Source organism: Coloeus monedula, assembly GCF_965178545.1.
Source record: "Coloeus monedula genome assembly, chromosome: 3".
In the NCBI taxonomy this organism is placed as follows: domain Eukaryota; kingdom Metazoa; phylum Chordata; class Aves; order Passeriformes; family Corvidae; genus Coloeus; species Coloeus monedula.
In genome coordinates, this window is record NC_138783.1 from 86281319 (window position 1) to 86425497 (window position 144179).

Genomic DNA, 144179 nt, shown 5'->3' on the forward strand with positions numbered 1-144179 from the left:
CACACTTAAAGAAAAACCTTTCCTCACTGATTGAATTGGTATTTACTGGCTGTTGTAGTGTCTTGTTGCTGCACTGTGCATTTATTGCTGGGAAGGCTGCACAGGATCACAGGTCCGAGGGCCTAGAGAGCTAATGAAGTTACCAGTGACAGAGGGGCAGGGCTGGGGTGAAGAGTGAGGGGGCTGAATTGCTTAACATACATGCCCTAATTTCTGCACTGATATCATGCATGAGCAAAATGAATGTAATTTGTAATGGAATCAAGAAAGGATTTAAGGTGTGTTAATGTCTGTCAGGGAGTTGGGTGAGCTCTGGTGTGGTTTGGCAGCACAGTGTGCAGCAGGCTTGGAAAGCAGAGTGGGGGGACACGGGCCCATTGTACACACATAAAGAGTTAAATCCTATGAGTTAACAATAGAACTTTGGTCTAGTGCTTCAGGGAGCTGGAAAGCAGAACCAGGGAACCCTGCTTGCACAGATCCATTTCAGGTGCTGTCACTTAGCACTAAGAGGGAGATCAGAACCAGAGAGCTGCAGGTGTCATCAGGTGCTAGTTAGTATTTATGAGTATGCAGCACACCTGCTGTTGTCAGCTGCACTCTTGGCAGGACATGGGCACTTGGGGGTAGGAATCTGGCTTTCCCTGGAGTTAAAGGTAGCTATGGGTGACCAGATCACTGCATTTGTGTAAGGCCTTGTGAAATGGAGTGCTATTGATAGGAGTTATGTGTTTAGGTAGCTGGTGTAGGCTTCTTGCTGTGGGGTCAGGTTCTCACTTTGCTCATTGAGGCCTCTGCAATTCTGCTTTATGCTTGGTCTCTCTTGCTTCAGCTCTCCCAGGTGCTGTGCCCTCTGCACAGGTGCCTATCTCCTGAGAGCTGAAACAATGGGTTACTGTATGTAGTGTGGAAGCATATAATATTTTTGTAGCCTTGCTGAGCTTTAAACCTTTTGCCATGCATGACACCAAGTCTGGGCTGACTTCTGGTGTGAAAAATCATACCCAGTTCTTTAGAGTATGGACAGGTGGCTGATATGTTGCCAGATGCTGGATTTAATTTTTAAACTGATTTATAGACGATTATGTATTTTCTTGTATGATGTCCTGTTCTTGAGGTCATTGGGACCATTGCGTATCATGATTTCGTAAACACCTTTCTGGGTCAGGTGATGACAGTTTCCTGTGTTACCTCGTTTCGGAGGATGAAAAATCTCTGAACTCAGCAGGTAAGAAAAATAAATAAATAGCTAGATATGTTGTTAAGCTTAAACACCAAAATATCTGCAAAACCAGAGAGTAACATCATCATCTTAGACATAGCAGACACCCAGTGGTAGAACCACAAGATTCCTGTTGAAGTTCTCTGGCTGCTGTGGAATGGAATTCTTCTGTGTAATCTGTGGGCTCCTGGAAAAGAAAAGCCCAAAGAAGGAAAATGAAAATAAAGTGAAATTAGCTGGAATTCAGGAAGTAGACCTATGGCTGTCCTGTAGCATAGTGCCTTGAACAAAGGCTTTATCTAGTCTTCAGACAACTGCATTAAGCTTGTTACTACCATATTATCTGATACTTGTGTGGTTTAGGTGCAGGGTACATAAATTGCCAGGAGCATGATATGTTAGTGTTACAGATCTTCCTAAAGATTGTTCACAGGCATGGGTTAAAATCAGGTTAAAATAAATTCCACTCAAGAAAGGATCTCAAACTGCCCTAAGTCTAGCCTGATAAAAAGCACACCTAACTTCCACTGGCTGTGGTTATCAGTGACTTGTTTGGGAATATGTAGATACATGTATCTTTAGCTACACCTAGAAGGCCTGTGTTCAGTGTGGCAGAGATAACTGAGAAGGGCGAATACAGCAGAGGAAGAAGAGGGGACCTGCTGAACGTCTTTAATCAAGTACTGTCATTGCGCTACTTCAGTTCCACTGAAGTGGAAAGAACAGGGAGTTGTGGGGGCATTACAGAATTGAATCAGGCATCTGGAATGATGGTGGGCTCATTTAAATGGTTCCAATAGGCATGCCATGTTACATGACACCATAGACATTCAGATGGTAAAATGTGATTCTCCTCTAATTCCTATATCAAATAATAGGAAAAGCAACACAAATCTTGAGTAGCTGTGTACCATCATCTACTCTTTTGTATGATCTTACGGGTTGTTATAAACTGGTGTATAGGAATGCTAATAAAAAGCAGATTGCCCCAGCAATGGGGAAGCAGGTCCTTTGCCCACTCAGTATTTAGATGGAGATAGCAAGATCTGGGGCATCAGCCAATCCTTAGGACTAGCTGTTGTTTCCTGGATGGGATGGTGCCAGTTGGCAGTGTCTTGCTTTCTTACAAAGCAGCTGCTCCTGGCTGGTTTTCAGCAAGTAGGGGAGCCACAGTGGTGGTCTTGCTTGGGACAGACTGGCAGACTATGAAATATTGCCCATCTGGGGGCAAGCAGCTGTTGATCAGATCTCATGGGGAGCGTTTGACTTCGCTGTCCTTGCTGCTCTGTTGTGGCCCGGTACCAGATGCCCCATTGCTGATGTAGGCCGAGTGGTTGCATTAAGACAAGGCTGTTCTGAATTTGCACTTGCTCAGGACAAGGAAACAAAACAAATCCTGCTTTACAGAGGTGAGTAATTTACTTAATCAAGCTCATTGTCCCAAGCAGAGTTTGCAGAAAAGGGCATAGGATGGATTGCACTGGAGACAATCAGGTGTCAGTTCAGAAACAAAGGCATTCAGCTCTGGTTGTATGTTACACTTCTGCTTGAGCTGGGTTAAGAAGCTGTGATGGTTGAAATGAATTCATTTGGTATATGCACTCAAAATTCTTATGAATATATACAGACAGAGATGAATAGCAGCCATGACTTAGAAAACTGTTTCATAGAAAAGACTATATTGCAGTACAAGAAAAAAACCATGGCTATGAAGGTGTGTCTGTGATATGGTGAAATGGTGATGATAACATTTTGCAATGATGCATAACTTCTCCACAAGCTGCGGAAACTCTTGATGATATGGAAAGGGTGGAATAATTGGATTAGATCATACTTGAAATAATGAAAACTGGGGGTCTAGGACCTTATCCCCACTTTTCAAAGGCTTTCCTGTAGATGCTATTATGAAATGGTTATTTAAAGAAACTTGAGGCAGTACAAACTTTTTTGGGGAAAAACCCAACAACCAATAGTGGAAGTAAAGCCCTAATTATTCTGTTCTCAGCACAAAAATCATTAATAGCACAGTGTCCCCAAAACAGCTGTTGAAAACAGAGACTTAAAAGTGCTTGCTATGGCAATAATGTGCAGTTTGATGATAATTAGAGGGTTTTCAAGAGTAAATAAAATGTTGGATGCAACTTAAAGTGGACAAATACAAGCAAATAGGCTTTGATGAAAAACTGGAAGTTCCCATGCTCTCAGGTGACTATTCCCAACATAGAGTAGTTTGTGGATTCTCTCCGCCATAAAATAGCGGCTGGAAAGAGCAATCTTGACAAACTTGAGTGAAAAAGAACGGGCAGTTTGATTTTGTGGTGCAGTGTCAAGTTCATCAGATGGAATCTTGAACAAATAAGAAGTAAAGCTGAACTTTAAACAGGAGAACACTGCATGGAAAAAGCAAGAAAACCTTAAAATTAGAAAGTCCATATGTTTGGTGTCGTTTACAGAAAAGTGAAAGTGGGAGGTTGTCAAACAGCAAAAACCTGTTTTTTATGGTTTTGATTTTAACGAAGTGTGGTTATTTCGGATACAAACACCATAGGCCTGAGCACCCTCCGCAGGATGTTTAAGGGGGTCCTGCGCGATCTCCTTTGATTTCTTAAGGTTAGGTTTTTCATCCTTACGGTTGGTGTCTTTCCTTCGCTATGCTACCACGATTATGAAGTGGGAAACCCCGCCACTGACCTGTTACTGCCGACCCCCGTGCCCCTGGGGCGCTGGTTTTCTTTGCGGTGGTGCTGGGGCGGGCACCGGATGGCGTTATCTCTGCTTTGTACCAGTGGGCACGGTCGTCCTGCGTGTAGATTTGTGTTCCGAGAGACAGACTGCCCCGTGTCTAGGGCATAGAAAAAGTCGCTTTCATTAAAAGCAAAGGGCCAGTCCGCCACACAGCCCCGTTGCCTGCGGCAGCTCCGGGACTACTCCCGGCTCCCCAGGAGGAGGAGGAGCCGGGGCCGGAGCCTGCCGGGGGCGGGAAGGGGAGGCAGGTTTGGGATGAGGCGGGAGGAGGAGGAGCTGGAGCGGCAGGAAGGGTGTTTCCCTGCGCAACTCCCGGCTGAAGTGAGTCAGACAGGAAACTCCCTGCCGGGCGCGGCTCAGGAGCGGAGCGGCCGGGCCGAGCGGAGGCCCCAGGCGGGCGGACAGACAGACGGGCTCCTCCCGCCGCCGGGCAGCGCCGTTCCCGGGAGCCGGCGGAGAGCGGGTGAGCAGCGCTTCCCGGGACCCGCCCGGCTGCCTTCGCCCCGTCCCCTGCGTTTGGGCGCTTCGTCTGCGGGGCCGGGCGGCGCCGCGCCCCTCTCGCTGGTAACTGCGAGCCCCGTACGCTTATCTGGGCTCTGTTTATGCCCCCGCTCGGTACCTGGCGCTCCCCGGAGCTGGGAGGTGCCGGCGGCCCCGCGGGGGTCCCGCTGCTCGGGCGGTGCCCCGGGGCGCGGCGGGCAGGCGGCCGTGGCCTCGGGCGGGTCAGGGTCCCTCAGCGGTGGCTACCTATAAGCCACTTCTGGTTTTTGTTTCTGGGTGTAGGGTTTAGCTTGTTCTCTGTCTGCAGCACTCGGGTGGTCAGAGTTCTGCCTCCTAGGCTGTCCTGGAGCGGGTTAGATGGGGAAAAAATAAAAGTAAAAAAAGCTCTATGCAGGTTCATACCCCACTTCAGAGGAAGGAGGTGATCTATCGTGTCTGTCTAACGACGTGGAATAACTTCCTCATGAGGAAACTGAGAATTATCCAGTTAAAATAACTATTCTGTAATGACAGCAGCACTATAAGCTTGAAAATCCCCAGATGGTTGGTCTGCTACCCCATCCCTCCCCTCTAATGAGCAAAGGTGAAGACAGACACGCACTTCATCTTTCTGAGTATTCCTGTAGTTCATCATCATCTCTGCTAATCGTTTTTGCCTTTCAGTAGGCTCTCATTGCCTTGATTTTTATTCCTGCGCTGTTTGATGGCAGGTTGGAGTAACATTTAGACATGTAAATGGTTGTTTGTGCCAGGAAGGCTGTTGGGAGGAAGTTGTCTTTGTGGGATGTAGCCAGTCTGCCTGAAGTGCTGGCTGGAGAGCATGTATTGGAGGAGGAGGAAAGCTAGCTGGAGGAATTTCTTCTTAATTAGAAGGTCATACCAGGCTTCTTTGTAAACTGTGGGAAATGGAAAGCTTAGACTAATGAGTGACTCCAGTCCTTATTACATTCCAGTTACTTATTTGGCATAACTTTTTTATAATAAGCTTACCAAACATGTACATATGCAGTGTTGTTGAGTAGTGTTTTTTTCAAAATTGAATTTCTAATAATACTGTAATGCAATTCTGCAATCTCTGAATTATTTTTTTATTGATTGTACTTAAACTGTTTTATGCTCAGAGAACATCTGAGCTATGTGATAGAAAAAGCATTGCTGCTCCTTACTTAAGTTCTGATTCTTGACTTCCTTTAAGTCCCACTTTTACCTTTAAAAAACTTTTTTACTTTTGTAAACACAGAGTTTTTCCTGTTCTAATGCGAAAGGCTCTTTAAGCTTCCCTAGGCAACTGGTCTGTGAAGTCTGGCTGGTGTAGGCAGCCAGTTGTCTCTGTAGCTGCCAGGAGGGAGGAGGAGGAATTTGGAAGAAGTCTGTACAGCACTGGGAAGGTTTAACCCCAGTATCATCAAAACTTGCTTGGCTTGCCCTCTAAAAGTGTACATCAGTCATTCTTTGTAGCAGCAAAGAATGATTTTTCTTTCTTTTTTTGATGGGGACTGTGTACTTGATGGAAAAATCTCTGATGTGCTTTGGTTGTCACAGCTAATTTATTTATTCTGAGAATAAACCTCTCAGAGTCTTAGAAAAACACTCAAATACTCCCCCCCCCCCCCCAACATCCCTGTTTGAAGATGGGAAAGACTTTGTTTTGTTTGCAGGTCTTGGTTTGTCAGTTTCTTTTGAGGGTCCTGATGTGGAGAGTGGAGTGGTGTTTGAAATATGTTCAGCTCTGCTAATTTAAAATTTCTTCCTTAGTAGATATCACAGCATTTAAACTTAAATGGAGCCAAATTATCTGAGCTGTTAAAAAAACCCCAAAAAACAACAAACTATGTTATAAGAAAGGGAATGTTCCACAAACAATGCAGGTTTTTCAGTTTTTAACTTCTGAATATGTGACTCATAAAAAAACCTCGTAGTCCTTTAGCGATGTACCTGTAATATTCAAAGCATTCATTAGCAAAATTCTTGTTTCTTCAGTTTGCCTTAGATGGAAATTGTCAATTGTCCCCTGGGCTTAAACCAACAGATTCTTTTGGTCCATTATGCTGACTTTATAGTGTAATTAAGTAATTACCAGATATCTGTTCCAGCTTTTTGTTCTGCGTTAGATGTTTGTCAGATATACTCCTTAAATTTTGGATAGTGCTTTGTTTATTCATTCTGGGAGAGAATTGCCTTGGAAGGTGTTATGTTCCCAAGGGTAGGTTTTAAAATCTTGTTGTAACTCTCTTGTCAGTATAATCTGATTTTTATTTTAAAATTTGTTTCTCAAAGATTTCCGAGATATTCAGGTTGAGGTGGAAAATTCAGAGTGGTTGGAACCAAAAAGATGGAACAAAAAAATCCCCACAAAGCTCTTTTTTGTGGAAACAGTTGGATTCATCTCCTGGCCTGAAAGCTGCTAGAATTGCTTGCAATGCTGTACAAGAAAAAAATAATTTTAATGTAATTTCCATGCCTATTTATGTGCATATCAAGTGCATTTCATTTTACGTTTTTCATTTGCATAGTTTTTGCCCTGTGTTCTTGGGGCAAGTTCTTCAAGTGGTTCCTTTGCTGTACCAACAAGTAAAGTAAACTGAATGCTGGGCAGCACGTTTTACCCTGGTGAGTCGGAAGTCAGCTGTGCGATTGACTTCACTGCTCTCAAACCAGTGACTGTGTGAGCTTGTGAATTTCCACTGTTTATACATTTTAAAATAACTGCAGCTTCTATGGCAAGCCCCAACTTAACAAGCAATTGTGCTTGAACCAAGTTAAGTGCTTGTTTACCTAGGGATGCTGCAGAAGCTTGGCACAACCCAGGAGCAAGTGGCCAGTGAAGTGGATCCATCCATGGGATGCGTGGGAATGTGATTCATTTAAAGCAGTCTTGATCTTCCCTGCCAGCGTGTTCTCAGGGATGAAGGCAAAGAGGGAGTAGTAAATGTAACAGATTTGTAGTTTTTTGATCGGTAGAACATATACCTTGTTACAAGTGGCTTCTGGCAGACCTTACTCTTGAAGGGTATCCTGGTACTTTTTGGCTACATTGTTTTTTGAATAGACAACAAATAAAAGCCACCTGTCATTGTCTTGGCTTTTATGTAGAACTGAGACAGTAACATGAAAGAAGGACATTTCAACGTTGTGAAATATGACTGTATACCTGCAAAAACTCCCTGAGAGCTTGGTAATGGTGCTTTATATTTTATGCTACATACGTCAGTTCAGGATTCTTCTTTACTGCACATCTGCCCTTAGAAGCTGACATTAGTAGGGCTCGGGGGCACACTTTGCTGTGTAATACCGATAACAGAGTGCGTATTGATTTGCTTTGTTAAAGCGTAATTCCATTAATCCACATCACTGCCTTTCTGGTGGCAAAATTAATGTATGATGCATTGATGAGACTTGCTACAAGAAGACAGAGATTGCAAAATAGCAGTTAATCTTTCTATCTCTTGGCAGTTATAAGATCTTTTGGGTAGCTCCTTATCTCTTGTAAACACACTGGCAAAAATCCTAAAGCTTGTTTTCTACATAAGACTTAAAAGATTTTCTCTGTGTCAGTATGTACTGTTTACTGTCTACCTCTATTATATCTGTAAATATATGTGCACTCACAAATGTATGTATTTGTGAAGAAAATCCTGTATTTGCACAGTTCAGTGTTTTTGGGGAGAAGTGGCTATCTTGGACTTACACTGTAAAAAGTAGAGTTGTGGTAAAGGTTGGTATGGCACAAATAATCATCAGGCATTTGCCATCTCAGAAGAAATCCCCTTTCCCTTAGGCAGACCATCAGCAAACGGCAAGTGAATTTATAGTTGTGTAGCCTTTCTGCAGAAACACCATTGTGGGAGAGGTGATTTAAGGTTGTGGGCAGCCAAGTTGAGCACAGATCTGGCTTGGGGTGTTGGAGAGGGAGCCCATCTCCCCAAGCCTTCCTGGCAGGGAGATGGTGGTGGTCCCTGCCCCTGAGGAGCAGCACTCGTGTCCTGCTGCTGTATCCTTTCCCCACATTTTCTGTAGCTGTTTCCTTCTGCCAGACCTCTGCTCCTGCTGGCAGGGACCCCAACAGGGCATCAGTCTGATGGCCTGGTGAGCTCAGGGAGGACACTCGGGGTGGAAATCCCTTCATTGCTAAATCAGCTGCCTGCTGGGCAGGCCCTGTGTGGGATTTAGCCAGCTGTGGTGTGCTGTATATTTGCAGCCCTCCTAGTCATGTGTGCGGTCCCTGTTACACTCTTCTCAATGACTACAGAGAAGTACAAGTGAACATGGTATTCTTTAACTGGGTGGTTGTTCTCTGTGTGTGTGTTGCCAGGACAGGTGCTCTGGCATAGGCAGAGCTTAAAGTGAGTGCCCTCCTCAAGAGGGGAGGTTCTACCTGTTAACTTTACTAAAGCTTTTCTTATTTCAAGTAATCAGGTAACACGTGTGCACTTGTGTTCTTGCTTTCATCAGAGGTAAATGCCAGGGCAGCAGGCTGTGGTGCCCTCCTTTTCCTGGTTTGTGAGTGCTGCTAGCTTACAAAGCAGTTATTTGTGGGGTGAACTTGTATGATTTCTCTTTGCTTGAACCAGATACTGGGAGCTTTTCTCAGTTTAACAGTCTGTCTTTCAGCAAGCCTTTCACATGGCTGGTTTTTGCAGGTCTGCTTTCCAGCAGTGTTGGTCAGGAGGTAACAGAGTGACAAATCAACTTTTTAAAGCCAATAATTGCTCATTTGGAGGTAGAAAATGCCATTCCCTCTCCCCTCCCTCCACTGAAAGGCATCTTAAGAATTCAGGCAGTGTATAGACTTATGCTTACTAGATGACTCTCTGCAAATGATTAGCAGGGTTGAGTCTCAGTAATGTTCTTATGAATTACTGTATTCTAAAGTAAAAGAAAGACAATTAAATGGTGCTTTTGGTTTTAGAAACAAATAGATTTAAAAACAAGTACTCTGGTTTTATGTTAGGACATGAGTCTCAAGAGTTGACATGCTAAGTAATGATTGCAGCTGTGCAGCTGACACAAGGTGCTTTTGGAGATGCTTGCTTTATGCACTACACCTATATAAGAAATTTGTTTCCAGGGTTTAGATAAAAATATTAGTGCTGTACTCCATTTTAAAATACTTTAATTCTGATAACGACATGAACACTTTGTTGTCAGGAAATAAAAATGCTGTTGACCTGAAGCTGTTTATAGCCTTCTTTCAGTATAGTTCTAATTATTTTAAGTTGATTCAGTGATATAAAGTCAATAAGGGGAGTACATTGAATTATACATTTTGAGTGTGAAGTTCAGGCAAACTGTCATGACACATGGCTCAAGATAGATGTGAGTGCTTGTCAGGTGATATCTGAAGTAAAGCTTTGGATGAATTTTCACTGAAACTGCATATTTTCTTGTATAAAATATTACAGATGATTCTCTTCTACCCTGTCCTGTAGTATTTCCTTAGTTTCTTTAATAGAACTATTAAAGCATGACTTACTTCTTGTCTGATTCATCCTCTTCTCACAGAAATGCACATGGTAGATTTTTTTTTTAACAGCTTCTGAAGCCTGTTGGTTTGGTTTTTATTTTCTTTATACATACTGTAATTTTGCAAAATTGTACATTCTATCGTACTGATTTAGATATTAAATAAAAAGCTATTGTAAGCAGGGATAATACAAATTTGCCTAAAAGGTCTTCCAACTTATTTTTCAGATGAAGCTGTGTAACTTTTTTTAACTGAAAGTGGAGAGTATTGTATTGTTGATTTACCAAGTACTTACACGTATAGAGGAGGAGTAGGAATGACAGCAGACAGCCTCTGTTTTGGAGTCATTTTTACTGAAGCCTTTGTTCAATTTTTAAACTCAAAGTAAGGCAACACTGAAGCCAGATCTTCAGCTGCAGGCTTGCATTGAAAAAACGCACTGGATGTAATTAATGCCTGTGGTGTCACTGGGGGACATGTGCTGTAAGATGGAGCTGGATGCAAAATGCAGAGGCACACTGTGGATGGGAGACCTGGGGGGCTGCCCCTGCCTGGACAGCTGCCCCCAGCAGTGGTCTGGTGGGTGTGTCCTTCCCACAGGCAGCTGTGTTGCCAGGCAGACTCCTCTGAGAAGCTGTAAGAGTGACCCTGGAGCAACCATCTCTGTAACTGGGCTAAGGAAGAGAGTGCTGTCCTCCCCTCCCCTGAGAAAACAATGTAGTTTTTCTTTATTTCTCTCCAGTGTTGTGAAATGAAGGTACAGAACTTACATGCTTTATCAGGAACTGTAGTGATAGGACAAGGCGCAATGGGTTCAAACTGAGAGAGACAAAATTTAGCTGAAAGATGTGGAAGAAATTCTTGACTGTGAAGGGTGGTAAGGCACTGGAACAGGTTGCCCAGAGAAGCTGTGGGGACCTCATCCCTGAAAGTGTTCAAGACCAGGTTGGATGGGGCTTTGAGCAATCTCCTCTAGTGGAAGGTGCTCCTGCCCATGGCAGAGAGGTTGGTCTTTAAGGTCCCTTTCAACCAAAGCCATGCCATGATTCTAAAAAAACAGTTTGTCTAAGGCTGAGAGGTTGTGTTGTTGCTTAGAAGGAAATCTGAAGGCTCCAGACTCGTCTGTCTCTCCATCTTTGTGGCTCATCTCTTTTACCTGTAATGTGACAGTCCTCCATTCACTGGGGTGCTCAGTCCCCCATCCCCAGCTCCTTTCAGCCCATGCACACAGGTGTGCCCTTTTTGATTAAAGTACCAGCACTCTCTTTATTAGACACAAAGGGCAGCCAAGGAAACCCACGCTGAGCAGATGTGAGCAATCTGTGATGGAAGACTTCATCCTGAGCTATGCCAGGTTAATTTCATGGGAACTTGCTTTCCTTTCTGCTTTTTGGGGTGGTTATTGCTCTTGCCGCTCCCTTTCTCATTCTTTTCAGGATGTTCACAGTGAGAGTGTTAGCTTTGTAAGAAGTGAGAGAGCTTTTCATGACTGCTGAACATGCTCTAGGTGCTGTGCTTCAGTGCTTAGCTTCTGTGCTAGACTTCAGTCTCATCCAGAGCACTGCTGTGCAGCATTGCTTCCTACCACCCATGCAGCAGCAGGATCAGGAACAGAAGTGCAGAAGAAGTACTTGTTGAGAACAGCTGCAGGAGAGAGCAGCATCAGCAGAATGCAAAAATGGCAGCAAACTGAGAAGATTAAAACGGGGTGCAGAGGAGTGAACTGGGTAAGAAGAAAAGAACACAAAAAAGAGAAGGGGAGGGAGTTGGTCAAGAAGGTGAAATGGTGCAACTCAAAGGTGCAATACCAGAGAGTATTAATAGGGTGAGGCAAGTAAGTGTAGCAAGACAGATCTCAGCACTCCTAACCTAGAATGAAACAATGCTTAAATCTCTTAACTTCATTGCAGTTTGAAGAGAGGTCAAATATTGCAGAAGGGGGTTCATTCTCTATGTTAGTTAGTTCACTCAGAACTAACTCAGTTCTGTGAGAATTAATTAGTAAATCAATGCAAACGCTCTCAGCCATCTAGCCCCACCAACAGCAGATTTTTTTTTTTATTTTACATTTGTGACATATCTTGGACTTCAGCCTTAGGTTCACAGATAAACCAAGCAAAATACCTCTGTGAATTCTTGTAGCACAAGTGCTGTTGCAGAGAGGGTTGCATGTTACAGGAGAAAATACAGAGACAAGCCCTCCCTCCTTGTTCATCTGAGTGGGATGCTTTTGGAGCAAATTTTAGAGGATTAGGCTTCTCCTATGCCATTGCAATGGATTCTCAAAATAAGTGGAATGAACAGAATTAATTTTTCATTGGAGTGTGTGCATCCTCTGCTTGAGCTTCCTACAGAGGGATAGCATTTCACCCTATATTTTAACATCAGGAAGTTGTATCTCTCTTCCAAAGCTTCAAGATGTGGGATGATGCTACAGATGCCTAGTACTGGCCAGGCTGCCATTCGAAATACCTGGTTGTTACTTGCTGCATCATCATCTACTGCAGCTGCTGCTGCTGTAGAATTAGTATGTGCTTGTCCATGTGCTCCTGCTGGCTTCTAACATGGCAGGAAAAGATAAATTCACTCTTGTGGTGCCTTGGTAGCAAAAATACAATGACTCCAGCCTAATGCTATGGTACAGGAGTGCTAGGGTTGCACTGTGTTCCCTAGTTGTGGGAGAGTTTTCTTACTGATGCTGTAAAAAGGAGTAGCTAGTAGACATACACCTGGCGGCAGGCATCGGGAGAGGCAGTTCTGGATTGCCATGACTCACCAGTCTTGATCTAGGCTTCATCCAGAGAGCTGAGACTCCCCCATTCATAACCTGCTGTGATGATAGTAGAGTGTCAGACCTTCCTTTTATTGGAAAGTGCTTGAATGCATCCAGGATATTGAAAGGGAAGTTACTTGACAAGCATAACCAATTGTCCTCTGAGTCCCAGTGGTCAATGTGCCAGCAAGCTATTTCAGCTGCATGACAGCATCCTTAGCAGTGGTGTCCTTCTCACCTTGATTATTCTGTGGGAGGAGCAGTACTGGCTCCCAGAAGTGTGGCTTTTAGGTTGCATTAATAGTGCTGCTGTTGCTTACTGGTACTGCCCAGAATTCAGTTTTCCAGGTGATAAGACCAGTGTATCGCTGGGCGCTTGAGCCTTGTTTGCAAAGTTGTACCACAGGCATTGCTTGTGTAAGGAGATGGAAGGGATGGGGGTTGCTTGTTGGGATGTTTCCCTGCAGGGGACAGAAGCTGGACAGGTAGCAGTGTGGATTGCATGAAAAATTTGCATGTGACTGAACACAAAGGGCTTTTCATTTAGGAAGCTGAGATTTTATAAAAAAAAAAAAAATTCCATGCTATTAGCCTCATGTTTTTCTCCTAGTCTGTGCCTGCTTTTGGAAGCCTGCTTTTCTCCCTGCATCCATCCAGTAAGGGCAAGGCAAAGCAGTTAATGTGAGCCGCGTCACCCTGTAGGAGTCTAATGCTAAATTAATTGTTTCCATTATATGGCCATTCTTCTGGGACTTGCTGTGATGTTTGGATGTGATAATTCAGTGCTGGAATTTTTTTCTCTTTTTCACATATTAAGCCTTTTTTAAAATTCCAATTGCAGATGTATTTTTGAAAGCTTAACAGTATGTCAAATCTGTTGCACAAAGGACTGTCAGCTGCTGTTTGCTTTCTTCTGTCTTTTACTTTAATCAGGCAGGCCAGTAAATGATGTGAAAAGCATTTTTCTTTGCTCCTTTAGCTTATGCAAATCTGTTGCTTAGGAACGAAGGGGAGCTCCAGTCCCAAAAGGAACATCTTAGGCTGATCCGCTTGGCAGAAAGGCAGATTGTGCTGTCCAGAGCACACAAAAAGAGCATTCAAACAGAGAAGATCCGTCATGGTGCTGTTCTCTGAAGTGCTTTAGCTAGCAGGGTGTTAAAATGTTTTCTGCTCAGTCTGAATTGATAGGTAAGCAGCTGAACAGCTGAGGTGTTTGAAATTTAATTAAAATAGAACTAAAAGGGAGTTTTTGAGAGAGATCTTGGAGGTTTGAAATAAAAATGAATATTTTAGTAATTGCTGCGCTGTTCTTGGAAGAGAGAATCCATTCCTTTTGTTCTCTTCTCATTACAAGGGCCCTTTGTGATTGGAATCTCATGGTTTAACTTGAGTAGGAACATTACACAGAATATTGAATCAAATTTCCTTAATAGAAAAATGATTTAATTGATTTTCTGCAATCCAGTGGCATAGGAGAATGACACAATGGGACAGAAGAAACCTGAAAATGTTGTGTTGCTATAGGGATAAAACTTAACTTCCGCCGCTGTGCCAACCAATTCTATTCTTGTGGGAATGTTGTCATTAGTTGCCATGGAGTTTACTGAGGTTGGTCCTGAAGAGCCCAATTCAGCAGGCCAGTCAATCATCTCTTTAAAAATACTTTGATTTGAATTTCTTTCTTTCAGTGTGTGGACTGTGGAATATCTTTGCTTCTTTTTTTTTTTTGTAAATAATATGCTTCTCTTCTTCCTCTTTAGCTGCAGTACATAAAATTTTCCCTGATTTTTATAACAGAATTCTGTGCTTTTAAGTAGGGTAAGCTTTGATTGATTTATTTATGCAAAAGTCATTTTTAAATTATTTATTAATATTTATATTAATATTAATATAGAATTATTTATTTTAGGCAAAACCACTCATGTGGATACATATTTCAATTAATGGATTGCATGGCAATTTTAATCTGAGATTCAAAGGTTCTGCTTTTGCAGTCTTGGGAAAGAAGAGAGGCAATGTCAAAGGAAGTTGCTGTTTAAAATACAGACATGCTTCCTCTTTGTCTTATTTTGAGCCTGGGAACATGTACAAGCATTTGGAGATCAAATGCATCTATTTAAAAACAAAATGTGTCCAGTGGACTGCAAGAAGGCATGGGGCATCCCTTCCCAACATAATTTTTCAGTCAAATGAAACACTATTTTCATCTGCAAAGTCAGAAAATATTCAAAAATTTCTGCAGTCCACCAATTTTTGTTGATCATTGAAACTCCACCTTAATTAACTCACTCTTTGGCATGATCCCTCTCCATATTTTTAATATGAAATAATTTTTTCCACTTAAAATTCCAGTATTGGAGAGCTTTTTGGGTTGCATAGAGAATGCTCTTACCAAAACCAATTCCCTGGATGTCCCAAACCACCTCTGCTTTCTTGGGCTGCATTCTTGAGCTAGTATTTGCATGTGTTTTATTGCTGTTTTATATGCTGGTTTCTAGGGCTTACACTGTCCTGGGTGCAGCTGGAGGTGGGGTGTGCTGAGCACATCTGCTTGTCCTGATGCCTTTTCCTGGTCTTAAAATCAAGAGTCATACATGGTTAGAAGGGGAAAAGGGATTTTACCTTGGTATTTTAAGGATCCTTAGGTGCACACGTCCAGGTCATGTGCATCGAGATGCACCCCACCGAGTGTGCCCCCAACATTGGGTATAACATTATAGGTGTTACTAATTAGCATATCTGTCAAAGATTCCCCAATGAGAGGCTCAGGTGAGCCCCCCTCCCCAAGGAGCCTTCCCCTGGATGGTTCTATCTTAGTTTATAGAATGTGTTCTGGAGAGGACCTTGGGGTCTGGGGCACACTGATCCCTAACTATGAAGCTTCTAAAATGTTTAGTCTCTTAGCTTGGCAAACAAGTCCAAGAATGTAGGCAAAAAGCACCAGGAATACAGAAGTTGTAAAAAGGTATAACAGGGGTATAAAAGAAAAGGCAAAAATCTTCATGGCATCAGTCCTACTCGTGCATTTGCACTCACAGGTCTCTGAATGTTCTCTGGTAACTTCTCCTGCCTGGGGAAAGAGAGAGAAACTGTGCTCAAGCGGGTCAGGCTTTGCTGATCCCAGCTCAGAGTGTGGTGTGAGGCCCCTGGCTGCCAGCTGCAGCCCAGAACTGCTGATCCAACCCTTTGTGACCAGGGGCCCCAAACTCCCCTCTCGAGGGCTGGGAACTTGCCCTGCAGTTATGACGACCATAGGATATGTTTTTCCTGGACTGTTTCAGGCTGTTGGAAGTGTAACTGTCTGCATTTTGAATGGATGCATGCTACATTTACATACATAAACTCAGTTTTCTGTGAGCTTGTGGTTAAATGAGGTTAAAAGGATGTGGAGAATTTATTTTCTTTTTTTTCCCCCCAAGAGGTGTATTTAAGATATTGGTATAGTGTGTAGCATGGTATCAAGAATGGTGAAGTAAGGCCAATGCTGATATTTTTCTGACTCTTCTCACCCTGAGACTCAGCAGTGACTTAAATCTTTGCCCATTCAGCTCTTCCCACGTGCCTGGCCAAGTGCTGCTGGAGGTGCTGGGATGTGTGCTTTGGGGCAGGGAGGGAGAGGGTCTGTCAAAAGAGACAGTAGCAGTAGTTGGGCTGCTCTGAAGAGTACAGGACGTCAGGAGAGGTTTGCTCTGCTGTCACTGCCATGGGGATGTTCTTTCAGGAGCAGATGGGATATACTGCAGTTTACAGCACCTTTTTTCAGAGTCAGTCCGAAAAATGGGAAGAATGATTCAAGGCAATTTATTTCATCCAACACTTTTTCATCTACCCCTCTTAGCTTGCTGCAGCACTTCGTGCCAGGGGAGCATGAAGACGCAGCTGAACAGACACTTGCTTTGCTCTCAGACTGTTGGGGACATTCGGGTAGTTCAGCTGAAGTTTAGCTGAAGAAAGTGTGTTCCTTTATATCGCTGTCTCTTTTATACTTTTATTTTTATTGGAGGTTAATGATAGAAGGAAATCCTTGTCCCTGAACAGCTGAACTGTTGCCTAAATGAGATGAACCTTGTCAGCCCTGTGTGGTGAGGCTGGTTGCTGCATATCCATGTATGATACTGGTGCTGGGAGGAGGAATCATCCACAGCACTGACTGCTCACTCAGATCTTTCCCATGCTGTAATACCAGCAAAACTCTTCTTTCATTTTCCGTGGAAGTTTAATTTTCAGGGCACAAGATGAGCATGTGGTATCACTAGACACTGGTGTGTCCACTGACTGATATTTCCAGTATGCAGCAATATACCGGAAGATGTATTGTAAGGAGCTGACAGCAAAAAACCACCTGGAAATCTGTTTCCAGATTGTTACCTGCTGCAATCCACCGTGCTTCAAGAGGGAAGCCTGCTGTCTTACCACTCTGGTGGTTGTGTGAGGATAAATCCTTAGAGATTTCAAAGTGAGGATGCTTAGATGTCCTCAGGGTGTCAAACCTTTGAGTGAGTGATGCAAAGGAACAAAGTGCCTGTCAGGTGTGGTATTTAGATTTTAATTATTTTTGTTTATTTCAGGGAAGCTTAACACTGTTACTCCAAACTCCATGAAGTAAAGGAAGAACTGTCATAAAGTAAATGCCTCTGCTTGCTGTGGCTAAATATTCTGAAGAAAAGTTGGCTTCCACTGTAGCTTTATATTCTCTACCTTTATTTTTATAACTAAAGGACTGAATTATACTGTTTATCAGTTTTCTGTGGGAATGTTCTCTTGACGATCTTAGTACAGGTGATAATGACAGTTTGCAAGTAATTTAAATGGCATATGTGCTTGTATTCTCCAAGGAGTTTCCATTCTTTCCCTGTTTATTTTCAAGATACTCAACATACCTTTTGGGTTTTTAAAATGTTTTGTGGTTGCATGATACCAACCTCATCATCTCCCTATCTGGTCTAACACAGCCATAACATTGCATCTGATATTTTTTGTGGTGGACAGCTTTATTGTTCACCAATAAATAGATATCATCAAACCCAGTTATTTGAGGTACAACTTTTATGTTGGGAATCAATGTCTTTTTGAAACTCAGCTGGGTAGATTCATAAGACCATTAGAGGACATTTCTGGGAAGTCTTGGCCAGAGGCTAAAGAGGAACTGTATGGTAATTTCTGCACTTATAAGAAGATCTCAATAAGGGTACAGTTACCTTAGTTCATTTGCTTTACCCTTATTTAGTTTTTTTATAACTTGGTTGCTAGCTACAAGTAATCTGTTGGATTGTGTGCACTGCTGCTGAACATGTATAAGAACTATCTTGTGTCATCAAGCGTATTTTTTCCTGTTTTAGCTATTTATAGGCTGAGTCCTGTTTAACTGTCACTGAAAAAAAGCTTAAAAACTTGTTGTTATAGCTACTTAACTCTAGAATTTGGGGGATTTTTTTTACGTGTAAGTTTGAGAACAGAATAGTTCCAGCAGTCCTTTCTCTCACAGTGATTCTGAAATTAACGCTCTCTTCTCTATTCCCTGCTTTCTCAGTCCTTACCTTCTGTAGTTCTTATTATTTCTTCTGATCAGTTTTCTATTTTTTTTTGTCCCGAACACTTTTCCCCGTGATATGCTCCTGTTCATATTTTCTTCCAAATAATGTGAAGCTTCAGGAGGCCCAAAAGAGCATGGCTGAGACATGCATGCTGGCTGTTTTCTGATGTGCTTGGAATTAAGAATATAGAGCTTCTGCAAAGACTTAGACATTTTTCTGTAAGGATGGAGATGTGGAAATGGTACCTCTACTGGAACTGACAATCATCTCCTCTAAATACCAAAACAATGTTGTTAGCAGGGCATTGCTTACCACACAGTTGCGTGGCTGAGAGCAGTGGTACAGATTTATGACTTTTAAAAAGATTGCCAACTCTTTTTTTGTGAATATTTTCAATAATAATCCAGTTCTGAAGTGAAATCAAAATACAGACAGTGCTAGAAGAGCTTCCTTTTTTTGGCTTGGTTTTTTACATGAACAAAATGGTAGAGAGGCAGCTCAGTGTACTTCTCCACAGCACAAGCTCTTCTGAGCAGGTCAGGCCCATGCGGTGCTCATCTCCTTCACAACTGAAGAAAAAGATGGATATTCTAGTTTAAGCTAGTCTGTGGCCTTGCACTAACCTATTAAAAAAACCCCAAACCCTTGATCTGATACCTGTGATCCTTGGACATGGTGGGACTTGGTACTATAAGGCTGAACTTTGTTTAGAGACAGGGATTTTCTTGCTTTAAAATCTGGAAAAAGGAACTGAGAATCAGCACAGGCGTTGCTCTCCCCTGCTTAGAAAGCTGTGTGTGCTCATCAAACACCAAAATTTAGTGAAACAGCTTGCTGGTATATGTGATTCTCTCTCCTCAAGGGAGAATGTCAGATAATGAATGTTGAATGTTTACTAATTGTGTTGTGTACAACCAGGAAAACATGTTCTTGGAGTGCATTTTTACTTTAGTGCTTTAATGATGAGTCATAATCCAAAAAGAAAAAAATAGTAGAGCGTACATGTCTTCTACCTGAGAAAATCTGTCCTGGAAAATTTTATGTGGGTACAGAACTGAAAACAGCACTGTAGGAATTTGGTAAGAAAGAAATTCTCAGTTTGGGTAAATGTCCTGGTATAACTATAATGATGATTATGACTACAGCATATTAGTCTGTTCTCATTTATGTAAACTCCTAATCAAACTTTTAAGTAGGTCTTTGAAGTTTCTTATGTTCTCTGCCATAAAGTAATCTGTTAAAATATTAGCTCTTCTGCCCAGTAATTTCATCTGTTAAAAACTCATGACTCTTATGGAGGCAAAGCTATCCAATTTTGTGTCTTGGGAATTTCAGCTTTTCTTAAATTAATTTTTCTGAGCTTAAGGGGAAAAAAAATTCTGGTTTTGCCAGCCCTTCATCCCTGTACATGAGAAACAGCTGTTGTCTTTTGGACCTTGTTTTATCAACAAATATAAAGAAGGGGGAAAAAAACCCTGAACCAGTTCCAGCTCTTCTCCTGCCGTTGCTGTTGTCAAACCTCCTCTGCTCACTTCTAAGGGGGCAGAGGGGAAATGTGAATAACGCTCTCGCAATGTTTGCAAATGTGTCGAAGCTGGGCAGGAAGAAGCTGCTTCCTCTTTCATGTCTTGCTAGATACTGGAGTGCAAAGGCTGGAGAACAGGGACATTGAACTTGGCCAACAAAACACCTGTGGATACCTTTGGCAAAATTGCAAAGCAGAGCTGTTAGCAAGCAACCTCAAACAAGAGCACATTTACAGCTGTCTATGCCCAATGGCTTTTGTTTTCCTGCTTTGAAAAATGCTGATGTTTGGGAAATCATGCTGAAGGACTTCAAAAACTGTTCCTTCCCCTTCTTTCTTTTCACAACACAGAGGGCAGCAGGAAGCTTTTGTTTCTTATTTGTGCCTCTGGCCTGTTAGTGAGGGTTTCCCAGACTTGTGGTATTAAATAGATGGCAGTGAAAGTCAGGTGGGATTTTGGGTTTGATTTTTAAATTGTTTTCTAAGTATTAAAAAAAAATCCACAGATAGTCTAATGTCTCATAGTCTGAACATAGAAAGCTGATGCTGGAGGATTATTCCTGTGCAGCTGTAAATGTTGAGGCCAAAAGCATGCAGGTGTGCTTTCAGAATTGGGATGTACGGGCCACATCTTCAGAATATTCACTTGTAGTGCTGAGGAAGTACAAGTCAGGAGCCTGTCTTTTGCAAATGCCTGGCTCTATTCTACAGCAGGGGCCCAAGTCATTGGTGGAGTCCTTCATGTTTTAGGAGAAGGAAGATATGTGGACTGGGGAGATGGGGAGAGAGTACTGATACTTTCCTTGCACGCAGTGACTCCTCCCCTTTAGACAGATAGTTGCAGTAGTTTTTGGTGTGGAATGGCTGGCCATTTTTCACTATGGGTCTTGGAACATTTTTTGTAGTGCTTTCTTGGAGCCAGTGCTTTGTGGCCATTTGCCTGTCTGGTGGGGGAGAGGGCTATGGGCCCATTGATCCCACCACCGGCACATCCCAGAGCAGCTGCACTACTGGGAGTTTCTACTTGGACAGGTGGACTAAGAGGAAGAAAAGCTTCAGGTTGGAAGGAGCCTCTCAGTTAAACTGTTTATTTTTTTAGCTAAAGCTTGATTTATAGATACTCAGACTCACATATAAATTACCCATAGAGAGACTCATCTGTAGATGTCCTGACTTTTGGCGGCTCAGTTTCCTTTAGAGGAAAACTGTTCAGTCTGACCTCCTCACAGGACTTTTGCCCAGCCAGGAATTTTTTGGGCATGTGTTTATTTATCAAATGGAGGACACCATGTTCTTTGCTGGTCTCTAATTTGAGAAAAATTGTGGTTCTTGTGTTGATCTGGGTGTAGGCAGGTGTTGGGCAAGCATCCTGGCACAGGTTTGCCAGGCAGCACTCTTGTCAGTCCAGTCCTTCATCCCTTTTTTGGCAAGGATCACAGATTGTGCAGTATGAGCATTTGTTTATTTATTTATTTTAACAAAAACTGATATGCTCAGGCTGGGAGCAAGGTTTGGGCTGGGCTTTGAAGAAGAAACAAACCTCTGAATCTTTCTGTTGATTGTTGCTTATAAAGTTGTTGGCAACCTCTCTTCATATGTGGTACATTAACTTCGCAGCAATGGCTTGGTACACAGGGTTGGTCTCTGGAGATAGATAGGCAATCACTCCTGGTTGCTGTGTCTCCTTGGGTTTGGGTTTTGGTTCTGTTTTTTTGTCAGCTAAGCCCTTCCTTGGAGGTAAAGCTGCTGTTTCTGTGGGTCTTTCCCCAGGAATCTGTAATTTGTCAAGAGAAAGTGAGGAGATGTTTCTGCCAGGCCAGTAAAAGTGCAGGGAGTGGTGGCATCACCAGCCCATACCAGCTGTCTCGCAGCAAGTTTTTGTCAAAGCTGCATTGGGATCTGTTTGTACCCTCCCAGTGTGTGAGGATAGCACAGGTCCATGGGGGTTACACATGCCAAGCAGGATCCTGCTGCTCTGGGATGTGGGTGCTCAGTGTTCCTTCCCTCCTGGTTAGAGCTGAGGCCAGTGCTCAGCTGCTCCTTGCATCATAGGTGTATGGTTTTTCTCTGGTAATGGGGGAAAATAACTTGCAAAAAAAAAGAGACATCTTGATTAGAGATACTACCTTAAAAATCAGTATTTTTTTCTCTACACTGAGGAGAATAAGTAGATCATTATACGAAAGTGGGTGACTGAGTTGTTCCACCCCACGTTTTCTTCCTAAATTTTCACAACATTACAGAACAGGTAAGGTTGGAAGGGACTGTGGTGGGTCATCTGGTCCAACCTCCCTGCTGAAGCAGAGTCATCCTGGAGCACATGGCACAGGATTGCATCCAGACAGTTCTTGAAAAGTTCCAGTGAAGGAGAGTCTACAATTTCTCTGGGCAGCCTGTTGCAGTGCTTGGTTACTGGTCACAGATTTGTTCCCATTGCTGTTCTTGGTTCAAAAGCCCATGCAGTGGCAGCAGTCAAAGGTTTATGGAGATCACCATGGCCCTGAGGGGTCTATCATCAACTACCCAAAGCAGGTCTGGACTGGAGATGGCTGGCACCTTTTAACAGACTGGTCTCCTGACGATGATGTGGTTGTAGTAGCTCTGGTGTATTTCTGGTGTCCAGCAGTGGGGGAAGAGAAACATTCCTCAAATCCTAAAAGGAAGGACAAGGGTGTTAGTCTCAAAAGTTTTATTTAACCTTGTATTCGAAAATCAACTGAGTTTCTGTTTGACTGTTTCCCTTCGATTTTGGTTGAAGGGAAACTTCCCATTTCCCACAATATAGGTAGTTCCCTGCTGTTCATGTTACTCATTTGTTCACTGTGTATCTAGGAAGACATATGAAGTTATATCTATGTGTATATGTCTACATATCTATATGTATGTATGTATTTTCTAACCAGGTGCAAAATGACTGCTCAAGTAACGCTGGAGGATGCCTTGTCCAATGTGGATCTCTTGGAGGAATTACCATTGCCAGATCAGCAACCATGTATTGAGCCCCCACCATCATCTCTTCTTTACCAGGTATTTTCTCATTTTAGGAAAAAGTTTTTCCATTTCCCATTGCTGCTAATAAAGAGTGTGTTTTGCCCAAAACTAAAGTGTTTATATTGGCAATATATATAAAAATTCTTTTCATAGAATCATAGAAAGGTTTGGGTTGGAAGGGACTTTAAAAATCATGTACTCCAACCCTTTTGCCATGGATAGGGACACCTTCTACTAGACCAGATTGGTCAAAGCCTCATCCAACCTGGTCTTGAAGACTTCCAGGGATGAGTCAGCCACAACTTCTCTGAGCAACCTGTTTCAGTGTCTCACCACCCTCACAGTCAGTAATTTCTTGCTAATATCTAATCTAAACCTACTGTTAGTTTGAATCCATTCCCATTTGTCCTCTCACTACATGCACTTTTACAAAGTTCCTTTCCAGCTCTCTTGCAGAGTGCCCTTTTAGGTACTGGATGTTGCCATAAGGTTTTCCAGAGTCTTCTCTTTCCTGGGCTGAAAAATGCCAGGTTCTCAGTTTTCCTTCATAGGAGAGATGCTGCTACCGAAGACTTAATTCCATGTTTTCCTTTCTCTGCAGCCAAACTTCAACACTAATTTTGAAGACAGAAATGCATTTGTCACTGGGATTGCAAGATACATTGAGCAAGCTACAGTCCATTCTAGCATGGTAAGTAGATGTTCTGATATACACTTTTGTCTTACTTAGAATAAAAGGATAGGAATGTGTCTTCTTGCATTTCATTATAAGAATTATGGTCAAAGAAAACAGGTTACCTACAGTATTTCCAGGAGGAGGTAAGATGAAAAAGTGTATGGCTTTTCTTCTCTTCAAACACACTTAAAAAAAAAAAAAAGTTACATTGTGTTTCCTCTTGAGCAACTAATGTTGTTCAAAGATTCCCTTCGTTCATGGCGTTCTTGGAAAATTAGGAATAATATGTCTTATAATTCTAGAGGCCTATTCACAAATAGTGGACTGGGCAGATAAAGCATAAATGCTTTATCATCATCAGATGCTACTGGAAGTTATGTATGTTTACATCAATCTACTTTTAAAATTATATGGTTACTCCTTAACCTGTTTTGATTGTATGGATATTGTTGTACCTCTCCTTTGCCCTGTAAAAAATTGCTCTGCATGTGCTAGCTCTTTCATCCTTGACCATTCCATTTGGAGTCCCTGAATTTAAAAAGAAGAATAAACACCATCCCATCACTCTCCCTCACCCCAAGATTACCATTTTTATTTATACTTATAGATCACAGTGTCATTAGTTTTGGGAAAAAAGAACAACGCGTAAACCAGTCTGATCTGGGGAGATGATGATGATGTATCATTCAGCATGCAATATATGTGTGTTTGTACATAAACATTCTGATAAGAGAAATAGGTTTGTTTGGACAGGGTCTTGGAATGACAGAAGACACATGGATATAATAATTTTGTATTACAATGCCTAATTATATTGAGTCTTCCCTACAGAATGAAATGCTAGAAGAAGGTCAGGAATATGCAATTATGTTATACACATGGAGAAGCTGCTCAAGAGCTATTCCCCAGGTAATGCGTGAAAACTGTACTGTCATGCAACATGTGAGCTTCTGTCTTGTTTTAGTGTGGAATTACCCAGACAGAGCTTTGCCAGTGAGATCCGAAGTGGAGTCTGCTTTGATTCCTCAATTGTTAAGCGGGGAATGCCATAGAACGGTGTCTTTTAGCACTTGGGGAACAATAGGACTTTATTTTTTTTATAAGCATCTATAGCAATACCTCATGGGGTTTGTGTCAGTCTTACTTTTTGGTTCAAGAGTATAGGGGTAATGTGCTTTAAAAGGAAAACTTTTGATTGTGGGATCTGCTTGAGGTCAACATTTCATTCAAGAGAATGGACTCTTCCCACTTCCCAGTTTAATACTTAAATTCAAAACAGGTAGCATAGCATGTAACAATTAACATTCAGGTTAAACATGTAAGTTTCTAGACACTACTACTCCAAGGTAGCCGCTTTCTAAATGTCAGAGCTATGTAGTGCTTTCTTGATCTGTATACAAAAAAAAACCCCCTGCGAATAGGTCACAAGTCAGCTTCAAGTGACTGGGAATGGCTGTACAGGAGTGGGGTGGGAAGAATATTAAGAAGTGCCAGAAAACTGAACACTATTATTACCATGAATTGAGTCCTTCCTTTATAAGGAATTTGTAATGCAATTATTTTTGTACTGAAATGCAAGGAAGGCTTATCCTGTGGTTTAAATATTTAGAGTGGAAGTCAGGTAACCTGTTTTAACTTACAGTTCTGGCCCTATTTTAGTGCATGATTTTGAGCAAGTGGCTTAATTTGGAAAGAATATTGTTCTAACCCTCCAGAGATGTTTGACAACTAAATTACTTGTAAGATAATAGGAAAATCTTAGATTGTTTTGGGATTTTTTACACACAACTAAGCTTAGAAGATTAGCATAAGATTACCAAACCTGGAAACTTTTGTCTTGAAGTTTGTCTCTTTAGGATGATAATGCATTTTCTCAGGATCTTAGTTGCTGAGGCTTTATCAGGGAAAGTTCCAAGTATAACAACCTCTTTAATTATCCACAGGTCAAGTGCAATGAACAGCCTAACAGAGTAGAAATTTATGAGAAAACTGTGGAAGTTCTGGAGCCAGAAGTCACAAAACTGATGAATTTTATGTATTTTCAGGTAAAAGGAATAGAAACAAAATTTGTCAGTAGGCTTGTAATTTTATATTCCTGTTTTGTATACTTTATATTGTGTGCTCAGGTACTGAACCTAGTTGTTATACATTAGAAAAAACACACCATATTCTCCCACAGAAGGGCAGAATTTTTAATGCCTATCTTAAAAACTTCAGGCAATCTCCCTTAAGACTTTCAACATAAAATCAAAAGTAATTGTGTATAGTCCCTATGCAGCACATGGGGACAGAGATCTGTCACTTTAGGAAGAAAGGAAGTAGAAATAGAATGTGTTTCATATGTATACATAAACACATCTCAGCACAGAAACCATTTGCTAGGTAATGAGGGATCCTCAAGTCTGGACAGCAGAGCAGCAGGTGCAACTTTGCTATGGCGATTCATAATTGAGGCGAGCTAACCCAGTTGTTGTGACCTGCCAGCCACCCGAGCTAGAGAATAGGAGTCTGTCTTGTTTTCTCCTCCTTCCTGGCAGCTTGCCATCTATTTCAATGGACTGAGGGTGTTTCCAGGCATTATTCAGAGCTGGAGCAGCTAGAGCCTGTGAGGCCCGGAGCACACAGGAAGGAGGAGATTGATTGTACTCAGACTCCCGGTTGGGGAAGACAACAGGAAATGTTACATTTCATTCCATCTCCTTTCATTCAAGCAGATTAGAGCTCTAAAGTCAGAACAGATTCCTTTTTACATTTGAAGTTACTGTCTTTTTTGTATTTGTAATCGCCATCTGAAATGGCCCTGGTGTGTGCTTGGAAATAAGCCCTCAAATAAACGTGCCAGGATGACTTAAGAGAGCTGGCATGTACAGTGTGCTGGCATGTACAGTGTGCTACGGATTTTTTTCCCTTGTTTTTTTGAAGGGAGCATTCCTATAATTTGCCTTTTGGTTCGTATATATATTTTCTCACTAAAGAGCATGAAATCCCTTTTTTTCTGAGCGATTTTAAACTTCATAGAATCACAGAATAGTCTGAGTTGGAAAGGGTCTTGAAAACCATATAGTCCAAACCCCCTGCAGTGAGCAGAGGTATTTTCAACTAGATCAGGTTGCTCAGAGCCCCATCTAACCTGGCCTTGAACACTTCTACGGATGGAGCATCCACAGCTTTTCTGGGCAACCTGTTCCAGTGCCTCACTACCTGTTGAGCTCAGATGGGTTACCCTTCCTTCTCGGACCAGGGTGGAAGAGCAGAGGAGACTGCTGTTCTGCTGAGTTCTTTATTTCATTGTCTCATAGCTTTCTTGAAGGCAGAGTTCAGGGGGGTTACATGATAAAGCCAAGCAGGAACAGCAAACAGCAGGCAGAAAACAGCTGCTTCTTCTAGTTCTAGTTTCTCTATAATTTTTTTCTTACAGAAGTGTGGACTATATTTGTTAATTGACCAATAAGATTAACACACTATTCTAGTTTTCCTTTTCTTAACCTATCCTGGTCTAAGTCTAACAGTCGTAAGTCTTACACAAGTGTAACATAGGTAGTACACAGATTTGCATATACAGTTTCTATCAGCTCTTATTGTTTATGTGAACACTCCATCTAAAAAATGTGAACAGTATAGTTCTATCTATATTTTGTCTAAAGTAAAGAATTCTCTGAAAAGGTAACACTGCTGCAGTAAGGACTTTAAGGTTTAAGCTGCAGCTTTTTTATGTTAAAGGCACTTAGCATGTATTTCTACTAAAAGTTAAAAAATCTTTATTTCTATTTCACTTTGGTGTGACTTCATATATCTCAGCTTATCCAAAGGTTTTAATTCAACCCCTGTGCTTTGGCTTCCCTTCTCTGAGTCCAGAGAAGCTTTCCCTCCAACATCCACCATCATTGTAAAACACTTCTTCCTTATATCCAATCTAAATTGACCCTCTTTTAGTTTAAAAAACATTATCCCTTGTCCTGTTTTTTTTATTTATCCTTTTAATTACTTTTGTCTGCAAAGAAGAACCTTGGCTCTTGTGTCAGACAAGCTTGGTGGCAAAAATCACTGGTGACACTTGTAGCACACATCAAGTACAGAGAGGAGGAGCTGAAAGGCCTGTACTCATGCCTTGCTAGTTTTGTGTGCTTTGAACATTTTTCTGCTTCAGTGGAGCTTTTCACTGGACCAGCTCTAGGTAGGTGATGAAACTTTTCCCTGGAAATGTCATGGCTTTTACTCCCTGTTTTTCTGTCTTTTCCTCCCATTAGAGAAATGCAATTGAACGGTTTTGTGGGGAGGTGAGACGCTTGTGCCATGCGGAGAGAAGGAAGGACTTTGTGTCTGAAGCGTATCTGATCACACTGGGAAAATTCATCAACATGTTTGCTGTGTTGGATGAGTTGAAAAATATGAAGTGCAGTGTGAAGAACGACCACTCAGCCTACAAGCGGTAAGTGGCAAGGAGCAGCAGTACCCGGGCCTTTGCTGCCAGCATTCAGGCCTCCCACGAGATGGCAGCAGTTGCTTTTTTTCTGATAGCTTTTTCTTCAAAAATAGTCTCTTCACGTGTGGGACAGGTTACCTTGAAACTAGGGATGGCTTGACTGCAGTTAGGCAGTTCTTTGTGCTGTTCTTCCAGCAGCACAAGGTTTTTCTGCCTTTGATGCCAAGCTGTCAAATACTGATGTCTTGGTGTATGCTAAATGTAATGCATATACTTTGTTTAGTAAACCTTCTGTTTTTGAGAGGAAGCTGGCATTCTGGTTGCTTGTGCTACTCCTATTCTATTCTGATCTGATCTATTCTATTCCTGGCATCCACTTTTGTAGCTGAGAGTTGTTTTACTTGTTCTTAGCGTACTTCAGGAAAATCATTGTGATTGCAGGTATAGCAGGGAGGGGAGGGAGTGAGATACAGTGGCCAAGTTTTGTACTTGAGCTACCAAATGGTATCAGATATCTTCTGTTGAACACAGTGGTCAGAGCAGTAGGGCAAGACAGCCTTTATGCCAGCTCTAGCACCTGCGGTCTTTCATGCAGAAAACTATTCAGTCAATGACAAGCCAAATTTACCTGTGTTGCTTCTACTTACATGAGATTTAGTTTCTACCTCCACCTGTTGTAGTTGTTGTTGTTCCTGGAAGCCTCCTAAACTTACTTGGTTTGCCTTTCTTTTTCTTTGGAGATGTGCTTCTGGAGGTCAAACTCTTGTTTCCTGGAAGACTGACTTTTCCTGGATTGTTGAGTGGCTCGGATCTATAGAGCCACAGCTGCACCCAAATGAAGGCTATAGCCAATGTTTTTTCATTTGGGTGTTATTGGACCTTCTAAGTAGGGGTGTAGTGAGGGATTCAGGGAAGTAAACCAGTTTGTTTTGGATAAATTAAGTCCATCTCTCTCTTCTAGTCGACTTTTCACCTTTTTTTTAAGGAGATAGATTTACTAAAAATCAGTCCTGGCCAAGGGAAGTACTGTTTTTTCTTCTGTTTTTAAGAGCTGCTCAGTTCCTGCGGAAAATGGCAGATCCTCAGTCCATTCAAGAATCTCAGAACCTTTCCATGTTCCTTGCCAACCACAACAAGATAACACAAGTAAGCTTTAATTGTCTTCTTGCAAGTTACATAATGCTTTGCAAAAGTACTAAAATAACGCTCTTCCAGTTTGGTAGTAACTTTTTTTTTTTTGTCAGTGTAACTAGTTGACTAATACCCTTCTTTTTTTTTCCAGTCTTTGCAGCAGCAATTGGAGGTGATTGTTGGCTATGAAGAGCTGCTTGCAGATATTGTGAATTTGTGTGTGGACTACTATGAAAACAAAATGTATCTAACACCCAGTGAGAAACATATGCTTTTGAAAGTAGGTTTCTTTTGGGCACAAAATTAAAAATAGAATGTTGAGGCAGGGCACAGGTGTTTAAATTCAAAAGATAGTTTCTGGTTGTTTTTGTTTTTTTTAAAAGGAACCAGATTATGCAAATAATCAAATTACTGCTTTTCCCTGTCATTGTCTTTTTGTTGTATTATATACTGAAAGTATTTAGAAAGCTTATAATCCACCTTTGTTTTTCATAAATTGAAGTTGACCCAATTGAACTGCATCCAAGTCTATGGAATTGTGTTTCTATATAATGTATAATGACAGCAGAAAGGAACTAGTACATTTAATTTTAGATATGTGGCAAGTTTGTTTAAAAAGCTTTTAGAAGTGAGGTTGTGTATCAAATATTTCAGGGAACAAGTATCTTGAAATTAGGATTAATAAATCAGTTTAGTTACCTGGAGTATGTACATCTAATAAGAGGGTGCTGGGCAGTATGAAATGTGGCTGATATTATCAGCTGCATATTTTGCAGTGGAAGAAAAGATACAGAGTAAGAGCTAAAAATTTGCCTCATGACAAATATTTTTAAATTTTGAAGAGCTCTGTTTATTAGGAGTAAATGAAAGTCTTCTGAAACCACACATGAACTCCAGAGCATTTATGTTGTCTGCGAGGGTGCCCAGTGTGACTTTTGTATTTAGGCTTTTTGTTTGGTTGACATGCTTAGAACATAGTAAGTGGCTCTGCTTGGCTCCTGTAGATACTAAATAGAATCATGGAATATGCTGAGTTGGGAGGGATGGACCCACACACATCATTGAGTCCAACTCCTGGCCCTGCGTGGGACCATCCCCAAAGGTGCCTGCCAGTGTTATCCAAATGCTTCTTGAACTCTGGCAGGCTTGGTACTGTGACTTCTGCCCTGGGGAGCCTGTTCCAGAGCCCAACCACCCTCTGGGTGAAGAATATTTCCTGATAAAATTTATAACCTTATGTTAATTAATACCTTGGACAAAAGGTAATTAGATTTTTTTTTGAATGCTTCTGAGTTCTTGTGTGTATAATTCAGAGAGGCACTGAAAGCCAGAAAAACAATCACTCAGAGATGTTAGATCTAAAGCTCTGTTACCAAATCAGTTTGCATGTAGAGAATTTGAATAAAATGGAAAAGAAAAGCTCTAAAAATAGCCAGACTCATTTCAGTGAGATCTTTTTTTTTTTTTTTTTAATGCTAAACCTTTATACAAACAAGCAGCATCTTTTAAGGCTAACTGATCAGGCTAATGTTACTGTAAAAACTGCTAATACAGATAATAAAAGAACAGTACAGAAATTTACGTATTTGAAAATATATTCTGTTTGAAGGAGGTTGGGTGTTTCAGGAGTAGTTTTAAAATGTTACTTTTCTAATTACATGAAGAACAGACTTACAGGTTTTTACTTCTGAGGTCCTTTTGTTGAAGGCTTAATTTTTTCCTTTTTCAGGTGATGGGCTTTGGATTATACCTGATGGATGGAAGTGTCAGTAACATCTATAAGTTGGATGCAAAGAAAAGGATAAATTTAGCCAAAATAGACAAGTACTTTAAGGTTGGTTAAGATGTGATTTTAAAGATAGATTATCTTGCATTTTAAGTATATTTAAATAGAATAAAGATCACTTTGTGTTATAATATGGGTAAATAATAGTTTCCTTTCACTATGATTTGTGTTAATAATTTATCTAATCTGATTTGTTCCCTGTGTACAGCAGTTGCAGGTTGTTCCACTGTTTGGTGACATGCAGATTGAACTTGCAAGATACATTAAGACCAGTGCCCATTATGAGGAAAATAAATCCAGGTAGGAAGGAGAAAGAAACAGAGTGGAGCATCCAGGATGGGGAAAGTGTGACCCTTGGAGTATATGTTCATAATCACCTGTTAGTCCATGGGTCTGTGGTAACTAATAGGATTTTCACTTGGTCATCTTTTTGGTGTGGGTATTTCACTATTAATGTAATTCATGTAATGGATACAGCTGAAAAAACAGGTGGTTTAAAAACCTCTTTATGCTGCTGAGCTCATTCTTGTATCTGTGACATTTCTTATCGCCTGGGTTGGAAGAAATTCATTTTATCTTACCCTAATTTAATATTTAATTTTTATTTTTTTCCTTTAAATATGAAACTGTCTTTAAAAGAAATGAAGGATTTTACTAAGCAAGGTGAGCAGTAGTAGTGCATGGGTGAACAGGCATGTGTACATTGTATATGGAGCAGCAACTTAGCTTGTCTCCCCCCTATTTTTTTTTTGGCTAGGTGTGCAGCACAGCAAAACAGTTGGAAAATGCAGCCAGTTGTTGCATTAATGGTTCCATGGTTTTTGGTTATTGCTTTGGTTTTAGTGAACCTTTCTGTGCTCCTCCAAGACCTTGCCTCCATGCAGTTACATGAATTTAGAATGTTGTGCTTTGCATTTTAATTCCTGCAGAAAAACCCACATAACTTGCATGTAATTGCTAAGAGAAAATCAACAGCAATGGGCCTACTGAGCTACTAAAAATATGAAGTTACTTAACATGACATTCTTGGTAGCATGTTTTTTGTGTACCTCTTGATAACATGTTAATAGTATATGATAATGCCTTTTTTATAGCTGGGAGCATACCATACGCTCTTCAGAGTTCAACAAGAATGAACAAAAAAATATTTGCAGGTGGCTACATGTATTTTACAGCCTATACCTGTACTTCTGTCGTAGCTTTCAATCCTTTTTGATCTTGTTTCTAAGAGATATGCTGGTTCATATTTCATAGCAGCGGCCTTTGAAAAATGAAAAGAAAAACTCCCGAAACAGAAAAATTTTACAGTTTTTTCTTAAGACTTGGAAGAAGTGCTATTTGAACTCAGAAGGGCCGTTCATCACTAATGGCTTGTGCAGGGGTAGAGCTAGAGATGTGAAGAGAGGAAAAGCCTCAAACAACAGAGAAGCAAAATGTGTAAAAAAAAAAAAAAAAAAAAAAAAAGTAATGCATTGTGGATCTTTCTTTGCAGTATCAGCTGTGCTGTTTACTGTCAAACCTGATTTAGGTGGGCTTTTTTTGTCTTCTGAAACAGATGGACATGCACATCTTCCAGCAGTAGTCCCCAGTACAATATATGTGAGCAGATGATCCAAATCAGAGAAGACCATATGCGTTTCATATCTGAACTGGCTCGTTACAGCAACAGTGAGGTGAGTAGGGTTAGAGCTACATGTGCAAATTTCATGTCACTCATTAAGAGTTATTGTTAAGTATCTGAAAAGCAGGTAAATGACAAAGCTTGGCCACCTGAGTCAAGAAAAGCTGGCTGCAGGTCTAGTACCCGTTACTCTGCATTATATTTGCACTATTTAAATTTAACATAACAATGAGACGTCATCCAAACTCTAACGTCCTTCTGCCTCTTTCTCTTTATGTATCTCAGATTTGTCCTAGAAATTTTGGTATATCTCATTTAGAATATGTTGTCTAGCCCTTACTCCAAACAGGTGCTTGTAACAGTTTAAACAAAACTAGAATTTAAGAGATAAGTAAAAGAACACAGAAATGCATATGTATACACACACTCCTATATATCAGGTATATAGAGAGAACATATAACTGTGTATTCTGTATAATTGATGTCTTGAATTTATCTGCAACAATATTGTGGTCATTAGGGATACGAGTGATTTCCATCTCTTGACCAAATCTGTGAAGTTTAACTACATAAGTCTCTAGAAGAAAAAGCTGATGTAAATGCAGGTGTTGGTATATAATGTTGTTTTAGTGCTTCAATTGATGTAGAAATTTGGCTGTGGATGCTGAATGTTCTGATGTGTATTTGAGTGTGGGGTTGGTTTGGTTTTTTTTATAATGTTCTAGGTGGTGACTGGGTCTGGTCGACAGGAAGCTCAAAAAACAGATGCAGAATATCGGAAGCTCTTTGATCTCTCTCTCCAAGGCCTGCAGCTTCTCTCGCAGTGGAGTGCCCATGTCATGGAAGTGGTATGTAACATGGGAAATAAAACCAAATGAAAAAGAGGTGGCTTGGTGAGGTTAGACAGAATAAAACGGCTTTATTTTAATGGACTGAAAAATGCATGTTGTGTTTTCACAGGATCACAGAACATTGAGTTGAAAGGGATCCACAAGAATCTTGTTCCCTTAATTCTCCTCTTCCTTCTTCCTTCACCCCTTTTCTCCTTCTGCTTCAAACCTCATTCTTAGAGGATGGCACATGAAGTTCTCAGAGTCTAGGAGTAATGTTGCTGCTTTGAAGATCCAGTAGCTCGTAGCTCACCCAGTACATTCAACTTTAATGGATAGGCTGTCACCTGTGAACCTTCACCAGATATTTTAATGTCACTCTAGATACAATCCTTTTGTAGACTAAGACTTCATCATTTCCTTCTAAACATTGTTTAAAATCATATTGTTAGAAACATCTGTACTGGCGTGCAGTCACCAAGCAGGTGATAGAACAGCTCCAACTGGCTGTGTTTAGACATGACCACTGAGTAAATTGAAGCATGTATGGTCTTAACACACAAAAATAGATGGAAGGGCACCCATTGGCTTTAGATTAGGCTTTTAGCCAAAAGGAAAGTAAATGCAGGAAAGGGAAAATATGAGAGAAGATGAGGGAGGGGAAATAAAGAATATGCTGAGTTTTCTCTGTATTGCAATAGTTTATTTTAAAAACAGATGCCAGTTAGAAATGTGACTGTGCTTTTTTCCAGTAAGAAGCTGCTTAAAGCAGAAATTGAAGAAGAGGATGCAGGAGTCCTTCTTATGCTGCAGATGTTGGATAAAAGCTCTGTGTCTTAGCTGAACCAAAATATGTTCTAGGAAGGGCTGAAACATGACTTACTGTGTGAGAGAAGCCAGACTTGCTCCTCTTCTGCCTCAAATGTTTCAGGGGGCATGAAGCAATTTGCACTATGTGACTACAGTGCAGTCACAGTGGGCATAGCTGGAGAACCAGTTTGCTCTCTCGTTTGTATTTTTAACTACCTCTTTTAGAAGCCAGTAGATGAGTCATGTTTTTTCCTGTATTATGCTATTCCTATTTAAATCCACAGTGTATTTAATGATGACAATCTTTATCTCCTTTTCTCCTCTTAAAAGAGGTTGCTGTCATCTATTCCTTACCTCTACAGCTCCTAGACTTGCTCCTTTCATTTCATTTATTTTATTAATTTTTCATCACAAATTGCTGCATCCAGGGTCTCTTCATAGTGAAGATCTTCCTATTTTATTATATCTCTGAAGGAAATCTCTCATTCTTAGCTCTGTTTCTATCCTGCTCATTCTAGGACAAACTTTCTCTGAGCATCACAGCAGGTTTTTTTGGCTATTCTCGCTGCTTTTGTCTTTATAATTTGTATGGATTCCCATAAATACTTCTCATCTAAGTTCAAGTTTGTGTTCACCTTCTCTCTCCCCTCCTGAGAATTTATTCTGATATGGAGTAGCCTAATTATTTACCTGTCTACACCTTCACTGAGTATGCATGAACATAGTTACATGCATCATGTTCAGATAAAAACTTTCAGTGTATGTTTGTTGTGCATCTTAACCCTGTCAGTTTAATGCCCCCAACATCTTTGTTTAATCATTTCCCCAGTGTCCTCTTTGTAGCACTCAGGTTGCAGGGTGTGATGCTCCCCTTTGTCATAGGTGAATTGGTGCTATTAATCCATTTTAGTAGGCAAATTTGTTAGGCTACTAATCCAAATTAGTAGGCTATGTAATCTAACATTTATGCTAAGGTGGTGTCAGCCAGATCTTACTATGTACTGAACTCAAACTCTGAGAAAATTGCATTTAAATGTGACTAGGCTTTTTCACTTGATGTACCCTGAGGGATATTAGGCCAGCCTGACCCTGCTCGGGGACATTTTGAGCTGTGTTTGCAGTGGCTGAAAAGGCAGTATTTAAGAGAAGTGCATGCTGTGCAGATCATATTGTCACAGATAACACAGCTATTTCCGCACATTTCAGCATAGTACATTAAAAATTAACACCCCTCCCCACAAAAAAACCCCCAAACCTGTAGTTTTCCAGTTGTGTTTTGAAATCTAAATGTGAATGTTTCACCAAGCAGAAAACTCCTCTTTTTGTGCATGGGTCTGATGGACTTTTTTTTTCTTCTGTTCTGAAGTCTTTCTGTGTTTCTCATGTTTGAAGTGGAGAAGAAACTTTTGCCCGTGCTAACATTTGCTCAGTAAAAAATACCCTTAAGTGTAATACCTGCTGAGTTTGAGTTGCATTTCTTTGGAATAATACAGAATCACTGGTTTTCAGGAAAAGTTTTTAGGGAAATTACTGCTTGACATTTCCACCAGGTAGTAGTTTCAGAATTTATGCAAGGTTTGAACATAGTACTAAATACTATTTGTCAAATATTCATGAAAACACTGGGGCATTTCTCAAAGCATGTTATTTGTGTCCAGCTGTGTTTTGTGTTTCTCAAGCATTTTTGTTTCTTTTTGTTCCCCCTATCTTTTTTTCTCCCTCTTCTGCCTTGTGAACTGCAGTATTCATGGAAGCTGGTTCACCCAACTGACAAATACTCTAATAAAGATTGTCCTGACAATGCAGAAGAGTATGAAAGAGCAACAAGATACAATTATACTAGTGAGGAGAAGTTTGCTTTGGTTGAGGTAAGAGAAATGTTTTTCTATAGGGATTTTCCAAAGACTAATTCTATACAAAAGAGAACATTCTCTATAAGCATTTTGCATACCCAGTGCAAAAAGACAGCGTGCCCTGTGCTGACTCTGAAACAGCATGTGTTCCTCCATTCAGTATAGGGGAGGAGCACAGCAAAACTATCCTTTATCATTTGTAACTTGTTAATGCCCCTTTTCTCATTTTTTGTATTTAAAAATGCGCTTTTTGTACAAATACACAAACAAAATAAGAAAAATACATTTGTCTGGGGTTTTTATTTACAGGTGATTGCCATGATCAAAGGTCTTCAGGTGCTGATGGGACGGATGGAAAGTGTTTTCAATCATGCCATTCGTCATACTATTTATGCAGCTCTTCAGGACTTTGCCCAGGTCACACTTAGGGAGCCATTAAGACAAGCCATTAAAAAGAAGAAAAATGTCATTCAGAGGTAGAATTACTGTTTTCATCTTTTTCTATATTCTTTCCCCCAGACCTTAGTAAATTTGTTACAGAATTGCACAGATGTTCAGTTCTGCCTCTCTTAAGTCTGTACTCCCAGTCTGTCTGGCATTCACAGTTAGCTTGGTTGGATATGGATTGAGTCTGAAGTTAAAAATGAAAGGCTGCCAGCATGGCTGCAGTAGGAGCCCAGGCTGTCCTGAGCCTCTTGGGACTACTTCAGGAAGTCTTGTGTTTCCTGTTGTTTATTTTAATTTCCAGAAAATATAAATACAGTAATATTGAAAGCAAGATTAGGGTTTATATTTTGAAGAAAGGTTTCACAGTCCCCTTTATGATTCCAGTGTTTCCTTTCCTTGTGTCTCATGTTTATCCCGCTCTCTCTTCTCTCTGCCCCTTTTAGCATTCTGTCTTATTTGTCAGCTTCTGCTGCCTTTGGCTCATTAGCCTTACACTTGTCTTCCAGTGCTCCATCTGCCCACACTGATTGGTGACATTTCCTGACCTTATTTTTTTGTCCCTAATTGTTTGCTTTTAATCTTGACTTGTCTATCGTTTGTTCACTCCCACATTTCATTGCAAAGCTCTTAGAGGTGAAAGTCCTTAGCTAATTAGGCTATTGCTAAATGCTCTGACTACCACAAAAATATCATCATAAGCTAAAAATAAACAAATTGCTCCACATTATCAGGTTTACAGGGAGAGTCTTTTTGTCCCAGGATTTTAATGAAATAGAAAAATATTGTTTTCATTCCTGCTCAGATTTGGGATGAGACATTTTCTTGATCATTCAGCATGCCACAGGATATGGCTGGCTGTGTTCCTGACAAATATCTGAGTTCCAGTTCAGTATTTGGAGCTAAAAGTATAAAGCTGTTTGTATAAATTTCAGCTGAATTCTGGAATCTGAATTTCTTCTGAAAACAAGAATTCTGCTTTTTTCATTTCAAGCCACCATTGTGTCTCTATAATTGGGTTAATAATCTGCTTTGGTTTGATTGAATATTAATTGAATTCGTAGTGAATATGAATTAATATATTCATATTAATGTGAATTTTGTTTGATTGATCCAGCTCTGGGGTCCTCAACACAAGAAAGACGTGGACCTGTTAGAAAGGGTCCAGAGGCCATGAAGATGATGAGAGGGGTGGAGCACTTCTCCTATGAAAACAGGCTGGGAGAGCTGGGGTAGTTCAGCCTGGAGAAGAGAAGGCTCTGGGAGGCCTTATTTACAGCTTTCCAGTACCTTAGAGGGAGAGGGACTTTTTATACAGGCAGATAGTGACAGGACAAGGGGCAATGGTTTTACTGAAAGAGGAGAGCAGGTTTAGATTAGGTGCTAGGAAGAAATCCTTTATTTGGAGGGTAATGAAGCACTGGAACAGTTTGCCCAGAGAAGTTGTGGATGCCCCATCCCTGGAAGTGTTCAAGGACAGATTGAGTGGGGCCCTGAGCAACCTGATGTAGTGAAATGTGTCCCTGCCCATGGCAGGGGAGAAGTTGGAACTAGATGGTCTTTAAGGGCTCTAGACCCTTTCTGATAAAGAGCATGGAGTGATTATTTTGTGGATGTGTCATTCCTGAAGGTGTTGGTGAAATTCTTTTTTCTTGGTTGGAGTTACCCAGAACTCTTGAATGCTGTTGCAAAGTTTCTGTGCTTGTGGAAGAATGCTTAAAAAAGTTAAGTGTTCTGTCAAGGCACCTGGATGTGCTGCGGTGTGAAGTAGTGGGAATTGTGCTCAGTGTTTTGCAGGCCATAAGGAAGACAGTGTGTGACTGGGAAGCGGGTCACGAGCCATTCAATGACCCAGCACTAAGGGGAGAGAAGGACCCCAAAAGTGGTTTTGACATCAAAGTCCCAAGACGTGCAGTTGGACCTTCCAGCACTCAGGTATTTTCCTGTCTGGTGGTTGTGATATCTGTCAACAATTATTGCATGAGGTGTTTTCTTTCTGTCCTGAACTATTTTAAGATTGCAGGTTTTATTGCGGTCTTTTTTTAATGCTAAAAATCTACTCTGATTTATATTTGCAAAATTATATGCACTTAACCAAGATCCTCTGTCTGGATTTCTGTAATTTTCTACTCTGATACATAATTTTTCCAAGTGTTCAATTTCTTTAATTTGATTTTCTGGGAACAAATATTTTCTCATTGAGCTCCTAATGTTTTTTAAATAATATTTTTGAACTATTTGAATTATTTCTTGACTGACTTCTACCTCTGGTATGGCTGGTGAAATTTTTTTATTAAATCCCACAATTCAGTAGATGTCTAGTAGTTTTAAAATATGTTTAAAATATAAATGGATGTCTGGTAAAATATGGGAAAATATATGACTTCTGAAAAGATCCCTTGCAGTCTTCAGTAATGAATGACAGAGCTGGTCCCTAGAATCTAATTTGTCTGCTGCTGCCACTAAAATGAGATATTTCAAATGTTTTCTGTGGTAGTCATCAAAATCCCATACCTAGGTGCTCATTCTTGTTACCTCCATATAATTCTCTTTTTTATTTCATTTATGGATTAGTTTGGAGAGTGTATAGTCTCATATTTGTAGCTCATCTGAGAAAATGAGGTACTGAGCACTTTGGGTGAAAAACTGAAGGCAACTGTGGTTTGTGAAGACAATCTTTTAATACCTAAAATCTGTGGGAAAGAGAGCATGTATGGTTAATAATTTTGGGTAATAAAAAGTGGCTTAATTTGTGATAAGATTGGTTTAATGAATATTTTGTTTTGATAATTGCAGAAATATTGTTTTGATTTCTAATTTCCTGGGGTGAAAGAAAAGGTTAAATATCACCACCAGTTTGCTTCTCCTGTGCTTTAAGGGCTTTACTTCACCTTTGCAACAGGCTGGTTAGAGTATGTGGTTCTATCTGCTTTTTCTGCTCTTGGGCTGGTACACTTGTCTGTCTGGGTTGACAGGAGGGCAAGAGGTCAAATATATCCATTTTAGATAGGTTTTCCTCAGCTTCATGCTGTTCTAAAATGGCTGTGTATGAATGGGTAATTGGTGCTACCTGGGAACCTTTGCTAAATCATTTGATAAGCTAATGGCTCTCTGAGCATCCTCTGAAATGAACGGGAACTTTCCCTTTGCTTGAGGGAGCCCCAGATTGCAGTGATTATTCTGAACAACCTTTCTGTGTGACCTCCTCTGCATGCTCACTGTGCTGCTTTTCATTTTTAACAAACTAACATATTTTCTCTGCTTCTCTTTCCCATTCCTTATTTACCCATGTGTTTTTATTAACGGATTCTCTTCCCCTGCCTGCCCCTGTCTGTTGGTTTTTAGCTCTTCATGGTTCGCACTATGACAGAGTCCTTAAACTCTGCTGAGCTGTTGAAGCAGCTCAAGTCTCTGGGATTGGAAAAGCTATTGCATGTGACACACAAGTTTCTGAGGCAGTCCTACATCTATCCGCCTCTTTTAAACTTTGGTGGTAAGACATTACTTATTACTTTTACTTATTGTGGTGATGTGAACTGTTCCACTGCAAATGGTCTGCTGCTGAGTGTCAGTGGAGATCCCCTTGGCATGGGTAGGCATTTGTGCTGGTGTATAGGCTACTGTTGCATCGTTCCTTTTGCCTCAAGGCTTTTATCCACACAGTGCCAGTTTTCAGTTTGAAGTGGAGCAGTCGCTTACTGATAGTAATTCTCAGTGTTGCTCAACTAATGTACCATGTGTATTTTCCTTTTTTCCCCCCCTTTCCACCATAATTGTTTCCTTTAATGATACAGCTTTACATGGTGAGAACTATGTTAGAGTCCCTCATTGCTGACAAAAGTGGTTCCAAGAAAACCTTGAGAAGTAGCCTTGAGGGGCCCACCATATTGGACATAGAAAAATTCCATCGCGAGTCTTTCTTCTACACTCATTTGATAAATTTCAGTGGTAAGATATGTAGATGATCAGTGTCCAGCTTAGCATGTCCTAACACCTCTAACACGACCTGGAAAATGTTTCCGATTGCCTAAGTCAACCTTTGGTTTATTTATCAAAAGCCTTGGTCTGTCCAAACTTTTTCTGAGATGGTACTTAGTATTGTGGTGGGATTTTTATTTTGACTTGTTATGCGTTTGTTCCTAATGCGTCAAATTTCATATTGTTACCTCCCTTTTCTATTTTCTTTATGTATGTACTTATATAAACAAGGGACAAATAAGCCTGTACATATTGAAATTTTTAAAAGGAAGTAGTTTTTGTGTTTTGGGAGATTTTTTGTTTTTGTTTTTGTTTTAAGTACAGAGGAAACAAATTCTCTGTTGTGGTAAATTTGATGTCATTTCACTACTCTTACTATTCAGTTAATTGTAATCGGAAACATGCTGTCCTAAAGAATTCACCTACTGACATTGAGTGTACCTAGTCCTTGTCATCACCATGCTGTGTTGTCTTTCATTTTTGTTTTGCTGCTGGCCTCTTTTACCCTTGGAGAAAGGGGAGCCTGTTAATGTCAGCCATAGCGCTACTGGGGAACAGCACCGCAAAAGGTCTTCAGAAGGTCTTAGTGTAAAAAGTTCATTCCTGTTTTGGTTCTCAAGCCTTCTGGAAAAGAAGGATTGTACCAAGTGTTTTCTGGAGAGGTGGGAAGCACACGTCTGTGCCCTTGACAGCATCCTTAGAAACTTGTTGTTTTAATCCCTACTTCATGTGTCTGTCCGTCATTTCCTGCCCATCTAATCAACAGGAACATGTGGAGCAATTCAGTCCTCCATTGGGAGGGATGGTTCTGGAAGTTCCAGTCAATTTTGTCTCCTTCACTTGCTGCTTCCCAAATTCAGTGTATGGCTTTCTCAGCCCCCAACTGAGAAATTAAACTAGAAATCCCTTTTTACTGGTGTACATAGTTTCTCTGTTTAACTGATAGTCTTGTCCACTTCCACTCTTTTTTTTTTTTTTTTTTTTCCTATAAGAAGACACCACTTTTGGGGGCCAGTGGGGAGTTCAAAACTCTTAGGAAAAGTCATGGGCTTTAAATTTTGAATTTGCTTTAGACTGTTTGGCCTATGTACAGCTCTAGTGAGTTGCACCTGCTTTTTTTGTTTCACATTGCATCATCAGAATCACAGCTGTATTGTACCTGATGTATTTCTATGAGAAGTGTAATTCTCCTTTATTTATTCTGAAAGAAACTCTGCAGCAATGCTGTGATCTGTCCCAGCTGTGGTTCAGGGAATTCTTCTTAGAGCTGACCATGGGCAGAAGAATCCAGTTTCCTATTGAGATGTCCATGCCTTGGATTTTGACAGATCATATTTTGGAGACAAAAGAGGCATCAATGATGGAGTAAGACCCACTTGTGCTCTTCCACTGAATGACTATTCTTAATGATTGCCATTACTTATTATAATGTTGCTGCTTTAATTGGTTTTAATAGGTAGTCACTGAGAGAGTATTCTAAATGTTTATAAAATGTTTGTATTACATTTGCCCATTTTCAGATTCTCTAAGTTTTCTTTTTGAAGTGAGTAATTGAAATGCTAGGCCTTTCATATAGGTATCATTGCACCAGCCACGTATTTTGCTCTTTGAGTTCTCCTTACTTATTCTTCAGAGATGTAAAACATGTATAGTGGTAAAAGCCTAGTTCCATTTTGATGGAAAGCTACATCTAGAAAACAAGTTTTAGACTTCAAAAATATCTACACCTTTTCTTGAACTAACAAATATTTTCTTAAAGGAAAAATTGTGATCCTTTTTATATAAACTAAAAAAGATCCTGTTTTCATGAACTGCATGTGGACTACAATATTAACTGGCTTACATCACCTTGACTGCACCATCCTAAAGAATCATGACTTTTATAAACATGTAACTCTTTTTTTTATTCTTTTTCCTGCAGGTATGTTCTGTATTCTTTGGACCTTTATAATGACAGTGCTCATTATGCACTGACCAAATTTAAGAAGCAGTTCCTCTATGATGAAATTGAGGCAGAGGTAAAGTAACCTTTCCTACTAGAGAAAAATAATCTGTACCTGAATGTAAAAAATCATGCTAAAGGATAATCTCTATATAAGAGATTCAGAACAGCTGGAGATAACAGAAAAACTGAGAATACTGAATACCGAGAAGATGAGTAACTGATTGGGTGATATGTTGTAAGGAAACCTGTAGACCTGTGCAAAAATGCCTCACATTTATGCTGAAAATTGAATATCATCTTCTCTTTGCTGGGAAATTTGGATCTGTTAACTTTCTTGACTATGTTTGATAAACAGTGGGAGGTCTTAGATAAGCTGTGTTTTTTTTAATTTTAAGTATCTCTAAATGCACTATCTTTTTCCCCCCAAGGTAAACCTGTGTTTTGACCAATTTGTCTACAAGCTGGCAGACCAAATATTTGCATACTACAAGGCAATGGCTGGCAGGTAGATAGTCCTTCCACTATGAGAGCTTTTCTTCGCACATTTCTGCTCTGCTTTGCTGTTTAATATACTTCAAGTGTTTTCTTCCTTTCTTCACAGCCTGCTTCTGGATAAACGGCTGCGCTCAGAGTGCAAGAACCAGGGAGCAACCATTCAGCTGCTGCAGTCCAACCGCTATGAGACACTGCTGAAACAGAGACATGTTCAAGTGAGTTAACTCCTACCATGTTGTACTGGAGTTGCTTGGCAACTTTCCAATGGTGTTGCTTCTTCATGTAGGTAGACAAAACTCATTTTGTGCTTTATGTTCTGTCATCTAATTAGCATAACTGAACATCTGAGATCTGCTTTTTGTTTTGTCATATGAAGGCGTAAATTAAGAAAGAAACCTTAAAAGATCCCGTTTTAATGCAAATGTCTGTTGTAGTTAAGAAAACATGAGCCAAATAGGAATGCCATGGGTGGTAGCGTTGTCTTCCTAGTAATGTCTTTCATCAGTGTTCAGTATGTTGTTGGCAAAATGTCATGGAAGCATAAAATGATGATATAAATACTTAAATGTAGATGCATTGTGTACTTTTACTTATTTTTGTGAGAATTGGGATGCAAATTGTAGTACCGCATTTGCTCATGAATTTATAAATTTTGTCCATCTGCTTTGTTTCAGTGTGTTTGGGATGCAAGTTCAAAAAGTGAGAGTCTGTTAATCTGTGGAGTCTCACAGTCCTTGTACAGTTTGTCTTGTAACCTGACTGTCAGTTCAGAACCTCATAGCATGTTTTCCTTTAGCTTCTCGGTAGGTCCATAGACCTGAACCGACTGATCACGCAGCGCATTTCAGCAGCCATGTACAGGTCGATGGAACTGGCCATTGGCCGCTTTGAAAGCGAGGATTTGACTTCTATTGTGGTGAGTGTTGTGTTGCAGTTTTGCACTGACACAGCAGCTGAGGTAAAACAACCCCAAAACTACCGCAACTGAGGGCCTTGGGAGTAAAGTGTAGAGAAGGCATGTACTTGGAGCCATGAGAAAACAAGGAAAGCAAGCATTGTTGCGATTTAAATTTTTGTAAGTGCCCACTTCTCCCTATGCTTATAGATAAATTGCAGATCAAAAAAACCCAGACTTGTGCTTGGTAGAATCAAAATTAGTTTATTGACTCAGGCAGCTTGGTTTTGTAGCATGACAAAAATAATTTTTTTGTGGAGGAATGAGATCTGACTTGTGCCTGTGGAAGAAGAGCATCTGTGCAATATTAAGGTGTCCTTTTGAGTTAGTTTCCTGATTAAAATGCTAAAAACCAAATTTTATTTCCAGACGGCATGAATTTGACAAGTAAATATGCAGTCAGCAAGAAAAATATCAAGCACATTCAGTTCTGCTAGAATGAAAAATAAATTAAAAGTGATGTAAAAGAGTTTACTGTTGGTCTTTCTGTAATAAGTTTTTTACCAGTGATGTTTTGTCATGCAGTTAAGTACCTTGGTTTAATTTTGTTCTTTACTGAAGAGAAATCAAATACTGAGGCCATAGAGCCTCTTGACTTCTGAACACTTGGTTTTATAACTTTGAATTATTGAAACATAGTTTTTCTTTGTTATGTGTAGTACACTCTTAGTGGCTGAGTGAACAGAAACTGTCGATGATGTGTTTCTTAGGTCACAGGTTCTCATTCTTTGAGTAAGAAAGTGACAGAACTAAGGGTTGCCCCTTTACCATGCTCTTCTTTTTTTTGTTTGTTTGTTTTGTTTAAGTTTTTTGGTGGGTTTTTTTTGTTTGTTTGTTTTATGCAAAATATCTTCTGTTGAAAACTGGTTGGTTTCTTTGGTGAGAAACTGATCCTTATAGATTAAGTACTCTGTCATTTTTTGCTGTTTTTCAGGCTAAATAAATTAAATTAAGGTATTTACAAGACTGAGCTATTTTTTTTCCTCAATTTGGACTTAATTCTGTAATAATAATCATAGTGGCGTTTTTTTCCTTGAAGTAGCTGTTGCTCACAGGTTTAAAACTCCTTTGAAATAAGGAGCACTTAAATCAGAGAGCAGTCTGTGGGAAGATGACCAGTAGTTTGATACACAGCTAGAAAAAGCCACTGGATATTTCTTCAGTATGTCATTGCACAATAATCTTCAAAAGCAGTGCTTGGATTTTTTGGAAGTAGAGGTTGTGTTCATTGTGTTTGGTATTTTCAGTGTCTGATGTCAGATATGGAGTTATTTTATTTTATTTTATTTTAATTACCAGAAAGGATACTAGGAATTTCTTGTCAAGAGGAGAAACATTATGAAATGCAGTACTCATATATAGTTATGTAGCCTGCAGCAAGTGATTTTGTGGATACCTTTACTACATTTGTAAATGTCTGGTCTGGTCTTTCATTGCATCTCAGTGCATCCTTCACTGGCATAGGCCATGAAAAGGATTTATGGTAAATGGGATGTTATTCCTAACATTACCACTACAATAGTTAGTTCACCAGTTACTGTACTGAGCAGAAATTACTTTGTGACTGCTTGTAAAGTAGGAAATGCAGAAAGATGCTTTTGGCCTATGTCTGACCCCATTTAAATGTTGGAGTTTTAAGATTTTCAGTGGAGAAAGTGTTGGCACAGGTCTGTGTTTGAGACCCATCTGCATCTGAATACCCTTAAAGTCTCAGAAGGTTTAAGAAACAATCCCATGAATACTGATTCTTTCCAGCCCTTACTGTTAAAGTAAGAGGCTGGGCGAGAGTCAGTTGTTCATTTTGACTTCTTTCTAGTCTTCTCTTCCATCAAGGTTATTTATGTACTTTGTTCAGTTCCTCCACTTCATTAAATACCTCATTCTCTTTTTTGTCTTGTTTTTCATAGGAGCTGGATGGCTTGATAGAGGTAAACAAAATGACTCACAAGCTTCTGAGTAGGTACATGACCCTGGACAGCTTTGATGCCATGTTCAGAGAAGCCAACCACAATGTTTCAGCCCCTTACGGCAGAATCACTCTTCATGTCTTTTGGGAACTCAATTATGATTTCCTTCCAAACTACTGCTACAATGGATCCACTAACAGGTTAGCAAGGCAGCTTTTTTATTTGCAGCTGCTATTCTACCACCCTCCTGCAACTTCCTTCCTAGCAAATGCTGACAAGTTCATCTCCATTCATTTAGTGTTTTCCACTTCTAATGCTTTACTTGAAATGAAGCAGCATGAGTCATTCTACCAAGTACCATTAAATGTATGAAAGCCTGTTATTTGTCCACAATAGAAGGCAAATGGAACCACAGCATCCAAATTCTGACATTTTGGTGACGTAGTTTATGATATGCTGAAAAACAGTGTGTGTCAAAACATGCTAAGTGCATCTCAGGAAGGTATTTTGAAACAGGATCTTCAACTGTGAGATGACAGAAATAAAATTATATTCCTGATTCTGTGTTAATGTGAAGAAAAAAGTAGTTTCCTTGAGAAAGGAAGAGTTCAGTGTTCACTGCAACTGCAGTTGCAGCCTTTAAGGAGAGTGAGTAATAGAAATAGAAAGAGGAAGGTAGGATCTAAGGTTTGAATGAGGGGGAAGCACAATGTTGAAGATTTTGCATATCTGGACTTCCTGCTCGTGTGCTATTTTTAGGATTTGTGTTACTTTTAGTCTTTACTAAGGTTTTGGTTAAAGCCCTGTGAAGTGACAGTAAAGTGATAGTGAATATTGAGCTGTAGGAAGAGGAGGAAGCCTGTTCTCATCTTTCACTGTCTTTTTGGAGAGCTTTCCTTGTCTGACATGTTCTGTGATGGTTATGTTGTATTTTAGATCCAAGATTCTGTCTGCAAAGGAAAAAAAAAAGAGAGTGTTTTTTTTGTGGTTAAGTTTTACCCGAGAAACTTCTGTTACAAGAATCTGTTTGCACAGGAACGTCAAATGTACTTCTGAGGGAGCTACTGTGTGGTTGATGTATGTGGAGATCAGTTTTGGAATATTCAGTGTGCTGTATTAAGAATCATATAAGCATAATATTAAGAGAATTCTTGATGAAATGCTGCTTCTTCACCTGTCAGCTTTACTGAAAGACATTCACTTTAGTCTGTGTTCATCCTGGCTACAAGGGCTGACATACTGCACACCCACAACACTTGGGAAGTGAGTGTGAGGTGCCAAAGGACATTAGCTGGATCCCGTAGCACTGTTGCTTGTCTGTTTTAAAAATCTATATGCAAGAATTGAGTTAGGCTCAGCTTCTTGGGTAATTAATTCAGGATAATTAATTTAAGAGATGTTAAAGGGAGCCAGATTTTAGGAAGTATGCATACCATGTGTCTGATTTCATCACAGAAGTGCTTTGGTTTCAGTCAAAAGCAGCAGTGTGGAGAGAGTTAATGTATGTGTTGCACATGCTATACAACGCCCTTTCATATTTTTGATGAGAGAGGGAACAGGAAGTTTTTAGCCTTTTTATAGTCCTTAAGCATGTTCATTATGTCTGTTGCTGCCTTGCTGTTAGCATGAACTTTAAGTTGATGAGCTCTCTCTGCATTCAAGTGTACAGGTTATTGAGTGCAAACACAGGAGTACACAGTGAGGAGCTGTGTGAGAGCTGCTGGTTTAATGCTTTACTCTTGATAGGTAATGTCTTGCATGAAGGTTATGTGTAAACAAGGGAAGAAAAGTAGCAATGAAAGGCTGGAAGAAAGAGAAATAATCGTGATGAAAAGCAGAGAGGTTACTTGGTGGTATGAGGGACTGGAGTCAAGAGTTCCCAGAAAATGTGTCATGCCTGTTTCTTGTCTTCTTTTAATTTGACAGCTTGGTGTAAGGGTTCTTCTTTCAACGTTAGTGTTCTGGTCAGATTAACTTGTTTCCAGTACCTTTTGAAGTTCTTTTCCCAAGAATGCTTGAACATGAAAATTTCATATATCTGTAAAAGAGTTCAACTGTTTAGAAACCCTGCAGATTTAGTTCAAAAGCTAAGACTCTTCATGCAGAAGTGCTGAAACACATTGCATGTTTAATTATTTGGGACTTAGGAATTTTTTTATGTCTGATAATGTACTGAGATTAAACAGTGAGGCTGCTATTAAAAGATTTAGCAATTTAATAATTGGAGTTGCCATTTATCTGAAATTTAGTCTTATTAATGCTGGCCAGCTGCACAGACTGAGGGACAACAGTTTGTGGAGAAGGAATGGGGAGATGAGAGAGGGGACCTCTGCAGATGGGCCTTAGCAGTGAAATCTAAGGGCGTTTTTAATCTACCTGTGTGGAAGGAAAACAAACCTTTGGATAGTGCACACGCATATGAACTGCAGGTGAGGTCAAAGTTGTCTCTAGCCCAGTGTTCTGATGCTATCAGCAGCCGTAAAGGGGCTGCATATGAAAACAAGGGAGGCTTGAGGTGATTGTTCTCCCAAGAAACATGCCAGCTTCTAGCAATGATTAGATGTTTCTGTGAAACGAAAATGGTGGGATGTTAGTGCATGGTGGGATGTTAGTGCATTCGTGGCCCTTTACAGGGGTATTAATTTTTCTCCATTGTTTTGCCCTGTCCCTTTTGTAAAGCAGTGTGAGGCTTTGGCATTCATTTTGTGCTCCAGTGAGGAGTCTGCAATGAAGCTTGTGCTGCATCTCTTTGAGATGCTCTCAAGCTATTCTCCACTAGTTCTTTTACTGAAAGTGGCCATAAACAGCCATTTGCCACTTGTCTTTTCTGTGCTGCCTGGGATTGTTTTTCAAGAGCCCTCTCTCACGCTGGCCCTCAGCTGCGTGTTTTTTCAAGCTACAAGTATTTCCACACCAGGAATATTTGTCATGCTTAGGCCTGCATCTGTGCTTTTTCATTCTTCTTTATCCTTGTGAAGTTAGGTTGTCTAGGGCTGTCCAGAAGATTTAAATGACACAAAGACAACTTGCACGTTTTTGTTCCTTGTTTCTTTTCCACTGTCTGTGGTGTCCCTTTTTCTGCCTTATTTTCTTTAGTGTTTCTAAGCTGGTCTTTTCCTTCCTTGACAGCTTGTTTTGTATTAAGGACTAACAGAGGAGCAAGTGTGAGACAGCCTTACATATATTTGAGTTGAAGATTTTCTGTGTTTTCTTGACACAAATGATACAAGCTTTTGGAGACAGTAGTTAAACTAGTAGCTCCATCTCCTCTAACACATTACCCAAATCTGTGTTCTCTAGTATAAATTCATGCACTCTTCCAAATGCAATATGACATGTTTCTTCCAAGGATACAGATTTGTCACAGAAGGAACAAAAAGACCAGCTTTTTATTTTTCACTCTTCCTGACTGTCTCTCCCCCTTCCTTTTGCAAGCTCTCTCTCTCTCTCTCTCTCTCATACTGCTTTTAAGATGGTTTTCACAAGAGAACAGCTGTGTCTTCTTGTGTTGCATATACTCTGACAGTCACTGTTCAGAAAAATTTTCAGCCCTTTCAGATACTGCTGGAGCAAACCTGAAAAGTAGCAGTGAAAGCCATGCAGTTCCTGCTACAAAGAGCCAAATGATGCAGGGATATAGACTCTTCCAAGCAGGGGTGACTGTAGTCAACTACCTTTCCGCTCCTAAAAAAACAAGCAACCAAAGTCTTTCTGCCAAAAGGAAAAGTGACAGCAATGGATTGGTGGATCTGTTACTCTCTCATGCGCTATTTTCCCTGCTGTTTCCTCTGTTCTCTCCATCTTGACATCTGTGTTTAAGAAGGGTGAGTCAGATCTAGTGTTCACTGAGAGGAGGTGTAGGGCTACCCTTAGTTCTGGTAGACAGGACAAACTAATTTGAGAATGCAGGAGGTTAAAAGTGTTCTTACCAATTAGACAGAGAAGTGCAGAGAGCACTTTCTGTAGGAGCAGGGAGGGAAGATTGTCACAGCTTGTTACTTCAAAGATGAAGCTAAGAAAGTTTATGAATGAGGTTTGTCTGACCTGGTGCCTGCAGTAGCAAGGCAGCAGAGTCATTGAACAAAGTGGTCTCTTTCAGTTATCTCCTTAAATAGATTATAGTAATTGAAATCAAAGAATCATTTAGATTAGTTTGTGAAGTGCTCACAGTAGGTATCACAGAAAAACTAACATTAAATTATTTGATCCCTAAAATACTTACTTTGGGGGCTCATGTTGTCCTCTAGCAATCATTTGCAACGCTTCGGTAAGCCAGAAGGCTTTTCATCTGCTTAATCTAGTTTGACAACCTGTTCTGATTAAAATGGATAAATTGCTGTGAGATTATCAACACTGATTAAAAATGAAACTGGTTATCTCAGAGTATGCTGAAACCTGCATCCAGTCAGTATTCAGGGGAAAGTTAAACTTTGCTTAGCTTTAGCTTTGATAGTCAAAGAGCTTCAGTCCTTCAAAGAGATGTTTCTCTTTCTTGGAGGAGGAGCAGAAGGAAGCCAACCAGCAGAATGTCAGAAAGAAAGTGCACACACACACGCACATTGAAAAAGTTTGAAGAACAGTAGATAATGTTGAACTGTAAGGTTTTCATATAGCCCTTAGTTCTGAGGGAAGAAATTTCTAATACTTACCTGAATGATATGTTTGGAGTAGTCACATACCTTCTAGAACGATGCACTCTTTAGGCTGTTGTAGCCTCAATCTTAGACGTTGCGTCTCCATAACTTAACAAGTGACTGTTACCTTTTGCTCCTACTTCCTTACTTTTTTTTTTCCTCTCTTGACCCCTTTCATCCGAGAAAGTATAAGCAAGTGTGCTTGTTTCAAGTCTTTAAGAAAACTTTAAGGCTATTTTGCTACTACTCTAAAGCATTAGAGATGGAGAAACCCCCAAGAATGCAGAGGAACACTGAGAAACACACAAGAGTTACTTGAGCATTTACTTGCACTGACTGGTTTGCTCCCAGACACTAATTACATTATAATTGAGATATTATACACACAACACCGTTTTGAGAAGTCTAAGAATTACAGTTACAGCTTCCAGAGTCATGGGATACACCCACTTATATTTTGAAATGCTCCTTTCCTTGTGAGTGTTTTAATTTAGTGGTAGCAAATCTGCTCTTGCCAAATGTCTGCACACTGAAACCCAGTCTTATCTCAAATGACATGGTATCTCCTATGGTTTCATTTCAGAGATTCTCTTAGGGCTTGAAAATTGATGTCAGTTTAAAAAGGAGTGGGACTTAGAGAGAAAAAAGGGGGAATAGAGTAATCTCGGGGACTGTCATATGTTGCAGATTACTTTGAATTCCATCAAATGTTTACATCATCTCTGGTAAACTCATTAATGAAGTATCTGCAGAATAAAGATTCAAGTAATCTCTCTCAAAGGAGAGTTTTCAGTTTCTATGTAAGTGAGAGAGAAGGGGAGAAACCTGTAAACTGAGGGAATATAAATGTAAGGAGATTTAAATAATATATATAGTATCAATAAAATACATATAAATAGTGTATTTTTCCTCAGAAGCTCTAAATGCAAACTCTTTCTGGACTATGGCAAGTATGAGTATTTTTAGGAAGATGGGCTGAACTATGTATGAGCAAGTAGCTGTACCTATTTTTGAGAAGGTTAAAAATGCAGAAAACATTGTCCTGAAGTTATAGATTCTCACAGGAATGATTCAGAAATAAAACACCGTGGAAGTAATTGTAAGCAACATGGTGCAATTGATACCTGTCTGGGTGAACCAATTTTTGATTGACATGGCTGTTTTTGTTTTTAGCTACAAGATGGATATATTAAAAGTAGAATGTCTGTGTTCTTTCTATGAAGAATTAATAATGAATAATTAATTTTGTATGCAGATTAAATGTAAATAGATTAAACAAAAAAGGATCCAGCTACAATTGTATCTTATGATATTATAATGTAAGGCAAGTTTTCTTTCCTGAAACATTTTCCTAGATACATTTATTTTGCTCAGTTATCACTCAGACCTGGCTGATATTATAGAACCATTTGAGATACACTTCTTAAATAGCTTTTTTCCCTCTTTGCTGTGCATACACAGGGTTGCACCATTTATCGAGAAATACTTTTTAATCAAGGTAAAAAATAAAGTGGCCATCCAACTCTTGAACACATCCCCCAGTAACTTTGCTCTGTTTAGTCAAGTTAAGCAGAATCAGAATTATAGTAGATATTGATTAACTTCTTCCTGCACTAAAACTGCAGTGCTGCCAAATGTGCATTACGCAGTTAACAGGGAACATCAAGGGGGAAGATTTGTGCTGCTTGTTCACAGGAGGACTTGGAATGGTCCTTCAGACTCTGGTGCCCTCAGTTGTGAGTGAGATGGCTGATCCTGTCTTTGGCAGTGCTCCATATCTTTGTAGTTCTCTTGCCATCTTCTTAACAGTGTGCAAAGGTAAAGCTAAGCGTGATTTGTATTGGTATGTGCTCACACTGAAGTATGATCAAACTTTTGAAATGTTGATTTTGCTGCGAGGATTATACCCTTCCTTCCTCGTGACCTTTTTTAAAGGTGACAATCTAACATATTTCTCCTGATGTGAATTTTGGGGGGAAAAGCTCCAAAACATTAAACAGAAATGTCATGTTCTTCTTTGAAGGTGTACTTCTTTCTCAAGGACTTAATTATTCAAGCACAAGGAGTTTCCTTACTCCCTGTGAGAGACTATTGCTACTTTGTTAGTTACTTCCATATTTGCTGGCATGGGCTAGCGTAGAGGTGAGGAATATTTTGGTACACTGCACACCATGGGAAGAAGAGCAATTGTTGAACTGCAGTATGATTTCTGTCCATGCTTTTGGGCAATTCAGACTGTGTGCTTCCCCAGTTTCTACTAGGGGTGAAAGGCTACTGGTCTGGCTTTGATTGTATATGCAGACAAAAGCAGTCTTCTACAGGGTAGGGTGCATGAGGTGCACATCTGCTAACCTAAGTATAAATAATGAATTATTGTTTTTGTTTTTTATATAGATTTGTTCGGACCGTGCTACCATTTTCTCAGGAGTTTCAGCGCGATAAGCAGCCTAATGCACAGCCACAGTATCTCTATGGATCAAAGGTTGGATGTAATTCCCTTTATCTTTATGGTTTGCTAATGTTTAAAGGTATCTTTTTAAATTATAGAAACTACGGTATATGAAAGTTATTAGAAATGATCTGAAATACATTTTGTGTGTATTTTAAATTGAACATACACTTTTTTTTAAGACTTTCCTGTGAAGCTCACCGTATGTTTCAGCCAAAGTGCAATTGATTAGTCTGATGGTTAGTCTTATCTGACAAAGCTAGAAATAAGCCCTTCTCTCAACCACCTTGCGTTGTTCAGTTGCTTATAGTGGCAGAGCAGACTCATAAGTAAAGATTAATTACTCATCTGGTGAAGTGAGAATAAGAGCCCATCTTGGGTGCAGCTCTCTCTTGTTACAGTGATGAAGACTGTGATGACAGAGGAAAAGGGAATAGATAGGAAAAACTGCTTCAGATGTTACTTGCCTTAAAAGGAATATTGATTCTGACCATCTTAAAATACCAGATACCAAACTACTTGAATTATTTTTTAAAAAAATGTAGTGTTTCTTTGGCATCTATAACCAATGAGTTCAAACTCATTGTGATGTCCTTGGTGTGCTGGCCATCTCATCTTCTGTATTAGCATCATGTTTCTTGCTTTGCAGTTAGGAGGGCTTGCGAGGTTTATGCAAGTTTTCAATAGAAGTGTGCACCATGTGCAGTCACATACTCTATGTCCCCAATAGTGAGGTTGGAAAGGAGCTTATGTGGGTGTCAAGCTGGAAGAGTACTTGGCACAAGAGAACAGCTGTGAGCTACCCAAGTGGGGAAAGTTAGCCTGTACTCACAGGACCAATGCTATGCTCATGGGTGATAGATTTGTTCTCCCTGATCACTGCAGATTTGTTTTCTTATTCTTCAGAATTATTACCTGAGTCTTAATGACAGTTAAAGGCATAGTGCATTAACATATATGTGCATTTTTAATATCTAGTCTGAAATATTGATCTACTTCTAACAGCAGTGCTATCTTCAGCAAATCATTCGAAAATATCTAGCAAGCTGTCGCTCTAAATTTCACAATGTTTTCTTGAGTATCAGGGTGGCAAGCTGAAGTATGGAAAAGATAAATGAAAATATAAGGATTAAATTAGAGGATGGACAATAAAAAAGCTTAAAATTATTTATTATTATTTCACATTATTTAAAATATGTACTCAATTACACATCTAATTTATACAAGTGTGATGTAAGTGTTATGGCTAGCTACTTTCAGTATCTACCTTCTACTTAAACATGAACATAATTAGTCCTTGTCTTACTGTTATTTTCTACACATCATACCATAGTTATATGGTGCAATTTCAACCCAGTAGTCTAGGTTTTGAGAGCTGAAGAGATATCTCAGGAGTTAAAAATTTCAGTCCTAAAATATCTGCTGCATTTATAAAACTTTCATGCCTTTAAAATGTAATGGGGATGGAAAAGGATTCACATGTCTTACTGTGGAAGGTAACAGCTGACTGTCTGGTCCTGTGAACAGTGTTTTATATAATTGTTCTCCAAAAAGGAACAGTAAAATATAGGAAAGTGGGATTTTCTTACATTAGAGTTATTGTGTTCCTTACTATTTTAGGAATTGACCAGATGCAGTGTAGAGTAAAAACACAACTGAATTTCATAGAGATTGCTAACATAATTTATCTAAGTGACGATACAGTGGGGTGAGTGACAGAAGATTAACTGGGGAACACTTTTTTTTTTTAGGTTACATAATAAAAATGGGTTTAGTAATTTCACACTGAGAGCTATACATTTTCAGAATTCCTGATCATTTTTCTGTATGAGCAGCAGCAATCAAGGGGGGGGAGTCTTCCTTACATTTCTGGGGCAAATTTCATAACTAGATAGGCCTATATTAGAAATACCTGGTTTTATAGAGGTTGTGTAGACCAGAACAGAAGAGCTTTCTTTCTGTCTTAAACAATGTTTTCCAAATATTGTCATGTTTTTATGTCTCCAGCATTTTGTAGGTGCTAACTCATTTGTTTTGTGAAAAAGACATGTTTGAAAGATACTTCTCACTGTGAATATAATGGTTTTTATTTACTGCTGGTGCACAAATTAAAATTAGTTTGCACTATGTTGCAAATTGTTATCAGTTTGGTAATCACTCAGAATATTTGCCCCTTGATAGATGACTGTTAAAACTGAGTGGTGAATTACCAAATTGAATACAAAATTGCCAGAATGAACCTGAATTAATCTGTAATAAAACTTTCTCAGCAAGACACAAAGAATCATGTAGCTCTATGAGCATGTGATGACATGAGTTTTTCAAAACTAGAGCAGAAAACAGATGACGCTCTGCATGAGTTGCTCATTTGCAGCAGGTGCGAGATGGTCCGTTGCTTGTGAAATGATATAAATGTTTATCTTAGTAGTGCACAGCAAACTCTGTGGGTGGAATGGTTTTATATTTAGAGAAGGTAAATCCCTTGGGGAGCACTTCCGTGGTAGCTCTTTGCCTTCTTAGTTGGATATAGACACATCTTTTGGATGTATGTGTTTGTGTACAAATAACAAAATGCAGTAGGTGAATTGCCTCAAAACTGCTTTGAGACTGAACTGCTCCTTGTTCTCAGTATGGAATGTACATGTTTATATAACATGAATGTGTGTAAATATATGTATTGGACTGCCCTAAAACCCTCATAAAGAAATGGACATGCAGAGAAGTAAACAGGTTTCCAAGAACCCAAGATGTTGGCAGAGACTGACTGTGTGTCTCTTGGCTTCATCCCTTTAACATTAAAGTCATCTTTTTTTGATGAAAACCTAATCAGAGTAGTGTTACTGTTAATTTGATTACAAGATAATTTTAAAGCATTTTTTTTGTCCTTGTTACCCAGGCACCCCTTTTTGGCAGTAAACCTGTTGTGTTGGCTTCATGCTCTGACGAGGGTTTTTCAGTGCCTATTTCATGTAACACCGTCATTTGAAACAGCAGTGAACTTGTTACTCTCACAGTTTATTTGAGACTGACGTGCAAGACAAAGAAAAACGTGTCAGCTGGAGGAAATGCTCCACAGCAGGTGGAGAACATGTTGTTGCTAACTTCACACAATAAAAATGCCTTTTGAAGTGTTTTCTAAAAGTCATACTCGCCCCAGTTCAGCAAACATTTGTGTGTCATGCTTATCCTACTCAAAAAAAAACTTAAGAAGATTCCTCACACTTACGCCAGCTTCTTCCTAGCACTCTGAGAGTCAATGCATTTCACAAGTCGTGGGAATTGTTGTCAAAATAGAGTAGCTGAAAAGATCCGCTACCTGCTGTGAAACATTCATGGGGAGATCTCTTGCCAAAATTGCACCCCCCTTAGCTTCCAGGGCTCAATGGAGTGGGATGGCAGCTGCCCAGCCAGCAGTTCTCCAGCCTTCACTGATACAACTGAGCTGTGTCAGTGAGAGCTGACTTCAGACATAATTTGTACCAATAGCAATTAGGTGTCTGCAGTCACAGTGCACCTTTGTTCTTTAGGCATAATATACAGCACTATTAAGATCTATTTTGTTTTTTATGGAACACAAATGCACTTAAGAGGTTTAAAACAGGGTGACTTATAAATGTAAATCAGACAACACTTGTCATGTTGTGAGAGTGAACAGATTTCTGTCTGAAGGACCTTGGCACTTTGCCATGAAGCTCAAGGCAGAGTGAGATGTTCAGCAGGTTTTCTTGTTACAAAAATAAAATGCATTTTGGCATGTTTTCAATATTTTTTAAAACACATTACACAGAATGTACTGTGCAATTGGAAAGAAATTTGCAGCTGATTAATGTGAGTTATCATTAAAACTGAAAGGGAAAGAGAAAAGGAAGGGCCAGGAGCTGTGTCTCTGAATTCCATTTCCTCTGCAGGGAGTTGCTGGCCCATGGAGCAGGAGGTTGCTTATGGGGGGAGCAGAAGAGTGCCAAATGTGATAACCCAGGATATTTCCTTAATTAGAAACATCCTTACAAAGTCAGTATCTTTCATGTATTTAAATGGAAGGAAAATAAAATGGATGAGAGGATACAATTAAAATCCTGGTGAGTTTAGCTTACATTTTGAAACTGACCTCAGTGCAGATGGGAGGGATGGACAGCTGTGGGCAGTGAAGTGTGTAGTCTGAATGTCGTGCTGTAGTGTGTGGTTTGGGAAGCAGCTGGAATTGTCAGGATAAAACTCACACTGGCAAACCACTGCACTCCATGTGTATGTTCCAGTTGCCTATAGTGTAGCAGTTGGGAATGCCATCTGAAAACTCCTACTCAGTTTTATTTGTGCTTGTTAACAAAAATTCTTTTGGTCACTTTTGATTACTTCTTATATTTGTTTGCTGTTTTAGACTAAAGAAAAGCAACAAAAATATCCCCTTGAAATGTAAACTAATTACTTGCTACATGCTTAATTTTTAAATAATGGAGGGTGGCTGAAGTGCTCACTTCTTGGGCATGTGAGCCTTTGCATATAGGCTGTTGGAAAGGGGTGTGACATCAGAGGTACAGCCAGGAGTGCTGTGGTGAGCAGTTGGAGCTCCCTATTGTGAGCACTGACAGTGCACGTGGTGTGTTTGAAGTAGTTGGGGGACCGTACATAGCAAAAAACTTCTCCTGGACAAAAGGTTTTTAATTTATAGCAGAGCACTGTCCTGGTGTTGGGACTTGTTCCTGGCTTTTAGAAGATGGCATGATAGGCTCCTTGCACACTGAGGGATTCTCTATGATTGTGGCCAGCTGGATGCCACCTGGATGCTTTTCCTCAGCATCCTGTGTCTGGTGGCTCTGCCTGCTGAATTCTACGGAGGTGTATGCCGCGCTTTTGGTCCATGGCTCCCTGTGCTCTTGTTTGGAGGTCCTGTTCTGCTCTTGCAAACGCTCGCGTCTCCTGCGGCACAGGAGGTGCAGGCAGCCGTAGAGCAGGACTGCAGCGATGATGAGGAGCAGGACACTGCTGGTGAGCCAGATGCCCAGTGCCAGCTCTTTCTTGGTGTTGCTTGCAGATGCTGGGTCTCGTTCTAGTGTGTTAAAAACTCTGCACTGGTCGCTGGAGGGGTTTGCGGACTGGCAGGTCACGCACATGATGTATGTTGTGAGGGGAATCAGGTTTTCAACAACAAAGGAGGAACGAGTGGTGGGCACCCTCTCTTCCTTCTGGAAGCTCTTTCTGGAGTAGCTGGATAGCATGCTGTTCCAGTTAGGGTGGTACATGATGCTGTAAAAGCTGTCGACACAACTGGCCATTTTCGGCCAAATTACCATTGCTGTGTTTCCTGTGATGTTTTGGACAGTTATTCCCATCAGGATGTTGCTTCAGAGTTTTTTTTCTCTCTTGATGCTGATCTCCCTGTGCAAAGGGAAGATATTCTTTGGCAGTGACTGAGAAGCTGCAGCACTGAAGATGTTGTTTGTGTTTTAATCGTAGTGCTCTGTAATGTAGGAACGGAGTTTGTTAGGAAAGTATGCTGTCATCTGTGGTACTGCAGTGTAAAAATGGGAATAAAAGTTCTTCAAAGTTTGGGGTGTTTTAAAATGTGTATTTCTCTTCCAAGTGAAAGGATAAACATAAACTTAGAGAAATTCAACCAGAACTGCTGCCTGTGTAAGTGACCAGTTGTATCTTGAGAGATGGTGAATTTTTGCAGAATTTGCAATTGGGAAATCACTTCCTTTCACATTTTTTCCCAGGTGCTTGAAAAAAAATTCAGCAGTTGTTTTTTTTTCTAGTCTGTGTATCTTGTTTTTTATGTTAACTGGCAAGAGGGATATTGGGATATTGCCAGGAGTGGATATTGACGGATAAATGCCTCTACCATCCACAAGTCTTTATTTTTGCCAGTAACAATCAGCTGAAAAACAAAAGGGTGTGTGGAAACATGACCAGATATTATTTTGTCTCCGATATCTTATGTTAGTTTCTTATTCACAAGTACACATAGGAAAACCTCCTGTATGAAGACAGGCTGAGAGAGTTGGAGCTGTTCAGTCTGGAGAAGACTCCAGAGAGATCTTACAGCACATTTTGGTGTCTAGAGGGGGCTAACAATACAGCTGGAGAGGGACTTTTTTCCATGGGCAGATAGTGATAGGACAAGGAGGAATGACTTTAAGCATAAAGAGAGTAGATTTAAATTAGCTATTAAGAGGAAATTCTTTACTGTGAGGGCAGTGAGGCACTGGAATGGGCTGCCCAGAGAAGCTGTGGGAGGTGTCCCTGCCTCTGGCAGGGGTGTTGGGACTAGGTGATCTTTAAGGTCCCTTCCAAGCCAGGCTGTTCTGTGATTCTATGATACTGCCCGTGTTTTGCTGTTAAGTTGCACATCTGTGGCCACTGCAGCTACACTGCGGCAGTGGCTGGGAACATTGTACATTGGTGGTATCAGTATCACAATATTTAGTCGTGATGCTAGTCAGCCTCTTGGAAAAGCTTTCTCAAGCTTAGTGACATACAGCTTTCACTATAGCCTACCTTTTGGATAAATAGTGGGGATTTAAAAAAACTAATGCTCTTTCCTGTTCTAAGTCATTTTATGTAATCCCATAGTCTGTCTGCCCTGAATTTATACTCCTCCTCATCCTCAATTCAAATTAGAAAATCTGCCAGGATTTTGAGATTCTCAGTATGTGTTACCATTGTAAATAGTGAAAGGAAAACATCTATTTTCTGCAATTTTCTAAACACATCTATTAAAGAATATGTAATAACCAGTGGGTATTTTCATTTGTTTGGCTTGGGTTTTATGCTTTTACTGTTGTGATGGTAACTTTTGAAAAAGAGCTTACCTCAGCAATTTAATCTGATTCCTTAGTTTGATTGTCAGTTTCCAGTGGCACTCATGGAAGTTTTTTTCCACTTCGAAAATTTCTCACTTTTTTAAATGACTATAAATGCCCGTAATGATAACACTGTATTTCATTGTTTATGACTCCGTTATGAAAATTAAATTTAATGGGGTTTTTAAGATCAGGTTTAAAATGTTACATTTCCTGGCTAAATAACAATTAATTATTGAAAATTCTCCCGAGGAAGAAAGCTTGTGAGATTGGCTCATAACATATTCTGAAATTATTCTGTAATACTTGTATTTTATCCTAGATAGGAGACTGGGAAAATGTATATTATTTTAATGGGATTTGGATAGTGACATTACATCAATAGTAAGAACTCTGTGCCTGTTTATGTATGAAAATTGTTGCTCAAGGCTTTTGGATTATACTTACTGGGAAGTGGGAAGAAAAAGATGTTTGTTTATTTTCATGACAGCGTAAACCTGTGGCTATGACTGATCTGGGTAGATGCTGCTCTTCTAATTCTGTGGTAGGTGCACCCATTTTAATACAGCAACAGTATAAAGGAACTGAATTTGCTATCAGATAAACTTATCAAACAGATATATTTTGGCATCTACCCAACTACTGCAGATATTTAAATAGGGTGCATTAGTGAGATCAGAGCTTTTACTTGCTCTTTTACCTTTTCTTTAGCTGGTAGATCCCTATTACTTAAAATTATAATTTTTTTTTGTAGAACATTTCCTCACACAGCCTAGAAACAATAGTTTCAACAGCTTAATCCTCATAGCATTCTGTAAGTAGAATGTTTGAACTATAATTAAATAGCAATAACACATTTCTATTGTTACAAAACATCAGTCATTGGAAAACACACAGTTACTGACAAGTAAATGTTTGGAAAAGCCATCTGATGTTTTATGGATCATAAAGTCAGTACTTACCGTCACTCCCTGATGGAAATTCCAGATCAGAATTTCTTTGCGGCGATGCTGCTGTGAAAATGTTACAAACACCAAATTTTTTGTATCCCTTTCTACATGAATTATTTCCTGACTGATCTCTGTTTGCCAGTTTGCTTTTTCTTCTCCTCAGATTCTCTGGACTGAATTCTCATTGCTTGGTGATTTCAGTTTTTTTCTCCGATGCTGCTGGTGGCATGGTTTCTTTGTCTCTTCCACTTAAATTCATGCAAGAGCACATCTTGTCTAAGGATGTTGTTGCCTTGCTTTTCAAAGACCACACAGGAGAAAAAAATGTCTTTTTCCCCCTCTCTTGCTTGCCTCCCCTTGGCAGTATGCTGCCTGAGCATCCCTGTTATATACTCTTGTGTGTGGACCGGTGATGCTGTGAGTGATTAATGTTAGCACTTTGATGACATCAGCAACTAACAACTCTTTCTTTTTTTTTTTTTAATTTAAGTAGGGGAGGGAGCAAGTATAGCTTAAAAAATAATGAACAGCAACTTCTCTTCCCTCCCTTTCCACCCCCACCCCCCTCTCGCTAGTGGCTTCTTCCCTAAGGAATTTATGCTTTTGTGCCTCACAAGGGGGGGAAGTGGTGTTGGTGTGTAATGGTGTTTTCTAAATCCCTTGTCACAATCTAGAAAGATCCACTAATCCAACGTTTACAGGTGGACTGTAAATTTTAGGTACTTCCCCATGAAGTTTATATGAAAGATGGACTTTTAGATTGGCTGGCTTCTTACTGTCAGGTATTGGCAAGTTTTTTAAATACTGAAATCATGCTTTTAGGGCTTGCTTTTCTATGACAAATTCCTGCTGTGAAGGGAGGTTCCCTCCACTTAACCTGAAGGCTTTAACCTACTAAAGTAAAATTCTCCATGTGCTGTAGCAAAAATAGATAGTTCTGACACGTTTGTTGTAGGAGACCTACCTAATTGGAAACATCAAAAACAAAAAAGGAAATCTCATCTTTTACGGGCAATTGTATAAATCCTTCGTGTATCAGAACATTCATCTGCACATATGTTCTTAAGGTTTTACCAGTTCTTTCTGCTGTCTTTGCCCCAGACCTCATTTTTGTATGTGGAGAGCTATGGAAATGCACAGGTTGTACTAGAGGGATACAACTTCAGGCTGTCCCCTGGTGGGACACATTTGGAGTTTGGCCTTTTAGCCAGCTCTGATGTAACAGCAGGACTGTGTTATGTACTAGGATTCTAATAGTTATCCAAATGTCTATTTTAGTTTGCATCTAGAATACAATTTTCTGAAATTTCTAAGGCCTCAGTTGGAAACTGGTGTTTATATAGAGATATACAACATAAATAAAAATGTGCATTTTCTATCCTGACTGATTCTAAAGATGATTTTTAAGTCCTTCTTTGAGAATAAAATCTTCCAAGAGCTTGGTAGAGTTTTGTGACTTGAATTCCTACTAGATTAATGCCATGCATTATAGTATCTGGTGTTGACTTGCGTGGGTAATTTTGGGCAGGATCTGCATTGAAGGGAATGTTCTTCCTGGAAAATTTTGTGTTACAGCTGTGTGTGAAGTTGAAAGTTTAACAGTATGCTGTTTTCCATGTGTGTATTAGAGAGAATGAAACTGCAAAACTAAAGGAAACACAGCAGTCCCTTCTGTAACAAAGGTGGCCAAGATTCCCAAAATTAAATTTCAGGGTATTAGGAGAACAACCCACTTGCAGGAATGGAGGATGCTGTTAGCCAGCTCATCTCTAATCTGCAGCTTCAGCAAAGAGTTCCTAAATCCCCACATCACATCAGTCTGTACAGCTGTGTTCACTTCCGTAGAAATAAACATGACTGTGACAAAGCACCTGGTCCTATTTATACAAGTCTTGAAGAATTTCCATGAGGTTGCATCCCAGACTTAGATTTTCTTTGATCTTGTGTGCAGCAAAGGGGTTTGAAAAAGAAAGATCCTTATTAATTAGTTGCAGAGAGCAGTAACTGCAGAAGGTGTTTTTTTGGTTTTTTTTGTAGTTGAGTACTCAGAGACTTGAAACACCTATTATGAACAGAAAATTGAAGTAATTTCTTTCAAGATGTTTTGTGCATAAAATGGAAGATACAGGAATAGTAGCTGTGCTTTAAATTCAGGGATCTGGATGTGGCATTGACTACTTCTATGCTTGTGTAAATAGAAAAGTACAAAAGAGAAAGTGGCTTTATAAATGATAAATGGAAGATGTCTGGTTGAAAAAAAGTGTTCACAAATTTGTCTTGCTAACAGATTTTGGTTGAAGTTCCTGCCTTAGAAAAGGGAAACTTTGTATTTAAAGTCCTTTCAGAGACAGTAAGATACAAAGTTATTTCAGTTTTTAATATGCTTTAAAATGCGGTTTAAATTACATTGTTATTGAGATACAGGCAGATGAAATTGTCATTAATCATGTCTATTTTCTTGTTTTAGGCATTGAATTTGGCATATTCCAGCATTTACAGCAACTACAGGAATTTTGTCGGTCCCCCTCACTTTAAAGTCATCTGTAGACTTCTTGGATATCAGGGCATTGCTGTGGTGATGGAGGAGCTGCTGAAAGTTGTCAAGAGCCTGGTATGCTAATTGTCTTTATTTCTGCTAGTCTAGATGGATTTCTGATAGAAAATGTCTCAGGAAAAACAAAGTGAAAGTGAGATCCTGGACACAAATAATTAAAATAACTTCCCTTAAAGTTCAATACAACTGTGTTTGACAGTACTTAGTGTATTGTGTAAGCAGTAGATGATGTACCTTGGTGGCCTGAGTAGTATTTTGAAAACTTTGAATTCTTCATTGGAGATTAATATAATTTGTGGTGACCTGAGCTGTTAGGGCCTAGGTAGGCGCTGGAAAAATATAAATGTTTTAAATTTGTTGATTTCAACTTAAAGACCATACTGTACATTCACTTCCTTGATGTTTTTTGAGAGCTGTAGTGTGCTTTCTGCCTGGCACCTAACTTCAGGGCTGTCATTAATGACATCACTGATAGATGACTGCTTAACCACAGGAGAGTTTAACCTCTGTGCTTAAGCAATGCTGCTCAGGCCAGTTTTGAAGACATTATCCACACAGCCTGGGTATCCTGTATTGGAAAAGGCTTTTTTTGTAACTGGGAGGAGGTTGAGGCGCTGGCTGTTTGCTATAATATTAGAATCTATATATACAGCCATAGTGCATTGCAGTTAATTTAAGCCAAAAAATTATATTTTACTTCCTGCTGCTTATAGGAGCGTGGTGCCAAAATAATCCAAGTGTACCAGGGAAAGCTGTGGTATTCATAATCTTACTGCAGGCACTTGACACATTTGGCAGTTTGTTTACAGTAATTCCCACAATATTCAAAGTACATTTCTGATGTTCTAGAAAGGGTGAACTCTACTCAAAAAGGTGCTGTAGTTTAATCTTCAAGAAAAGAGGAAAACATGCATATTTTTCAGGGTTTGAGTGTCAAGCATTGGTTTGTTGTGTTTTATGAGGGTTTTTTTTTTATAACTTAGTGGTTAATTGTCTCAATTCATTAAAGGTGGCGTTGAACACTTGGTCATTTAAGAAGAAGGTTAAAAGGCCTGGGGGAGGCTACCCTGCCAATGCCTGATGCAGATGCTCAGGTGTAGGGGGACAGATAAGAGAGAGGTGTCTAGTGGTAGAAGACAGGCTGACTGGAGGCTGGGACTGTCTCAACTGGTATGTCCAGAAGAACCAGTCTGGGCTGTTACAGCCATACCTAATCATAAGGGTTTTTTTCATATTGCTTTTGAATGCATTCAAATGCTTTTTCAATGGTTTTGAAAGCTTTCAAATGCAACTTTTTAACAAAAACCCTAAAAGTTAGTTAGGCAGTAAAGAGTCTGTAAGAGAAAAACATGTTTTCCTCTTTTCTGCCTTCTTAGCCTTAGCTGTTGTGCCACTTTTCTTGTAGCAAAGGTGGCTAATGCCATGTGAATTCCTTTAATTTGAAGAAGTTGCCTTTTTAAAGATGATGACTGGCAGAATTAAATGCAAGAGTTTAAGAGCTGCTTCAGTTCATGTATAGTTTGAATGCAATTTGTTGTAAAGTTTCTTAGTTCAACAACACTGACATGTTTACATACATCTGTTTTCTCTTAGTTACAAGGGACCATTCTTCAGTATGTCAAGACCCTAATGGAAGTGATGCCTAAGATCTGTAGGTTACCAAGACATGAGTATGGCTCTCCAGGTTAGTTTGTGTTTGATGTTACTTTAGCAGCTTTAGTAAGATGATAGTAACCACTATCTTCTGAATCTTGTATCTCTCTGTCTTTCCCTCCCTCCTTTTTCTCCTGATAATCAGTTTTTAGTCTGGCTTTGGTTTTTTATTCTGTTTTTTTTTCCCCATAACATCATTGGATGCTGTGCTTTCTGAAAGTACTTAATAAAGTTTTAAGACTTCTGTATATAGGGCAAAAGGATGACAATCTGTATAGAAACAGACTTAAGACATAACTGATCTTGAGCTGGGATGTCCACAATAGTTTCTATTTCTAGTCTTTCTCATAAGCATGTTGAGCTTTTCCCTTAGCAAACTAGCCTCTCACGTTTTTTCTGTTCAAATGTCTAATTTAGATAACCCAAGTTCTCTGGAACAGCCTCTATTCCCTTTTCCTTTGCCCTCACCAAATGCAAGATAAAAGGAGTGATACTGCTGGGAGGCAAACTGGTCCTGCCAGAATAGTTATGTCTGAGGCTTGTGTGGGGTGCATCTTAGCCTCTCAACAGGAGGTGTGACAGTTGCAGAAGAAGAAATGGCATTGAAAGCTGCTTGCCACTATAGAGAAATAATTGGCTAATTAGTACTTATCACATTGTTCACTGAAATTCTGAATCTGCTTCCCCCTTCAAAATATTCCTCCTCCACAACTTCTAATTAACACAAATTAGTCCTTCCATGTGCCACCCACCTCCTGAGTTTATTTTTCCAGAGTCAGTTTTATTAAATGCCACTCCAACTGGAATGAGGCTGGGTTTTTTCTGCTTCCCACAGCTTGCTTGACGTTCATTACCAATGTTAAATGAAATCAAGGTCTTACTAAGTGTTTCCTTCCTGTTTTTCTCCCTGGAGCATAGAAATGGATGAATCATGGTAGTTAGGAGTATAAAAATAATCTATCTGAGGCTTTTAGCCATTCATTAAGTTCTGACCACAAAAGCAGTAGGTATTCTCAAATATAGACAATGCATCACCAGGATCTGTGATGCTACACGTGACATTAAGAAGCTTGCCAGAAATCCTCACCTGTAATGGCTCAATATTTGGCAGGAGATGCCCAGGGATTTTAGGAGAAACCTTTCTCTTAAGGTTAATCCCTCCTGTAGGAAAGGCAGAACTTTACTGGAACAATAGTAACAAACTATTTTGACCTCATATTTACTCTTCCAAAAGAAATGCCATATGGTTAGATGCCTATGGTACCAAGAGATCAAAGTAACTCTTGGTTTTACAATTGAATATCATACCTAGTTGTAGAATTGGACTGGATCTCAAAACCCTGTGTGATTCTCTGCTCCTTTACTGCCCCAGTTCCTGTCAGGTTTTGTCTTAACACATGCAGTTTTCCTGTTATGAGCTTTTTCTAGCAGTGGATGCGTAATAACCCCCTGGAGAGTCTCTTGCAAGAAATGGCAGAGACAGCCTTTATCGCAGTCATACCGTCTCTCCCTTTCCTTTCCAAGTTGCCAGACAGAAGAGGCTTGTGGAAGATCAGGACACCTCCATCCCTCTCTCACATCACAGAAAACCTGCCCTGTGTTCTCTGACACCTCCCCATTATGGAGCTGTCTGCCCTTGGAGCAGCACTGGCTGATAAAGGAAAATGTTCTCTGTGGTGAGGATGTGCTGTAGATTTTAGCCTTCATCTGGAGAGGAACTGCCAGACTGTAGAAGGGCTGTCTCAAAGCATTCTTCCTTTGAGTCACTGTTCTCTCCTTTCTGTGCTGAATTCTCTTTAGCAGTCTTTGCCACACCTTGTTTATGTGTTTTGTCACAGAAAATGCAAGCCAATACACACCAACTGTCGTCTGTTCCTTCCTCTGCCTCCAAAAGCTTCCTCAGAAGTTATTAGTTGTAGTAGTAAGCCTGAGTGCTGTGGGCTATGTCTGTGTGAGGCTTATGTTCTTTCATAACAAATCATTTAATAACTTCTTTATAACTGGCACAGCCCACATATACAGACCAAAACTGTGATTCCAGTCTTTAGATGAAATATGTAGATTCTCATCTATCTTGAGGTAATATGCATTTATTAATTCAGAATTAATTTCCTGTGTCCATTCTCTACGTGCAAAGTGATTTAAGCATGCTCAGTAAGTAAGCCTCTAGCTCTTTCATACACTTAAGACTTTTCATTTGGAGAGTTTTGTTTAGACTCTGCTGATTGCAATTCATAATCAGCCCCTCCATAATCAGCCTTCTAGACTTGTGGATTTCTAAATGGTGATTTATTGCTGCTAAAAGGAGCAGGGTACAGACAGTGGCATCAGAGTTGTTCAGGACTCCTTTCTGCCAATGGGTTTGTTTCCATAGGAACAGTCTAAAGCAGTGGGGAACTTGTTCATCTTGTAGTCATAAAAATATTTGTCTAAAAATACATTGAGCATAAGGATTTTTAAAGAGACCTTTTAAAGTTGCTAAAGATCTTAAAGGAATATTTGCCTTTTAAGAGTTTAAGCTTGAAATTTCATCTTGGAGGTAATATTTTCTTCTGCTATTTTTTAAGTATTTGAACATGTCATTCCTGCTTTGATGAATGAGTATCCTGCCACTCTGAAGTGTCACTGAATACCATGAGGAAAGTAGTTTGTCAGCTCTGCTGTGAGATGAGGCTTTTGTCACTGGTATACCACTCCTCCAGAAGAAATTTTTTTAAAAATCAATGAGCTGAGCAAGATATAAAGTAGCCAGAGAAAGTAGCCAAAATGTGTATTTTTTTTCTAAGTATAGCATTTCCATGTTTTCTTCTTTAAAGAAAAAATCAACAAAACCAAACCAAAGAAACAGAACACTCAAAGCTGGTGCAGGACAAAGCACTCATTATCCCAGGCCATGACCTCTTGAAATTCCACATGTTGGCATGACAGTTTGGGGAAGCCCCGCAAAGCCTCATGCCGTCGGCTGCTGTGTTCCCATCTCTCCCTGGGCTGATTGTGCTGCTGGCAACACCTTGTGAGCTGTTTCTGCACAGCAACCTGGCAAAAAAAGAGTCTTCCACCCTTTCTTTTTCTGTAATATTTCAGGTCAGAGTCTAAGAGCAAGCCTGGGCTGGGAAGCATGGGGAAGGGCAGCAGTGGCTGGAGGCAGCGAGGGAGGCATCACTTGGGGTGTAGCAGAAGGGTTTGTAATTCTACCTGTTATCCCAGGGTTTTGTTCAAACTCAGATAAGGAGGAGAATAATTTAAGTGAGGGCACAATGGCTTAAGTTCACATTGGATGAAGGAAGTGTATTCATCGGTCTTCCTGAAACCTGTCCACTGGAGAAAGATTTGCAGGGGCATCTGAAATCATTAGATATGCAGAACAGTGGAATATTTCTTTCTAGCAAAATAAACACAGTGCACAGCCTCCATGGTCGTAATTCCTGGATTCCTGTATATGCTTAAACCTGATTAATATTTCCATTGAGGGCAATGAATGGCAGCACTGTTGATATGCAGAGTTAATGATGTCTTTTGTAAGTTAGAGAAGTATTTGGATACAGCATTTGAAGGTCTCTATGAAAGTGAACATATAAACTAAAAGTCATTATAGCATCCAGTTTCTTGGGAGCAGCTTTGCTATTGCAGATTAGTAGATTTTATTTGATAATAGTCAAGTCAGTTCTTTGCAGAAAATAACCCAAAACACAATTAGACCAAGAATTATAATCAAGGTCTAGTTTGTTTGTAGTCAGAAATTCAGTTCTAGAATTAACAGCTCATTTTTGTCCTAATCTTTTAGGTATCAGAATTGTTACAAGCTCTGGAACATGTTTGATTTCAGTCTGTAGGTGTGAATTGAGAAATGAAAGGTGACCAAAGTGAAGGACTTCAACCAGCTTTGAGTTGCATGTGTTGATTTGCTCTGACTTCCTAAATTAATCAGTGTACAGACTGCACAGCTGAAACTTGGCATCTGCTGTTTGAGTGCTGTTGAGATAGGATTTTGGAAGCAGAGAGGAAACCTAATCCTTTACTAATCTTCTGTGCTTTACTGGATCTGTTCTGTATCAATAGTCTTCGCTTCTGTTGTGATCTGTGTAAATCAGAAACTGGGATTATAGAATCAATTTTTATGACATCTAATGTTGTCCCATCTGCAGGAATAGAGGGATTTAATTAAAACTGATTTCTTGGAGAGGAAGAACAAAAAAAACTTGGTTCATTTACCTTGCAAAATTCTGTGTATATATAATTCAGCAACTTATAAATTCCACCCACAAACAGAATTAGAGGAAGAAGGAAGGTTGCAGACAATTAAGTGAAATTAACTTTCCCAAGACACTTGTTCTTTTTCAAGGGCTTTAGTAGACATGCATAGTCTTTCATAAGAATACACTTCTGTGTACTGTGCACAGAAGTGTAATTTGGAATGGCATTGCTCAAATGTTAAATGAAAACATGATGATGTATTTCTGCCACAGGACTCCACTGGGGAGCAGATTGGTCTTTCATCAGAAATAGCCTGTGTAGTTCTGTAAACTTTCTTCTGTTCTGCTGGTAAATCAAGCTTTTGATCTAAAGGGAAGAAGTACACTGATAATGGCAGCATTTGGAACACCTGCATACTAAATACTGGCTGTCAGATTTTCAAAATAATATCACAATTTGATCATGAATGTGTGTGGGTGTGCATATTTATATATCTGTATATGGAGACTGGGGCTTTGAGTGAAGAAATAAGTAACTTTGTTAAGGACTTTGAGAGGAGTCATCTGGAGTGACTGTAAAAGACAGTAAATAATTTTTATGGTATGAACCTCAAGCCTCTTTGACCTCCACTATCCTGCTGCTTTTAGGTGGACTTAATGTCTCATTTTGGTTTCAGTCACATTTTCAATATGAGTTTCTTGTTTCTGGTCACAGTTCTCTGTGCTGCTACTCCTGGTTTCTCTCTGTACCATCCTGCTCCTTTATATTTGCTTTAGGGAACATGGGTTATTCTCAGGATTTCACTGCCCATAAAAAAATAGTTCTCATCTTTCCAGATGTCAGCCTTTTTTCTGAAACTCCCCACAAAATCCACAGGCTGGGTAGGGGATTGAGTGGAGTCTGAAAACCCTACTCTTTTCCATCCCTGTCATGACCGATGGTTGTTTCCCTCTTGCAGCAGCAGAATCTTCCTTGCTGTTCTGCTCAGCTTCTGTTTCTCACCAAGCTGCTCCCCACCCACCCTACAAGCTAAAGGGAAGAGCGTGCTCATGGCCGTGCGTGTCACCAATATCCTGTTTGCTCAGATAGTGCTTTCTCTCCATGATGACCCTGTGGAGAAGTCTACAGTTCCTCATTGTGTTTCAGGGAGTCTTCCAGCCCTTCTGTTGGTTCACCATCAGTCTCTTTGTATGTGGCAGATACTAAGACCAGAAACATTGGTAGATGTTCTAGTTTGATTTCCTCTATGGCACAGGCTTAAGTCCAGGATAACACAATAGACTTTTGTTTGCAGAAAGTCTTGGAATGAGGAAAGTATTTGACTTCTAGCAGTTAATCCCTAGAAGACCTTTCTTTCTAATCATGGAAATCCTTTCATCAACAAACACAAAAGAAATACTAGAGTGTGTAACTAAAACTGTGTGTTTGTGATAAAGCTGATTTCAGTTCCCTAACTTTGTGTTTTCTTCCTAGTGTCAAAAACTTTTTTGGGAAAAATTTTCAACCTTTTCAGTCTCATCTTTAAAATGGGAGTCCCAGTATTCAGCACTGCAGCATCCCATTGCCACGGTGGGCAGGTGTGTTTAAATGACAAGCACAAGTGTTCACTGCTCCTCACACACCTGGGGATTGTGACTGGCCTGTATCCTGCAGTGTTCAATGAACACTGACAGCCTTCCCCACAGCTTTTCTATTCCACAGTCCCTGTATTGTGGGGAGGAGGGAATTGCTGGTGTGCTGGCATTGTTTGCTTTTTAGCTAGCTGTAAATGTGTTACCTTGGAATAAATTAAGCTCAGCAAGCACTCGCTATGTCTAACCCTTCTCCATCAGTTTTTCAGTTCTGTTTTTCTCTCAAGTCACCGAAGTACTAAAGTTAGGTCTGAAATTCACCTCCATGTGTGAATGAATGAATGTGTGTGGGAACAGCTACTGTTAATTTTCTATTGACAAACAGTTTTTTGAGATGTAACAGAGGCAGCCCTGCATCCCCTCATCGTGCACTTTACTGACGTCTTGTGTTACTAATTTTAATGATGTGAGGCTTTCTGTAAAAGTGTGTGGGTTACCTACGTAATTCTTTCCTTCACTGTATGTTTTCAAGTTCCTTTGCTGAATTTGAGGGATTTCCTTGGAAGAGATATGCTGCAGGCTGTATTTCATGTTTATGTTCTCTCTCCAGCCGTTGCCTCACTGGGTAGAGAGCCAAGTATGATCTCCTGCATGGGAAGTGTTCATTAGTTGTGTCAGAGGAACTCATGGTTCTGAAGGGCATCTGTGTTCTCTTTCCTTGAAAGCAATTCTCTCAATTGCTTTAGGTGCAGTTGGGTGGAAATTTATCTGCCTTAATGCAGTGTAATGGAAATGAACTGCCATGTACAGCATACAATTTGAAAGCTTTTTATGATGCGTTTTTTTCTCAGTCAAGTGTTTTGATGGCTTTTTAGAAGGGCCCGGCTTATGCATAAAGATGGAGAAATGCTGCTAAAAATTAATTAGTAAAAAGCTGAAGAGCTGTCTGACTTACTGTAGTTCTCTGCTCTTCCTCTCCCATCCTGCACATGGCTTTAACCTCTGAAAGGTAACCAGACTGGGTCTCTGCAGAATCTGCTGAGCCTGTGGTTTCCTGGGCTTCTCTCTAACCAAGGGACTGCCCAGCCTTTCTGAGGCTGGAGGAAAAGGAGCTGGAAGTCCACCAGCATGTTACACATCACTGTTGTTTAGGAGAAGTTTGATGGAAAAGACGTATATTTATGTTAACTATGTGGGTTTGAAAATCATAATTTTAGCTGGTTTTTAACAGCTTTAGGCAAAACTTTGACAGAAACTGTGCTTGTCAGCAGGATCTGGTGTACCCTTGCCAACAGAGCTTGACCTGTGATCTCTCTATTTGCTTTGAGACGTCGCAGATCATCACCTCTGGCCCCCTGGCACTGGTCAGAGTCGTAGCCTGATACTACCCCTCTTCCCTGTATCTTACTTCTTTGTTCCTTGCTGGCTCTGTCATCCATGAAAATAGCAGCAGTAGATCGAGATGGGTTGAGTGGTGCAGCAGGTTGGGGAGTGGTGGCTGCAACAGGACTTAAAGAAGATGAATGAGAGCTCTAGTCTCTCTTCCTGCCCCTGGATATTTTTTTCTTATCTCTTATACCAGCTCCGTTTTCCAGGAGTGAAAAGTTAGGCACTGCACTTTGCATGATTTATCCAGTTAAAAAGGTCAGTGCACTGGCTTAACACTTCACAGCCTCTGACTTTTAATGCATTTAATGCTGCTCCTTTCACTTTCCTCTAGGCTTCACGTCTGGAGATAAAATCTCATTGCTGATACATGGAGAGGGAACTCTAACCCTGCACCCTCAGTTATTTGTATTCTCAAACAGTGTATGGATGCACATTTGTGCAATCTTTGAGTAGACAAATTGGTTAGAAAATCAGAGGGCTTTTGAAGCAGAAATTAAAATTAATCCTGATCTCTATGACTCTTATTCACATGGCCAGTATCTTTTGTCTGCTTTCCTGAGATAACAATGTGCTCATGTGATCGTCACTAGATTTCATTCTGGCTCCTGAGACTTTTTTTTTCACTTCTCTTGTGATTTCAGGTATCTTGGAGTTTTTTCACCATCAGTTGAAGGACATTGTTGAGTATGCAGAACTGAAGACTGTCTGCTTCCAGAATTTACGGGAAGTGGGAAATGCTGTCCTGTTTTGCCTCCTCATTGAACAGAGTCTGGTAGGTGCCTGCTGTGCTAGCTTAAAATCCATCTGTCTCTCAAAATGTACTCTCATATTTTTGTTACTAACGTCATCAATAACAAGGTTGAAATCTGTGAGTTTGCTATTACTGATGGGCAGATGGGTAGAAACAGTTCCCTGCACTCACCTCTTTCAGTCTTGCAGGGGCTTTCATGTCTGTTAGATACAGTGATGCCTGACTTTGCTGGGTGAGAAACGTTGCCTCTTGCCTGGTACCTGAGGATCTGACACTGTGATCTTCACCATAAATTATAATCACATCTGGCACTCCTGCAGCCAGTCACAGTGTGGCCACTCTTGACGTCAGTGAGTTGTGTGTCTGGTCCTGCTGTATTCCTTTCTTGCATGTCCCTGTTAAGGTGTGAAACATTACAAAGTTATCATGGACATCCTTGGACATCTTCCTTGCTGCTTGGATGGCTGACAGTGGTGCAGAAATTCACCCATCTGTCCTAGCTTGAATGAAACTGTGAAACGTGTCAGTCTTTCAGCTACTTCTGATGTATCTAGAGTCTGCCTTACACTGTGCTAACCTGCTGACTGCTGAGGGCTCAGTGCTACAATTGATCTTTATCCCTACCTTCAGTTTTCTTTTCCCACCCTTCTTCCATGTTGTTACTATTTGCTGTTGAAACAAGATGGCCAGACCTGTAATTCCTTTTTTTTTCAAATGCTTTTGGGTGCTTACAGAGGAAAGGTGAGCATTGGTAATGGATCAGAACAGCAACAGGTGTGCTAGCTTCCCTTCCTTTACCTGCATGGTGCTGTTGAATCTTGGGTGGGGGTCTCTTCCTGCTGTGCATACCGGCACCCTGCCCAGGCTGTGCAAGCTCACAGTGCTGCTGAGGTTGGGCAGCACGCAGAGATCTTTGCTGACTGCAAACCAGCCACGTCATTTCCTCAGCAAGCTGGCTGGGGGCCTGCTGTTGGACAAAAAAAACCTTCATGGAAGACTCCTTCCCTAGGGTGTATTAAAGCTGTAAGGTAATGAAGACATGCTGTTCTTCAGAGTTCCTGCTCATGGTGTTAGAGGATCCCCCCCTGATGGGGGTGAGTAGTTGGAGGGCTGGGTGACAAGCAGCAAACCTGTAGCCAATAATGGCACAGCTGAAACAGAATGAGAAGCTGGATTACTTCGGATTCAGGCTAAGTGGGTATGTGGAGAAAGGCCAGGCAGGTGAGGGCCCTTACTCCCTCCTGGGAGGATTGAGGGTGTACCAGAGTGATGCCAGCATGGATGTACCTTCTTTGGGACACTGCCAAGGTTACCCTTTCTGGTCATACACCTGGGCTCGCTGCCTCTCCTCTTGTTCTTGTCCTCAGTCAGGCCCCCATGTCCTGTCATGTATTTCAGTATTTTTCCATTGTGGTCATCCATCATAACTAATCTAGACTTCAGCGCGGTGCAAAGCGTAATTCTGAGTATATCTGTGGTAGTGGGTGGGTCTTGTTTGTCCTGGCTGCCTAACACATGCATTTCCCTGGCTGGCATCAAGGAATTAGACCTGGAAAAGGCACATGAGCCCTAGCACCCTAGCCTTGCTAAAAGTATGGAGGAAAACCAACTTTTGTGATATTAGTATTGAGGGATTACAGATTAGTAGGGCCTCTGCTTCAAAAATGAGGAGAGGGTCTTAGCAAGGTCATGCATGTGCTGCTGGTCATCTCTGCATTTTCTCTGTGCATACGCACAGGAGCAAAGAAACAGGAGACATCTGTCTTTCTTTCCCCTGTCTCTAAAGATGTAAAATACTTCCTAAGACATGGTTCTCTGCTGCTGTCATATGTCTCAGCCTGCCTGGCAGGGAGATGCTCCCACCACGATAAACTCCCATTAGGATAATGGGTTGTGGCTCTGGTAAAAATAGCCAAGCAGTGAGTCATCTTCTTGCCCTGTTTGTCTGTGCAGGAACCGTCTGCCACTTTCCCACCGAAATTACTCATTCTGCATTAGTTTATTTAATAAATACCCCGTCCTTTATGAACCGCCAGCTGAGGGTGGGAGGGGAGTTGCTGGAGTGTTTTCGTGAATTCAAAGTAAGCTGGTGAAATGAAGTGGTCTTTGGGAGTGATCCATGAGGAGAGGCAGGGCTCGGAGCGGCTCCCTGCGGTGGTGACAGAGGCCGGCTGCCCTCTGGTGTTTCTGCAGCGGCATCGACCTCCATTTGGAATCCCGTTGTGAAGGTCTGGTGTGGTTTGGGGATTGATGCTTCTGTCCTAAATGCCTCTCGTTTTCTTTTTGTCCCAGTCTCTAGAGGAAGTGTGTGACCTGTTGCACGCAGCACCATTCCAAAACATCCTGCCCAGGGTTCACGTCAAAGGTATGGGCAAAGTGAAAATACCTTCCTTGGGTAATGCTTTCTCCTTCCCCTGCCTGTTGCTGCAGTTCCAGTAAACACCTCCAGCCACCCTTTACTACAGTGCTGATAATTACAGGACAGAGGTATCAGATCCAGGTCTGTTTGCCTGGCTGAAAAAACCAAATGTTTCCTGGTGATGCTCTATGCATATTACAAGGGAAAGGGGAGGAATGCCATGACAGGGAAAAGCAGGATGGATGTCCAGGGCAGTATTATCCTGCTTTGTGGATATAGTTGAGAGGCTTTTTTGAAGCTGCTGTTTAGCTTACAGAATTGTCAGTTAAATGGGATAGGTTTGATCACACAGGGTGTAGGGAGTCTGTCAGCAAGTAAGTAAATACAAGTGGTCCCTGTAGATTTTTCATGTCCTTTTCACTAAACTGAGTATGCAGGAGTGCGTATTTGCAGGATTGCTTCCTATAGTATCTGTTCTCCTCATCTTTCATCACCAGAAACTGAGCTGTCCACCCTTCCCCTTGCCCTCTCTTCTTTGTTTCTCTTATGTCTCCTTTCTTTTCCATTTCTCACTGCTGGAGCAGCTGATTTGTTCTGCTTGGAGAAATCCCATCAGCTACAAAACTCTGAGAATATTTCGAGGCTCACAGTAGCTACTTGCACCTCTACATAAAACTAACCAGACCATTGTAGACAGTATTTTCGCATTTTCTAGAAGACATTTCCTACTTGCCATTGTTGAGGGAGTGCCAGCTGCTTTTTAGCCTTACTATACACAAGATTCCATCCTCATTTTACCTCACCTTCTAGAGACAAACATTTTATACATAAAGACAACTTAGTTATCTTAGCACAAGTGGGGGTCAAATATCTAAGCAGCAGCAGCATAACAGAGCCTTATAGTCTTCCTTGAATTTAGTTAATTAGATGTATTCTACAACAAATCCTTCTTTCTGTTTGCACATGTAATGTAGCATTTTAAAATATGTGTGTTTTTTTCTAAAAGTGCCTTGAAGATTAACCAGCTACTTAGTACTTAAATTGCCTGTAAAATAACACAGTTTTTTTCCTCACTGTATAAAGATTGTGTTAAAATAAAAATTCTCTTGGTTAATTGCAATTTATGGTTGCTCTCTTCGCTTTTTTTTCTGTTCTTTCAGAGGGTGAAAGACTTGATGCTAAAATGAAGAGACTGGAATCAAAATATGCTTCACTACATTTGGTTCCTCTCATTGAAAGACTTGGCACACCCCAGGTAATCTCTCTCATTTGTGTCAGAGGCAATTCAAGAAATTTCTGAGCATCAGAAAGCCTGTCCTGATAGCTCCATCAGATAGCACATCCTGCTTGTTCACACAACAGGATTTTTATTTAGACCCATGAATTTGGTAAAGCTGTTAAAGCTTAGAAGTTTAAAACATTTGAGACTGGGGCAGAAGTGACACATTTGGGGGAAAATGCTAATTGGTATGTATGTTTACCATGGGATACTATCCCAGTGTAAGGTCCAGTCTGGGGGCTCCTCCTGCAAATTCCACCAAAAGCAATGAATTTTCTTGTGCACATGAGTATATATATATATATTTAAAATATTTTGTCACTCTTTCAGCCACTTAGAAACTCTTAGAAAATGAGCTGTCATTTGAGCTGAGCTCTTCTGGAAACAATCACCAAAGAGAACATTCTTGAACTGCCTTTGCAGCTTCAGCACTATTCCCTTTTCTCCCAGCGTGAAGGTGCATTAATCCCCTGCTAACCTTAGCAGTTTACTAGTGGTTGAGATGTGAATAGTAGAAAGTAAGAGCAGAATGCCCTGAAGCAGAGTTTAGGCTGCTTTTGTCATTGTAGGTGCTGCAGTTCAGTAGGTGCTGCTGCACTAGGAGAGAGCTGTCTGTGTGATGGCACCAGCTGGGACAAGCACAAACAGCATTGCCTCCTATGGATTTTGTCTGAGCCTGTTGGTGCTCCTCTTTGGAGCTTTCTCATCTGGTAACAGCCGCAGCTGAGGGAGGTGGGCAGGAGAGTGCAGGCAGGAGCTACAGCAGAGCACTGAACTCTTGGTTTTGCTTTCTGCCTCCATTCAGACAAAGAATTCTTGAAACTACCCTGAAATAAATCCAGGACTAGCATTACTGTAGTTAGTGTTACTCACTTTAAGCCTGTGTGCTTGAAAAGGCTTTTACAACTTTCTCTGAATGTTCTTCCAGTGACCTGATCCCCAGGTTAGCAGTCTGACCTCATTTTAAGTCAGAAGACACTTCTCTTAGAATAAATGACGTGAAACTGAAAAATGCGTTGTATTCATTCTTCTAAATAAAATCTTCTGGTGAAGTGGCTTTTACCAGGATTTTGCACTTTGTTTCTCTCTGCTTCAGCAAATAGCAATCGCGAGGGAAGGGGACTTGCTGACCAAAGAACGCCTCTGCTGCGGCCTGTCCATGTTTGAGGTCATCCTGACGAGGATACGCTCCTTCCTGGATGATCCCATCTGGCGTGGACCCCTGCCTAGCAACGGGGTGATGCATGTGGATGAGTGTGTGGAATTCCATCGCCTCTGGAGCGCAATGCAGTTCGTCTACTGCATCCCCGTGGGAACACACGAGTTCACTGTGGAGTACGTGCTGCCAGCTGCCCGCAGTCCCCTGTGGGCAACAGTGCTTGGCTTGTCCTGTCGTGGCAGTGGGGCTGGAACGGAGGCGTTTGAGTGCCTCTGCAAGAGCGTAGTGCAAAACCAGGGAAAAGTGCTGCCATCACCGGGAGGGGCTCATGATCTATGAACACAGATACTGTTGTATCTGCAGTGAAAATAACCCTCTTTTTAAGTATTGCCAGTGTATAATGAATGATCCCGTGACAAACAGGCCCTAGCACGTGTCTTTCAATAGGGGTCATACCCCTACAGGCATTCAGCTTAAATAAAATAGCAGCATATTTGTACATCTATCTTTAACAAGTATTTCTTCACTGAATAAGAGCAAGAATGAGCACTTGGAATTTAACATGATTAACATGAGTTAACCAGGAACTGTTGTTTGTTCTTGGTTTTGTTGCTTTTGAGACTATCCTTATTTTGAAAAATTGTTGAGCTGTGACATGCTTTTTACTGAGCAATTAGAAAACAGCATAGGGCATTTGCTTCCTTTCATGCCTGCAGCCTAAAGGAGCAGAGTGGTGTTGAATTCTCGCTTTGTTTTCTTTGAAAGTGTTGTTTCCACTGAAAATGGAATGTCATGTCACAGGAGTATAAATGGGGAGTAAATGTTTTTGGAGTAACTTGGCCACATAAAATTGAAGGAGAAGAGGAGTTCTGTTTTTTTGTTAAGCATCCATTTGAATTGTTTGTGATATCTCCAGTGATAATATACCAGAGCTTTTGCTTTCTAGATAAATGTCTAACATATTTACTATTTAGTGTAGTGGCTGTTTACCGAGTGTTTACTGTGACTGTGTTTTGAAGATGTAGGTGAAACCTGCTCTGTGCTGTTTCCTGTTCCAGGCAGTGCTTTGGGGATGGCTTGCACTGGGCTGGCTGTATGATCATTGTGCTTTTGGGACAGCAGCGGCGCTTTGATGTCTTGGATTTCTGCTACCACCTGTTGAAAGTCCAAAAGCACGATGGCAAAGATGAGGTTATCAAGAATGTGGTGAGTTGAAAACATCTGTATTTGCTGTAGTAATAAATACAACATCAACTCAGAGCTGTTTGTACTCAGATGCAGCATAGATGTGGCAATCCTTTTTTTTTAGAATGAATTGCTGAAAATGAGGGCACCAGGATTTTCAGAAACAAAAGATTAAGGTGTTAGGCTGGAGTTGGAAGATTGGTCAAGCAGAATTCTGACCAGTCATATATATGAGATTTTTTAATGCCTTCCATCTCATATATGTTTGTTCCGATAATGGCAAAGCTGCTGTAAATTGAGCTTCTTTGTACCCAAAGTAGCACTGTCAAAAACCAAAATGCACCTTGGATTTCCATTGGCTTAGCAGTGCAAGGGAAGCATTTGTAACATTGCTGGGAGAGGTGAGGTAGCAGCATTTGCTGCTTTTCTGGCTAAGGCTTTTCATATCCAAAGCTAATTCCTGTGTCTGATTTTTTGATGTTTGCAGCCTTTGAAGAAAATGGTTGAGAGAATTCGCAAGTTCCAGATTCTGAATGATGAAATAATTGCTATTTTGGACAAGTATTTGAAGTCTGGCGATGGAGAGAGCACACCCGTGGAACACGTGCGCTGCTTCCAGCCACCAATTCATCAGTCCCTTGCCAGCAACTAGATTCTCACCTAACAATACTTTTTGCACCTATTTAGGCTAAAAGTGTGAGAAAAAAAGCAAGAAACAAAACCCACACTGACAGTTTTAAAGAATACTCTCATCTGCATTTTTCAGTACGCCTGTGCCATTTGAGTGGCACACTGTTCTCTCCAGTCTCCAAGCACAGTAACTGTATACGACCCATACTTATTTTTCTAGACTAAAATTTTATACACTTTGATTAAAAGCCTGTAAGATTTTTGAAATCTCTTTGCATTCCTGTCCCGAGGTGGCCATTTTAGACTGGACTGGTATAATTTTCCCCTGAAGCTATCGAAATAATGGCTGTGGAGAATAAAAAACTGGGTTCTGTAGAAAAAAATTTTTAGAAATCAATGCATAATTGTTTGTATTAGAGCCTTAATTGCTTAATATGCCTTTATTAAAAAAAAAAAGAGAAAAACAACAAAACAAACTCTGCTGGTGCTTTGTGAATAATTTTCTAGTCAGTTGATTCTTCTTCCTCTTTGCAGAACTATTCTCAGAGATCAGTAATTATGGAAATGAAGGCTATTTAAAGTGTTTGTTTCATAGTTATTTAACATGGAGGTGACCGACCAACTGATCTTTTTAAAAGGTGGAAGTTTGATTGATTAGAATGGGGACTGTTTACTTTTTCCTAATGAGAGCTTCTAACATAGTTTATATTTTGGTTGGCAATACATACCCAAACACATTTACAAGTGATGATGAATTCTTGTTTATGAGAATCTTGACTATGGTGATCAGGTGTAATCTATCCCAGTACATAAAAGCTAATGATGTTAATCATGATTTATTATGGAAAGTATTTGTTCAATTACACTTGCTGTATTATGCAAACACTGCATCAGTAAAATTGTAAAGTGTTGCAACTATAAAAGTTGAATTTTAAAGCAAACCATTCAGCCAAAAGTAGTAACTCCTGCTTGCTTACTCCAGGATCCTGTCAGTTTGTCAGCTGGCTTTGGGATCAGCCCTAACCAAGATGTTAAGATGGTCAGAACAGAGACAGGTAATTACATGTTTTACCTAGGATATGGATTTATGGAGATGTTGCTTGGTTAGTGTTTCTAACCTATAGTGTGAAACCAAGAATGCATCCCTTTGAGAACCTGTTTTTCTCCTTTCCCTCTTACTAGTTCCTGGTTAGGTTACAGCACATCTTTTCTCCTGCTCAGCTCTTTCCAGGTGCTTCACAGCCATGAAATTGACTCCAGCAGTGGGTAGAAATGAGCCTCTAACAGAAGAGGTACACAGGAAGTGAGGAATACGTACGTAGGTATTGGAGTGGCAGAGAACTCGATTTTGAGGAAAAAAATTACCTGAAATTTACTCAGCAAAACAGGATGGAGATGTTCCAGGCAATCTATCAGCACGTTTCCACCATAACAGGTTTTCCTAGGACATCTGTGCTTGAGAGCTGTCATTCTGGAGTGGTGTCTGTCGTGGTGAGAGTGCACACAAGGCTGCCCGGTGCGTGGGGAGACAGAAGTCAGAAGCACTTGTGCCTTGCTACACCAGCTTGTTGCAGGATTTCTTTTACAAGGTGTTTAAACAAATTTTCTTTAAGAAACATTCTTTTAGATAGCACTTTTGGTCAGCTAGATTCTTCCCTGTGCTTCCGGCTTCAGTTAAGCAAATGAACAATGTTCCTAATTTGTTGACATCATCATTGGTTTAGGGATATCTCACATGCCTGAGGCTTTGGCTTGGCACTGGTGCAGAAATGGTTAATTAATAAAGCCTGATTTTTTTGTTTAAGAATTATTTAAAAATAACTAATCATGATGTGAATAATTTCTAATTCTTACCAGTTAACTTTCAGCAATAAGAGAATTGGTCTCTTAATGTCTTAAAACTACTACCTTAAATACATATTTTATGATCACTGGGGGGGAAAAAAGTTTAAGACAATTCAGACATGAGTCCTAGGGGATGATTGTTTCTGATTTTTAAAATGTAGATTTTTTTTTTTTTCCCCCAACAGGATTATAGACTTGGTAGGAGCTAAACATTATTTGCCTGGTAAAACCTTTCCTACCTAAAAGGAAAAATGCAGCAAGGTGCATAAAAGGTGTAACTTTTTCTTTTTTAATTTGTTCTTATCAAAAACCAGGTCTGGAGGCCAAAGTGCCCATCAGCACAGAAAGCAGCAGACTGTACTGTGTAAAATGATAACCTGCTCCTGGGGTAGGCTGGTGCTTTGGTACTAGAACAGGCAGCCCCAAGTTCAGCAATTCCTCTGCTGTTTGATGTCTTCTCTACCACTCCCTGGTTCTTTGCTGGTTTTTGCTTAAGTGCTGGAGGCACCTTTTCCCCTGACTGAGCACAGCTGATGTGATCTGCCTTTTGATTACAGAGAAGCTCAAATCCTGATCTTCAACCAGAATTTAAAGAACCTTTTTCTTATTTGACACCTTTGCCCCTCCTGTATGTTACGACACACACCAAAGGAAGCAGATTAATTTTGTTTCACAGGTGGTAATTTGGGTTTTTTTCTGTCCTAGGAAAAATCTTAATTTCTCTTAAACACTAAGCACTAGACCTGACAACATCCAGCAGTAACTATTAGTCTCTGTCCCAAGTATTTCCAAATTTCACATGTATGGTAAAATGTTCTTATAAAACCTTCTTCCCTAATTTTTATTTTCAGCCTTTACAAAATTAAATTACCAGTTACTTGCCTCACCCTTTTTTTTTCCCAAGCAATGTTTCATTTTTTTGGCTCTTTTTGAAAAACTCAGTGTTGCAGCCAGTGCCTGTGTTGCTGCAAACAAAATAGCAAGCTGTAACGTCAGGAACACAGGTCTGCAGAGCAGCATGGTGCAGCACAGACAGAACCTGACCTCTTTTACAGAAGAGCAAACAGCTCCTTTCGCTACTAGTATGACTCAGATCCTTCCTTCTGCATAAATTGTCGTGGCAGGAGCTACCATCTCACCTATCCAAGCAGAGCATAAGTTCCTGCCTTCTTGTTTCTGCCAGCCAGTTACTCTGATTTGGTAAAGCTGGGGTTTTTTGATGCAAATCCAGCAAGTTTTGCATACAGCTTTACCTAACCAGTATTTTCAAAGCATCAGTTGTGCTTGGATGTAGCTTTCCCTTTTCTCTTTTACAAACTAGGACAGGAGTAGTTGCTGCAGCTCCTGTTTCAATATGGTTACAGTCACTCCATGCTCAGTCAGGGCCCAAGTACAAAGGATCCAGCTTTGCTGCAACCTTTTTACCACCAATGCAGAAATAAAGCCATTTATTTTTGATAAAATTGTAATTAGTGCAATACATCTTAAAAACAGAAGAATGAAATGAAAGTATTTACACATAACTTAAGCAACAAAACCAGTTGTGGTCTGAGGTAATTTTAGTACTTTTTAAAGTAAAAATAAGGCAAATAAAAACCATTTCAGTGTTCTTTATCCAAACTAATCAAACTCAGAAATCAACGATTGTCTACACATACTGTTAAAAAGTACATGAATTTCCCGACAAGCTCAGACATTTCACAGGAGAAAAAAAAATTCCAGGGTTACAGAATTGTTCTTTTCTTAAGTAACATGTAGATATTTTCAGAAGGCTGACAGGCTTCCATTTCTCCTGGCTGAGAGACTCTCAGTGGATTGCATTTCACCTAGGCAGGCAGAACTTTCTTCATCATCATTAAAGCTGTCAAATGTGCTCAGCAAAGTGCCATTTGCTGCTCTATCATCCTTCCGCAGAGAGAGGGGCAGGTTTGCTAGGGTGAAGTTAACATCTTTGAAGGCATGCAATAAAAAGATCCCCACAATAATAGTCAGGAAGCCACTGAAGGTGCCGATAATGTCATCAGCCGCCATGTGTTGCCATTCCTTGAAAAGGATGGCAGAACAAGTTAAAACAGATGTTGTAAAGATTACATAATATATTGGAGTCACTATTGAAGTGTTGAATATATCCAGAGCCCTGTTTAAATAGTTGATCTGCGTGCTCACACAGACAGTAAGGCTTAGCAGCAGAATCCAAGACAAGGGATGTTTCAGCACTGGTTTTCCTGCAAAAAGTTCCTTTATAGTGATGCCCAGACCTTTTACACAGGAGACTGATAAGGCTCCAATTACAGAGCAAATTGTTATGTACACGAGAATGTTGGTCTGTCCGTGGCGAGGTCCCACCACACATATTAGAATTAAAGACACAATGACAACGAGCGTTGCGAAGACCACAAAACCTATGGTTGGGGAAAAAAAAGTCTTGTTATTTATAGACACTATAAATTAATATTAATTATTATTAATGGACACACTTGTTACTTATGGACTCTATTTATCAGAAGCAGGGGTACTTATCTTAGGGCTGCAGGGAAAATACTCATTAACAGTTGGACTGCCTCAGCTTAAACAGAAGAGTTCAGGATGTTTCTCATTACTCCTCCAACATCACAGTTTAGATGATGCTAGAGTGAGCTAGCCAAAACAAAGAAAGTACCTCAGGCATGCTCTACTACTTTTACCAGTCTATTGTCAAGACGACTGCAGGATTAGATTGCTAAATTGCCTTACACCCAGATTCACTGAGGTGTAGATGCCACTGGACACAGGCTTGAGTCTGAATTGAGTCTTTTTCAGGAGATACATTTTGGCAGGTGGCTGTATTCATCAGCAGGTTTCCAATGATCAGGTCGTTCCTTAAGAACAGCTTTTTAATCTCTGTGCTGGCTATTTCCTCATGTTTAAGACTGGAATTGCCTTTGTATAATTAGTATTTTGCAGATGTGCATTTTTGAGTACTCATCTTCCACATAGGCACAGCAGCTCATCTCTAGGATCTTACTTCTCAGCAGACACCACAACACCTACTTTTTCATTTTAAGGACAGTTCAAAGTTGGGCTTGGAAATGACACACTTCAATCAAAATTTATAGAAGTTTTGTTTATCTACCTGTGCTGCTGCATTTGTTTGAACAATCACCTCAGTGGTTGCCATCAAGGCACTTAATTCAAGGCCAGGCAAGTTCATTGGCATCATGCAAAGGTTCCTATGGAATTATGTTACAGAATTCAAATCTCTACTTCATTTGAACAACATGTCTACATGAAGCAGACAAGGCCATCTTCCTGGAACTTGAGAGCAGCAGTAATGAAACTATATAATGAAGAAATGATGGGCTGTGTACATATCAGGCCAGCATTTTCCTTACCTGGATCACCTAGTTTGTGGGACATTTCATCCAAAGTTTCTACTTCTTCCTCTTGTGGAGCATGAATTACCATCACAGTTGATCCCAGTATACTTAACAAACACCCTATTTTTCCATGTAAATTAAGTTTTTCATTTAAAAAGAAGGATGACAGAATGGCACTAAGAAATAAAAAAAGGCACCAACAAACATGGAATTAGTAATATCCATTTGCTCATCAGCTTACAGGTTGTTTTGACTGTACAAGTCACTTGCATACACAATGTGCAGCTTAAAACCAGCTATTTTCTATCTTAAGGTACTTGCTATGGACAGAACTACCTGTTAATATTTGACATCTCTGCCCAGAACCCCTTTTTTATGCTGCCTGCTAAAAAAATGCTGTATCTAAGAACTTGCAAAAATAATTTAAGACAGACGAAAATTTACTTAGGAATGAAAATACTGCTCTGTTGTAATCACCGTGTTTTTGAAATGCAGAAGACAATAGCTTTTCAGAGATGGACGTGGAGATGCATTGCTAGAACCCTTTTATATCATAGCCACTACATATTTGGAGAAACTTAAAAGTTACTCCTGATGTTTATAAGCACTCTATTATGAAGAACAAACCCCATTTATTACAGCATAGTTCAGTGACATATTTCTAAATAAGTGTTTTTACTTTTGTCTCTCAATTCACACTGCTTTCTGTTAGTGTTTCTTACCTTACAAGAACACTGAGAGCTCCTAGAGGAGTCACTAATGTAGCTGGTGCAAAAGCATAGGCAGCAAAGTTCGCTACTTCGCCAGCTCCCACTGCAGAAGAACAGGAATTAAAACCTGAGTTAGGCTGTCATGCAACAAACCTCTGATTCAGGGCAAGAGGTCATGTAGACACAAACACACAGCAAGGGAACAGTGGAGAATTCTAACTATTGCATTCAGCTAACAGTACTAGCAGAACACACCCCTGCCCCTCTCCCCCACTATTACATTTTAAAAACAGGCTGTGGAACTGCAACAGGTATTAGAATTGATTCTACCAAATCAGAAGGTGTTTTATGTTAGCGTCTATGTTGTAGCCCCCCAGCCTGCCAGCTTGACTCGAAGTTCTGCATGGAGAAATCTGCAATAGCAGGATATAGCACAGCACATACAGTAAGCCACAGTTACCTGCAGCCGGTAAATTGAGAGTTCAAGCAATAAAAAAATTCAGAAAACAGGCATAATCCCAAAATATGCTTCCCTTTAAGAAATCCTATATATCTATGCACTTTTCTGCTGAGACAAAAAACAGAATGCATATGGTAGCAAAGACATACAAAACCACTGCACAAAGAGGGCAGTTACATTAAAGGAAGAATTTCTGATGTGAGAGAAGTTACAGTAAAATCATTAGAACTGCATGCATCAAATCACCAGATAACATTACCATGCATTGTAGAATCCCAATCTCATTCCCTTTTTTTGTAACCATACTGCCATCTGTGGCATATTTATTAAAATTATACAATACAAATTTTTGACACTTAGATGAATAATTTTTGACACTTACTTGAAAGAAGTCCAGCCCACCATAGCCATTCCTTAAGGTATGCATGACCACCTTGACCTAAAATTGAAAGAATGTTGGCTATTCCACTAAAAACAACGACACCCCATCACTAATAACACTGCCATAACATAAAATAATTTTTGCAACCCATGTCCTTAAAAACATGAGTAGCCTTTTGATACCTAGGCTTTCTAGGTAGAGGAGTTGAAATCAAAGCATCTTCAATTTCTGATGTGCATGTACCTCCTACAGCCTCCTTTGATAACAAGTTATTTCATTTCTTTTGTATTAGAAATGGCACTGATGATCATATCTGCATTACCCTGAGAAACAGTTCTTTCCAATCACTGAAATGACATGAAAAGCCAAGTTATGTTTCTCTTACTATACGACTGCTACTCTGTGGAAATTGTACATGGTTTATACGTGGTTGATTACATGTACAAACATCACATTTTCTCATTCCAAACTAGGGTGCATGAATTATGTATCTCAAGATCAACCATCTTTTAGAAGCAAAGATGACAGGTACTGAATAAAAATATTCATAGTCAACCTTCTGAATCGTCTGCAGATGCTGCAGCTATCCTACCTAAATCTATCTTCTTTCAGTTTAAAGCCATTGCCCCATGTCCTGTCACTACAGGCCCTGGTGGGGGGGGGAAAAAAAAAAAAACCAAAACACAACTGTCTTTTTTATAAGCCCCCTTTTGGTACTGGAAGGTGCTATAAGGTCTGCCAAGACCCTTTTCTTCTCCAGGCTGAACAATCCCAACTCTGTCAGCCTATTCTCATAGAAGTGTTCTGTCCCTCTGATCATTTTCATGGCCCTTCTCTGGACTTGCTCCAACAGGTCCATGTCCTTCCCAGATTGGGATCCCAGAGCTGTCTGCAGCACTGCAGCTGGGGTCTTGCCAGAGCAAAGCAGAGGGGCAGAATCCCCTCCCTCACCCTGCTGTCACACCTGATTTGGATAAGTTTGGCTCTCTGGGCTGTGAGTGCACATTGCTGGGTCATGTTCAGCCTCTCATCCACCAGCACCTGCAAGCACTTCTGGGCAGGGCTGCTCTCCATCAGTCCATCCCCCAGCCTCTGTTGATACTGGAGGTTGCCCTGACACAGGTGCAGCACCTTGCTCTGGTTCTTGTTGAACTTCATGAGGTTTGCACAGACCCACTCCTCAAGTCCATCCAGGTCCCTCTGGACAGCACTTCCTCGCTCTAGAGCATCAGCTGCCCCCCTCAGCCTGGTGCGATCCACAAACACGCTGCCAGCGCACTCAATCAATCCCACTGTCTGTATCACTGGTGAAGATACTTAATAGCATTGCTTCCAGTATGAAGCCTTGAGGGATACTACTCATCACACTCAATTACTACACGTGGTTTTTAGTTTTCTAAAACAATCTCCTGACACCCAAACACAGTTAACACTCTCTTAAATCCACTCATTCAGGAGCACATATATAGTTAAGAGTGCTGCTTCCAAGTTCAATTTGCAAGAACAATTTAGATTTAACTGACATACAAAGGAATCCTTTGACAAGTGTCCCCAGAGGGCATTACATATGCATTAAATAGCATGTGTCACACACAGTTACGGCTATCTGACACCAGAGAAAAAATACACCAGCTCTGTGTTTTAGGTTTCATATACACGTAACAGAAAACCAAAAAAGTCAAAGCAAGACCATTAGTTTAATGAACTAATGAACAGAAATAATCTTCTGTTAAACAGCAATATCTAAACATCAGCAATTTATTAAAAGATGTATGTATTTACCTGCTCTCATGGAGCCTTTCCTGGCTAACCGGAGGAGACCTTTCTTTTTCAGGATGAAACTTCCTCCAATGAAAATGCTGGAACTCATAGCCAACACCAGACCAATACAGAAGTCATACCTCCCACGAGTTTGGCTCATCTCGTAAACTACTAAATTCTGTCACATTGATCAATGAGGAGTAGAACTTCTGTTACTCAACTGAAACACGAGCAAAATAAAGACATTAGAATTAAGCTGGTAGAAATACGTGCTGTATAGGAAAATCCTCAACAGCTCATGTGACTGGTTCTCCTGTAAATGGCCTCTTCTAAGAGAGGTTAACCAAAAAAATGGCAATCTCTGAAGCATGGGTAACCTTGCACTAAGGATGAGTAACTAACAAGTTTGAACACAGAGAAGGGAGGGTTTCTGACCTGAAATATAAAACCTGAAACCCAAATAAAAATTCTTTTAGAAACTGCAGGGAAATTTTACAAATATGTCATTTATTTTTCTTTTCATTGAGTACACAGATCTGTGTCTGGCGCACCATGTAACTAATGATATTGATAAAAAATTTACTTACATTGAAATCAGTTTGTAAAAGAGTTTGAGAACAGTTGCAGCATTTCTTCCATATAAACTCCCTAGAAAAATTAAAGAGAGTATTAGATGTTTAATCATATAGCCATCTTCATAATACAAACAAATCTCACATGCATGCACATCCAATTACACTTTAACAGGAAAATCTGGCAAGAAGGCCTTTGTTTGTTAATTTATTTTATAGTTTCCCATACTTGTATGAAGCACCTTTCAATATTACTTTTCCCTGTACTTTCATGCTTTCAGCTTTGATTGATGTGCTATACCTCTAGGAAAACCTAGCAGAGCTACTGGTAGGTTAGCATTAAAACTGAACACAGATTCTCTTACTTGCATCCAGTTAGGCTGTGAAAATGTAGAGGAAAACAATAAGCAATCAACACAGCACTGCTCAAAATGCTGCAAGAGCCACAGTTCAAAATTCTCAAATCCTCTTCCCTTAATCCTTGCACAGTAATTTTTAATATCTTATTTTGTAGGACAAACTAAGTAAATGATCTACAAGAGAGTGCTTTCACTTTCTAGCCACTTTAAAAAATAAACTAGACTCTTGCATGATACAAAACCACCTATCAAACAAAACCAAGAAAGACAAATCATCAGTGCGTGAGACAGACCAAACCCAGCCACCTCACCAACTGCATAAAATATCATCCTGGTTTTGAGTTCAAACAAGACTTTCAGTTCCTTGAAGAAGTTTTTAACGCAAGGAAAATACATAAGACTTTTGTGACTGTTCTCTCTACCATCTGTTCTAGCTGGTGTAAGGCTCTCTGTTCAGGTAACTGAGCTAAGAATGTTCTTCCAACTCCAGCTGGTGCAAAATGTGACAGTGGTATAGCATCACCTGGGGGAGCAGGGGCTCGTTTTGCTAAGCATTATCATTTACAGGTTTTTTCAACAGTTGCGACTTTAATTACATTCCTAATGGGATTATTTTTACTAGTGCAGCTTTTTACTAAAGGAGAACTCTCCATATTGGCAAAACCACATTTTTCTTTTCCTTTTCTTCTCTCCCTGGTTTGCATACCTTCACCTACACTGACAGAGGAAAAGAGCATCAGTTAGTCCCATCCTGACACCTTCCACCCACTGCATTCCAAAAACAAGGGAGAAGCACAGGCTGCTTTTCTTTGCAGCAGAGGAAGAATTTGATTGCAGAAGAATGAGGAAACTTGTGTGCTCACAGGTAGTTTTATGAATTTAGACTTGAAAAGGATGCTACACTTCGAAACCTAGTATTTCTACTTTCCCCCCCATCCCAAATACACTGACTTGCCCTGTCAACCACTTTGTTAACCTTGTCAAGAACACATATCTCAACCACATAAATTACATAAATTCAGATAAATTACTGCTAGCTCCTCCCATCAAGTTTATTTGTCCTCACACACATGACCAGTGTGTATTTCTGCTTGGGCTGGACTACCTTATTTCCACCAAGGTTTATTCAGATGTCTACAGTTGCAGACAAACATCACACAGTCATGGTGGACACAGCTGCTCTGAAGAGCTCTGGTTCCCACTGCATACAGCACAGATATAATTTGCACGTGTAGAACCGACATGTGCAAGGTCAAAGCAGTACCAAGCACTGGAAGTTTTGCACTTCAGGAAATCAGGACTTTAATTCTAACCCTAAAACTTAATAAAAGAAGAACTAATGCATCCTCATTAATATAATCAAGAAAAATTATCTGAGGGCATGAGAAAAGAAAATGCCATGAAATGAGCAGTTTCTGGAATAAATACGCCTCTCATTTTCCTGCCTTGGGACGTGCCAAAGCTGTTGCATTCCAGCAGCCAGGGCCACTACTAGGTTATAAACAGAGAGAAGCCGGAAAATGTAGGAGTTAAATAAAGCTGGCAGTCGTGTAGTTCTGCAAAGGTTCTTCAATCAAGTTCACAGCTGATTTTAACACATAGAACACTTCATCCACTCAAGACCAGCAGTGTCATGGAGGAGTACTAGTTTCCTGCTCTGATTTCAGAGAAGTAATGAAGGGCTGAGACTCTCCTACTCACAGAAGCTACAACACCTACCATACCTCCAAGAGCCACTCATTAATGAACTGCCTGTGGATCTGCTGGCGTCATAACTCTCAGTGTGCAGCAGTGCAATGACAGACCACACAGGGAACTGGGTTTGAAGGTTATCAGACAGGGAGAGATGCAGAAACTTGTAATGAGAAAAATAAAACTGCGGGAGATAAGCAAGCCCAGATTAGCCACAAAGTTTTGTTGCTTATTTTCAAGATGTAACCAAAATGTATCACAAATGCTAGCAAGATACAGACTCTAAAACACGAGGTAAGGCTTCTTTGCTCAAAAGTCATTTTCTCTCAAAAGTAGCACAAACACAGTGCTCAACAGTTGTTACATTTATTGTAGCAAATGCTCCCTAAATATTCAGAAACACTAAAAGTGGTATAATAAGATGAAGCAATATTTTACATTTAAAAACAGATCAGCATAAGTAAGAATGTGGGAATTACCAGCCAAAGAAAATTAGTATCACTTCTACAAGCTGTATACTGTATGGAAGCAATAACTAGAGCTGGAAAAGGCAGACAAGGTGCATTGCTCCAACTTTGCTTACTTGGCCACAAGCCCTCTGGAGTTCAGTAGACAGTCTTAAAAGACTTACAAGAAGTAATCTAAATCTATGTTAAATTATTTAAATTCAAGAATCTTTTCTAAAACCTGCTCTTTTCAACTATGAACAGGATGATGCCATAAGCAAAAAAATGACCTTAACAGGCCATTTACTTCAACCCTTTGCCATGTACTACATAATTCACTGCTGCTCCTCATTACAGATAATTCAGCCAAGCTTCTCCCACAAAATACTTGCAAAGGAAACTTCACAAACATGGCAGCCATGCTTTGATGGCATTAGGAACTCTCATTATCTAATAATCTTCACTTTCACTACCAAATCCCATTGTGTTTTTCCACTCCAGACTGGAAAAAGATACAAGTTGCTTTATCTCTGTATCCACATATCAACATTACTCTGCAGGTTAGGTGCTTGGCACCTCCTGCTGTGCCACCCTCTGGGTCCTTTCCCAATAGCTTTATAAAGTGCAATTTCCAAAGCTGCATACAGTACTCTAGTTTGAGTTATTATCACTTCTGCAATACAGTGGTAGACTGTATTTCTTTTCAAACATTCAAATCAGGTGGTTTTCTTAGCCCTTTGTCTGCAGTCACCTACTGTTGACTCATTTTCAACTTCTCTATTAGTATAACCTCCTGCATTTGTATAGCAAATTATTCCTGGCTGGGCGTAATATCTTCCATTTGCTCCTATAAAAAACATATTTTCTTTAGAAATGTTTCCTGAAAACATTCAACCAAGGTTACACACTGGCAATCCTTCCCTGCCCAGTGTCATTGATTATTTCTTTGTCTTTTGAGCCAGATCAATAACATTAAACAGCCAAAGATTCAGACATGAGGGAATATTTTTAAACAAAGGCCTGCTTTGGCAAGACAATAATACTCTAGGTACAGCCATTCTGCATCTTTCAAACTGTTCTGTGGTATTTTACTGTCAATTCTGCTAGTTTACAAGAGCTTCATGGGAAGTTTTGTGTTTCTAACATTGGAATTAAGCAGCTATTTAATGCCCTTCTAGCCATAAAGCTTGTCATGGAAGAAAAGGGGGTTGAATCAACAAGTTGTTTTAACAAACATGCATTGACTATTATGTGTCTTGTTGGCTATTATGTGTTCCCTTCTTCCTTTCCACAAGCATAAAACTACATGAAACAAACATTCCCTAACAAAACATAAATCCAAATGTTCGGTGATGAGCCTTTAGAAGGCTCATTATACATACCAATTTTGTTCCAAAATCCAGAGGCATTCACTTAAGTATTTCGAAGTTAGGTTTCTAAAACAGAAATTTAAAATAACATTAATTGGCATGTAAAGAATTTGGCAAAAATATTATGTCCATTATTTCAAGCCAATTTAATTTTCATGCATGGCATAGAGGACTTTACAATGTCCATCTATGCTTTAAAAAGGAAGAGGATTTTTGTTTTAAAAACACTTGAATAACAAATCAGTATGATTTTTTATTTCATCTTCCTTAGATACATCTTGCCTGAAGCCTTATTATATATTTATATATATATATATATTTATATATTTATTATATATATAATATATATATTTTTACTCCTTTGCTTTTCACTTCACAAATCAAAGAAACTAACCTGTGATCTAAGCTATTCTTTAGAAGGTACTGTATTAAAGTTGAACTGAAATAGCATCCTAATCCTTTCAGTTTTGTTCTGTAATTAAAGTGCTAAGGCACTTTTATTGCAACATAACTAGTATCGAGTTTTAATTACTGGCTTTAGTATGGTGAGTTTTCAGAGGATGTTTATACAGAATCACAGAATTGGAAGGAACCCACAAGGATCATCAAGTCCAGCTCCTGGCCCTGTACAGGACAGCCCCAAGAACCACACCATGTACCCGAACACACACAGGTTTGAACTCTGTCAGGCTGGTGCTGTGATCACTTCCCTGGGGAGCCTGTTCCAGTGCCCAACCACCCTTTGGGTGAAGAACATTTTCCTAATGCCCAACCTAAACCTCCCCTGACACAACTTCAGGCCATTCCCTTGGGTCCTGTCACTGTTCACCTCAGAGAAGAGATCAGTGCCTGCCCCTCTGCTTTGCCTCATGAGGAAGCTGTGGACCATGATGAGGTCCCCCCTCAGTCTCCTCTTCTTCAGGCTGAACAGACCAAGCACCCCCAGCTGCTCCTCATACAGCTTCCCCTCATGCCTTAGGTTTTAACTTTTATATTTTTCAAATCCTGTAGCACCTAGTGTGTAACTGAAGTTTCTTGTAGCCTGTTAACTACTGTTCTCTCATGCTAGTTAGATATAACAAGCTTCTCCAAGCTTGCTCTCCAAGGACACCCAGATTGTCCTGGGCCCAAAATGCATAAACTAACGTCTTAAGAAGGGGGGTAAACTTGGGGAAATTACATCATTAACTGAAGTTTTAATTGGAGTATTAACCCTGATATGCAAATGAACCAAACTTATAAAAGTGTGAAGAACTTGTGACTTGGGGTCCATCTTGGGTGTAGCCTCTTGACTCCCAGGGGTGTACCTTGAAGGCCCTTCAGATAAATACCTACCTTTATTCCCTTATTCTTGTCTAGTCTTTGTTTTTAGGTGGCCACCTCAGGCATCACCCCTCTACCCCCTTCACAGCCCCCCTTTAGACCTACAGAACTCTGGGGCAGTGGGGAATATGAACACAGAAATAGTCTCAGTACGACTACTAAAATCCCCCCAAATATATAATTATTAAATCCAAGCCTTCCTCAGTCATATTCCATCCACTCACAAACACAACTTTTAAACACAGGTATAAAGAGAACACTGAAGGACAGATACAACAGAGTATTAGAATAAAAGAGCTCAAACTTTAGTCATGTGCACCTTTCAAAGGCCAAGATGGATGCACGCAGTACCTACAGATTCTGTATACACTGTTTACAAAACAACACGTTCAGTTTTGCACTGCACATCTGCAGTTTTCCAGCTCTGTCAAAGTTAAAGACTGCCCAAGCTTATACACATAATTATTTGCGTATTACACATAGGCAAGCTAAAAAAATATTTATGTTCTATATATGCATATATATAATGTTAGAGGCACTATCATATGCTCAGAAAGCAAAACATACCATAACTATCCTAAAGTTGCCTATTTTAAAAGGTTTAGATAAGCTACGGGGAAAATCAATTCTTTACAGAAGATTTCTATTTATAAAGCAAAAGCAACAAGCACGCCATTTTATGAAATTAGGAAGAAACAAAAAAATGCCACATTAAAAACCTACTCTTTGCATGTGCTGCTTGTAGTTATTCTATGAAAAAAGACCTTTAATTAAAGCATTTTCACATAAAGCTAAAAAGTATCTTCACTAAAACAGTATTAGTCATTAACTGAATACAAATACAGACAGTGCATTACAGCTGATACTGCATTGATTGTTTTCACGGAAAGCTATCAAAATAGATTCAAGATAGGACTTGCCTCATCTTTGCTGTACCTGGCACATGAGTTCCACTCCTGTGGGAGGGGCAACCAGCACAGGGTCACTGAAGGTCTACCTTTAGTATTTAATACGGGCAGTTTCAAATTTAAGATAATTCGGGAAGTTAAAGTCCAATCTAGACATTAGTCATGGCTACTCCTTTGACACAACTGATAACGTGTTATAACTTGCTTTCTCTTTGCCAGGATTTTATCATGAGAATTAACTGCTTTAACAAAAGCAGAACTAGACACTGAATTCTAAATACAATGATACTGACGAAACCTTATGGAATAATTTTCTATTGATTAAGACGGTACCTTTCAGAGGAAAAAAACACAACTGTATACAATGAGGCACATCAAAAGCATTAAGATAGAACCACAATTACTTACATTTATCACATTTTCATTAAAAACAATGTTAAAGACATTGTAGTGAAATAGAGAAAGTTGACTGCTTTAAAAAGATTGGGGGGAAAAATAGGGACAAAAGAGTTAGATCCAGGCAACATCTTCACAGTGTATGAATGAACACAAATCTTCACTCTGAATCACAGAATCAACTAGGCTGGAAGAGACACTTGAGATCGAGTCCCACCTGTGACCCAACCATCACCACGTCAACAGACCATGTCCAGTCTTTTCTTAAACACCTCCGGGGACAGTGACTCCACCAGGTACCTCCCTGGTCAGCTCATTCCAATACCTCATCACCCTGCCTGTGAAGAAATTCCTCCTAATGTCCAACCTAAACCTGTCCCCTGGTGCATCTTAAGACTACAGTGAACTACAGTGCAAAGCTAAGATTACTTTTTCCACGTCAAAACGCTGCACCAGGGCTCTGAAGGACTACTGAAGGTGCTCCGGAACCAGGCTGCACAACCATCTACCTCGGATAATTCAACCCTGGACCAAACTGAAGATGAACCGGGTTAGCTCCCTGGTTAACCACACGCACACGCCAATACGAGGCACAGCGGCTCCGGAGCACGGGCAGACCCAGCACACCGTACCTGGACACCTCTGCCCGGTGGGAGAACCCCACAAGCAGCCCGATTTAGAGCTTTAAATCTCGGCCTTCTCAGACCAAACCACAAGTTTCCCACTACGGAGAAACCACCCTTGCACTCGTACAGCCAGACTCAAGGCCCCGCGCCCCCGGCCCCGGCCCACTCGCTCCTCACCCGCAGCGCCCAGCGCCGAGGGCCTTGCGCCGAGCGCTTCGCGGGGAAGCAGCCCCGCCTCCCCCCGCCCCCCGAGGGGCCGGCCAGGCCCCCTCCCCGCCTCTCCCCGCCGGTACCTGCGGTCACGGCCCCTCTCACATCCTCGCCGGAAGCGGCGAACCAAGAGGAGACGGGGGCGGGGGAGGCCGGAGCGGGCGGCGGGAGGGGCCGGTGCCCGTGCGCTCCAGCGCCATGAGCGGGCGGGACGGGAGGGACCGGCAGCGGCAGCGCAAGGCGAGGCGAGGCGGTGTCCCGGGCCCGTCCGCCCCCTCCGCTCCGCGGTTCCGGCAGCGGCCGCCGGAAGGGGCGCAGCCCGGCCCCGAGCCCCGCCCGCAGCGGGTCACATTCCCCTTCCCGCAGCCCCGCCTCTCCCGGGCTGGCGGCATCCCCCGGACGGGTGCCGGCTCCCGGCAGAGTCGCGAACCCCTCTGCGGCCCTGCAGCTGGGGTAGGTCATTCCCGCGACCCACCCCGCGCGGCGCCCCTGCCAGCGTCCGCGCTGCGCAGATTTTACACTCACAGAAAATCGCACAATCACAGGATGGTTTGGGTCGGAAGGGGACCTTGAAGATCATCCAGTTTCAACCCACCCTGCCGTGGACAGGGACACCTTCGACTAGATCAGCTAGCTCAAAGCTCCATCCAGCCTGGCCTTGAACCCTTCCAGGGATGAGACATCCAGAACTTCCCTGGACAACCTGTTCCAGCTCCTCATCACCCTCACAATACGGAATTTTTCCTAATATCTAATCTAAAGCATACCCTCTGTCACTTTGATGCCATTCCATCCTGCCCTGTCACTACGTAAATAGTCTTGCCCCATGTTTCCTGTAAGTTCCCTTCAGGTACTGGGAGGCTGCAATTAGGTCACCCAGAAGCCTTCTCTTTTGCAGGCTGAAATAAACACAAGCTGTTTGCAGTAAGACATTTTACTGGGCCAGGTAAAGGGAACGGTTAATGAATCGGTTTAATCCAGGTCACCCACTCTCAGCACGTGCTTTACAACCCAAACTGCTTTAATCTCATACTAAGTAAATGGATAAATACAGTTAGATAAATATTTGTCCTCAGCACACAGCAAGGAGTCTTTGAAACAGTCATAACAAGCATCAGGCTCAGAGGGTTCTTTGGTTTCGTCAGGACTATCTCTGAGTATGCTTCAAGCAGCTGCCTTATAAGACTAAGTCTGAACAACCAACACTGCCAAAATACCTGTGGTAGCTCTGCATGGAAGATGCAGCTCTGCCTCTTTAAACAAAAGACAGTTTTGTCACATTCCTTAGTTACAGCAGTTCCTATTTTTTTAGCCTTCTCAGTATTTATGTTGACATTATCCTAGTCCGCACAAGCAGCTGCTTCATTTTTGCTAAACCTGGAAAGACCTGGAAACAAAACCAATCTTGGCTTTCCCTTGTGGGATACCCGTAACAAAGCCACTCCTCATCACTTTACCTGCCTGTTATATCTCACTCTGTCACAAAAATCAAATTTCTACACCAGTCAAAGCACATGGATAAATGTTAAGCCTATTTTATTCTCTAAGGCAACATTCCATTCCCCATTACAAAACTAATCTAGTATTCTTGACATGAACTTTGCACTTCTAAAATAGTTTTGTGTGTGTGTATATAAAAACATACTTTAATATAGAAAGGCTGCTAAACAATTTAGAGTCATTACCTAAATAATGACACAGTAGGACACTGGCTTTTCTGTGGTTTACCAAAAGATACCAAAACTGTGAAGTCTTTGAAAAAGTTAACAGCTGGTGAAAATGGTTTCTCAAATGGATTAAAAAATTAAAACCTGTACCACCTAAACCAGTACAGTATAAACAGAAGCATCTAAGTACTGATAGCTAGGTTCAAAGTTTAAAGGAACTATAAGAACTACATGTGCCTGTGATCATGCCAAGTGCTGATAATGTGTATGTGTACGTATTCCTGAGTTAAACAAGAAGCAAGTCAATTCAGTCTTCCCTTTCCACTCTTGTCTCCCTCCGCTCTCCTCCCTTCAGAAACACCTCTCAACCAAGCTAAAACAATAATGAATAAATACCTGAAAATATTAATTGGACTCCTCCAAGCATTTTAGACCCTTGTGGAACTTCAGTCATTCTGTTAATCTTCCTTGTGTTTCTTCAACTGCTAGTTCTGCTTAACATACATACATCTGTTCACACAAAGTATGAGTTCAAGTGCTTCAATTTGGCACAAAATTTGGCACATTAAATATTTACTTTAAAGCCAAGGGTTGTGCTCAGTAATGGAAAATACTCAAACCATCTCAGAGTAATTTACAACAGCACAGTATTTCAGGCATGTTTGCTGAGTATCTGGCAAGAACTCCAAGCATGAGAATGTTGGTAACCTGCCTAATTTAACCCATTCTCATAGTGCAGTTCCTCTGTGCAAACCATCCTTATGCCCAAGGAATTTAATGAGAGAGGTCAGTGTAGGTACTTCTGCATGGCTATGGACAGGATTTTTCAGGGCTTAGTATCTCCTATGTGTATAAACATCTTGTAAAGTTTAAAAGGGCAAAGAGCAAAAATACAACCTCAGTAAGCTCTGACAGGGTCTCTGGTGACCACTTCCCTGCTGTGTTTCATGAAGACAGCTCAGCAGAACAAAAAAACCATGTCTGAGTCTATTTGTGCAACATCTGCAGTGTCACTTACAAGGAACTTCAGGGATTCTGCTTAAGACTTGTAGAACAAACCTCACAAAAATCAACAGGAATATTTTTTTTTCTTTTGACACAATGAGATTTTTGTCTTTAACACTCTCCCCATATGAACTGTGTTGAGATAAATATGCTTAGGATTGATTATGTCCCAGACTTTCAACAATACCAGTGGTGTTAATAGCACATTTGCCTTTACCACAATGCTGCTGCCTCAGAGGCCTAGCTCCTAAGATGCACAAGACAAGAATAGATAGCTGAATTTTCTTGCTAACAACATACAGACTCCTTATCCTACCTGCTTAAAAATCAGAGATGCCGCATGCAGAAGTGAAAGCCTTCCTAGTTTTCTGGTCTTATGTTAGTACATTGCATTAATATCATCAATACCTTTACAAATAAAATTGCAGTAAAAAATCCATACCCATCTTTTCCACTGCATACATTTAATATTGAGGAGCTAGTTTCCTTGTTTAAAGATAATTTTGAATTTTGACTGGTAGTTATATCAATGCATCCCTGTTGTGGTTTGATGCTGGCTAAGTGCCAGGCACCCACAAAAAAACCATCTACTTAGTTCCTTTGCTATAGCAGAGGAGAGGGAATTGAAAACGTCATTATCATGAGTGGAAATAAGGATTATTGAAGAAAAAAAAACCACTTTAAGGCAAAACAGGTTTAAAACTTAAACAGTATAAAGAAGACTTATTATTAACAGAATTAAAAGTACAAAGGGTAATGAGAACCAAAGCAAACTTACAGAACACCTTTCTTTCCCAGTCCCTCCCTCTTTCCACCGACTGTGCAGGGAAACAAAACATGGGGTTTTGGTCAGTATTCCACTTCTTAAAAATCTTTCTTCAGTATGCTTAAGGAAAAGACTTTCTTCTGCTGTGCTGTGGGATCCTTCCCACGGAAGACAGTTCTCTGCGAAATTTTAAAGCGCGGTTTTAACTTCCACAAGCAGCAGTCCCACCCGAACCTGCTGCAACGTGAGTCCCTCCCACGGGCCAAGTTGTTACAGTGCGGATACTGTAACACACGTATCAAACAAGGAGGCCTGTGGAAAAGAAATACATATGGACCGATTCTTGATAGATGTTTCAGAGATGTTTATTTCTCCAGCTGCACCAAGTAGTTTTCCCACAGCTGCCCAGCGTGGGTCGTTTTAGTTCATGGACTTTAGTCTTTTAAGGATCAGCTGTTCTAGATTGGAAGCGAAGGCTCTCTTCCACTATCTCTAAAAGCAAGGGTCATCTCGAGTTCCTCATTAGATTACAGCTTTTCAGCATCCACACACTCCAGCATGACTACTCTTCTTCATGGGCTGCGTGTGGATATCTGCACCCCCCATGCACCTCATGAATCACAGGGAAACTGTTTTATTACAGTCTTCACCATGGCTCGCAGGAGAATCCCAGCTCCGGAGCTTGGAGCACCTCCTCCCTTTCTTTTCGCTGACTTCAGTGCTGTAGTGTTGGTTCTCCTCACGTGTCCTTACTTTTCCTTTTCCTCTGACTTGGAAGAAAGTTGGTGTCTGTAAGTTGCAGTTGACAGGTTGATCTCGTCTGGGCTCCGCATTGAGGAATTGCTCGCCATGTCTCTTGCTGATGGCTGTGTGGTCCTCACCGGCACCGCATGGGCGGCTCCGGCCTCAGGAGAGCCCTGGCCGTGCGGTCCCAGTCTCGGAAAGGCCCCGGCGGGCCTCTGCTGGGATGGGCCCTGGTGGCCACCTCACCACCCCTCAGGAGAAGAAGAGAGAGAACTTCCCGCGGTTTTTCCTTTCTTAAATATGCCATCACAGAAGCGTTACCAAATTGTATAATTGGGCTAGCAACCTGCCCATTGTCAGAGCCTTCAGTGATTGGCTCTGTGCTGGACATCGAAGTTTCGAGCAGCTTTTCTCCTGTCCCCACCAAAAACCAGGCTGTGTTAAACCAACACAGTCCCCTAAACCACAAATACATAGAATGAAACAGTTCTTAATCATAAATCCCACCATTAAAAAAAAACCCAGCCAACTAAAATCTAGCATGCACGCACACACACACAGACTCTAAGTTATGTATTTGCCAGTACCTGACACAAGGGGCTAGGAACTTCAGATGAAGAATGAGATGGGCAGTCACTGTAATTTTCCAAGCAACTCTTTCTACAGAAAGCTATTATGACAGACAGTAAATTAGACTGGTGACACAGACTTCTTTCTAGCTGTTGCCACTTGATGCACACCCAACTGTGGAGCAGTAAATCTTGAAATAAAAGCTCTAGCAAGTAACCAGAGTGCAGCAATGCAGGAACAGAGCACAAGATAACCCTGAAGACAGTTTGAAGTGATTCAAGCCCCAGCAAACATTTCTGCCAGAGAAGTCTTCATCCTACTTGCGAGCGAACTTCAGTCCAATGAAGCCATTAAGACTACAGCCTGCTGATAGATACTGGTACAGGACAGCTGAGCCCTTTGTGGGCCAACTGATCTGTACCCATGCTTTTTCTGATAAAAAGCAAAGCTGCTATTTTATGAAAGGGTAATGGAAATAGTTTAGGCTTATGAATTGGAATTAGCCTGTGAAGCAGCTAAGTGTGTGGGAAACTTGATTTCTTCCCCACCCCATTTGATAAAGATGAGTCACAAACCAAGCATTGAGCTAGAAATAAATCATTTATTTTAAAACAATACAGGTTAATAAATATATTAGTTATCAGAAAACTTAATAGCCTTTTATAATTTACACAAGGCAAATACAACATGCCTATAACTATTTTTTAAAAAGCAAAGAGAGTAAGCTTGACTTGTAAGCCATTAACAAATCTATATATACATTATTTGGAAGCTAATAAAATAAACCATTTTTATGTAATCTGTAGTAACTATGTTGCAAGAGCATTGAAGCAACCAAACCTGACATTGTATTTTTGTTGCCAACTACCTTTTCCCCGTATCCCATTAGAACTACTTTTTACATACCAGGAAAAAAAAATAAAATAAAATAAAAAGAAGAGAAAGTTCCACAGTTGAAAAAAAATTGACTTAAAAGTATCCCTTTTGTGTAACATTTTCCACTCTATAGAGCAACTGTCTAGGGAGGGGTGTGGACATGGGAGGACCCAGCACAACCACAAACAATAAAGAAACTCCAAACTTCTTTGCAGCTTTAAAAAAAAGATTTCTTAATCTGTAACATTTCAACACTCCTGTCTGATACACTTGGGCACTCGTAATGACAACTGTTGACAACATTGGTGCCTAACACAAGACACACTAAAATTCTGCATTCTGTAAGCCCACAGATAGCACCAAAGAATTATTACAAATATAACAGGTAATAGATACACATTTGATAACGCTTGATTTAACAGTAAAACTTCAGCAGTTACACCATCTCAAGACAACCAAGGAATATCTGTAGAATCCTTGATGTCTATTTATGAAACAACAATGGGAGGGGGGTACAATGTGCAAACAACTTCCCATTTAAAGCACCCCCTACTTATTAACCCTAAATTTCTTCAAATACAAACCGTGCATTTTTTAAAAATAAAATGAAAGCTAAACCTCACTTTCTAGTGTTTCGACAACTTAATCCAGTGTTTCCATTTTTCAGTGCTAGTTACTTCAGAAAAATACATATGTTCCAATATAAATCAATATTATTAATAGGAAGCCTCACTTGTCAAAGTGTGATATGACAGGTTCTTATTAATGTTAGTTGCAGCTCACTAATAAATAGGCTCTATTTACACATACAGAATCCTGGAAAGTCAATACAGCAGATAACTTGTTTAGATATTTTTCTTTTTTACAGAAGTATTTAAGGTGTAACAAATGTGGGTTTTTGGTTGTATCAAAAAGGTTTCTATTCTTCTACTGAACATTTGAGGGACTTCTGTGTTTGACACCTAATAGAGATTGTGACTGACAAATGCAAATCCTCCATACACTGAAGGGATAATGATCAAAGAGCTATCCTCAAGTGAGTACCTAGTAAATACATTTGACAAGTATAACAGAAGTCAGACATATGGAGTGAAGCGCCTTTCATATGGATTTGAACGTAATTCAAATGCATTCCACTACTGTAATGAGTCCACTTTTGGTATGTGTAGCCTCTCCCACTTCTACTTTGGAATCAGAACTGAAGTCATCTGGCTCGCAGCTATCAATGGACATAACACAAGGAGAACATGAAAAGGGCAGACCCATGAGGGACGCCAGAGCTCAGGAGACAACTGTGCACATTTGCTCCCTGAGATGATGGAACTCAGATATCTGTGTTATTCAAAGTGCTTACTTGTCAAAGGGGTGGGAAAAAAAGGGGGAACAGCTAAAATTGAACTTCAACAGTGCCTCCTTTTAAATCAGAAAAGCAACGGGACTAAAAAAGGTAGGACACCTAGAAAGAGGAGGGCGTGGGATGGAGGGGGAAAGAATCATATCAACAGTGACAACAGAAAATGCTAATACATTTCTAAAGTTAGAACTGAACCAGATCCAGGTACAGCAGAACTTGAAGGAACACTGCTACACACTGAACAAAGTAGCAAAAATAAAGCTTTCAGTTACTTAGCATTCAAGAAGTAAAAGGCTGCAGATACAAATGATGTGCAAGGCCACGAGAATTTCTTTCACCTTATGTGCTGGCTTTTGACATCTCTGTTTTAAACATCAAGGTTAACTAGACATTTCTAGAAAGCTCATCACAGATGAGGAGCAGCTGGGGAGAAGAGAAGAAAACTATGCTGACATTTGTCAGTGGTAACGATGGTCAGAGGACTGCAGAACACTGTTGCTACTTCATTCTTCCTCTGCATAGTGAGCACTTACCAAGTAAACTCTGTGTGGTGCAGAAAATGTCAAGGTTTAGACAGGGCAATCAAGTTATTTTGAATTCTAGCATTCACTAATAATTTGCATATGCATCTAACATACTAGACAGGCACTTTATAAATAATTAAAAATTCCAAAACCAACCAAGACAAACAAATATGGCCAAAGGAGGAATAAGATGAGACCACAATCATTTCCATTCTGACCTAAAGATATTCACCGAAGTCTTCAGAGACTAAAGGCTAATACAGAATGAACATACAACTCATGAACTCTGAAGCTGAATTTTGAAAACACAACTTGACTGCTTCAGAAAACAGATAACATTGTTTTAAAAGGTAGGTTAGTACAGTGCAGTACCCCTATGTGCAATTAATTCCAGGTTCAATCAAAGAAAAGGAAATTAATATGACAAAATATAACTGTTTGCTGAGAACCAAGACACCATCTTCCAATCAATAATGGACAGAGGCCAGTTTAAACAGATTTCATAGCCCAATTACTCTCATCTACAATTCTCAAACTTTCTAAAAACCTTGCATAATATTTGAAAATCCATGGTCTTTTCTCTCCTAGTGCTATTCTATTCCACTAAGATACCCAGTTACTGTGTGCTGGCCTGTAACAATGCACATTTCTGCCAACTCAGAGCCATTCCCCTGCAATACAGAGTTCTGCAAATAACATAGTAGGGCTCTTACTCCCTCAGAACAGTCCCTTCAGAATACTAAATCTCTTAGATTCACTTTCGTGATGACTGCTGCCATTAGTGGGGCTTATAGCATTCATTTTAAATGAAAATGGAGGCTGAGTTTTAAGGAAACATCAATTCAGGTCAACAAAAAACATCACAAGAACAGACAGTATTACTCCCCACTAATCAATGCCCATGTTCCTGTCAGGCAGCTACAAAGCTACATTTATGATTTCTTGATAAAGTGGTGTGAATTCTCTCAAATACTGTCTTGTAATCACACTGGGATTTTCTGTTTTTCTTAGGAGACGTTCTGATCTAGAGATGTTGAGTTCCACTGTACTCTTCCATTTTTGTACTTAATGGAAACAAACATTCATTGCTTTTCAAGCTTTCAACTTTTTTGATTCATGATGCTTTAGCTACCAAATATAAGTAGAACATGAAATTAACTATTTCATTCTTTAACATATCAATATGGTCTAAATGGTTTAAACTGAACTGTTCAGAGCCATCCCCATCATAGCTGAAGCTGTCTGTACTACTTGTCAAAATATTACAACTGAACCATTCACACAGGTCTATGAATTACTGATCTGAATGTATGTCCCTGTCAGTTACCTAAAACTCAGCTCTCTGAATGCTTCAGTTTTTTCAGTCTTTAACCTCCTTTTTCCACATTACAAGAGCATCAGACCATCTTTTTTGAGCTATGAGAAATCTCATGCTCTTCTCTCTCTTAAATTTCTTTGTTTTTTGTGGTCCCTATTTATTAGTGGTTTCACAAAATGGTCTCCTGCATTTAGTCACTAAACTAAAATAAAGGTATGCTGGACTGATTTCAACACTCCTCCTCTTCCCAGAAGGACTACAAGATTTTCAGAAGCTGTCAAGGCATCCAGGGGTTTCAGTTCAGGTTTGTAAATTCTTCCAAAAACATACGGTCCTTCTAGATGATTTATATGTTTAGAATTTGAATATAGTCCAATATTGTAGACAGTGAAATTGAATTATTAAACTGATACAGGCCATCTGAATTAAATACATCTACAATTATGCAGTATTTTTTGATTGCAAAGGCACTGAAACACTTCTGAGCTGCTTACAAACAAGCCACCATGTAGGCAATGAGTCTGTGCAACATTTCTACATCCTTTGCAGTCTTTCTACCTGCTCCCAATTAAAAACTCTCAGATGAATGCAGTAAGTCTTAACGTGTGTAAGTTACAAAGAAAAAAGCATACTGGACACTACCATGAGCTGATAAGTAATTAGTGAAAGATATTTAAGGGTCCCCTGCTCTGTATAAAGACTTTAATTTAAAACTCCTGTGTCTTCACCGCACAGCAGACGAAGTTGCCAAGACAGTCACCAAAAAGAACAAATCTGCAGTCCATGATCCAACCAACATTTGTCTTAGAATTCACAACCTTGACGGTGAAGACATTGCTATACTGAGATTCACAAATTGTTCCACTTACTTTCCCCCCCTTATTTTAAGGTATACATCACTTATGATGAAAGGCATCAGATTGAGTGCATTAGAAACTGATGTCCTCTGCCCACAGAAATGGTATCTCAGAAGACACAATACAAGCTTTCATACAGGTCTGTCAGAATATTCACAGAGCTTTTCTGATGGACTAGCTTTTACAGTGAGGAAATACATCGGTCTCTATGCTGACTCAATCAGTAGTTCCAATTAAGGTCATTTATTGTGTTGACTGGGTTACATGGACAGCTGCTCCTTTGAAACTGGATGGAGGCCCCCAATTCATTTCACATAGGCCACCAAATTGTCAAAAAGTAGTTACCAACCTGAACCCTATTTGAAACAGTACCCTAGAAATGAACAGCTCTGCATCCTTCCCTGAGCCATCCAGTTTCCCCTCAAAAATATTTTAATCTGTCTTCATGTTAGGTTTGTTTAAATCTCCAATATTGAAGTTGAATTCCTTGAAGACTTGTATAAGAACAATTCCAATAGATACTGTGGTGAATCCACAAGCCATTCCCAAAAAATCTACAACTCCTACATTACTCCATTCCCTGAAAAGGATGGCTGAAGCCAGCAGGACTAAGGTGGTAAATACAACATAGTAGATGGCACCAAACACAGAGGAGTCAAAACACTCCAGTGCCTTATTGATGTATCTGAACTGAATGATAATGCTACATCCTAATACTGCCAGAAGTACCAGACAGAGGTACAGAGCCCTCTGACTTGATGGGTTATTGTGAAAGATATCTTGAGCAGCCAGCCCAATGCCTTTTGTGCTGGGAACAGTGAAACTGCCCAACAGAGAGCAAATACTGATGTAAACCATAATATTAGTAGGTCCATGAGCTGGAGCTATCCAGAAGATAAGCAGAAGCAGCATTAGCAGCACTATGCAGAGATAACCCACGAAAACTGGAAAACAAAAAGAAAACAAGAAAATATCAATGTGAGAACTCCTGGTCTTGTAAAGATTTTAGCAAGAAAATCATGTCCTAGCAGTGAACTTCAGGTATACATCACAATTAAGATTTGCTATTGAATATAGATCCAAATCACTGAGCTTCCAAAAATATTGGCATCCATGACTGAAGATGTTGTCACATTCTTTGGGAAAAACAAATAGTCATGTAGAAAATGACACAAACTGTTGCATGTTTGTAATGGATTTCAGATGGTTTTTTTAAATCTTATTCTCTTTTCCACCAGGACAATACTCCTTTAAGTCTACTATGACAGACAGAGGGATAGCACCCGATTCATAAAAGGCTCATTAAGGCAGTGTGTGGATCCAGGAAAGAGCTTAAACATAAAGCTAGGTCCCACTAAGGAGAGTAAGATGAGTAGGGACAGAACAAACATGAGGCCATAGCATTTACATTATACAATCAGTACACAGATAAGAGCAGTGAAAAACATTTCATGCTTTAGAGTTTTAAAGAAATATATAGCTAATTCCCTTTGTTCAGATTTAAATGGTAAATTTAGACCAAGGCATTTGTTTTCTTTTCTTAGTGCGCAGATTTTTTGAACAGCTGATGTTATTATGTTTGAGTTTCTCTCGCTTAAAGCAAATGCAAGAAAAACAACAGGTAGCAGTTTAGCTCTTAAGCTAGAAAAATAAAAATGGGCCTGGAACATATTAGCACCAATATGTATCCTCCAGCAGCTGGTGAGACAGAACAGGCATTTCAGCATATGTCTCAACAGCCTATTTCTACATACCTTTATTGTGCAAAGAAATCTGGGAACATAACTGGTACTTAGTATAAACTTTTAATTAAAAAACCGTGGAGAAATAAAGGACAGAAGAAAGTCAGTATGTTTTTGTTCTGTATAAAACAACTTCAATTGAGATCCTAGATTTATACTTTTCTTCTCTAAATAGCAAGATACACTTTTTCATAATGTTATAAAATTACAAGTTCAACTGGCCATTGTTCTGAGCTTGCTGTGCAGGATACTGTTTTCAAAAGTATCCATGTTTTCCTTTCTGCACACATGTCCCAATAAATACGACAAGTTCTACGTAGAGCAGGGCATAGTTTTCTTACACAAAACCTGTACTGGTTTGCCTCTGGCATGTCATGATTTCTTCACAAGTCAATTTGCCTACCTGTTAGAAGTGGCAAGCCTCTTCCTCAAGCATGCTCTTGCTCAACTCAGAAAATCATTATGAATGAATGAAAAAACAAACTACCTGGATTTGTAAGCTTCTCTTCAAGCTCAGCCTGAGTCGTTACACTCTCAGACTTCGGGGAATGGATAATGAGAACAACAGACCCAGCGCAGCTCAGCAAACACCCCAGCTTGCCAAGAATGTTCAGTTTCTCTTTCAGTAAGTAAGAAGCTAAGATAGACCTTTGACAAAGAGGAAGAAAAATAGAAGTTTGACTACATTCTGTTAATAATGTTCTAACAGTGCTGTGCCATGTGAATTTCCCTTTTAAAGGAATACTATCAAATGTTGATGAATTCTCAAAACGTATTTCTGACTTATCTGAGGAAAGATTCATCCATTTGCAGTTTTTCTCAATCCTTGACACCTCACCTCAGGAAAAAAAACCCAAAATACAACAAAACAAGACACAAACCCCAACAAAACTCCTAGCCGTAACACCCCAAAACCCAAAACCACATCACCCCCTCAAAACTGCCCCCAAAACAACCGAAACCCTCCAATCCAGACATCTGACCCCAAGGCAGATATCTACCCATTACCACATTGGTGATCTGTCACAAAGCCCCATTTTATAGGTGCTTAGCAGTCATGAGATAAAAGTGACCTTTGGTTACAAAGATCCCAGGACGTGGCTCAGACATGTAGCTGACCAAAGTAAGCAAAAATATGTGACCTAGGATAAAATAACAGGTGGCACTTAGAGCACCATCAGTGTGTTTCATAGTGATAGAACTAAAGACAGACATGAAGCAATGCCATCTACACTCTGAAGCAGATGACCAATGCAGTCACAGTTCAGCAGGCAACAGAAAAATCTCGAGGCAATGCACAGCTTTGTTTTTAAAGAGTTGTGCTTTTTCACTGCAGTAGTTCCACAACTGTAGTTCATCTATTCACAAAACATTAGTTGCATATTAAACTCCCTAAACTCACTGCCTTGTCTGTGCTTCCCACAAACATAACTTCTAAGAAGCTGGGGGCATGCATATGCACAGAACTCCCTTGATTTGGAAAGGGGCCAAATCCAATGAAATGAAAATCAGCATCAATAAACACATGTGGGCTGTGGATAGCAGGGTAAAGACTGTGAGACAGAAGGAAAGATCTACATAGTAAGGGAACTGTGAATAAAAGAATAGGCAGAAGAGTCCAGAGCAAACACAGAGAAGGGAGGAAAAAAAAAGTTTATCTGTTCCAAATCATAGTGATAGCTAAAGCAGAAGATACTCAGGAAAACCCTTCTTCACCACTGCCTCCTCCCAGCCCAGCTTTCCTGGGAAAAACAGGAATAGGTGACATTATAACACATCATGAACAGCCAGAAGCCTGACATTTCTCAGCGGACCTTCAGTGAGCACTGAGTCCATCTGATATTTTATTTAGTAATGAGATCCAGATAAGAACAAGAAAAGCACACTCTTACCCAAATGGAACGCCAAGAGCTCCCAAGGGCGTCACTAGCACGGTTGGGACTGCAGTGTAGGCCAAGAAATTCCCTATTTGACCGAGTGCCACTGTCAAGAGAACCAGAAATAAGCCTTTAAACCCCTTTGTAAAAATAAGTAATCAAAACTTGCCCAATACTGTCCAGGAAAGACTGACCTAACTGGAAAACAGATGTTACAATTCGCTTAGTTCTGTTAATTTTGCACTTAAACAAAATGGCTGGTATTTTTCTATAGTTTTTTGTTTCTTAATACAGGATTTATATTTGCCACACAAGACTATCCAAGTGGGCACAGTAAATAATCTCATTTGTAACTTCTCTTAGTTAAATATAAATACAAATATGAATTAGAAACACTTGTGGATTATACTCAAATATCTCAGCATTATACTCAAATATTTGTATGAGGAGGGGTAAAAGTATATATAATCCATGGTTTCATCTTTAGAACGTGCATTCATGTAAAACAAATGTACTTGATTATAGTTCCCAACAGCAGTGTTACTTTTTGGGGGGAAAATAAAGACAGTGCTGAGGAACCTTCTAATGAAATACTAAGCACATGCATAAGGGCTCTTCAACACACTACATCAAATTTTCACAATGCTATGTAACATCCGACCACTGTAAAAAGAAGCCACAGTACCAGCCTCAACCTTATTTTTCTTTCCTCCAGTAAAACCGAATTCCAAGATATACCACAGTATTGCACATCACAGCTGTGATAACAGTTCATGTGTTCAAGTTTTTGGCTAAAAAAGAAAAGCTGGATGGTTTTGCAAGCGCTGGCAAGTTTATAATAGGTCAACATACTTTCATAGTTACCAGGTCTGTGGTAACTGGCAAGAAGCTTGAGAACAGATTACATACAGCTCAAATTTCCATTTGCTGTTAAAAGCCATTATAAGCATTTAAAAACATTTCAAGAATCCAAGATGTCTTTATGCTCAGGCTGGCACTGCCCTCAACTATCAAATATCGTTAGTATCATCCAATTTTTTACATCTGCAAAGCACTGTGCAAACATTAATTAATTTACCAATTTAGCTCACATTATTAGTAGAGCTGAAGACCTGTGTAAGCTACAGGAAATATGAAGGAGACAAACAAACCTGCAAAACTGCAGAGTGTGGCAAAATTATACTAATTAAATTCACTGAGGCTTTCCCTGTGTGCAGGAGTGAGCTGGAGAAGTTGATGAGCAGCATTTCCAAGGCACAAGAGACAGTGGTGGTTGCCTTGTCCCTGGGAACAGAGTAACTTGGTTATCAGCCTCAGGTTGTTTTGAGATACATGTGGCAACTCTGGCATTATCTTCAAGGCATCTAAAGGCATTGGGGCAGATCTTTGATGGAGAATGGTGCACAGCTGGCACTCTGCATTTCTGCAGATTACATACATTTCCAAATGACTCTGACAAAAGGTTGCTTTTTTTGGAGGTCAGGTGTCTTAACTTTCTGTTGGAAGAACTCTTAACAGATGGCACCAACATCAATCCACAAAGTAGGTCTCTGAAGCTTCAGTCAAATGGAACATATTGTAAGGCACCTAAACTTACTGGAGGTTTTCCATACCACCACGGAGTAATAGTAACAGTCCCTTACCACTACAAATGACAGACCAGGACTAGTTAACACCAATTAAAAAAAGGATCTCAGTAATTGTTACCATCTACCTGATGATAAGGATCTTTGCTGCCAACCTATCCAGTCCCCTCTGAACAGAAATTCCTCATCAGATACATCAATGCTGTTAGTCAAGACCTGACTTCCATTCTTGAAGGCACACCAAGCTTTAAATTTGATAAACAAGTACCAGTACCCTCGGAGTTACTGCAATACAAAACCTGATGTGCACTGGCATGTCTCCATTAGCAAGGAGACCAGGAGTAGACCTGTACAGCAAAAGGTATCTATTCTAGGCATGTCAGGGGGTTTATTTCAGACTAACTTCAGCCTACTCCTGCTAACTTAATGTCTATTTGCAGCTCACATACATTAAGTATGTTCCTAGAATTCATTTTCCAACCTAGTTTCATCTTAAAGACCAGGCCAGGAGCTCCAGCTCTGCTATGAAAAGTGAAATACAGCCCAATCTGTGGTGACAACAGGAGATTAGCTTCACATGTGTTCCCCATCTGCAATAAAACACCAATGCAGATGTTTTCACGATAAGAACCAGCTGCATCTATGCTGCTATCAAAACCTGCACTGAAAATAATTAATTAGCCAATTAATTAGTTTAATGCTCATTGAAATACCTGTACACATGCTGCAATCACTCTTTTGACTACAGAGTGAGGTAAAATCCCTTAGCAGAATCTACAGCCCTTCCTTTGAAGTCTTCAGTAATCCAGTGGATCCCAGGGCCCCCAAACAGTTGGGCAGCATTATGCTGAGTCAGCATGCCAACACAGAAACACTTACTCACCATCTGAACAAATACCATGAGAACAAGTTGATAAGAGTTTATGTGGATTTTGTTAGTCGTCCAAACTCCAAATTCTCTGCTTTAGAAAATTACGTAGCTGTTATCATTTCACCCAGATAAGCGGGGATATTGCTAATTCCACAAGTAACACCTTTCCCCAAGTAGCACCTTTCTCTGCATCCCATAGGTGCCTACCTGGCCCTTGCTATTGCTGTTTGTGACTGTGCTGCCATTCTGAGTCTGTAATATCCACAAAAAAATTCTTCTTGATCACTTCTTCAGTAAAGCTACTGAGGTTTTGCTTTTAAATACCTGCATCTAGCTACTGGAAAAAAGCCAACTGATACCATTCCCTTCAGCTGTTTTGCCTTCATTCAATTCAGTCAGCTCTTTTAAGCATGAAATTGTTTTCTCTGATTCACCAAGATAACTCCTGTAATAAAACCTCCCTTATTTTAACTCCTCCTGCTCAGAGATTACAAATGGGAGCCTCAGGAATGATAAACAACAGTGGCTGATGCATAGATTTACTTCTACTTAGGCAGTAGTGATCCTGTCAGGAGTGGAAGCTGACAAAGAAATACTTAAACTCAGGTTAAATTAGCTGAGAACTTTCTTCTGAAGCTCTGTCTGCTTCTACACTTCCTGTGAACTTTGTCCTTCAATGGGATCTATCAGTTTTTATTCCTTTTGCATAGTTTTAAGACAACAAAACCAAGAATCAGAGACTTACCTTGCTACCACAAAACCAAGGGCACAACTGGACTCATATACTTCTCAGAAACAGCATCAGAACTTTCCAAATAATTTACAAAAGGCTGCATTAGAGTCTAAAAGTGGGGTATGATTCTAAGCCTGTGGGTAGAACTCGGGCTGATGTGTAAGAGGAGAAAGCTAGTTGCTCCTCATGCTCCAGATTCACATCAGAGAATGAACTTGGTGTTAGCAGAATTTACAAAGATATTAAGGGGAAAATTACACTGATCTCATATCAGCACCACAGAAGGCTTTGCATTAATCTTGTAGATTAAAAGCAAAACTGAAACTGTATCTGTTGAACTAGAAACCAAAAGAGGTTTTGTTTTGTTTTTTTTTTAACTGAGGCTGGTTAAATGCTTTCTGATGTAAAACATAACGTGCTCAATGAGCCCTTTTGTGTGCAGAGAGACAATTTTTAATTCAGCTTTGACTTTTATTAAAAACTGAGCAGGCCAGTGCAATGCACAGACACAAACCATGCAGGAACCCAGAGTCAGAGCAGTGTGTGGCTGCCAAGGGCTGCAAGTACCAAATGGTTTGGAAACGTGGAAAGATGTCTGACTCATGTTTGTACCAGCTCTTTGCCTTTGCAAACACCACCAGGCATGGTAGCCATGGTAGAAGTTTACTAAAAGTGCAGTATTTCTAGGGATGGGAATTTCATGACAAGTGAAGATGATATTCAAGATGAAAACACGGATTTCCTGATGTCTCATATCACCATCTAAGCAAAATTCTCTTAAAAAAAAAAAAAATTCCAACCTTTTAAGATACTTACTTGCAATAGTGCCCGACCACCATACTATATCAGTTAAGTATGAAGTACCTGGAAGTATAGGAAAATGTATTAGAATATTGGAACTATGAACCAACAGTCTCAGTTATTAAGGACCTTCATCTTAACCCTATTCCTCAAGGCAACTGAATGTGAGGTAAAAAAAAGAAAAAAAAGAGAGAGAACAATTTTGGATTTGGCTTATGTTTCCAAGTAAGACCTTTTTAAGATGATGTGTTAGTCAGAAGTTCTGGTTTGCAGTTTGAAGTACCTATGTGACACTAATACAGTATTGTGTAGAAAAGCATCTAAAATGTCACCAAATGGTTCTGAGGGTGGCATTTAAACATACAAGCTACAACCACTTCTAGGAGAACTGGAAACCTATGGAAACAGAACATGATTTGGCTCAGTAGGTCTGCTAATACAACCTTGGTGAAATTGTACTGGAAAAATTGTAGCCGAGAAATTGTTTTGGCACACAGGTTTGGCATGACCATAGTGTTGCCTGATCCTCCTGCATTTAAGCATTGGAAAGTGCTACAGCTGAATCCTCTGAATTCCTGACAAAGTTCCCCGTTTCAGAGAGGAGTAAAAACTCTGTACTGTCCTTAGTGCCTCCCAAGCTGGAGGATGATAATTTTCACTGCCAGAAGGCTCTTGCCTTGGGATGTGCATAGGTGGAGCCTGTGCACCACGTAAGTTCTGCTTCTGTAGAACATCAAGGCTCATGACCACTTCCTAAACTAAAGAATGGCATTCTCTAAGCACAACCTTGGCATCAAGTTATGCTCCTATGTTTTGCTCCTCTTTCTAGCAATACATCTCTGCATTCTTTGGGAAGATGCCCTCTCAAAAGCTGCTGGAGCAGTAGGCAATATTGTACCTACTCTGAAATCCCAAATGGAAGAAAAACACAGTCATCACTAACTCTGGAGACATATAAAGTATTAAGTGTTTGGAAATCACACTATACAATTGAAAAGAGATGAAAAATGACTAATGAAAATGGCCAGCTTTAGAGTGGGTGGAGTAATTTTTTAGACTTTTGTTATTGCATATAAAATAAAAACACTGTTGGGGGCAGAAATTATAGAAAATATTGACTCAAGTAAGGTAAGTTTGCAAAATATTTGTCACCCACTGCTGTTTCTAACTAGACAAGGATTGCTAATTACATCAATACTATATTATTGATTCAAGAGAGAAGACAGAAGAGACATGAGTGCCTCCTTGTTAATTATACAACACCTGCTGAAGACAATGGAAAAAAGACATCATCTGACACTGGCCATCTCGGACTCACAGCTCCAGCTGCTAGATTGAACCCCACTACTTCGTAACACAAAATAGAGAGGACCTGGGGTATTTTCCTAGATACCTCCTCAATGAGCATGCCAATAGAAAGTACTATGAAATGCTCAGCAAGATGCACAAGCACCAGTAATATCTTCAAAACAGGAAGTTTTACAGCTGCTAGCACTCACTTAACCCAGTGCTCCATTGAAAGCTCTTCAGGAATAAGGCGACTTAAAATCAAAACTTCCTCCAGCTGCCTTGGGATGCAAAGTTATTTCTTTCTCTTGTGTTTGCTCATTGTTTCCCTTACAAAAAAAAAGACTTCTATTAATGATGCAAATGTGATCTCTCTGTGGACAATCAAAATGGGTTACAGTCATCTTGGAGGGAAAGGGAGACTATGCTTGCAAAACAAATGTTTGTCTGATGCCCTTAACTGTAAGGTCACTGCAGAAAAAGCAAAACGAACTTTTCAGATCAGGCTGCCAGGTTGTAGCAACATAGTTCCAAGCTTGCTTTGCTCCACTGCATTCACCATGAACATGCTAGATGCAGCAGGCATTAGAAATGCAAGTACAAATATATATACATACATATGTAAAATATTTATTTGTGTATTATTTGTATGTGTACATATATGTACATATTTACATATGTCAAATGTATACAGAGAAAATACCTTGTCCTGGTCACTAAAAACAATTTTTCATAAAAAAGAGTTACTAGAACCTATGGGCACATGCTCATACACAGACACCATCACCTACAGAAACAAATGGCTATTACCCATAGCAATTAAATTCAAAGGCCTCATGCAACCTGTGTTTACAGTCTTCCCATTACATAAAAGCATGAGACTAAAAACAAATAAATTTTTAAAAATAGCTTTTTCCTATATTCAAAGCATGAAGATGCAACTAGCAAATGCTGTTCAGCTGCATGCTTTGGGGAGTTCCAATTTCAAAATAAAATACAGAAGATCCTCACACTTGTGAACTTACAGCTTTGTTTTGGCTAAACTCTCTAGACAGCACAGTCAGTTCCTGAATATGTTCACCTCAGGAAATAATAACGAGGCATGGGATTTCAGTATGAAAAATACAAGAAATAAATTACTTCATGTTACTGATCTATCGCTTCTCAAAAAGTGGAAACCACTATGTGACTGATACAACTTGTGCGTGTCTGTGGAAGAGCTGGAATAAACAAGCGACAGGATATGCTGGCGCTGTTCATGGCAAGAAACTAGCTAAGCCACAGAAACTAGTAGTAAAGTCCCACAAGTACACGAAAAAGAGGAACCTGTGGATGGACAGAAGTGCATACAGCACACAAGTCCCCTGTATTACAGCGTGACAGACCAGCGCGCTGTCCATACATCGGGAAGCTGTTGCTGATGCGCATGTTAACAACCCCTCGCTGCTCTCCGCCGCTAGTACATCCTGACTGCCGCCTCTCCGCTCATTTATCACCTCCCTTGCGCCTCGACCCAGTCATGGACCTCTAATGTCAACCACGCTTAAGGTGACAAACTGAAGCCGGCTCCCCCAGTCCAGACACCGGGAAGGCGTCCCCCGCTCCAGGCGACACGGCCACCCCCCTAACACAGGCTCTGACAGGAGCCGGGAGGGCTCGTCCTCCTTGCCCCGCGGGGCGGGCCGGGTGCCTCGGCAGCCCCCCCACTTCCCGTCCTTCGCTCCGGGCCGGCCGCCGCCGCAGCGCGGGGAAGGGCTGCGGGGCGAGGGAAGGAAGCGGCCCCGCGGGCGGCCGGGCTGCCCCGGGGCGGGGGGAGCCGTCCCGCACGGTGCCGGGGCCGAGGCCACGCACACCTGGCAGGTTACCGGGGGGTCGCGGGGTGCGGAGGGAGGCCGGGAAGCCCCGGGAGGGGCGCTCCCACCCGCCACCACCGCAGCGCCGGGCCCCTACCTCTCCCGCGGGCCCGCACGATCCCCTTCTTCTGCAGGACGAAGGTGGAGCCGTTCACCAGGCTGGAGACCACGGCCACGCTCAAGCCCAGCGACACGGCGGCGGGGCCGGGGCTCTGCGCTGCCCCCTCGCCCGCTGCCGCACCGACCGCCATCCGCATGGCCCCGCCGAGAGCTGCAGGCGCGGCGGCTGCCCGGGCCCAGCGCTCCCGGCAGCGGCTCTGCGCCGGGACCCGCCCTGCGCTGCGCTGCGCCGGGGGCGGCTCCGGGCGGGGACCGGCGGCAGCCGTGGCTCCTGGCGCCCGTCCCGCGCGGGGACGGCAGCAGGGTGACGTCATAGCAGCGGCATCTCCGCCCCGACGGCCGGTCTGGCATCACGGCTCCGTGCCGCCCTTCTCCCCGCCGGCACCGCGGCGGGCGAGGCGGCCCCGCTGCCGCTGCTGTCGGGGGTCCCCGGCGTGCGGAGATACAGAGCAGAAGCTCGGAGCTGCGAGCGTCCACGGGCAGGGGATGCGGGACGACGTGCAGGGAGATGTGGAGATCGGGGGGAGAAACGTGCACAGGGATGTGGAAGCAGAGGGGGATGACAGCAGGGCAAAAGGATGCGGAAAGACAGAGGGATGGATGCGAGAGTAAGTGCAGAGGGGTATGGTCTGCAGGACAGACGAGTCCCACCGGGCCAGTGTTCCCGGTGTGGGAGCAGCGCTGCTTTGCGGCGCTCTCGCTTTCCCGTGGGGTTTCTAAAATTCATGTCGGCTCCCCAGTCCGCCCGAAAGCGTGGGGTGTTGCGACGGCAGGGCCAGGCGAGAGTCAAGGCTGCCATTACAGCCCCCACCGTGACCTGGAACTGCGGCTCCGTCCACCCTGCCACCGGCCAGGTCAGTGTGAGGGGCAGAGCTGGACAATCAGCAAGGCACTGTGTGGCTACACTGGGAAAGCTTGGCCTCTGCCAGGAGTCATACACACTGCCTGAAAACTGGGATGCATAATCACTCCCGCAGTAAATCCCAGAATCTACATTTATGTCCAGGAAAAAGTTCGCTCTCTTCTAATGGCACAGGTCAGATACTCAAATTTATGAACCTCCTCTCTCAGCTATCATTCAGGATCTTCCAGGTTCTGGGAGGGCAGAACATAAGCCATCCTGCCATTGCAGAGAAGAGCTGGAGATCCCTCTGGTAGCAATACAGCTGGGCCATCACAGGGCCACAGATCTCTTCTTTGAGAGAACTCAAGTCTGTCAAAGATGAAGTGCTGAGCTGAAAGTAATCTTCCTTGCTCAGCAGAAATATTTTGTAGCAGGTATCTCACTGCAGTTCTTACCATTTCCAGATATATGTTGAAATAAATCAATCCATAATGGATTCCTGTGGCAACATCCGTCTAAGGAAATGACTTATGGTATCTTGGCTTAATATAAATGAAAGTGGACGTTTCTGTAATTTTTAACAATTGGGCATGGTTCTTAGCATATATTTTATCATTCCCAGGAAATATGAGAAGAGAATAGAGGAAATAGAGAAGAGGCAAACTCTGGGAAATATTTCACTTGTCTGCATATTTCTTCATTTGCCTACACTGCTTGAGGCAGCTGTCCTAGGAAAGCACAGGAACGCTGTGATATGATTTTCTAAGGTTTAATGGCAAGATATGTAATACTTACTGCAGTAGTGCCCATATTTTCGCCTAGGTTGTTTCATCAGGTCATTGTATCAATACTGAATGCGATGGAAGAGAGGATTTATCCTTGTGAGACTCACAAGACCTGCAAAATGAGTACACAGGAGGTGGAAGAACAGTTATCCATAGCAACCCTTGGAAACAAAGATAGAGGTGAAGACAAATACAGGCTAATTATAAATATCCATTTCTGATCTATATACAGCCTAGTAACATGTACAGAAAAAAATTATTACAGGAAATAATTTATGCTTGCACAGAGAAATATTATATATATTTAACAGCCTTTGCATCTAATTATCAGGCAAGTTTCTAAACACAGCTCAAACCTGGCCAATTTTTATACTCAAAATCTCTCTCTGGTGTGGTTGAACCAAGAAAAAAGCAGGTACCAGAGATCTCAAGAAAACAGTTTATTTCATTCCAGCCATGTCATTTTAATATCCTACTTATAAATCTCATATATGCCTTTCCAAAATATGTATTTGGATAGGTAATTCTAAATATACTTTATCTGCCTTATTCAGTTAGTTACTCTTGCACTTGCCATATAATAGGTGTAGTATTCCTAAGGATTAGTCATAGTCTAAAATAATAAGCAAGAGCTGATAAATATTAAATTTGCAAGTATCTTGAAAAACAGAGCCTGAATTTACCTGATATCTGCATTTTTAAGTTTACAAACAATTTCGACCAAGACATAAAAGTACCTCAACGAAAACAGCTGTTATCATTAGTTGAATGGAAATTAGATGACCTTTTTTACACTATTACATATAACCACATATAAACTCCTTAGGTCCATCTAGTCTTCTGGGACTGAGTTTCATTGTGATAGCATCATTCCTCCTGCCCAAGCTGTGTCATCATGCATTGCAAAATAACAGGCTTTGGGTTAGTTTGACTTTGCAATGCTCAGTATCACTGATGTCATATCAGCCTGATGTCTCATGAACACACAAAATCATAGGAGGAACCTCAGATTTATGTGGCATTTCTTCCAAAATACTCTGCTCCCCTCCATTAGCATGGGTGTTTAGGGGCAGCCAAAAGGTAGGAGGAGTATTTATTAGACTTTTGTTGGTCTCCTGTCGAAAGGAAGGGATGAGTGATTGAGGTAGGTTGGAGTTAGAAGTGAGTGAGCAAAGCTGGTAGAGGTTACACCATTTTTTTGCAGGGGCAATGGATGTTTTCTGATTAGGATGTTTTTTTTCCCTGATTTTAGGCAGAAGAAAAATATTTGTGCCTAATCTAAAGGAATGTATTGCTTCCTTTGTAATGTCTTGGATTCTCCTCTTATATTTGGTTTATGTACAAAAAAAATATTTTTTTTTGTAATTAAAACAGTTGTTGGGCTGTTTTATCAAGGCTGGAGGAAAATCAGATAATTGTGTATCTGGCATAGAATGGAAATACAGTAACTGAACCCAGAAGATAATCTGAAACTCCTTATAAAATAGCTGGGAGAGCAGGGTGGAAGTTTACCAACAGCTCTATCAGACCCTGAAGCAACAGCAGTAAATTTCCTTGGCAGAAGCACTATAAAGATCCACTGTGCCAGCAAATGAAGCAGTAGGAACTGAGACTGCAAACTAACAGCAAGAAGACAGTGGCAAACCTACTTTTCCAGCTCTTGAGAACCAAAGACCAAAGTAAGGGCAGTTTTATGAAGACAGTGTAATGGTCCACTGAATCTAGGCCTGAAAAAGACCTATAAATCCTCTATAGGGAGTCTTGATCAGTTGCTTGGAGTATAAAACGTCGCTTTGGTATAAGTGAGACATCACTGGTATAGGTGGTCCTTCTTTGGAAAGGAAGGGACTTGAACCTTTGTTGTAGTCCAGCCCTTGATTTGCTATGGGCATCCATATCTATGGATGGGAGAATGAATGGAAACCTGCTGAAAGGTACTGCTCTGCAAAGATGGGTCCTGCCAGCTTTTTGGCTCTCTATTCTATTAACAAGGACTTCATTGAGTCTTTGGGCCCAGATCTGGGCTTTTAAAGTACAGAGTGATCTTTGTGAAATGAAATTGTACTGCTGAGTTCTACTGCCCTGCTGACAGTGGCCACAAGACTGGCTCCTCTGGAGCTGGAACTAAAAATTAAGCTCAGCCTTGACGTCTGAGTTTGGTTGTCCAGGACTGCAATGAAATGCTGCCTTATACCCTATCTGCAATATTGAGGTCACACAAGCTTCTGTGGCATCTCTGTCCTGTGGGTTACAAGAAGAAAGGTAGCCCTTGGCGTACATCAGCTCTCTTCAAGGACAGGCCAACAGGCTGCAAATCAACACAACTCGGTACCGTCTTAAGCAGAAAAGTGAGGGGTGGTTTCATTTTTCAAAGGGTCCAAGGCTGATGCAAGGAAGCTTGTTAGTGATGTGCAAATCCAGAAGTCTGGTCTGAATGAGTAATGGAGGCTTGCTGCCACTTTTGCCCATGGAAAACAACTTCTCTGCTAAATGACAGTGGCCACACATAATTCTGGGGGTTTGGAGAACTTCAGCATCCTGAAAAGGTGGTGCAAACTGACTTGAGGTTATTGACACAGGAAGTATGGCAAGATGACTGCAAACAGACCATACCCTTTCAGGTTTTCTGCAAGGAAAACAGATCTCTTCAGAGAGAACTTGTCCTTTGTGCAGCAGGCAGAAGCTAGACAGCTAGTTCTGATACGTGTGCATGATCATGCTGAAGAGAATCCACATTAATTAACATCATGCCTGCTCATATTTGCTCTGCAGAAACTTCTAGAATCCTCTATGACTAGGGAACACAGAAGAAAAGCAGAGATTTCCTGGTTAATCTTGTAGCAGATGCTATAGTTCACCTACATGAACTGCAAACTCTGACCAGGACATTCTTTTCTGTGCTGATTTCCAAAAGTCAAATACACAGTCTTAATGTGATGAGTACAGTGTATGTATATCCAGCTCCATTTCCTCCTGTACTAGGAGTGTGGTAAAAGTCCAGCACAGTATTTTAGCATGAACCTTTAGAACTGGTCTTCCAAGGCATGGTCATCACAATCCTCCTAAAGTCCCCTTGGCTTTATCACAATCTCTCATGTGAACAATTTGCCTATCTTTCCCATACCTTGTCTGTTAAATAGGTAAACAGATATTAATCTTCTGTTAGAGCTAAAGGGAGTTCTGGCCTGCATTTCAGGGTTACAGATGTTGTCTGTATGTTGTTATAAGCTTTGACATGGTGATCTTCATTGCTTCATATGCTGCATACCTAAATAATGTGTAGTAATCATTGAATCACCTGTGGTGGAAGTCTCTTCCTGTTAAGATGGCCAGCTGCTGAATACCATGAGTGAAGACTACATTTTAGGGTATACCTTTGAGTCTTGAAGAATTAAAATTCTCTCAAGTGAGGAACATTGGAGGCACTCCTATTAATCAAGTAAACTCACTCGTCAGACTTGCTGGGTAGTTCCAACAATATATGTATGGATTTTCTACTACATTGTTCTTCAGCAAAACATCTCTTGTAGCAAACACCTCAGGGAATATTGCAGTCAGCTGCCTGTTCAGAGATCAATCTTTGTACCCTTGAGTGCATCCTGTATTCCAAAGCTGGAATGTCATGATAAATTTTATTTTTGTGTGGGTGCTTTTGAATGGGATTTCAATGTTCAATATTGTTGGAAAACTGAAAATGCATTGCAATGTATCTGAACTGGATTTTTTTTTCTTCCAACCAAACAATATGATACCATGAAAATGGCCCCTATTTAACTGCTTTCCTCTTGAAGCTTCACTTTCAACTGACCATGCATTTACAAACTGTAAAGCCATTGTGCTCCTGGGACCCAGTTATTCAGTGTCAAGTGTTTACAGTATGCCACCATAGTAATATGTTCTATTTACTAAATATGTACCTTCCCAGCAGCAAGCTACATCTGCAACATCTGAGAGCACAAAGAAGCAGTCTGCTCTGGGAGAACAATGCTGGGATTCCCAGCTAATGGCCTTAAACAGAGTTCTAGCTGAAGAAATGATGATAGGCGGATGCAAACTGCTTCTAGGGAGAGTCTACCAGTCAGTGCATGATGTAGCTACAGATCAGGGCAGCTGCAGACACAGCTACTTCAGTATTTAGTATTTGTTGTGGTTTAACCCCATCCAGCAATGAAGAACCACATAGCTGGGGTGGGAAAGAGAATCAGAAGAGTAAAAGTGAGAAAACTCATGGGTTGAGACAAAAACAGTTTAATGGGTCAGAAAAGGAAGAAAATGATGATGACGATGATGATGATGATAATGATACAATAATATGTAGAAGAAGTGTTGCACAATGCAATTGCTCACCCCTCGCTGACCGATGTCCAGTCACTTCCCGAGCAGTGACCCTGGGCCAACTCTCCCTAGCAGTTTATATGCTGGGTATGTTGCCCTATGGTATGGGATATCCCTCTGGCCAGTTCAGGCAGCTGTCCCAGTCCAGCTGTATCCCCACACAACTTAATGTGCTACTCCAGCCTTCTTATTATCAGTGCATGATATGCTGAAAATTGCTTGACTTAGTATCAACACTACTTAGCAAGGACTAAAAAAACCTGTGTGTTACCAACATTATGCTCATAATAAATTCAAAATACAACACTATACCAGCTACTTGAAAGACAATTAATTCTATCCCAGCAGAAACCAGGACAGTATTTAATATTTAAAACAGAGTTTAATATTTAAAACATCTGGTTTAAGAGTTGTAATGAAAGGCAGCTGTTGTAGTTATTGACCTGTGCTGGAAGGAAAACATTTGGCATGAGGTTAATCTCATTGTGCTCAGCAGATGTTCAGTGTTGTGCCACAATCATTGCACATGCTGATCTGCACCTTTTAATAAGACAAGGCTATATTTATTTATTAAATGTGACATTAGGCAATGTCAGAATGGTATTGTCACCTTCTAGGGAAATGTATCTATCTTCTCTAAATCCTGTCAAGGTCTATAGGAAAAGTAATTTTGCACAGTTAAAGGACCTGTTATGGGATGGGTCAATATTAATGCCTTGTTGTACATCATGGATCCTAACATAATTGGGGTTTTAGTGATGACTAAAATGTTTGGGTTGAGTTTGGTCTGACTTCAGGCAAAGCAGCTGACAGGAATGCTGACTACCTAGGTGAAACTGGAAGTTATGTTTCTTGTCCTTAGCAGATGAGGTACAGTGGATGTTGAACAGCTGAATTATTGAGTTTCTTCTTATTTCAGCTATTCTACTTATGTATTTGAGGGTCTCTTTGACAGACATCTGTCTTAAGGGTTCATTTGATAATGTTTTTTCCTCAAATACTTGCTCCAAAAGGTTGGGTCCCTCTCACAGTTCTACTGATACTTGTCACAGTGTTACATTTATTGAGGATATATGGAGATTGTGGTTACTGGCACCCTGACAGCAACTGACTTTTGCACAAAAGGTATTAGGTGCTAAACTGTCAGAATGAGCTTGGAGAACAGGAATCCCTGTGCTTAGCTGTCACTAACTTTGAAGTGCCTAGAAATGTTTACTGGCTGTGTGAGATGTCCAGCAAATATTGCAGGCAGCATCAACCTTCAGGGCAAGTCTTCCTATGTATAGACTGCAGAGAGATAAAGTGGTCTTTGATGTACATCATACCATCTCTAGTTTCACTGATAAAGAATATTTTAATTATGATGTTAATGATAAGAACTGCTGAAATGAGATCTTGTGGTAGAGAGTCATGGATTACTGTAACAAATAATAGTGTCTCAGGTTTAATGATCTAATCTTGAATTCAATGAAATTATGAGATTCCTTTGTCAAATAAATGTCACTTAACAAAGGAAACAGAAAAAATCCCACTTTTTGAAAGGAACCTGTGAACAAAAGAGTATTTTAAAATCTTTTATTTCAAGACATCTTTCCTTCAAATGAGACTGCCTGCATAATAGCACTGTGAAAGGGAGATAATTGCTACTTCAGCAACAGAATAGGAGTGCCTGAAGCTCCTTCCTGTCTGTGATTTAGACAGTAGCTGAAACAGAATAATTCTCTACCTTAATGTTTCTTTTGGACTCTGTTTGGCTGACTTCAGTTTTGTTAACCCCCAAAATAAATATTTGGGAGACTTCCCTCTTTGGGACCTTAAATAAATCATGGTTTTGTCTGTTTGTTTTGTTCTTCCCCTCCCCCCCCTTTTAACATCTTCTGTTAAACTCAGGGATGATGACAGGTGCAGAAACATCTGCCAGGTTAGAGCAGGGAAGGCTTTTTGCCATGGCTGTTAGAATTTCCTCAAAAAGCAAAAAGCCATCAACTGATCTAAATGAGAAAAACAGTAGTAGCAGAATCAAAGCCATAGCTTGCCTTGCTGCTGGAAAGTGGGCTACCACTACACAGTGGCTTGAGGAAATGACCCCCATCCTGAAGTGCTGAGATAAAATGGATGGAAATTATTTTTTCTAGCAAGTAAGAAAACAGCCTGCTATTTGCAGTAGTGCTTAAAGCAAATGCATGTGAACACTTGCTGATGTGAACTGTGAAATGAATGCATTACAGTCAGGCTCTGAGATTCAGAACTGAGCTCTTCTTATTTAAGTCTGGGCAAGCAGACCTACTAACAGCAGTGTGGTGAGAAGAAAGTGGCATACTTAAGTGCCACCTGAGCATCTGGATTGTGAGCCTTCTTTTCCACTGGTTCACTAATGTTTGAGCATAATTTTCCATGCACAGAGGATTGCAAGCAGGAGTATACAGGTTTTTGAGCACCCAGAAATTGTTCCTTGGTGAATGCACACAGAAGGGAGCTAGGTCTAACCTAACCTAAGCCTAACATGTCTGGCATGCAAGCCTCAGCACCCCAGGGCAACATGTTCTTCTTGGCCACACCATTGTCAGTCATGTGGGAAAACGTCAGTCTCTGTTGCTCCTCGGAGCAGGATAATCCTCTGTCTTGACGACCTGTTGTCTTCTACCTGCCTTCTGAGTTTTTTCCTCAGTTTTCTAACTTTCACATCAGCACTGTGAGGCCTTGAATTAATAAGAAATAGGAGTCAACACTTTCACTTTTTTTTGGTGTGTGTTTTGTTTTGTTTTATGTGTGCTTTTCTTATCCTGCCTGGTTTTCTCACTGCCTGACAACAATTTTTTTCAGTAAAGCTGCTCATCTTAATTAATTAATTGGATGCTGGGCTGTGGGCTACTCTTTATGATCTTTGAGAGGACATGGCATTTCAGCACAGCTATTCTCAAACTGATAATGGATGCTCCATTAGGGATCTGGGGAATACATCTCCTGGTGAGAGAAGATGGCCTGTCCCTGGGGAACTGCTGAAAGATGAGCAGGGGAGGGAGGAAAGCAAGAAAATGGCCTGGGAGCAGAATGCTTAAAAGGTTCCTTCTAGATGAGAGATAGACTGCACCAAAAAGTGTGACTGAGGCAATCGTGGATTTTGAGAGCGACAGGGAAAAGCCTTCTTCTTCTATTGTCTCCTTGTCCTGCTCAGGGGTACTGGTTCGGTTCTGTGGCTTGCAGCAGTTACAGCCTTCTCCTGAGTCCTTTCTCAGCATGGCTGTCAGGAGCTACTTTGTCCCCTTCAGCCTCTGCCCTCTGCTTGCCATCTTCCCTGCTACACTCCAGCCAGCACTCACCCTGCATCCATCCAAACCAAAAGCAACTCTTTTGTAGGAAGAGCATCCAAAATCCAGAACACACTTATGGTGAGGGGGATGAAGAAAAGCAATCTGAGGACTGCTGGCTCGGTGCGTCTTCTCCCACACTGCAGAGGAGGAAGTGGCACTTCTCTGCATTCCAAAATAGCATGACAACATTTGAATTCCCAAATGCCACTGTGTGCATATGTGACAGGGGTTCTCCTTTGTCACAGGAGACGTCTCTATAGGGGCCTGTCTGGCTCCCAAGGAAAAGGCTAGGGGACCTGGGAGACCAGATGTTCACTCCGAGGAAATCACAGGTATCATCTCCCCACTTTCTCTGTCCCCTCCTGGCAGTTGTCCAGCCTGTCAGACTTTCCTAGCAGTGACTTGGGTATAAATATTGCAGTGCACTGCTATTGTTAAGTTCCCACTGTCCTTTGGGGTGGTGCTCGGCGGTGCTTCTTCCAACAGAGGGAGCCTTAGGCCTATCTCCTGTCATCACATGACAAGAACTACAATCTGCATCGTTCGTACAAAACCTAACTGCTGGGAAAACTGTAATTTCGGCTGCTGGTCTTTGCTTGTTATTCAAATTTTGCCAGAGTCCCTCTCCTTGTCTGAGCTTTCAGAGCTCCCTCTCTGCTTTTTTTTAAGTGGAATTTTGTTCTAGGATTATTTTTCAAACTTCAAACTCTTCTTCTATTCTACTCCCTACGCATTTTTTGTTGCTTACCTGTGTTCCAATGATTAATGTTTTTGAAAGGGTGAAACTTTATGCTTTCTATCTTTTTTCTAGTCAGACACTTAAATATTACTGCAATAGGTTTCCTACAGTGAAATGTAGAGGAAATGGGAGATCAAGATAGATTATTGAACTTTTATGTAACAGTAATCATTATCTTTGACCCCAGTACCTATATGCTAGAGTTAAATGAACAAAGTCCTTGCTCTGAAACTATTTTTATTCAGTATAAGAAATACTTACAAGGTGAATCAACAACTTAACACTAGCCTGTGTATTTTCATAGTCAGTTAGTTTGAAAGTCTGGACAGTTCAGGTGGCCCATGTGGGTTAAACATAAATTATGTTTACAATGGTGTTTCAGACAAGAAATGCCCAAATTTAGCCTTCCCATGCAATTTTAATTTGGCCCTCTAGTGAAAGTATATGCTGATATAGCAATATTGCATCATAAACCTATGAATCACTGAACCTGTACAAGAAGGGTAGGAGGCAGGAAGGAGACTACTATGAGGCAGAGATCTTCCCTTTCTTGGAGAAGTTGAAAGATGTCAGGTGACTTAGGGGTCCAGATGGACGAGGCTGTTATTTTCTTCACCAGCTGAATGCTGTGTGGGACGGCAGGACTGTACTGTACTGCTGTCAGGGCCCTGCAGCTTGCACTGACCAGCCCTGACAGGGACCCCCACCCACACTCTCTGCCCTTTGATGCAGGAGCTCCCCTATGTCTTGGGCCCATGTATGAGCTATGTCATAGCAGTGTGTGCTTCCTGACATGCCTGAACTCTTTGTATCTCCAAGACTGAGACCTGATTTGCCACCTTGCCTTTGCCAGTCACCACTGTGCCCTGCTTGCCCAGCTCAGGGACTGCTTGCCCTGTTGGAGAAGGCACTGCCTGCACTGTGGTCACCCTCAGCTCCTGGCTTGCCTTCCCTTATAGAGCATCTCTGCTGCTGCTGCTCCCTGGCAGTTACTGCAGGTCTTCCAGAGCTTGGAGTGGAGTGCCATGGAGCCTGCTCCCCAGGCTGGCTGTCCCCAACAGCTTATCCCCTGGCTCCCAGGCTCTGTGTAGGGGCTTGACCCCATGTTTCCCCCTGCTGCTCCTGGCTGGCCTCCAAAGACTGCAGGAAGCTGTGGTCAGTGTGCAGAGGCAGACAATGCAGCCTGCCAGCTATCCTTTACATTCCCTGAACCCAAAGACACTTTTGTCCCCCAGCTCCTTGAACCCTTCAGCTGGAGTTGGCCCAGGTGTAGTGGTACTAACCAGCAGACCACTGTACAGTGAGGAGTTAGTGATCCGTGTAAGAGTGAACCTGAACGGGACGAGGTCTGTGCTTTGCTGCATGTACAGGTTGGCATTCAGGCTTGTGCTGTGTGGCACATACCCCCTGGCTGCTGGAAAACCTTGGCCAGCTTCCTGAAACAACTCCCACTCAGTGCTGGTGATTACACCACCTGTTTGTCCTTGCTCTTATCTAGCAGTGCAGCAAGAAGTTCTCCTGTGAGCATCCTTTCTGTCTGAAAGCAGAAATTATGAATATAGTTATTTTCTTATAAGGAAATCCCGCAATAGGTTGAATGATCAAAATGATGTAACCTTCTTCCTGCACAGGGGCTGCACAGTGAGCTGTGTGTGTGTCAGAGGCCTGATTGGTGCTGTATGATAGGATTTTCAGCATCTAAAGGGACATAAAATTATCTATACTATTCTCTCTTTATTACACTGTTAGATTTTATATGACACTCTGCAGAGTCTGAGTGGCTTTCTTACTGGCATCATCATGGACTGGCATCTCCTGGTGCAAAACCTCAGGATACAGGAATTTACTAGTCAGATGCAGCTAATCTTTACTGCCTGCCCAGGGTCCCATCCAACAGATACCAGTTGCTCAGCAGTGGTGATTGCTGCATCAGAAAGGAACATTCCTGGACCCCTGGAGGATCTCTGCCCTGCTACTAATGCCCAAGAGGAGGAGTCCACAAAGGCAGGTGTCACCCAACTTCACTCTTCATCCCAGAGACAGGATGCAGATAGAAAGAAGGGGTGAGAAAGGCCACTGTGTTGGTGGAAACTACTCCATTGCCCAGGGTAGAAAATACGGGGTCTCCATCCTTTTGTAATCCACTGCTGGTCTATAGTACTCAGCTACTGAATAGCTGTGAAAGTCAACTGATCTGTGGGTAGCTTTAAAGCTCTCATCCTTTAGGAGTTTTAGGAGAAAATATTATATGAATTTCCGGTTTAAGCAGCCTAAGAGGCAAACCTTACTTGTATAAGCTTTTTCTGTAGATAAAACTTCACCTTATTTGTAAGATGCTGCCTCAACATCTGCTTTTCAGCATCCAAACATGCAATGAAGGGACACAGCATCCAAACATGCAATGAAGGGACAAGGAGATGGGCACAAACTGCAGTGTTAGAGTGGGAATGAGGGAAAGAGTAATTGCTTGCTAAATTTCAATGGAGAATAAACATGGAAGACTAAAGGGTAGTGATAAAGATGATGTCTGGCTTGCCAATAGTAAAGAAAGGAAAATAGTGTGAGCAGGAAAAAGGTTATTAGATTGGCAGCTGCAAAGAAGCAAGACTCAAAACCAGCAAGAAAATGTGTAGGTCAGCAATGGCAGTGAAAAGGGGTATTTCTGACAATAAAAATTGCCTGCCACCCAGAGTGGGGGCAGAATTTGGCCTAATGAGAAAAAATTGTTACAGAGAATGGGCTGATCACTGTCACTAACAGGGTGGAAGAATTTTTTTTTAATTGAAGTTTTTGCCAGGTACAAAATTGGCACAAAAAAATGTCACCCAATCATGGCATGCAAACAAAATTTTATGGTACTAAGCAACTTCATTTTTAAAGGTCATGGCATTCTGATTCTCATATCCTGTATTTTAGATAACTAATAGGCACTACCTCCTTTATTAACTTCTCTTAAAAATAATAGAGGCAAGCGTGTTGTTTAGATTTTGAAGTCTAAAATGGGTTGAGAAACTAAACAGGTATGAAATGGCAGCATAGAAAATCTAATACACACACTTTCTAAGTAAATCATTGCTTTAGCAAGATGAACACATTTATTGGCTTCAGATTTAGCTGTTTCTGGATGCTGATCTGTGCCTAAGATTCCAAGACGTCTAAACTTACCATCAGCTTGGCTGGGTCTGTATTTTAATAGTTGGTTGGACTTGGATGGCTCTCTATTTCCCCATTTCTGTGCTGCATCTAACATGCCTGGGAAGACCAGGATAAAACAATATTGTTATCGTAAGTCTACCCCCTCTGAAAAAAGAAAGATTAGAGTTTTGCCTGACATTCTTACCATGAAAAACTGATTAGTGAAATAGCTGAGTAAATTTTGGGTAATGCTTTCTCTTCTCGGCATCCCTTGTGCTCCTGCGCACTTTCCTCCCACAATGTGGAGCTCTCTCACAAGGGAAATAGGTGAATGGGTTGGTAAATCCTAAACTCACACTGAAGAGCAGTCCTATGATGAATTCTTGGGCAGTAGGCCACCATTTTGGAGGGAAAGATGGTTCTTAAATAGGAGAACATCAGTGCTATATTTAACACCATGTTCTAATGCCTTAAATCATTTTCTATACACTTAGGGAAGGAAATGTAGTGTTTAAGGTAAGCCATCTGTTGCAAACCACCAGCCAAATACTTTCAGCTCTCAGGGTTGCAGCCCTTGGTTCCCAGGGTCCTCTTCCCTTTCTTGCCCACCACGAATCTGAATTTTTATAAATTATGGCTCACTCAAGGGCAAGATACTGGAAAGCTCAAATACACAGGCAGTTCTTGTGAAATAGGCAAAAAATAGGTTTTTGAATGCATATATGAAAGGAATACTTTATGTTTGTTTCAGAGAGGTAATTCAGTTAATTCTTCAGAATAAAGGCAAGAGCTGGCCCCAAACCAGCTCTTTTTAAAATCTCATTTTAAGCCATTTCAGAATAGCTTCCTTAGGCCAGCAGCTGTACCTGTATTACATGGTTTACTGTACCAGTAGAGCCTGATTACACCAGTGTGTAGGTTTCCTCCCATCCTTTAGGGAAAGGGAGGGCAAAGGTCTCTGAAACATTCTTTATCATTGTACAGATCTTGATATATTTTAATCTTGTGCTATGTGACTATGAAAATGGAGAATGCCACTATGAGTATGAGGTAGTATTCCCGTGATGGAATTATTTTTAACTTGCCTGTGCTTCAACGTGGGAATATTGCATGTTATATACCTATGAGAAAGTCACATCAGTGGGCATTAGGGACAAAAGCTGCCTTCTTACCTCCTCCCCAGCTGCGGAGTTTTGATCATGCTGGTCCTTCTGGTAGCGAGACAGAAGGGACCATGGCTCCTGTTCTGTACAAGCAGAATGAACTGGTGGGCAAAGTGGCCAGAATGGGAGTCAAGGCTGAAGGAAGTATGGGGAGGGGCAAGAAACTCTGGTTGAAATGGGGAGGCTGTGTCCACAGAAGGCAGTCCCATAACCAAGCTTCAGAGGTCATGGAAGTAAGTTCTCTTATGCTCTTCTCTGGGTGCTCTTGCGCTTGCTTAGGAAAAATCTGACTGTGAGGTGCTTTTAGACTTCAGGGATGTGGGAGAGACCCCACAGCTCAAAGGACACGTTTTCAAGTCTTTTTAATGTGGTTCACCTGGCAGAGAGGCTGGGCGATCACACAAGATTAATCACACAGAAGCCATTTGGCATGTTTACTCCAGAAATGCTCAGCCACTGGAATTGTAACCAGTGAAATTATAGTGTTGAAAACATCGTTGAAGTTCAGGTGGGATAAAGCCTTAGATGTATCCGTGAGAAGAGAAAGATCTGGAGAAGAACAAAGGATTTACTTGTTCCTCTACTGAAAGAGCTTCAGGGCTTTACAGTACTTGATGCCTCTGGGCCTTTTGCTCTCTTTGAAAGGATAGGCTGGGTAGGTTTTTGCTCTTAACTGGTAATTTTTGGTACAGTGTGTAAGTGCTCACTAATGTGCAAAATGTTTATGGTCTAGTCCGTGCTAAAAAAAATCAGCTACGCAATCTTTAATATAATTATTTTCACTTTCTTGTAAGTTTGAATGATGTACTTCAGCTCAAACTTCTCAGTCTCAACCCAAGGGAGACTGAATTAAAGTTAGAGGATCGTATTTTCTGATACAGTTTCCTGGACTGAGAATTTAACTGTATGCAATATTACTGTTATGCTATTTCTGCCTTAAAGAAAACTTAATAGAAGACCTGTGTTGTTAACAAAGCTAAAGCTTAAAAAAGTGGTGCATCAAACACAGAGGCAGAATCAAATATAGATGATTCCTTACAGTATTAACCTATGTGCAAATATATATGTAGCCTGTTAATCCTAAAGCCTAAGAGGAAAAGATATAAAGAAAGGAAGTGTCAACAGGGAATTTCCATCTGTCCAGGTTTCCTTCAGGCCCTTTCCTGAAGCCCAAAGCACAGGCAGCAGGAAGGAGATTGGAGGCTGAAGACAGGCAGGATTAGGTGGCAGTCAATCATCCCCTTGCTGCTCAATCATGCCCCTTTGCTGTCTGTAAATGTTGAAGCCAAATTCTCTTCTGGACCACTCAGCTGCCTTTGAGGAGCTGGATTTGCAGGAGGTTTGCTTTTAGTAAATGAGTGGATGGTGCTGAGGAGAATGGATGTGCCTTTGAGAGGCTGGGTCTATCTATAGCAGAAGCTAAGAACAGCACAGGCAGGTGAGTCCCTGGCAGCACAATGTGGGAGAACAATGGTGTCTAGAAGGGCAGCCAGGTACAGCCCTTGCTGCTCCTTACTTGTAGGTAAAGTAAACACAGGTCTCTAATAACCTCTTCCTCCCTTGGAAAATTAAATCTTGAGAATAATTGCTATTACCACAGACAATCATCCTTACCCTGTTCCTCACAAATAGTCTTTCCACCCCAAAATCCGGTTCCTGTGAAATTATTATATGAGTAAATGACATGGAAATGTATTTGGCTCTGAGACATTAAGTAAAAAGGGGAAAATGCTTTTTCCTTCTGTATAATTCCTTTTTTTTTCTGTTTTCCCCCACAAATTTCAAGTACAGACTGAAGTTGATTTTTTTCCAACTAGAATAATTATATCCTTTTTTGGACTAGAAAAGGACCTGGTTATCTCTGAGAGGATGGAGGTAAAAAAATTAACTCATGCAACAATTTTAGTAAAACCAACGCTGGCAGAGGCACTGAATTGTTTGTTTTCCTGCTCATAGTGGTACCTTACACATGAATAAATAATTACATTTCTTGGCTCAACCTTTACTGTGATGAATCAGGAGCAATACCTGGGGCTGCTGAAGATGTGCTGCAGTACAGCAACAACTGTAGAGTGAAGGAGCAAGAACTGTGCACGAGACGTGCCCAGAGCAGCAGCCAGGCTGGGACTACTGCAGGCCATGTGCTGCTCTCTGCTCTGCCCCTTCCTGAAAGGTGAGGATAAAATGCAGTAGCTTCCTCAAGTCAGAGAACAAGGTACCTTCCATCTGAGCCTTCTTCTGGGAGACAAGTTGGCCAGTCAGCTCCAGAGTGGTCTTGGGACAAACGTTTGCCACTATTAGAGCCATCTTACACAGCCAGCCAGCTAGAGCAACAGCAGGCAATATCTTGATTTTTCTTTGCCTTTCATGCCAAAAGTGAATCAGCTATTTCCCAATTCAGGGACTCAAGATAATTTTGACAGTAATTAAGAATACTTCAACTACATGAATCATGATTTTAGGCTGAGTCTAGCCTAAAATTTTAGGCTGAGGCTGCTAGGATAATGTTCAATGTGAATTTTGCAATTTTAAATGGCTGTTCTTTTTTGATTAACTCTTAAAGACTGTTGCAGGAACAACTGCAGTTACGAGACCAGTGAAAGATGAACAATAGCTAGATTTAAATTAAAAGAGCACTGAGGTCTCAAAACAGTCACAAACAAATATATATTTCTGAAAATCATGATAGAGAAATAAAAACAGGAGAACAAGATGTGATATGACTTGAATTTATTTCCTTAGAAAGACAGCTAGTACTGGCATTGATCCAGAAATACAGCTTAAAGAGGCTGAAAGAAATATTAAGAAATAAGCCAGTCTGAAGCATAATTGTGTGGGTGTTTTGATAAAGTAGAAGGGATTGTGGAAAGATGATAGTTGAGGGAAACAGGCCGAGCTTCTTTATTTTAAAGAAAAATTTAAACCTATTTTTCATCATGATTGAGATCAAAAATCTAAGTCATATTGGGCAATGGGTGTAGATAACTCTATTATCCCTGTCTCTATCTAGTAGGTAAGGTACTTTCCTGCTATGCCATGGATGAGGGGCTAGTGCAGCAGCACTATTTCCATCTTCTCTGGTACAAAGAAAAAGAAACTCTTAAGAGCTGCCCCGAGATCTCTTGTGTAGCACACTACACAAGCCAGTTATCCTTGTGTAAAAAGCTCATAATGTAGGTAGGAAAGGGAGCACATACTCTGGCAGTCTCCTGCCTACAGCTTTTGAAGACTTCGTGCCCAAGCCTTGTAGTGTCAACCTGTTAGTGACCTAGGTGTATCATGGTTATCTGAATTGTCTTACAGGCTTCATAAGGTCAGCACTTTGGAGCTGCAGACTTAAATTCCAGTCTGTCAACTCCCTAGAGCCTATGTGAGCAGTTCCATCTAACAGCTGTGTGTGTCCCAGTGTGTTGGTTGCCTTCTCTAGTGCTCCTCTGACCTCATGGTATCATTAAAATCCCTGTTCTTCTCTTTCAGGAGTCAAAAGATGTGGAATTAGGCTGTCTTCAGAATCACCTTTCCATGGATACCCTGGAATTAGCAGGTCTAGGTTAAGTCTCACAAAGTTATTTGGGACAATCTCTGCATTGGTTATACAACTTCACTTTGGAAGCTATAGAAAGAATGGGGTATTAATGTTTGCCTGGCCTTAGGATGTCTCATCTACCCTTTTTGGATAACTAGGTGTGTTGGATTTACATTGATGCTGGGCAAAATAACACGGAAAAAAACTGCTATAGCGTTATTTTAGGTCTGATCAATTCAGTAAAGACTAGGAACATTCCAGATTAATGAGTAGTGTGTTTTATTGAAGCACCAGGCAAGCAGGTTCAGGATTGTGCACCAACTACAGAGTGCTAATATGTGTTGTCATAGAAAGATTAGTAAGATCTAATAGTGCTATATATGTATAAATGAATATTCCCAGCTGCACTCCAATGCAGTTGGAGATGCAAAGCTCGCATAAAGGCTTCCCTTCGGGAGGAGAGACACAGTCTGTTGACTGACCTTGAGCAGGCAGAGATGTTTTTCCCCTTCGACCCTTTCTGCCCTAAAGCCCCCCTTTTATACTATAATTTTTGACCTGTCCCAGTAGGATAGAAAAATCACATGTCATTTGGTCATACACGCATTACACATCCCGTGTTCTCCTTCATCTGCATCCCAAGGGGTGTGTAAGTTAATATGTTAATGGATCTCAATGAGCGCCTCAGTTACTTTTGGTCAAAATTTATAGTTGACAAAAGAGGTGGAATAAACACTTTGATCCACCTCCATGTACTGAGGCAGCAGTAGGGACTCTCTGACTTTCATTAGAGAGTCCTTGTGTGCATCTTTATCTCCTCAACAAACCAGATTTATAACAAGGCTTGTTTTCCCAACCAGCCTCATCAATTCTTCACCACCTAAAAGCAACACTGCCATTCTGACAATTTACCACACAGAAGGACAGCACAAATGCCCTGCTCTCATCGGGCAGAGAAACCCACACTGTCGCATAACTGGGGTTTCATCACATTTGACATAAGAACAAAAAGGCAAGGAAGGGGGTTGGAGCTGAGAAAGAAGAGGAAGGGTAAGTGTATTGTCAAAAGCAGTTTGCTGTGGGTAGGATGGGGCACTTTAGTGGACAAGCATCTGAATATGCAATCTTGATAAGGCATAGCAAAGAGGACTTACAGAAACAGGCAAAGTGACAAGATCAGGATCTTTGTATGATGTGCTCTATATCACATACTGAAATAGGAAGTGCTGCTCTGCTCATAATGTTTTATAAGCATGTTGGAAAGCTAGTGATGTAGAAAAGGGCTTGTAAATTATTTGAGAGATAAAAGGAAATGTCTGAGTGTGCACAACTTCAAGAACTTGCTTTACATCCCAACAGGCAATCAAACAGCAATTAGATCAAAACATCTAATCCCTTCCTTGCGGTGAGGGGGCATTGATGTTCTTCAGCTCAGGGGGTAAACCAGCAAGAATAAGTAGTTACTAGTTAAAAAAGATGTATTTTTTTTGATTTTGTTTAGCAGAGGTGATGACCTGCTGGAGCAAACGCCCAAGGGAAGTAATGGAAGATCTGGTCCAACCATGAGCTACCCAGCAAAGGAAGGAGAGAGAGAGAGGTGTGGCAGCAGGGCAGGTAGGGGCAGTGACCTCACTGACAAGGGGTGAGGGTGCATCCAACAGTCCAGATCACTGTACAAGACTGAAATGGTGAATCGAGTCTGAGATCAAGCCTGGAAATCAAGACAGCAAGTCAAGGTCTGGGTCACTGGTACACACTAGGCATGGTAGAGCTGCCATATAGCTTAGGCAGAGACCAAGGACAAGAGTCTCATCTTGAAAGCATCTCGAGACAAGAAGGTCACACCAATTAGACTTCTTACTGTTCAGGTTCAGAACCGGTTCTGGTTCTGGACAGCTGCAAAGCCTGGGGCCCAAGCAGTCAAACCCCTGGGAAATGGGGGAGGATATACTCGGCTCCTGATACACCTTTGTCTCTAGATGGCTTCATCTCTAGGCTGGATACATATTTTATGCCAACTGTATTTGATCCCCAAAGCATAAATTTTTACAGTTCATGCTCTACTGAAAAAATTTGAATAGATGATGTAATAATTCTGAAATTAAGTTCTACAGTTGTATGCATGATACACTTATAGTAGTTAGATTCATTTAAGATGTGGAAGGTAATAATATAACACTGTGGGAATTGATCAGAAAACATTTAGTGAAGAGGAACACTTGTATCTGTCCAGGTTTTTCTTGTTCACCTCTGCAAATGGGTAGTACAGTAATTACAGTCACGGTCTCCTTTTGGTCCTTAGTTGCACTGAAATATTTTATTCATATCCTTTTAGAATCTGCAACATTAGACTTTTCTGCTTAGAACCTTTCTGATTCTAAGGTCTGCAGCTCATTGCCATTTCTTGTTTCATGTTATTCCTTCCAACTCCACTGTTTTCAGTAGCTTTGCTCTCATGACTGGAGCACCTGAGTCGCTTGATCCCAGCTCCCAGTATTCTGGCCTGAAATGTTGGCAAGTGTCTCCCTTCTGCCCCTGCTGCAGGGAAGCCCAGTGCCCCTCAAGTCTTTCCCAGTGTGTGAATGAACACTCAGCCCCCAGAGTGTGTCTTCCAGGCTGCTTTTAGGTGACATTTATTCAGGCTGCTGGCTGTGCTCCAGGCCATTGGGTCTTTGCTCTGGACACAGTCAGATGCACCATGCAACAGGGTCTCTGAGGCAGGGCTTGGGCTAGTCCAGCCTCCCCTAAATTGTATAAACAGGCTTTGGACAGAGAGGCAAAAATGGCCATACTTGAATTCCAGGAAATTTATGCTGTCACCCTTTCTAATAAAAATACACAAGGTGAACACTTCAGCTGCTCTTTTTTTCATGGAGAGGCAGAAGGCCTCTTGTAAAGACAGACATTGAATTAACCACTTGCATGGGGTTTAGTTATCATACCTCTTACCTTCTTGAAGCTAAGGAAAGTAATTCCTTGGTAGTTATAGAAGGAATTTCCTTGTTTAATTCAAAGTGTTCTAGAAATTAGCAGGTGTTTTTCAATATATATTTGTTCAGTGCGATTTTTAAAAACTGATGCAGTGTAATTCCACCTCTACATATAAGGGTAGAGTATTGGCAATAAAAGTCTTTTTATCTGCAAGGCATTCAGCCAGTGCTGCAGCTCCTAAAATGTTTCTTTTGTCCAAGAATGGTAGGGCAGGTAAAAATCACCCTCTCCTGTCCTTGATCTCCACAATGTCACCATTGTGAAGTTGATGAGTTCCAAAATACACAAAACTAATTGTTGTACAGTTTCAAATGCAAGGGCTGCATAAATATCTGGCTCTTCTCCCAGAGACTGATTCTGCACTCCAATAAACCTATTCTAGAACCAAAGAGGAGGGGATTTTCAAGTTCATTGAGATAATCTGGGATTTTTCTTGCAATATTTTTACACACTGAGATTATAGGGTTTGCTTAAAACTTTTAGCAGTCCAGAGGTGGTCTTGGCATCAGCCACTTGGTTGCTGCAACTCAGAAATTTTTGGTTGTTTTTTTTGCAATGTACTCTGGAGGTCATTCACCTGCTTAGGCAGTATATTGTAAATCCTGGTGAATATTTTTAGCAAAGTAAGCAGTTTATGAGAAGTTCTAATCAAAGGATGCAACAATAAAAATTTTCCAGACTTATCCCTGACATAGCAGTACAGTAGGACAGAAAATGTTTGCAGTTTGAATGATGTGGCTTTTGAAGCAGAGACTATAACATCTCATCCAAGTACTTTTTCATCTGTACAATCTCTTCTGTACTTAGCCTTGTTGGTGCTCTCTGGTAATACACAGCTTTTGAATAGATTTCAAAATAGATTTTTACATTAATGTTCATAACAAATTGGAGAACTCTGGGAATATAATATTAGTTCAGAATTGCACCAAAATAAAAAATAAATCAAACAAAAATTGGTTGATATATTATTACTGAAGTCCATAACAAATTACTATACATTTTAGAGATGAAAACAGAACTTGAGTGGACTGTATGGCTTTCTAATAGTCTTGTGGAAAATCAGGACTGCTTGAAAGCTCTAATCTTAAGTTAGATGATGAATTTTGTTAAGTACTAAAGATGGCTCTGCAAGATGCTTTCATTACAAAAGGCATTGATCAGTGAAAAAATTGTTTGTTTGTTACTTTGGTTACCAGCAGGGTTGTTAATGGAGACTAACTGTACACCATTTTTCATTTCTTCTCATGTCCAGGATGGATGTGTCAAGAAAATACATGGGATACTTCTGAGAGCTAAATTTGAATGTAATATTTGCATAACAGGCAAAAATATCTTACAGTGCAAAATCGTATTTACTCTGTATCACCAGCACAGTATTGAAACAAGACTCTGAAAAGCCAAACAGCAAAGCTGGATTAATACATGCAAAGTAATTTTCATTTGCAGGGCTATTTATTTTGTACTTTTCCCATTATTATAATTCTTTACTTTGTTGTAGTAATATTTTAGACATATTAGAATTAGTGACATGTTAATTTTTATTGTACAATTCGATGGACATTAATGCTTTAAGGTTCAAATTCTAACTTAATTTAGCCCAGTAGCAGCTCTTTCCAGCTAAACTAATCTAACAAGACTGCCATGTAGATTTAATAGCAGGTACTATATACCAGTAAAGTAAGGCAGAGCATCACTTAGTCTATCCAAATTGTCTGTCTATGTGATCACTAATCTACAACATGGCCAATTTACCAGGCAGCAGTAAAAGCGCTGGGACTAAAATGATTTAGTTTTTGAATTAGAGTAGTGAAATATTAAAGCTATATTGGATGCCCTCATTGCTACTGAAATGCCACCTGGCTGGAGTCAGCAATCGGCAAGGCTTTGTTACGTGCAGAGGAATTAGTGCTGTGGTAGCTACTGAAATGAGAGCTGTTTGCATAAATGCAAAACTTCTATCCATATGTAGTTTTCACCACTCAAAGTATCATCCACAAAGGCACTTATGGCAGTTATGTAAAGTAGTCAGAGGTCTGTTTGTTGCTCATCTTACAAAGAACCAAGGCATTGGCTACTTTACCCCTGTTGGACTCTGTCAGGGAAGCTAATTTACAGCTAAGACAGTGTGAGATTCTTCCACAGAGCAGCAAAAGATGCTAAAATCAGATATAACATATGTTTTGCAAAATGTTGAAGATAATTAAAACTTACACTAATTTTTTAGTATATGAAAAATCTTCCAGAATACATACAGTCATGTATGTGCAGCATCTCCTGTATTACTATACTTGTAGGCAGAGGATTGACATAGTGGTGAGGATGTCACCTCAGCATTGTCTCTAATACTCTGGACAATTGGTAAAAAGTGAAAAATTAGGGCATGAGTTGGTTGATGTGCAGTAATATTGGATGGGCAGGTCCTTTTAGCTTCTCCCTTTTGTTTCTGATTCAGTTTGCCTTCACTCTATGATAGCAGAGTTTTATCTCATCTGTTCTATGAAGTGTTCTTGTGAAATCACTGGATTAAATAGTGAAGGAACTCCCTGAACTTCTTTTGGACTGTGGTTTGAATAACTCCTGTATCTGGTACCCAAAAGTTAGGATAGAAGCAAATTACTATTAATTAACCAGTTAGTGAATAATGACAGCCTAAATACAGCCTAAATTACTAGTCTAAAGTAATTTGTAAAACAGAGGTTTCTGGAGCTCCTCCTCAGGGCTGGAGCATTAGAGAAAAATCTCTCTATAGAACAGGGTTCAATAAAACGTAGCTCCTAGTGAAACTCATGTTGGCTTGCAGATCTGAGAAAAGAGATGATATTGGGGGCAGCAGAGGGGTGGGTGATGACCCCTCTCTGGTGACCACACAAGGAAATGGAATGAAGCACTGTCAGGGGAGGTTTAGATTGGACATCAGGAAAATGTTCTTCTCTAGAGGTTCACCGCAGAGAAGGTGGTTGTCTACTGGAACACCCAGCTCCCAAGGGGAGTGGTGATGGCACCAAGCCTGTCAGAGTTCAATAAGTGTCTGGAAAATGCTCTTAGTCATATGGCTTAGTTTTAGATAATCCGGAGAGAAGCAGGATTATCTTTATGGGCCTTTACGGGTCCCTTCCAACTTTAGAATAACAAAATATCTTGATATTCTATGATTCTATAGGCTTAAAGGATATGTTTTCACCTTACCAGGTTCCCAAGTAGATTCAGTAACTGTTTTGTTAAATAGATTATCATCTTATAATTTGGAATGAAACATTTTCCTAATTTTTATGTACATGTGAAATACCTTATCATAGCTTGTCATTTTATTATTAAACAACGTAAAGTTAATACGACAAGAAGCATTGTGTTTGTAGTGATATTTTTTTGAGGTGACTAAGGCTAATAAGTTTGGTTTAAATCTGGGCACCATAATTCTCTGCTGAAAAAGTGTTCTGATAGGGCAGGGAAGCTGTAATAACAATTTTGAAGTAGCATTTTCTAAACAGAGAACTTTACTGTCAACACATGACATAACCAAATCTAGTTTGTAATTTCCTGGGAGTAAGCCAGCTGTAATGTAATGTAACAGGAGTAACATAACTGGAGTGACTGCATTTAACTTATTTTTGATTGAATTGATTTTAGAAATGAGGTGGGAGTCCTGTGACCTCTCTTCTTAACTAAAAAAAAAAAAAGCATATCTTTCTTAAAGGTCACAGAAAGAACCAATACAAGAGTTTACTCTCAGCAACATCTGTGTACATCCATTCTTTCAGCCCTATAATCTTGCTTTAGAATTCACTTCACTGTCTTTCTTTCTTGTGTAGTGAGTAGAAAGATGCATGTACTTCTCAGTGCAATTCCTCCATCTAGCTTTCGGGTAGAATGAGTTGCATTTGAGGTGTCTATCCCTTGTGACTGGCTCTAGAAGTAGTTCAAAGGACTACCTTAGAATGGATAATATTAGCTAAAATCAATCCTACCTGTATTTTACAACAGTGTAAGTGGGAGGAGAATTGATGGTCACTGATTATAATAAAACGATATGCTTCTAGAGTATTATATCTGATATTTTTGTATTTTATATGCATAATCTTGGTGACATACCTCCAATTATATCTAATTTGTACCCCTGCAAATCAGTTATATCTGATTTACTCTATATCAAGCTTTGTGTCTGTAGCTGTATTTCTCAGACAAGAAGTAAATACAACTGCATATTTCAAATGGGATTTCAGATGTTTGTACTCAAAACAGGAAGGAAGAAGTTCACAATTTACATAACTCATAAAAGTAAAGGGATCTTTTTACCTATGAAATATTGTTCATTAGTAACATATTAACAAACATCATTAATATCAGAATCAGAACTATTTCATTATAAATGTGACAGGTTGTAAAACAAGATTTACCTTTTGGCTCTGCTTTCAAATGCAGTATGTTACCTTCAAAGCCAGTTTTGATTTTCTCAGGTTCTCTTGAGGCTATGTTAATAAATAATAGCATCAAAGAGAAAAGCGAATTATCAAGCAACTGAAAAGAATTTAAAATGCCATCAGTAATTGAGAGGGTTGATGGTATGAGTGACAAAGGTTAAAACTAAAAATCACTCTTGTCTTTAATGGATTATGGTGAGAGATGGAGTCCATCTGGAAAGAAGCAGGAGCAGGGATCAGATTCTTCAGGTGATGGAAGGAAGATGAGTAGTTGGTGTTTTGAAATGAATGTGTATACAGAGCCAGAAGTGCACGCAATTACTAACGGTTATTTGTTCGAGTGGCAGGGAACCTGCAGAGGAAGGGCTCTGAGCTTTGTGATAAAGCAGGAGTCCTCCCACCACAGCATGGATATCACAGCTTTCTATCACAGAGGAGCAGTCAGTCAACCTCATAGCAAAGGTTTCATAAATGTTTGTTAAAATCTTCTATACTGTCTGCAAACACAGCAGTAATTTGAAATTGATATGGATGAGAAGATTCATAGCAGCAGTTTCCCAGGCTCTAATTTTCTTCAAAGGAATATGAATAAGGCGGAAAAGATTTTGGAGGTCTGATTTTTCAAAAATACTGATAACTGGCATGTTGAGTCTGATTTTTCAAAATCTGGCATGTTGAAATGATGTGTCATAGAGACAAATCTGTGATCTGGTTGAGAGGGGATGCAAAACTATGGCTCTGAAGAAAGCATTAAATGATGGGCCCGGGTCCTGTGCAGTGTTTAGTGGTGCTAATACTCTTGTACTGAAAGCAGGAAGGACAACAGGTGCAAATGCTGTTGGTTGCAACAGTTTATTGTGCTTGCAGCCAACATAACACAAATCAACAGAAGACCTAGTGCTGGAACAAGCTGAAGAACACATTGTCCCAGTAGATTGTTTCCCTTCCTGTTTGAGCTCATTAATTTTAGATCACTAACATTGATGGCATCCCAACCCCAAACTTTAAGGGGGCAATGTAGATTATTAGCATTTCTGAAATACCATGAGATTCTCCCTTGAGGATAAAACAAGTTCTTGAAATTGTAGTAAGTGGGGTGGGAGTTGGCAAAACAGAAGAGCTGCAAAAAACTCCCTTTATAAAAGGGCATGTTGGAGAAACCCAGCACAGATTATCTACAACAGTTTTTATAAATGGAGCTGTGGACAGTTGCCTGATTCATTAGGACAAGTAGCCTGATGTTATTTTGGGCTGGGATTTATTTAAAATATTAAAGGACAGACCTAACAATTTGTCTTGGTTCCCTTCCCTCCTCCCCCACCCTGGCCATTATACCTGGGATTGTGCTTTGATCCACCTGCCCTTGACCTTTCTGTTCCGTTGCTAATGCCTCTCCCAACACCCTGTAGCCAGGACAAACCATGGCAAAAGATCAACTTGTCCTAACGTCTTTTTTGTTTTAAAGTAAGTTTGTTTTTTTTTCCTTATGAAGCATTTTTGTATGAAAGGATACCATATGGCTCTAGGTTAACAAATCCTTTATAGAAATACTGCTTCCTTTCCTGCTTAAATTAGTAAAGGTTCCCTATCACATTCACAAAGGATTTCCCTATATATTGAGCAATGTATAAAAGCTAAAGTGGTTTTGGCCACCTTCCAAGCATTAGGAGAAATTCAATACTTGGTAGCTTCTAAATGGAAAGAATTAAAATTAGCATCCCACTTCCTTCTTATATATTGGGAGAGTTTTCTTATGCACTAATTATTGGCTAAAGGTTACTGTTCTCATCTCTATCTAGTAAAGTTTCCTTCTACTGCATCCACCTACCCTAACTAAAGGGCATGAGACTTTTTTATTTTTGAGATCAAATGGATTTAATGCTTTTTCTCATTTTGCCGAATCACTTTCATTTTGGTTCTAAGTTTTCTTTAATGACCTATGCTTTGCATAATATCTTAGGAAAAAGTTGCAACACTCTTGTGTAAGCTGAAAATTTGAAATGGTCCTGCTGCTGAAAGTGCCTACTGAACATCTCCTTATCATTTTAAGTGATTGTGAAGCACTTACGTTGCATTGTCCATTGAAGGGTTAATTTGCAAATTTGAATACTGATATTTGAATACTGATAATTTATTTCCATGGTATTAGGAGAACACAGAATCATTCCGCCCTCGATATACAGGTTTGTATAACAATAATGATATATTTCAATTTCCAGTGTAATACCATGTTGATTTTTACCACCCTTAGCATTTCCTTGATGTTTGGGTGTATTTTTATATCACATCTTGAACATTTTGCAAATCTAAAATTTGTAGGTGAACAGTTTTATGAATATGTTTCAGCACTGTAATAAATCTTTAGACGGTCTTATTAGCCAACCTTATACAGAATGTTCCTGTAATTGAAAAGGCCTTTTAAATGCAAGCATTTTCTTCTTGGCTCTCAGTTGAGAATTGTATTTAATTTGAAAATGATAGACAGCCTATGGAAGTTGCTATTTTCTAGTATATGGAGGATAGTATTTTTTAGTATATGGAATATATATATATATGTTTTCCATCTGAATTGCTAACATATCCATTACTGTATGCCAAATGTTTTAAATTTCAACAGGTCTGTAATGGATATCTGAATATCTGTGTTACATATACTTCCAAAATCTCATGAAGATCTATCTAGTGGGCATACTCAAGCTGGCATTTCCAAAGCTACTTTGCAAGTCAGAGAACAACATGCATCTTGAATATTTTATGAAGTGATTATTTTTAATTGATAATTTAAAGAAATAACAT

The 144179-nt window shown here is 40.5% G+C and overlaps 4 protein-coding genes across 5 annotated transcripts; 1 reads left to right on the forward strand and 3 right to left on the reverse strand.

Moving 5' to 3' along the window:
* The first annotated feature begins 4306 nt into the window (after nt 1–4306).
* On the forward strand, nt 4307–79877 carry CYFIP1 (cytoplasmic FMR1 interacting protein 1). Its single transcript, XM_082279050.1, has 31 exons — nt 4307–4430; nt 22668–22791; nt 23357–23446; nt 24263–24340; nt 25375–25476; nt 27679–27860; nt 28904–29000; nt 29137–29265; nt 30715–30819; nt 30980–31071; nt 32327–32444; nt 33118–33240; nt 35775–35900; nt 36195–36361; nt 38117–38264; nt 40124–40277; nt 41516–41672; nt 42229–42325; nt 42681–42757; nt 42854–42962; nt 43544–43663; nt 45610–45809; nt 52638–52725; nt 62913–63056; nt 64593–64683; nt 72448–72578; nt 74850–74922; nt 76077–76171; nt 77292–77530; nt 78413–78560; nt 79027–79877. Exons 2-31 carry the CDS (start codon nt 22675–22677, stop codon nt 79189–79191), a joined length of 3762 nt encoding a protein of 1253 aa, XP_082135176.1. The 5' UTR covers nt 4307–4430; nt 22668–22674; the 3' UTR covers nt 79192–79877.
* Nucleotides 57351–58022, reverse strand: LOC309570939 (fibronectin type III domain-containing protein 9-like; the record flags this gene model as incomplete). The annotated part of the gene is made up of 1 exon (XM_082278014.1): nt 57351–58022. The coding sequence occupies one exon, from the start codon at nt 58020–58022 to the stop codon at nt 57351–57353; it is 672 nt and encodes a 223-aa protein (XP_082134140.1).
* Nucleotides 79878–82444: 2567 nt separating the features above from the next.
* Nucleotides 82445–95892, reverse strand: NIPA2 (NIPA magnesium transporter 2). Of its 2 annotated transcripts, XM_082278072.1 has the most exons (8): nt 95669–95892; nt 92135–92188; nt 88271–88331; nt 87705–87903; nt 85923–85979; nt 85093–85183; nt 84386–84546; nt 82445–83416 (listed from the first exon to the last, which is right to left on the reverse strand). In XM_082278072.1, exons 4-8 carry the CDS (start codon nt 87841–87843, stop codon nt 82779–82781), a joined length of 1086 nt encoding a protein of 361 aa, XP_082134198.1. In that variant the 5' UTR covers nt 87844–87903; nt 88271–88331; nt 92135–92188; nt 95669–95892; the 3' UTR covers nt 82445–82778. The 2 variants fall into 2 exon arrangements, with proteins under 2 accessions (XP_082134198.1, XP_082134199.1); XM_082278073.1 differs by lacking the exon at nt 92135–92188.
* A 5188-nt stretch (nt 95893–101080) lies between these two features.
* Nucleotides 101081–116276, reverse strand: NIPA1 (NIPA magnesium transporter 1). The gene is made up of 5 exons (XM_082277428.1): nt 116114–116276; nt 112892–112939; nt 108901–108991; nt 107496–107656; nt 101081–106210 (listed from the first exon to the last, which is right to left on the reverse strand). Exons 1-5 carry the CDS (start codon nt 116271–116273, stop codon nt 105699–105701), a joined length of 972 nt encoding a protein of 323 aa, XP_082133554.1. The 5' UTR covers nt 116274–116276; the 3' UTR covers nt 101081–105698.
* Between the last annotated feature and the right edge of the window lie 27903 nt (nt 116277–144179).

What these genes read in the sequence shown, in the direction of transcription:
- NIPA2 (XM_082278073.1), bottom strand. Translation starts at nt 87,843, where the DNA reads ATGAGCCAAACTCGTGGGAGGTATGACTTCTGTATTGGTCTGGTGTTG. An exon ending in GAAAGGCTCCATGAGAGCAG is followed by an intron (nt 85,980 to 87,704) that starts GTAAATACATAC and finishes TTTCAATTTTAG; the next exon opens with GTCAAGGTGGTCATGCATAC. An exon ending in CCACAAACTAGGTGATCCAG is followed by an intron (nt 83,417 to 84,385) that starts GTAAGGAAAATG and finishes CCCCAACCATAG; the next exon opens with GTTTTGTGGTCTTCGCAACG.
- NIPA1 (XM_082277428.1), bottom strand. Translation starts at nt 116,273, where the DNA reads ATGCGGATGGCGGTCGGTGCGGCAGCGGGCGAGGGGGCAGCGCAGAGC. An exon ending in CGTGCGGGCCCGCGGGAGAG is followed by an intron (nt 112,940 to 116,113) that starts GTAGGGGCCCGG and finishes CTATACTTCCAG; the next exon opens with GTACTTCATACTTAACTGAT. An exon ending in AGAGAAGCTTACAAATCCAG is followed by an intron (nt 106,211 to 107,495) that starts GTAGTTTGTTTT and finishes TTTGTTTTCCAG; the next exon opens with TTTTCGTGGGTTATCTCTGC.
- CYFIP1 (XM_082279050.1), top strand. Translation starts at nt 22,675, where the DNA reads ATGACTGCTCAAGTAACGCTGGAGGATGCCTTGTCCAATGTGGATCTC. An exon ending in GCTCAAGAGCTATTCCCCAG is followed by an intron (nt 24,341 to 25,374) that starts GTAATGCGTGAA and finishes AATTATCCACAG; the next exon opens with GTCAAGTGCAATGAACAGCC. An exon ending in AAAGAGGCATCAATGATGGA is followed by an intron (nt 41,673 to 42,228) that starts GTAAGACCCACT and finishes TTTTTCCTGCAG; the next exon opens with GTATGTTCTGTATTCTTTGG.